The 144,179-nt window shown below is 45.4% G+C and overlaps 1 protein-coding gene across 1 annotated transcript; it reads left to right on the top strand.

The window, feature by feature from the left end:
- The first annotated feature begins 44,604 nt into the window (after positions 1-44,604).
- Positions 44,605-119,830, top strand: KLF7 (KLF transcription factor 7). Its single transcript, XM_006129029.5, has 4 exons — positions 44,605-45,160; positions 89,963-90,581; positions 108,371-108,494; positions 118,516-119,830. The coding sequence occupies exons 1-4, from the start codon at positions 45,059-45,061 to the stop codon at positions 118,565-118,567; spliced, it is 897 nt and encodes a 298-aa protein (XP_006129091.1). The 5' UTR covers positions 44,605-45,058; the 3' UTR covers positions 118,568-119,830.
- The last annotated feature ends 24,349 nt before the right edge of the window (positions 119,831-144,179 follow it).

The raw sequence follows: 144,179 nt of genomic DNA, 5'->3' as shown, positions 1-144,179 counted from the left end.
TAAATTGTTTCTCATACAAGATCTCTTGAGAGCTAGTGTAAGGGGCGTCTTAATTTTTGGGGCAGGATGGCAAATGTGCTATAAGAGGCAATGTATTATTTATCACCTCCCCAATGAATTTGACTGTTTGTCGGCTACAGCTAAGTATTCTGAATCACTCCTCTGTGATATTTCCAAAAGCTGCATTCCCCAAAAATGAAAATCTGAATCAGGTGCCGTTTCTATATATGATCAGTTTCACTCCTTAGGTAGGGTCCTTTCAGATCAGGGCCCAGTACAGAGTTCGTGTCAGGGTTGAGCAGCTTTGCTGTACCCATGCTGTGGATAAATAGGACAGTTTATTTTCTGTGGCTGTCAATCTGGCAAGCTTTTAAAAGCCTGGTATACAGTGATCCTATACATAGTGTCCTTCCCTTCTGTCCTATGTAGTTAAGAAAACATCTTTTTAAAAAAAATGTATGAGTCTCAATAAGCCAAGAATCCTTTACTTACTTAAATAAAAACATGTTTAACTTATGCAGAACATTCTCTTCCATTCAAAAATTATTGTAATGTCACACTGACTTTTCCTTAGTGTATTTACTTAATTATCTGTTGACATCAAACCAGTTCTGCTTTGCACACTGGCAATCTCACACCTTCTATGCAAAATTTACATAGTATCCCCCTATATGCAAAAATCTGAGGGGTTATTTTTAAAGGCCTGCACCTAGATTATCTGTTTGAATCAATACCTTACAGCTGCTAAGAGAAAGACTGTTGCTATGGGTTACTGCAAGGCACATGGCAACAATGACCTGAAACGTCACATCCTCCACCGAGTTAGTGTCTCTCTGGAGAGATGACCTTTCTTTTCCGTTTCGCCCCTGTTTGTGTGTTGGGTATAAAAGAGAATTTATGCTGAGGAGGAAGAGTGAGAGAAAATGCAACACCACACGTAAATGCAGTAGCAGGCTTGCTATGGTGCCCTTGCATCTGTCCTGTCCTGTCCTAGTATTTAGAGCCCTGCAAGGATTCAAAAGCTGTAACCACAGCCGCATCTGTAGATGTAAAACTGAGCCGTGGCTATCCACATTGGCATCTGCAGATGCCGATACCTGTGGATATAAAGTGACTACCACAAATTTGCAGGGTTTTAGATACAAAATTTGTATCTTCATGGGCACCCATATCCATGAAAATGAGCTGTGGCTATCCTCATCCCTGGATGCCTGTGGATATAAAGCAGATAGCCACAGATTTGCAAAGCTCTGCTCGTATGCACCTGAAATGTCACCATCACCTATGGTACCTGCACCTGAATGGAGCACGTACATCAGATGCCCAGAATCTGCTCCACAGCACTGTACTCTGGGCCTGCAAAGAAGGCAGAGCCATGGGAAATGATGAAAGTGATTCTTGTTTTCCTTATTCCATGGGCCTGGGCTATTTATGTGACCATGGCTACTGTCCCCTTTGTCATGATACCAAATGGTACTCACAGAAAAAAATGCAATTAAAAATCCTGGCCAGCAATTGCCATCAAAAGCAATGAAAACCAGAACAACACAGAAGTCCACTTTAGGCCTTTTGTTTTCCTTTTTAAAAATTACGGTAATATCCCATTGCCAGTATGAACACTGGCATAAACCAATATCCCATGGATTTTCTTCTGTCTGCCTCTTTGGCTGTATTTATCAATACATTCAATAATTCAGAGAAATTCTATTTTAAACCCAAAGGACAAAATTTACCCTCAGGTTTAAAAACAAATCCCATCCTATCCGGTAAACTGATGGACAAAGAGATAAAAGCACAGACACACTAAAGATATACAGTTGCATATTAAAATAATCTGTAGACAAATATTCTTTATTATTATTTTTACCTCTGGTAATAAAAGCACATTTGTAATATAGCTGTACTGATCTCATTAGTCCTGAAAATCCTCTCATTGGAGCAATCCTTATTCACACAGTTAAATCTATCGATATCAATGGAACTATCAGCATGAGCAAGGTATACCCATTTGAGAGAGATTTGCAGGGTTGGGCCTTTAAACACTGACATTCTTCCTCTGTCAATTTGGTTTTCATTTAGACCCCACTTCAGGAAAGCACTTGAGCACATGCTTAATTTCAAGCAGGTGCATAAGTCTCATCATGCTTGGATGCTTCCTGAATTGTAATCTTAAAGGGACTGTAAAAGAAAAACATAGAGCCAAAGTCAATAGAATTACATCCGAGGATTAATTTGGCCAATGGTTTCTATTGATTGAATACAGAAAATATATTATGTTTCAATGAGATGAGTCAGCTATATCGATATATTTTTAAAGGAACTTTGTACAGCCCCGTCCATGTATATTTATTTTTCTTTTCTTCTGTCTCCATTCACATTATACAATCTCACACTTGACCAATTCTCACTAGCCATCACCTGCCATGTAATTGTTATGTTTATAGAGAATTGAGAAATACATGTAAACTTGCTGAGATGATTAAGATATACACAGCTGGTGTCAACAGAAACTGAACAAAATGGAAGAGTGTTGAGTATGTATGAAAAAAGAGCCTTGTGCTGGTTCATAATGACTCATCTATGACCCTTATCCTCCAAATTATGCCAAAGGCAAGTGAGCTGCATTTCAAATCCATGGGTCTATGCCTTGTGGGATTTTTCATACATTATCATTTTCCTCTCATTGCTGTCAGTGCTAAAATAAATGTGTATATCAATACAGTAAGTAGAAAGAAGAGTCTGTTTTGAAAAGATGTGGCACTGCCTTGTAAATGTCACCAGCAGAGCAGCAGAGTGCTAAGTCATATGTTATTGCTTCTATTATTTACCTTTTATTAAAAATACAGCTCCCAAATAAATACTGCAACTTGAAAAAACCTACCATCCTGTATTCCTGGAAAATCTTTAAAGCTCCATCTAGAGAATTGAAGTTATATGTATTTTTACATCATGCAAATGTCATTCACATTTTCTTTTTAAGTGAGAGAGTAAAAATGAGGCTCTTTGTAAATATTTAATATCGGCATTCATTAAATCCCCTGCATGATGTACAGTTTTAGCTTTCTGAGGTACTTTATTACAGAAAAACACCAAGTCTATTGGGCGGGGGGAGGGGAAATCTTTCCATTGACATCAATAATTTGGATCAGGCCATGTATTTTGTTTGTGTAGTATACAGAAAACACCTGCAAATAAAAGTGATTGGTTGTGCCCTTCAGGGTCATACTACAACAGGCATGAGACTGGGCTGAGTACAGAGACATAAATAAATGAAAAGTCCTGGCCTGACGTGGATCAACCATTGCTCCCAATGGCACATATGGGAGTGGAAGGCCAGGTGCTCAGTTACTCTTGGGTTCTAGAAACAGTTTTTTCATACGTAGTTTAGGAGGCTAATCTTGGCAAGATCCCCATTAGCTTCTTTGGAAGCATTAGGTTGAATAAGTGTTTGGGCTCAAATTCCAGGCCTGTACTCAGGAATTTCTGGGATGCGTGTGCTTTTTGTGTGAATGTGGACCACAAGGTTGAGAGCACACACCCCCTCCATGATCCCCCAAGTAAGCATGCCCTACCCGAGGGGAATCAGCCCCAGCCTTCCCCTGGTCAGCTGGAGCACGGGAGAGGAAGGGTTAGGCAGCGCGCCTCTCCTGCCTTTCCCCGGCCGGCCGGAGAACTCTTACTTGGGGAACTATACGGGGCGGAGGGGGGAGGGGAGCGAGTGTGCTTGCACCCTCTGCATCCCCCTGACTACGGGCCTGAATTCCATGTATGTTTTAAGTGACACTTGTCATTAGATACCAGACTAGACTGACAAAGGCCTAGTCCTGAACATGAAGTTAGTGGCACTTTTTACACATATGGGAGCAGGATCAGACCATAGGCAGGGTTAAATACAAGGCCCAGGAGTAATTTGAAGAATAAATCTCAGTCCCTTTGGCAGAGGTCACCAGCCAGTAGATCGGGATCTACCAGTAGATCCTGGCTAGGGTTGCCAGGTGTCCGGTTTTGAACCGGACAGTCCAGTATTTGAGCCTTCTGTTCGGGAAACAAACTGAGAAAATAGAAATGTCTGGAATTTTCTAAATAAGATGTCATGTAGATTGTGATGTATCGTCAAGTGTGTCCGGTATTTTTGTTGACACCATCTGGCAACCCCTAATCTTGGAGCCTCTGACAGCTGATCCTGACTGGTTTGGCCGGGACGCTGTCAAGTGCTGGCACTTCAGTTGCCCCCTCCCCCCGCCACTGTCTGTTGCTCCTGCCCTCTGCCTTGGAGCTGCCCCCCAGGAGTCTCCTGCTTGCTGCGCAGGTTTTGGGAGGGAGAAGAGGGTGGGGTGCTGATGTCAGGGTGTCCTCCATCCCCCCACTCCTGCACCCTATCTCCACACAGAGAGAAGGGGATGGAGGGAGCTTGGCAGTGCAAATCTCTGTCACTCTCACACACTGTGTGTGTCTCTGTCATTCTCACACACACACACTGTCCTTCCCTCTCCTCTCCCAGCCCAGCACATACACGGGGGCTGTTACCACTTTTACTGCTCCCAAAGTGGGTTCTTTTTAGTGTTTGACCAGTCTGTGCATTTCATAACCTTCATTTATTACTATTCTATATGCAAGGCACTACATTTAGCCGTTTGGAATGGAAATCCATCAACCATACGAAGAAACTTGCGCAGATAAATTGTACCCTTTGGTATATATGGCTGTGACTATTTTCTTCCACTATTTGATCTGAGGAAGTGGGTCTGGCCACGAAAGCTCATCACCTAATAAACCGTCTTGTTAGTCTTTAAAGTGCTGCATTGTCCTGTATTTTGCTTCAGCTACACCAGACTAAGGGTACGTCTAGACTACATGCCTCTGTCACCAGAGGCATGTAGATTAGGCTACCAGACATAGGAAAATGAAGGGGCGATTTAAATAATCGCCGCTTCATTTAAATTTACATGGCTGCCGCGCTGAGCCGACAAACAGCTGATCAGCTGTTTGTTGGCTCAGCGCGATGGTCTGGACGCGCGGGTGGCGACATCAAAGGTATTTGTCGACCAACCAGGTAAACCTCATCCCAGGAGGCATACCTGGGTGGTCGACAAGTATCTTTGATGTCGACACCCGCGCGTCCAGACTATCGTGCTGAGCCGACAAACAGCTGATCAGCTGTTTGTCGGCTCAGCGCGGCAGCCATGTAAATTTAAATGAAGCGGGGATTATTTAAATCGCCCCTTCATTTTCCTATGTCTGGTAGACTAATCTACATGCCTCTGGCGACAGAGGCATGTAGTCTAGACGTACCCTAACACGGCTACATTTCTATTACATTTCTCTCTTATGCTTCAAATTAATTCTTTGAGTAGTGAGTTCTAAAATGCCTAACCTGTCATAATTATTCCTGTGGCAATTGTGCAGCTGAGAGTGGCTGGCATGTCCCTGCAGCCCCTGAGATGGTCAGAGCAGAGGGGGGTGGGTCTCCACATGCTGTCCTTGCCTGCAGACATTGCTCCTGCAGCTCCCACTGATCAATAACAGAGAATTGTGGCCAGTAGAAGCCGTGAGGTCAGGGCCAGTAGATGAGGGGAAGCACATGGAGCCACTGCTGTACATGCCAGCTGCTTTCAGGAGAATTGCAGGGCCAGTGCAGGAGTAAGCCCGCCTTAACTCCACTGCTCCATCTCTGGGGCAGCTGTCCAGCCACTTCCAGGGTGTGTGGGACTTAAGCTCACCACCCTGTGCCCTAGGCACATGCCGTAGCACCTAGGTCACTCTCCAGAGCCCACCCCCACCAGATCCCTTATTCAGCCTTTCTAACACAGAGCTAGCTCCAGCCCTGGGCAGCCTATGTTGGCTGTCAGGTTGTTCCCCTGTGGGTGGGACTTGAACCCAGCACCCCAAAAGCACAGGCCATATCCCCTAGGCCACTCCAGATCCCACCCCAGCTCCCTACCTTCAGTGGGTCCCTTATCCTGACCTCCTAAGACAGGAGCCAGCCCCATCCCTGGGCAGCCCATGTTGGCTGTCTGGCCGCTCTCAGGGTGGGGAGGGACTCAAGCCCCCAACCCTGCACTCCCCAGGAAAATGCCCTGTCCCCTAGGCCACTCTAGAACCCACCACACCTCTCTATCTTCAGGGCGTCCCCTCCCACACTCGGAACCCTTGGCCCAAGACCAGAGCCTGCACCCCAACCTGGTGAAAGGGAATGAGGTTCGGGGAGAAATGAGGATGGGGTGGAGCAGGGTGAGCCCTCAGAGAAGTGGGGGGAGGAAGCTGGGTGAGGGTATTTGGGTTTGAGGTAGATCTTACATTGCACTTACATTGAAAAAGTGATCCTGTGGTTAAAAAGGTTGGAGACCCCTGCCCTATGGGCTCAATCCTGCAAGGTGTTTAGCACTTGTTATCCAGTGCTGAGCTCACTCAGCTACTATTGCAACCAAAGGCAGGTGACAGTGAACAGCAACAGCGAACAGAGCAAAAAAAGGACTTTGTTAGAACTGTTCACAACTGGAACCCAACGGTGTGCATTGATTCCGAACCCATCATGCATGCTACATTGCTAACTTCAATGGGAATTTTCCTGGAGTCAGGACAGCCCTATAAGCTAGCTAAAGATCAAAACCTTATTTTTCCCCATCTGAACACGGCTTAGCAACCAACATTTGTTTGTTGCCCACAATTTTCTTGTTTTTGATGAAAAATAGAAAAAAAATCCAGGTTCAGTTCAAAATTTCAGTTCAAATTTTAAATTAAAAAATTTAAAAGTTTTAATTTTTCAGGTTTGTTGGTGTTTGTTGTTTATTTCACAGAGGACAGTTTTCAAAAAATGGTAAAATGCTCGTTGGTTTTTCATTTTTTTTTTTGCAGGAAATGTAGGAAAAAATGTTAAAAAAATTTCTTGCAAAAACTACCTGCTGTTTTCAAGCAGATCTGTATATGACCTCCCAAATTGAGTATTTCTTTTCCCTTTTGCTTATCTTTTCTACTGATGCTTTATTACTCCAATCCTTTACAATGAGTCTTGGGAATAAAATACTTGTAATGTTTTAGGAGGTAAGTGTACCAGTTTATTGTACTATTTAGAATTTTCGCCAAGATGCTCTTAAACAGCAAATTCCCATGCTTTCAGCTTTACAGTTACATGTATACACCAATAAAACATTTACTATCACATCTTTTATAGAAATTCAAAAGGAAATTTTCACCCATACACACAGGTGCATCTAGACTGCAGGATTTTTTCGGAAAAATGGCCGTTTTTCCAAAAAAAACCTTCACTTATGTCCACACTGCTATTGTGTTCTTTCGAAAGAAAATCAAAAGAACACTGGGGTTTTTCTGACATTGGTAAACCTCATTCTCTGAGGAAAAATGCCTTTTCCGAAAAAGCTCTTTCAGAAAAAGGCGTGTGTGGACGCGGACGAGAGAGTTTTTTCGAAAGAAGGGGAAAGAGGAAAAAGCACAGTTGTTCTGGTGGCCACTCCGTCCATAGTAATCACAGCTTACATGTGAGAGAGCATCATTCAGTGTGGACGCTATCTTTCAAAAAAGCAGATCGCTTTTTCGATGTGCTTTGGCAGCGTGGACGCTCTCTTTCGGAAGATCTCTTCCAGAAAAGCTTCTTCTGAAAAAAAGCCTGCAGTCTAGATGACAAACAACAAACACTACAATACAACTTCCAGTCCCATTAAATGCTAAACACCAGCCATTTTAAAGATATCCTGTTGCAAACCAAATAGTCTTATAGTTAGAAGATCATTTAATACATGATGAACAGTTTAAAGTTAACATTTTGCAGTCACAGTGATTAATGGCACCATATTGTATTTCAATTACTACAAGATACTTCTCAGTAATAAACGATGGCAATAATATTCACATTAAGTCAATAAAAAGCATCTTTAAAGTGTGATGTATAAGAGCTATTAACATGGCATAATTTGATGGCATCATCCAATGAATTATCAACATTGTTACAAAAACCGTGGCATTGTTATTTCTGAGCAGTATTTACATGCACAATGTATAGGCTATCCAGGTGATTCCTGTGAGTATCAACAGGTGTCAGACTCTTTCAGTCTCCTCCTGCCCAGAAATTTTTGACTGAAGTTTTATTGGACTCAGAGATGTGGCCTCATTGAAAAGGTAACATTTCTTATCGCTATCTAGTATGTTTCAGCTTAGGCCCAGAATGACCCAGTGGCACAACCAGAATCTAGGAATGAGCTAGACCAGGGCTACTCGACTTTGGAAGCTCTGGGGGCACAATGATACTCATAACACATGCTGAGGACCACAACTTAAGTAATATCTATGCAAATAGCTTCTTTCACACCGATGGGCGTGAATACAAAGATTCAGGCAGGACTATACAACACGCAGGCCCCATTTAAGTCAGTTCTGCTGATATTAATAAAATGCAATATTGACCTGATTTCCACCCATATGACAGCACTGTTAATAAGGAATGACAGTCCAACAGAAGACCATTTTATTGACTACTTTTTTATTTTGGCTCCCACCCGTGGGCCGCGTGTTGAGCCCCAGGTAAACCCAAACTGCACCATGGGCCACAAACAAATGGGCTGCGGGCCACATGTTGAGTAGCTCTGAGCTAAAAGGTCCTTAGTTCTATTGAATAAACAGAGGGTCCCACAGAAGTATTGAGAGTTTCTGTAGCTACCACTCTAAAACCCCAGAGGATTTCATCATAGGAGCAGAAGCTAGGAGAGGGGCAGAAGCATAATGCGGGGTGGAGGGAGGGGAGAAGAGAGGAGAGGAACAAGCTGGAAGCTACATGAGTAGGAGCCAGGAACAACAGGAGCAGGAATGGAGAATATTATTGGTCAGGAGTTAGTGACAGAGAAAGTAGGGGTAGGAGGGAGCAACAATCTTCTGCATGAAGAAATATTTTTCAAATATTTAAGATTTAAAAAAACCTTACAATTTATATTAAAGTTGCCAACTCAAGCACTCAAATAGGAACTGTGTGGAAAAGCAGTATGTGATCATGAGTTAAAGGCAGCTACATTCAGATTGCATAGACACCACCGCGGTGGGAGAACACTACAGCCTGTGTCTTGAAAGTTGAAGAATTTTTTGTGGCTAAAGAAACGGCCACGAGAGGAGCTGGCGAGGATTGTGGATGTTGTGCGTTAACGGCAGACTCAGAAAGGTCGTGCTGCACGAGCAGCACCTGGAGAGAGGAGAGGAGGTGCCCCGCAATGAGCTCGGGGTCCTCCTCCTGCAGAGCCATGAGGGCAGCCAGCAGGAGGTGCAGCATGAGATGTAAGAGCTGTTGACTGTTCAGAGGCAGGTCCAGCTCCCTGGCAGGAGAGCTGAGGTGACCGCAAGGGCAACTAGAGCACTCAGGCTGTGTCTACTCTGCCCCTCTTGTGCAAAAAAATATGCAAATGAGGCAAAGCATGGAATATTACTGCACCTCATTTGAATAATTAATTAGGCTCTGTTTTTGCACAAGAGGCTTTTGCGCAAGGAGCCATCTACATGGCTGAAGTGAAAGAGGAAGAACGGTTCTTGTGCAAGAGGGGGGTTTTGCGCAAAAGCCTCTTGCGCAAAAATGGAGCCTAATTAATTATGCAAATGAGGTGCAGTGATATTCCATGCTTTGCCTCATTTGCATATTTTTTGTGCAAGAGGGGGCAGTGTAGACATACCCATAGTGAAAAGGCTTTGCTGTCCCTCAAGGAAGTAGGCAACGAAGAAGAGCCCGAGACACGACTGTACAGGGGGGTCCCTTTAAGCACGAGCCTCGGATAGCCTCAGGCAACAGCTATGGGGAGTGAGTGCTGTCCTGATGCCCTGCCTGAAGTGCTTCCCGGTGTGTTAAATGTGTCCAATGAGTGAGGATGCGCCTATTATAAAATAGTTCAGTGCTATTTCGATGGGCATCTACTGTGTCGATGCGCTATTTCGAAATAAGCTACACGCTATATAAATAAATATAAATTTCAAAATAGCTTATTTTGGAATAAGCACACACTGTAGACATACCCTAAGGTGCCACTGGACTCCTCATTGTTTTTACAGACTCACCCCGCTACCCCCTGAGACTTTTCTCCTTCCACAGTGGAATTCTTCCTGGTGTCTTTGGGAGATTTGCTGTGAAGATCAAGGGGAAAACATGGCCCTTAGGTAGCAGCTACATCTTTAGGGCCTGTTCCAACTCCCAGTAAAGTCAATGGGGCCTTATGGTGGAGTACGAATGGACCCCTGGTGGATATTAGGCTCTAGTGATGAACAAAAATGTTGGGCCTGCTGTGTCTGTCCTTTGATCCTGCTCACTCCCCACATGTGGGTTTCTAGTCAGTCCCCCTCTTTTTGTACATTTCATCCTTTCTTCTCCACATTTCTCTCTTCTGGGTTTGCTTTCCTCTACTGTGCTTGTCTGTCTATCAGAGCTCACTTCATGTCATTGTGGGGCTTGAACTTTTCCCCAGTTCTGAGCTTCACTCCCACTTTCTCCCGTCCAGTGTTCCCTGTAAACAATGCACATGTGCAGACTCTCAGCAGCAATTCCAATATTGCCCAGCTGATTATCTGAGAGTCCCCAGGCAGGTTTGTGTTTCTCCTGCTGGTGGTGCACATTCACACATGCCTTGGTGCACATAAAAATGTATTCTGCACATGGAAAAAATCCACACACACCTGGAAAAGATTAAAGGGAGCGTTGCCTCCATCTCATTCATCCCTCAGTGCTGCTGCCCAAGCCCAGTTCTTTCTAGAGACATCAGGTGGGAGAGTTTCTTGTCCCACTCTAGCCACTAACGTATACCACTGTCTGTTGGTTCCCCTACCCAGCTTCCTGTGCTGACTAGCTGCACTGATTGGGAGAAGAACAAGAGAGTGAAGGAGGGGAGGCCTCTAGTAGTCCACACACTGCTGCCTCCCACCTCCTGAGATAAACACATTAGCTGGATGTGATCAGCAGCCAGTGCATGCCTATAATGGGGATTTACCTTGATTCCTGACATCTGTAACTGGTGTAGCTGCACCCAGGCAAACCCCTAGGCTACGTCTACACTGGCCCCAAATTCCGGAAAAGGGATGCAAAGCAGGTAAGTCAGCATAGGGAAATCCGCGGGGGATTTAAATATCCCCCGCGGATTTAAATAAACATGGCCGCCGCTTTTTTCTGGCTTGGGGAAAAGCCGGAAAAAAGCGTCTAGACTGGCGCGATCCTCCGGAATAAAGCCCTTTTCCGGAGGATCTCTTATTCCTATACCTATCCTGCTTTGCATCCCTTTTCCGCAATTTGGGGCCAGTGTAGACGTAGCCCTACTGAACAAAGACAGGCAAAGTCTTTTGATAGCAGCCTTTAACTACTTGAAGGGAGGTTCCAAAGAGGATGGAGAGAGGCTGGTCTCAGTGATGACAGATGACAGAATAAGGAGCAATGGGCTCAGGTTACATGGGCTCAGGTTACAATGGGGGAGGTCTAGGTTGGATAGTAGGAAAAACTATTTCACTGGGAGGATGGTGAAGCACTGGAATGGGTTACCTAGGGAGGTGGTGGAATCTCCATCCCTAGAGGTTTATAAGTCCAGCTTGACAAAGCCCTGGCCGGGATGATTTAGTTGGGTTGTTCCTGCTTTGGGCAGGGGGCTGGACTCGACTCCTGAGGTCTCTTCCAACCCTGGGATTCTATGAAAGTCACTCCACCAGTGCACACAAGTTCCTCTAGCCGAGCGCAAAGACAGCCCTGTCTGCCAACACCAGAGCTTTGCACTGGCTTCTGGCTGGCATCTGATCAAATCCCCAGTATAAACCAGCTTTTGGCAGATACCAATATTGCTATTTAGCATCAATATCCCATTGAGATAAGCAGGGCAATTCACATCTCTCAGAGCTGTCTTTCCATTTGGGCTGCCTATGCTAGAAATGCACAGTACCACAGCCAAACGATTTTCTTCCCAATCGTAAGGGCTGTACACATAAATCTGCATACATATATGTTAATATTACATTCCACAAATTCTTCATCTTCCCAGGAGGCCAGAGTAACACAACAAACAGGTCAGATCCTTTGATTCCCATGGTCTAATACATGCGCTAAGGAGCCACTGCAGGGTTGCTCCTTCAAAGTGGCTATGGTCTTACAGCTGAGACAAAGCAGTTTAACATTCCTGAGTTCTGCATTGGCCTACTCTGGGATTATTAAGGATGTTAAAAAGTGGGTTTTTTGGTAAACGTTGGACTACTGAAATTCAGTGGTTATGGCTCCCCACAAAAACCTGCCCCGCTCCCTCCCACCCCAGTGCTGCTGCCTCTGTATCTTTTAAGTTGACTCCCTGCTCCCCCCACCTCCTGCCTGCTCCCCCCACCCTGCTGCCTCAGTCCTGCAAGGGGATGGTGGGCTCTGGCGTGTAACCATTTAAACCAGGGGTGTGGAACCTAAGGTCTTGGCTTGCCTGGATCCAGCCCCTGAGGCTCAGGGCTCCAGCCCCCCCTGCCATCCTTCCACAGGGCTGGAACACACAAAATCTACTAGCCTGGGCTCTCCAAGGCTCTGGTGTGTGAGGAGAATGTGGAGAATGTCTTTCTCCTGCCCAGTCAGAGGCCACCCGACAGTGTGGCTGGGGTTTGTTGCTGTTGTTGGTTTTCTGCTTCTCACTTGTGTGTGGGCCCCAACTGATTTTTCTGTGGGTCAGCAGCCCTCAAGCTCCCCCCCCCCCCCAAGGATCCCCATCCCTGGTTTAAAAAGAATACACTAACACATCTCTAATGACTTTGGGCAAGTCACTTCCCCCTTTCTGCCTCAGTTTCCCCATCTGTAAAACAGAGATAATGATCCTGACCATCATATACTCTTTCAGAGCTATTGATGAAAAATGTTCTGAGAGGCTGGTATAACTATTACATGTAAATAATGTGCTGTCTTTGCTACACACATGTGGTAATCATATGGACTAAAACGCTATATGGAAAGTAGTCTGTGTTTGATAGCAGCCATTTTTAGAAACCTGGACATGACAACCATTCCTTTTTATTAAAACAAATACCCAGAGGAATCAGACTGAGCTAGAAACCTGTACTGCCCCCTGGCAAGTCAAGATAACCCATATTACACCCTGACGGAAAGCACTTTATACTCTAAGACGCAAAGGCAAAGACTTTCTGTACATCTGGGAGTCTTTCCCAATCTACTTTAAGTACCCCTGAACTCAGACACTCCCCAGTGGATGAGTGACTGAGATCTATGTTAATTACGTACAGACAAATGGGGATAAACCAGCACTGATTGAAAATCCTACAGTATAGTTTGTAATTTTCAGGCTTGGGCAAGATGCTGAAAAAAATCTCATATGTTGAAAAGGGCATTTGTACTTTAGTTAGCTTGTTGTACTCAAGTAGAGGCAAAAACATCCAGTAAAACATAATCTATCTCCCTTGTCTTGGGTACTTCTAGGGAATCATTCACTGAGCGCCAATCTACTGGAATAAAGTCAATGTAATTTTATTAGCTGTCTCCTCTGTTCTGAATGCTACATAATGGCTTCTTCAGGAAGGCTGTGTTTTTGCATTTTCTTTTTGTGGGCTGCCTTATTTATTACATTCCTAGAAAATATTCTAGTGAGCTAACAGTGGGGAGGGGAAGAGAAACTGTGGAAATTTTCTTTTCTATGTAATAACTGACAAGTGACAATGGAAATGGGTGAAAAGCATTTTGTTGTTGGCTGTTTCAAAGAGGATGATATTAACATTTGTGTGAATCTATATAACTTAATCAACAGTCTTGAGCCTAAAGAAATAATTCCTTGAATGTTTAGGTGACTATTTGATGCACTGTTGATGAGGATTGTAGCAGGACAATTGCAGCAGGATTACTGGAAATACTGTGTTATATTCATGGATCTTCTTTCGAGACACAGGTACATGTCTTTGACCCACTGTTGATGGATGTGCAGGAGGGGAATCACAGAAGCAAAATCAACGTTACTGGTTCCAACTATGATTGTCATCATTGGTGTGCAACTGGTGAGTTAAAGGAAAATGGCTCCAAGAAGGAGCACCACTCCGTCTCGGCAAGAGTCAAGCCACCACAGCTATGCGAACACCAACTTCCCAAAAAACGTTTCCAAAACAAAAACAAAGAATGCGTGAAACAAAGACAAAACCTCTCTGTCATATATCTTCTTCAGTGCCAATCGCTTGAAAAATACCTGATAGATTATAAAAGCAACCCCTATAGTTAATAATACCTATAATAACCAATATTAAAAACAGTAGTTGATAATTATTCTTAGCACTCTTCAAATGAGGTCAACGTCGTTATCTATAGTTTATAGCCGGGGAAATGGAGGTACAGTGAGGTGACTTGCCAAAGGTCCCCCAGCTTGCCAGTGGAAGAGCTGGGAATAAAAAACATGTCGCCTGAGTCCCAGTTCAGTGTGTTACACACTAGGTAACATTGCCTCTCAATTTTAAAGTGTTATATGATTGATTTTTGGCCACATCATAGAACCATAGAGTTAGAAGGGACTGCAAACATCATCTTGTCTAACCCTATGCCAAGATACAGGGTTTGTTGTGTGTCTAAGCCATCCAAGATAGATGGCTATCCAGCCTTATTTTGAAAACCTCTTGTGAATGAGCTTCCACAACCTTCCTAGGCATCTTTTCCTAGATTTAATCTAAATCTGCTAAGTGTTAGGTTAAACCCATTGCCTCTTTAACTGCCCTCTGCAGCAAAAGAGAACAACTTTTCTCCATCTTTTTAATGGCAGCCTTTCAAATATTTAAAGATTGTTATCAGATCACCCTTGAACACCTTCCTTTCCAAAATGAAACATAACCACTTCCCTCAGCCTTTGTTCATTTAGCTTGCATTCCATCCCTTTGCTCATCTTTGTCAGTTAACTCTGTATCCTTTCTAGTTTCTCTATTTGTGACCAAAGTTATACATAGTATAATTAGCCAGCTGAGGCTTAACCAGCACCAAGTAGAGAGGGACTATCATCTCCTATGATCTGCATGCTCTTTTAATACAAACTAAAACTGCATTTGCTTTTTTACATTGCTGACTTATGCTGAGGTTATGATCAACCACAACTCCCAGATCCTTCTCAGAAGTGCTGTCACCAAACCAGTTTTCCCCCATTTTACATTTGGTTTTTCTTCCTTAAGTGTAGCACTCTACATTGGTCTTCGTTGAATTTCATTTTGTTGTCTAGACATGGGGTTTTCATATTTTGGGTTGTGGCTTGTAAGGGTAAGCTGCTAGCTGGCCACAAGATGCTTTGTTCACCTGAGTGTCCACAGGCATGGCTGCTTGCTGCTCCCAGTGGCCATGGTACACTGTTCCTGGCCAGTGGAAGCTGCAGGAAGTGGAGTAGGCTGGGCCACCACTTCCCGCAACTCTTATTGCCTGGGAATGGTGAACCGCATCCACTGGGAGCTGCATGGAAGCTCAGGTATTCAAAGCATCTTGCAGCCAGCTTGTAGCTTGCCCTTACAAGCTACGATTCAAAATTTGAAACTCTCTGGTTGAGTGTCAAGTTCTCCAATGTACCAAGCTCCCTCTGAATTTTATTTCTCTCTTTTCCAAATTATTGGCAACCACCCGCCCCAGCTTTGTGTCATCTGCAAACTTGTTCCATATGCTCTCTAAACCTACATCCAGGTCATTAATAAAAACGTTGAACAACCTGGCCCAGAGGAGATCCATGTGGAACCTCTCTTGAGATCTCCCTCCAATCCACTTGTCAGTCCATTAAGAGATACTCTTTGGTTGTGTCTGTTTAACCAATACTATATCCACTTAATGGTAATTCTGTCGAGCCTCTGTTTCTCCAGCTTCCTTATTCGAATTTCATGTGGGACACTGATAAAAGCCTTGCTGAAGTCCAGGTATATTATGTCCAATGCATTTCTCCCTATCCACCAAACCAGCTACATGTCAAAGAAGGAAACTTAACCGATTGGCATGATTTGTTCTTGGTAAATCCATGCTGGCTGCTAGCGATTACCCCTTCATCCTCCAGCTATTTGTAAACTGAATTATTTTATTCATTGCTCTAGTCCAACAGGAGCCTTCCCATTGACTTGTATAGGAGTCAGCTCAGACTCTCAATGGTATTGCACTGAGTCAATATATTTCTCCTCCCAGCCAGAGAGATTTGTTTTTACAGGTTGCTTGTATCTCCAGTGCACATGAGTGTGGGATCATGATGTGTTGGCATGGGGAGTAAAGTGATGTCAGAGATAAAAAGTCACTATTTCCGAGAATCTAGGAGCCACAAGGTGACATGCTTCTCTCTAGTCTCTCCTGGATTCTGCCTCATTTAGGTTTCTCTCTGACTTCAAAAATGAATACGAAGCCACTGCCCACACCCAGGTCTCTTTTGTTTGATAGCACTCCAGGGGAAATGGTTAGGCACCCGTCTAGCCTCACCTCTGTAAACTCACTCTCAAGTCAGCGAGGTGCAGAGCAAGATCAGACCTTGGCTACTACATAGCACGTGCATTGCCTTTTGTCTCTTTTCCGCTGGAGAAACAAGCATCAGGCTCAGGTATTTACCTCTTATTATAGAGCAGAGGGAAGCTGGTGACCTTCATTTTATAAAATGATTTCCCTCCCCACCCTTGTAAAATAACCTCATAACATTCCCTGTGGCTTATAATAGTAATAACCAATTGCTACTGGCAGAAAGGGCAGGGATGACAAACTGCAAGCTCCCCTCCTGAGCATGGCCCCGAGGAAATGACAGCCCAGCAGAGTTCCACCAACTGGCAAATTGACATGAGAAGTCGAGAGCCTACCCCATCACAGAGTGAATGGGAGCCCAGGGCTCAAGATGGAGGGGAGAGGCAGCAAAACAGGCACAGCCCAATGGCAGGGCCACTGCTTTGGACTTGATAGCAACTTTGGCTAAAGCTCCATTTCTTCTCCCAGATCTGTCTATGTAGACTGTAACATCCTGATTCTCAAAGGGAGGAAGGCGTTCAACTCTCATTGATTGCCATGGAAGTTAGGGTCCGAAATACTGCTGAGGATTTGGACTTTTGCTCTTTGGGCGTATCTAGACTATGCCGAACAGTCGAAAGAGGATATGCAAATTCCGCGGGAATTTGCATATCTTCTTCCGATCACACTTTTGAAAGCTAGCGCTTTCGAAAGTGAAAGTAATTAAGACGCAGCTTTTTCAGCGAACTCCTCCCTTGTCGAAAAGCCGCATAAACTTCATTTTTTAAGAAAGACAAAGGGGGGGATTCGCTGAAAAAGCCGCATCTTAATTACTTTCACTTTCAAAAGTTCCGCTTTCGAAAGTGTGATCGGAAGAAGATATGCAGATTCCTGCGGAATTTGCATATCCTCTTTCGACCATTTGGCATAGTCTAGATATGCCCTTTGTGGCCAGGCCAGTCTCTTATTCTGTGTTTGTACTGTGCCCTGAACACTGAAGCCCTAATTTTAGCAGAAGCATCTAGATACGACTGTATTTCTTCTAATAATAATGCAGCCATAGGCCTAATCAGCCTTGCCCCCTCCACGTTAAGGTTTAAACGGAGGCTACCCACTCTCCTGAGAGTGGTTTATGCTCGAGGCAGGGTCTGCCTGCAGATGCAGCAGAATATAAAATAAAGCACTGAATTTGTGGGGTCTGGGCAAAATAGGGAGCACAGGCTGGATCTGGCCCAACAAGTGTCTGCATTCTGCCCACAGACGTAGTGGGAAGCCTCAGACAGCCTGCCTGCCCGCCCTGCGGTGACTGTGGGCGGTTTGTGTTTCACAGCTGTGGGAGAGGAGGGGTGAGGCTTCATGCACTGCTCCTTCCCCTAGCACAAGCCCATTGGCCGGTTTCTGTTTAAAGAACAGGCAGCGCATGAAACACCCCTCCCCCTCCAGCTCTTATTCACCCATGCACGTGGCCCCTGCAGCCTGTGTGGGGGCAGGGTGGGCAGGCAGGAGGGTGGGAGGGAGGCTGCCTGCCTGCCTGAGAAACGTGCTGGACTGCTGGCCGGGAGTCACCCAGGTAAGTCTCCCAGCCAGAACCTGCCTCTGGCACCCCACCCCCTCCCTTCACCAACCTACTGCCACCCTACATAACCCAAACCCTCTGCCCTCCTCCTGAACCCCCTGAACCATACCTCCTCCCAGATCCTCCATCCCAATCCTCTCTCCCAGGTCACAATCCAGACTCCTGCATCTTCTCCTGCACCCCTGTCCTGTGCTCCAGGTCATAACTGCCTCCTTTACCCAAACTTCCTTCCAGACCACACATGCCTTCCTGCACCCTTACTCCAAGTTTCCTGCTGCACTCAAAGTCCATGCTGGACCCCGCACCTCCTCCATTAATATCATGGATGAATGCAGCCCTTGACCACATTTTGGAGCGCTCCCCCCCCCCCCCACATCAAAAATTATTGCTCACCTCTGGAATACATGCAGAGGTGGGTGGTAAGGGGTTCCAGGGGGCTACTGGCCATGTGATTTTCCCCCCCCCCCCAGGGAAGGGTCAGGACAATTCCCCTCCACCCCCGGCCTGCTTCTCCCTAACCCTTGCTCTGCCCCTGCCCTGCCTCTTACCTGCCCCTCCCCACCTCTTCCCCCAACCCAGGTGGTCCAGGGGACTAGCAAGTCCAGGAGCCAACACTGGCACCATGCTCTGCCCTCCCTCCCTGCACTTACTGTCAGTGATGGGGTAAGCAGAGCTAGGTGATCCCTGCTACTTTGCTTCCACTGGGGAGCATGGGGCGGTCATACCCTTCTCCCCTCCCTCCAGAGTGGCACAGCCAGGAGTGCAAAGCCACCTTGCTCTGCTTCTCCTGCTGCCGAGGGTGAGTGCATGGGGAGAGGGGCAGACTCCTTTTGATGGGGGCCAGTCCCCCTGCCAGCTGCTGACTGGTCCCAGTTGCTGGATGTTGCACTTGGGGGTGGGGAGGAGCTCTGCTGCTGCTCTGTAGATCCCACTGAAGAACACGGCAGCCATTGGAACTGTGTGCAGAGCTCTATAAGCAGAGGGCAGGTGATAGGTGAGGACAGGCCCATTAATGGCTATTAGCCAAGGCCAGGGGCAGGTAAAATATGGCCCACCAAATATGACCTATCTTGGATCTGGCCCATCGCCCTATGGCCCAGCAGGAGCCTCAAAAGGCTCCCTGCCTGCCACGGCCCCTACACACTAGTCACGAACCCCCTTCTGCTCTAATGCACAACCCAAACCCTCTGCACCTAAAATCTTGCACCCATACTCCCTCCCAGACTAGACACCCCCTCCTCTACTCCAATCCCCTGCCTCTCATCACAACCCCCTCCTCTACTCCAATCCCCTGCCTCGCATCACAACCCCCTCCTCTACTCCAATCCCCTGCCTCGCATCACAACCCCCTCCTCTACTCCAATCCCCTGCCTCTCATCACAACCCCCTCCTCTACTCCAATCCCCTGCCTCGCATCACAACCCCCTCCTCTACTCCAATCCCCTGCCTCGCATCACAACCCCCTCCTCTACTCCAATCCCCTGCCTCGCATCACAACCCCCTCCTCTACTCCAATCCCCTGCCTCTCATCACAACTCCCTCCTTCACTCAAACTTCTTCAGTCCCTACTCCCTCTCCTGCACCCCATTCCTGTTCCCCAAGCTCCCTTCTGCACCCAACCTCCGTCCCAGACCCCACACCCCCTCCATAAAAAAGTGTGGCCCTGGACCACTTCTCAAAATGTTGGTGTGCCCTCCCCATCAAAAATTATTGCCCACCCTTTTCCTACCCCTACTCTCCATCCCAGACCTCACACTTCATTAGTATCAGAAGAGTGCAGCCCCATGACCACTTACTACATTCTTGGAGGGACTCTTCCCCCACAAAATTATTGCCCACTGCTGGCCAGTATGGTCAGGGATGCAACCTAACACTGACTGCCAGAAGCCAGGACTGTATGACGGGATGGATCACTCAATGGCTGCCTGTTCTACTCACTCTTCTGATACTGGTCACGGCCGGAAGACAGGATACTGGGCTAGATGGATCATTGCTCTGACTCCGTATGGCCATTCTGATGTTCTGATTCTACATACAGGACAAAATTGGAGCAAACCATATAAACACATCATGCTCAAAGCAGGCAGACACTGTCACAGACCCACCCACTTTTGGGATGAGCCATCTCAATGCAGCCTGCTAGGTACCAGGGGCAGAAGGCAGCTTGCTTCTCACCCTTGGAATGGCACCTCCGGAATGCTAACATCTCAATGGCAAGCTGGCATTTCGAGTAAGGCCCCCTGGTACCCTGCAACACAGCTTCCAGATCCTCAGCTGACATCAGAGCAGCCAATGGAACTACACTGATTTCCAACAGCTGAGGGTCTGGACTGTGGTGTGACTAGAGGGATGTGGATTACCCTTTTGCACCCATCTCCTGCGTGATACTGAGCCAGGACACCCTTGTGAAGTGTGCATTTTTGGCCAGGTTGGGTATTTTACTCCACACATGTCTCTCTACCAGGAAGTCTGAAGAAAGACTCAACAGGCTAGTGGCATGTCTATTAAATCTGTATGCAACCGGTGTGACTTGCTCTGACAGACAAGCCATGAGCTTCTACCTTCTTTGTCACACACAAAAATCGCCTCATTAATTCACACATCTATGCTACACCATGAGAGCCGGATCTTCAGCAGCTTGTAAGAAGGGACAGCAGAGGAGAGAAAACCCCAGAGGATGTGGAAACAGCTCAGTAATAGATTCTGGCAGCTCACGCCCGGAAGGAAGGTTCTAGTCCAAACACTTTGCATACCCTTCATCCACGAGTTGTTTAGTTATAGAAAAAGAACCGACAACGTTGTTTTAACCTCTGCTTCCTTGAGAATTTGCAGCCTTTTCAGGCAGTGACTGCCACGCTGATGCTGATTGTCTTGCTGTGGTCAGAGCAACACACAGCAAACACTAGTCAGAATCTATTCTATCTATGGAATGATGCCACCACTTTACATAAGAACAGGCTGATGATGAAAATATGTGTGATCCATCAGAGACACTGTCCCATGACGCCATCCACTGATACCTGTCAAAATTCCTTCACTTTACTGCACTATTTCCTACAAATTATCTGTGACTCAACTGGCTTTGAAATCACAGGCACGCACCATGTAAACAATTGCACCTCTCTTCGATAACTACCCTGTAGTCCCACCTGATGTGTTATTTTCCACCACCCATGCAACATGGGACTGAGAGGCAAAGACTGCTGCCAGGAGACCTGATCTGCCTCCCACTGAATTCAACCGTGACCAGAGAGCAAGAGCAGGATCTGCCGGGCACTGAGACAACAACTGTTTATGAACCTATCCCAGCATCGCTGTATCACAGAATCACAGAACTGGAAGGAACCTGGAGTGGTCTAGTCCAGTCCCCTGCATGCATGGGAGGATCACGCACCATTTAGACCATCCCTGACCAGCCGACTCTTAAATATCTCCACAGATGGAAATTCCACAACCTCCCTGGGCAATTTATTCCAGTGTTTAACCCCCTGACAGGTAGGAACTTTTTCCTAATGTCCAACCTAAACCTCCCTTGCTGCAGTTTAAGCCCATTGCTTCTTGTCCTATCAGATGTCAAGAAGAACAATTTTTCTCCCTCCTCCTTGTGACACCCTTTCAGGTACTTGAAAGATGCTATCATGTCCCCCCTCAATCTTCTCTTTTCTAAATTAAACAAACCCAGTTCCTTCAGCCTTCCCTCATAGGTCATGTTCTCTAGACCTTTCATCATTTTTGTTGCTTTTCTCTGGACCTTCCCCAATTTCTCCACATCTTTCTTGAAATGAGGTGCTCAGAACTAGACACGTTACTCCAGTTGAGGCCTAATCAGAGCAGAGCAGAGCGGAAGAATGACTTCTCGTGTCTTGCTTCCAACACTCCTGTTAATGCAGCCCAGAATCATGTTTGCTTTTTTTTGCAAGTGTCAAACTGTTGACTCATTTTTAGCTTGTGATCCTCTATGACCCCCTAGATCCCTTTCTGCCGTACTCTTTCCTAGACAGTCATTTCTCATTTTGTACGTGTGCAATTGATTGTTCCTTCCTAAGTGAAGTACTTTGCATTTGTCCTTGTTGAATTTCATTCTGTTTATTTACGACCATTTCTCCAGTTTTTTTAGATCATTTTGAAATATAATCCTATCCTCCAAAACCCCTTCTAGCTTGGTATAATGTATAAATTTAATAAGCCTACTCTGTAAGCCATTATCTAACTCACGGATGAAAATATTGAACAGAACCAGTCCCAGAACTGCAGAACCTCACTCGTTATGCCCTTCCATATAACTATGAACCACTCTCTGGGACCATACTACTCTACTACTTCTTATCCAACCAGTTATGCGCCCACATTATGGTAATCCCATCGACGTTGCATTAAGGAGATCCTGCAAGACTATAACAAATGCTTTACTAAAATTTAGATATACTACATCTATGGCTTCCCCTTTATTCACAAGGCTTGTTGTCTTATTAAAGAAAGTTATCAGGTTGTTTTGACGTGATTTATTCTTTGCATATCAGGCTGACTATTATTTATCACCTTATTATCTTCTAGATTTTTGCAAATTGATTCCTTAATTATTTCTTTGTTGGTACAAAAGCTGATTGGTCTAATTCCCTGGGTTGTCTTTATTTCCCTTTTTATAAATGGCTATTATATTTGCCCTTTTCCAGTCTCCAGAACCTCTCCCATCTTCCATAACTTTTCAAAGATGATGGCTAATGGCTCAGATATCTCCTCAATCAACTCCTTGAGTATTTTAGGATGCATTTCATCAGTCCCTGGTGATTTGAAGACATCTAACTTGTCTAAGTAATTTTTAACTTGTTCTTTTCTCTTTTTAACTTCTGAACCTACCTCATTTTCACTGGCATTCGCTATGTTAAGCATCCAAGCACCCCAACCTTCTTGAAGAAAAACCACAGCTAAGTGGTCATTAAGCACCTCTCATTTCCATATTTTCTATTATAGTTTTTCCCTATTCATTAAGTAATGGGTGTATCCTGCCATTGGTCTTTCTATTGCTTCTAATATATGTGTAGAATGCTTTCTTGTTACCTTTTATGTCTCTAGCTAGTTTGAGCTTGTTTTGTGCCTTGGCCTAATTTTGCCATATACTTATGTTGTTTGTATTCATCCTTTTTCATTTGATCTAGTTTCCTCTTTTTGGAGGACTTCTTTTTGATTTTTAGATTGTTCAGGATCTCCTGGTTAAGCCAGGGTGCACACTTGCCATACTTCCTATCTATACTGTGGAATAGTTCGCTCGTGTACACTTAATAACTAACAATCATCTTCAATTGTTTTTCCCCTTAGAGACTTGCTTCCTATGAGACCCAGGGCGCCAATTCAGATTTTGGTGTGTGTGTGTGTGGGGGCGGGGGGGCATCCCATGATGTAAGGGGAGAGAGTGAGAGCATGAGGGGAACAGACTGCGGATAGAGGCTTCAGCAGTGTTACTGAGCATGCTCTGTACAAGCTGAGCACCAAATAGGTGAGGGGGGAGGAGGAAACCAACCCCATCCACCCTCCCCCTACACACATCATCTCTATACAGGGGCTACCAAGGCACTCTTTTGGTAGACAACTTAGCAGTTAGCTGACAGGAGCACTGTATCTAATTCTTATACAAAAGAAAGAAAATTAAATAAATATTAGACCCACTGAGCTCTAACATTAGCATATTCTGACATCTTGTGGAAAGTCAGTTGAGACACTGGTTAGCTTTACATTTTTAATGTATATTCTTACTGTGTTACTAAGTCTGTGGAGAGAGACAGACCCCATCAGGACCGCTGGGTTCTCTCTCAGTTCTGGAAGAGGTGTGGGGTCTAGTGGATTGCAGCAAGGGGCAGATACATTTCAGCTCAAAATAAGAACATCAGAATGGCCATAGTGGGTCAGACCAATGATCCTTCTAGTCCTGTATCCCGTCTTCCAACAGTGGCCAATGCCAAGAGCTTCAGAAGGAACAGAAGAGGCAATCCTCATAATCCATCCTCTGTAGCCTATTTTGTTTGTTTTAAAATCTGCTGCCTATACATTTGATTGGGTCAGCTTCTTGTGTTATGTTAGTGAAGGAATGAATAACATTTCCTTATTTGATTTTCCCACACCATTTATGATTTTCTACACCTCTAACATACACCCCACTCGTTAGTCATGTCTTTTCCAAGGTGAAAGTCCTAGTTAATCTCTCCTCATATGGAAGCTGTTCCTTACCCCCTAGTCATTTCTGTTGCCCTTTCTGTACCTTGTCCAAATCTTTATTCAAGATGTGGGCATTCAATGACTTTATATAGAGGCAATGTGGTACTTTGTCTTATTAGAATCATAGAGCTGGAAGAGACCTTAGAAAGCCATCAAGTCCAGCCCCCTGCTCAAGGCAGGACCAATCCCAATTAAATCAACCCGGCCAGGGCTTTGTTAAGCCGAGACTTAAACACCTCCAGGGATGGAGACTCCACTACTTCCCTAGGTAACCCATTCCAGTGCTTCACCACCCTCCTAGTGAAATAGTTTTTCCTAATATTCTTTATTCCTTTCCCAATATTCTGTTAGAATTTTAGTTTTTAGACTGCTACTGCACATTGAACAGATGTTTTCAGGCAACTGTGCACAATTATTCCAAGAGTTCTTTCTTGAGTGGTAACAGCTATTTTAGACCCCATCATTTTTGTCTGTATAGCTGGGATTTTATTTTTCCATGAGCATTACTTTGCATTTATCAACACAATTTCATGTACCCTTGTGTTGCCCAATCACCCAATTTTGTGAGATCCCTTTGTAACTCTTTGCAGTCAGCTTTGGATTAGTCCCTGTTCACCCCTTTTCAAGGACATTTATAAGTTGAACAGCAGTGGTCCAAATGCAGATCCCTGCAGCACAACACACTTTCTTATTCTTTTTTTCTCCTTATTTTTAAGTGGAGTTCTTGGCAATGTTTTCATGATGATCTAATGATCCTGCAATTGCCTGAATGCCCAGCCTTTTGCTGTTCTTAATTACCGGTCTCCCTCTTTTTATAACAAACTCCCTGCCCCCAAACGCAAAGCTGCAAGCAGCTCAAACTCTGTTGCATTTAAGAACTGCCTCTGGAGCCAGGGCATGCAGCTTTAAGCAGACCTCAAGTATGAAATCCAGAGATTCAAACTAGGGAGGAAGGGCTACTACTTCTCTTTATCCCCCCAAAATAACACCCCTGCATGAGACTTTACCTACCAGCTCCCTAAGTTTGCTAAAAACTGCCTTCTTGAAAGCCACTGTATTTATTTTGCTGTCCTCCCTCCTACCATTCCTTAGAATTATGAACTGTAACATTTCATGATCACTTTCACCCAACCTGCCTTCCACTGTCAACTATCAAATTCTCAAGCAGTTCCTATTTGTCAAAATCAGATCTGAAACAGCCTCCCCTCCCCAAGCAGTTTTCTCCACCATCTGAAATAAAAAAAGTCTCCCACAGATCCCAAAAACTTGTTGGATAATCAACAAGTGTTATTTTCCCAGACATCTGGATAGTTGAAGTCACTCATCACCACCAAGTCCTGTGCTTTGGATGATTATGTTAGTTATTTTTTTAAAAAGTTTTACTAGAATGTGTTATCTAGACTGGAAGCTCTTTTTGGACCAAGACTATCTTTTTATTATGTGCCTAGCACAAGTGGGCCCTAACTGCAGACTGGGGTTTCCAATATAAATTAACAGTGACAAGAGAAGGTCTGTAGCAGGGATGGCTGAACCAGGCAGCTGAAATAAGAGCCAACTGGAACCATCCCCCGCAACTCAAAGAACAGTTTTTGCAAGTTTTTAGTTATTATTCCTTTGGCAGTAGCACCTCCAGGACCTAAGGTAGCACTTGAAGCCTTACTGTGCTTGCCACTGGACACAGGTAGAATATAAAGAGCTGCTGCCTCTGCCAGGGAGAGTCAGAAATGTTCCGATAACTCGAATAAGTGGTAGATCTGACTTTTTTGCTCACCCTTGTGCGGTATGCCTACATTACCCCGCTAGTTCGAACTAGGAGGGTAGTGTAGACATACCCTAGGTGATTACAAAGCAGTATTCAATCTGGCTGGATGGAGGGAGCGGAGTCATTGGTTAGCAGTGGTGGACACCATCACTGCAGCAACTGCTGAATCAGAAGCAAGTTATGGTAAGACGGAACAATGTTGCAGCTCGATAAATGTCTCTTAAGGAGACATTATTCAAAAAGGCTGTGGAAGCAGAATGTGCTCGTGGTGGATGCTGTAGTGGTTTGTTGGCCAAAGTGTGACATCTGACTATAAATGTCGATATCCACTTCTTATAGGAATTTCTTCCTAGGCCAGTCCATGGAAATTGCTGCATCATGCTGATGTCCAGGGTGGCTGCCAGGTGCTCGTCAGTGATCTCATCGGGTGGATCTCCAGTACTTGGTTTTCTCCACTTGACACCTTTTGGTTGCACTGGCACCTGACGCCTTCTTCAGCCCTTTGTTGCTGCATTCTCAGGCTGGCACCTCTCAGAACCATTCATTCATCATCCAAGCACTCTCTCTCTCACATACATTCCCTAATTAATGTTTCCCATACAATATTTTTGTATAATAATAACTTTACATATATCAGAGTTGTAGTTACAAAAAGTTTCTGGGTGGTATTGCTTAAAACATTCTCTGAGTGCTGAATAAAGTTACAATGTTTTAAAGAGAACAGGCGTCAATTAAGTAACAATGCCCTTAGTCAATTACAGGGCTTGGCTCCCATAGCAGAGTTAGTGGCTTGACAATGCATTGTTACAATGTATCTCTGCAATGTCAATTTCAAGCAGCCACTTGCACAAGCTTGAGCATGCCCTGGGGCACAGAGGGGGGGACTGTTTCTGGCTACATAGGATTATATTCTTAACAGTTCTAAGTTACATGACCTAATACATTATATTCTAAAGGGGCAATAAGAATAATAAATCTAAACATTTAACAATCTTAACAAATAATAATAATAAGAAGAATTAATAATCAATCTAAACACTTTAAGTTGTGGGGAACAAATTATGGGGAGTCACTTCCATTAGGGGGAATCACATTTTTAATACATTGATATGTTATCCCTACAATTGGACATGTAATGAAGACTACTGACTCCAACTGAAGTGTAAAGCAGGAATCTTAGGATGTAGGAATACCATTAGCAGAGCTGGAATTTGGCTAAGACACTGGAGAAAGCAGTTCTCCAAAGGTGGCTCTAATTCAGATACTGCCTAGATTAAAGAATTAGAATCCATCATTCTCCAGAAGTGCAACTCCATCAGTAGCCAGTGTGAAGGCTAGAACCTAATCAGGGCTCAGTTTATTGTTACCAGTATGTCATCTACCACAGAGCACCTATATCACATTTACTTTACAGCATTTTCTGATGGTGCTGATACAAATGCAGGCACAGAGATGCAGTCTGGTTTTAATATGAATAATGAGAACAGCTTCAATTAGATGAACTAACAAGCAATTGTAAGGCATTCATGCTTTAGGGCATATAAATAATCCAGCCATTAATTGATAGCAAAATTATTCTGTAAGAACTGAATTCTCAGAGGAGCTGAGCACCCTTCACTCCCATTGAAGACAGTGGGAATAAAAGAAACTCAGCATCTTCCAGGACCAAGCGATACAGTATTGTTGTTTTTAACTTAACCCTGAACCATCTGAGCTAGCTGGACCCTGCTCTGGGCTGCACCACCTGTGGGCACACTCAATTATTTGTAAAAACGTAAAAAACAACAAATAGTCTAGTAGCTCTTTAAAGACTAACAAAACAAGTAGCTGGTATCATGAGCTTTCATGGGTAAAGCCCACTTCTCCAGATGATTGGAGTATAAAGTGCTACTAGACTATTTATTATTTTTTAAGTTTTTCCTGTTACAGACTAACTCGGCTCCCCCTCTGGATCAATTATTTGTGATTAGTTTGGAAGGTCTGTTGAGCAATTTGGATGAATTGAGTTAAAATTAGAGTTCAGAGTGAAGGCTGAACACACTTGAGTGCTCCTTTGCTGTATAGCAATTAGAGCCTTAATGTTATTTTGCCATTTCATTTTCCATGGTTCAATTATTTGAAAAGTACCGAAAACCACTGATGCCCATTGTAGGTATTAGGGAAAACATGGGAACCTCAGTATGCCACAGAACAGAAGTTACCTGCAGTGGCAGCATGTAGGGCCTCAGACAGGTCACGAGGCTGGAAAGCAAAGCCTAGCTCAGAGGAAATACTGCAGGGGGAGCTGGGGAGAAGAGTGTGAATCTGGGCACGAGTGGGAGCAGCTCCTGATGGCTCCAATTTATACTGAAGGTCACACCAAGTGCTAGAATAGCAAAGCCATCCCCAGGCACAAAGGTGACTTCAAGTCACCTTCCTTCCCTTGAGCTATGCCTTCTGGGCAGCATCTGCTGAAGGGGGAGGACAGCATCTCAGCCTCGGGTTTTTTAACAAGCCTCCAGTTGGGACCTGATCTCTCAGCCGAGTGGAACAGAGGGTCGACACATTAAGATTTCAGCCTCGCAGGCAGTCTCCCTTTCCCGTCACCACCTTTGTTCAGAGCAGCTGAGCAGGCTCTTTTCACCCTGGGAGAGCAAAGGCAAAACAGCTGCGTATGCGCTGGGTCGGAACATGTACATTCAGTTAGGGAAATCGGGGACTGGCGAAGATGAGCTTATGCAAAGTGGAGAGTGTTCCTTCGAGAGGGTGCGCGCCAGGGTGCAGACTAATCCTCTTAAAGGGGTATGGCTCAGACAATTTGGCAAAGACTAAAGCAAGGGTCCAAAACATACCCTTCAGAAAAGAGCCCCAGAGAATGAGAGGAGATGAAAACGCACAGAACAATTCCATATTTGAAAACAAGGGGGGCAACAAAAGGTACATGGAGGACACGTGCACACACAAATACATGCAAAGCAGCTAAACTCCTAGAACTGAAGCACCCTCTTTCTAGCAAAAAGCTACACAAAGAGAAATGCTACTTTCAAAGAGGAAAGAAGAAACTGCAGTCTCATCCCATCAGATCCATTCCCATTTGCATGGTGAAATACTGAATGCACCATCCAAAGAAAACAACATTTACCTTGATGCTTCAAAAACACCTTCACTTATGGCTCTGAGGGACCTGGAAGGGAGAAGACTGCCAGTAGCCATAGCAACCAGCTCAGACATGAAAGGGAATACTAATGCAAAAGCCCAATGGCAGTGGATGGCAGAGGTGAAGTTGGTAGAGAGGTAGTGCAAATGAGAAAAATAAATGGCCAATGGAAATGCAGTCCCTAATCTCGTGGGAGATAAAGATAACTCATTTTCAAAGTATCTTTCCCTTAGTTAAAATAGTCTTTTCCCATTAAAGCAAGCAAAGTCCCATGTCCCCCCCTTCCTGGCACATGCCCTGGATAACAAAAGGATATATAGTCAAAAGCCTGATTAAACCAAACTGCCTGGGGCTCTGCCAAGGGATGGGAGCACCAAAGGTGGGACCTTTCAGCTGAAAATATCCTGCTTCTGCCTGTCAAAAGATTCTAGTCACTGCTAGCACATAGATCCATAAAGATTAGGGTTGGAAGGGAATGCAGAAGATCATCTAGTAAAGTCCAACCCCTTGCTCAAAGCAGGACCAACCTCAACAAAATCATCCCAGCCAGTGCTATGTCAAAGTCTGATTTTAAAAATATCTAAGGATAGATATTGCACCACATCCCTAAGTAACTCATTCCAGTGCTTCATCACCCTCCTAGTGAAATCGTTCTTCCTAATATTCAACCTAAACCTCCCCCACTGCAATTTCTTATTCTGTCGTCTGTTATCACTCCATCCTGGCTCCGTCCTCTTTGGAACCTCTCTCGGGAAGCTGAAGGCTGCTATGAACCCCCACCCCATTCTTCTCTTCTGCAGACTACGTAAGCCCAATTCCCTCAGCTTCTCCTCATAAGTCATGTGCCCCACTCAGGCCCCCTAACCATTATTGTTACCCTCTGCTTAACTCTCTCCAATTTGTCCACATCCTTTCGATAGTGGGGGACCCAAAGCTGGATGCAGTACTCCAGATGTGGCCTCCCTGGTGCCAAACAGAGGGGAATAATCACTTCCCTCTATCTGCTAGCAATGCTTCTCCTAATGTAGCCCAATATGCCATTAGCCTTCTAAGAAGGGCACACTGACTCCTGGTCAGAGTCTCATCCACTGTAATCCCCAGGTTCTTTTCTGTGGAACTGTCACTTCCCAGCCTATAGCAGTGCATGGGATTCCTCCACCCTAAGTGCAGTTATTTCATCATAGAAGGCAGTTAGGTTGGCCAGGCATGACTTGCCCGTGGTGAATCCATGCTGACTGTTCTTGATTACCTTCCTCTCCTCCACATGTTTCAAACTGGACTGAGGATGTGCTCCGTGACTTTTCCAAGGACTGAGGTGAGGCTGTCCAAGCTATAGTTCCCCAGATACTTCTTCCCTTTTTAAAGATGGGCCCTGCATTTCTTTTTCCAATCGTCCAAGACCTCCCGATTGCCAAGAGTTTTCAAAGAGCCAATGGCTCTGCAATCACATTAGCCAGCTCCCTCAGCACCTCTGGTGCATTAGATACGGCCCTATGAGCTTGTGCATGTCCAGCTTTTCTAAACAGCCCGTAACCTTTTCTATCACTACTGAGGACTGCTGACCTCCTCCTTAAACTGTGCTGCCTACTGCAGCATTCTGGGAGCTGACACTGTCTGTTAAGTGCAAGGCAAACAAAAAAAAATCAGAGTACTTCTGCTTTCTCTCCCATTGCCTTCCCCATTCAGTGAGAGTCCCACTCTTTCTCTCTTAGCACCTTCCTGTTGCTAACAGACCTTAGAAACCTGCGTCTAGACTGGCATGATTTTACAGAAATACTTTTAACGGAAAAGTTTTTCCGTTAAAAGTATTTCCGCAAAAGAGTGTCTAGATTGGCACAGATGCTTTTGCACAAAAGCATCCGTGCCCAACCTAGACGCGCTTTTGTGCAAGAAAGCTCCGACGCCCATTTTAGCCATCGGGCTTTCTTGCACAAAAAATTAAGGTGCCTGTCTACACTGGCCCTCTTGCACAAGTATTCTTGCACAAGTGGGCTTATCCCTGAGCGGTAGTGTCAATGGATTCTTACATTAGAACGCCAGTGCTCTTGCGCAAATTCAAGTGGCCAGTGTAGACAGCTGGCATGTTTTTACGCAAAAGCAGCCACTTTTGCACAAAATCTTGCCAGTCTAGACTCACCCTTCTTATTTTTCTTCACATCCCTTGCTAGCTGCAACTCCAATTGCACACTGGCCTTTCTGATTACACCCCTGCTTGAGCAATATTGTTATACTCGTCCCTAGTCATCCATCCATTTCTTGTAAGCTTCCTTTCTGTGTTAAAGCTCACCAGAGATTTCTCTGCCATTTCATACTGGCTAGTCTTTCTATACATTGGGATGGCTTGTTCTAGTACCCTCAATAAGGCTTCTTTAAAACGCAGCCAGCTCTCTTGGACTCCTTCCCCCCTCATAATAACTCACAGGGAATCCTGCCCATCAGTTCCCTCACACAGTAACAGTCTGTTTGTCTGAAGTCCAGGGTCTGCATTGTGCTACTCTTTCTTCCTTTTGTCAAGCATCTCATGGTCACTGCTACTTCTACCAATTTTTCCCTCTTTGTGAGCAGCAGGTCAAGAGGAGCATGACCGCTAGTTGGTTCCTCCAGGTCTTGCACCAGGAAGTTGTCCTCAACAGTCCTTAAATATTTCCTAGATCAGACCTGGGCAAAATATGACCTGTGGGCCGAATCCATCCACAGAGGCATTGGGAAGCCCCAGACAGGCTGCCCAGCTTGCCCCGCAGTCCTGTGCGCTATGCAGAAACACAGCCACAGGGCTCCATTTCTGTTTTAAAACTGGAGGGGGAGTTTTACAAGCCACCCCACCTCCTGCACATTCCCATTGGCTGGTTTCTAGCAGAAACCAGCCAATGGGAGCTGCTTCTTAGAATAACAGTCAGCTAAGAAGAATCACGCCCCTTCTCCTGGGCTCAGTTATTCATGAAGCACATGGCCAGACAGGCAGGCAGGTTGGCTGGGAAACATTTTAAGTCTGCAGGCAGGAAGGCTCGTTTGGCAGCTTGCAAGTAAGTCTCTTGGCCACAGTCTTTTTCTGGCACCCCAGCCCTTTCCTGCTCCAATTCTCTGCCCCCTATAACACTCAAACCCTCTGTCCCTCTTTTACTCCTATTCCCCCTCCCCGATCTGGCACTCCAATCTCCTACCCCAGGTCACATCCCAAACCCCTGCACTCCAGTCCCCTGCCCTAGATCAGTGTTTGTTTCTCAACCTTTTTTTATAAAGTACTTTTAAAAAAAAAAATAACAACAATACCTACAGTTTTCAGACACACCAAATTTTTTTCTACCCTTGCAACACATTTATTTAAACAACTTAATTGTAGCCGGGCGGGTGATTATTATTTTTGTACTTTTTACTCCAAAAAATTTCAAGTGCCGTAAAACTTAAAACAAAAGTTCAGTTTTCTGCAAATTTCAGTTGTTGATGTACCCCCCCCCCAGACTTCTCTTAAATACCCCTGAGGGTACTTGTACCACTGGTTGAGAAACACTGTCCTATAGATCACAACCACCTGCTTCATCCCAACTCCCGCCCAGACTCTAATCTCCGTCCTGTATCCTAGTCCCTTACTCCAAGCTCCCTTCTGCACCCAACCTCCATTCCAGATCCCACATCTCCTCCATTAATATCATGGAAGAGTGCAGCCCTCGACCACTTTCCAAAATCTGGGAGTGGCCCCCCATCAAAAATTATTGCCCACCCCGTCCTAGATTGTCTGTGCACTGCTCTATTGCTCTCTGAGTAGATGTCAGGATCCCCCATGAAAACCAGGGCTTGTGATCTGAAAACTTCAGTTAGTTTTCTAAACAAGGTCACATTCATCTCTCTGGACTTCCACTGTCACAGCAGATCATCAGATCCTAGACTAGAGGGTTTTAAGGACCGTCACCTTTAATTGCATCAGACACAGAACTAGTAGCCAGTGAAGAACAAAGGCTACAGGTGGGGTGTGTGCTCACAGCAACCCAACCCACTGCATTCAGCTGTTAGTGCTTCCACAAGTGCCACCTCCAAGGAAAGCACATTCCAGTTATCCAATCGAAAAGTCATGCTACAAAAGGTCTCAGCTCACTGGCAAGCTGAACGTGAGCTGACGACACTACCGGCCTACACTGCTTCCCACCTGTGAAGCCGCAGTGAGGGGCCCTCAAGAATCACCAGCCTGAGGGCAATCCTACAAAAGGCAGCAGTTCTACAGTGCATGCCACGCTGTGCCCGGCGAATAATGCTAACTGCACCCCTTGGAATCTGCCAGATAGGAAGTCATGCATATGTATTGGATGACCCTACAATCTATACTATTATTATTAATAAACTAGCAGACTTACCTGGCATTGCTTGGGTCCTTAACTCAATTAAGATGTTTTAAAATAAAAGGAAAACGTACTTGCTTTATTTGAAATATTGTACTTTTCAAAACTAGTGTTATTTTTATTAAGTTAATTTGGATTTTGGATTTCTTCAAAAGGGATTGTTAACATTTTTCCATTTAATATTTTTAGTAAAATTTGTAAGTGTATTTTTTCCCTTCATCTCTATAAACTGGTGGTGAGCAATATGCAGCCAAAGAGCAGCTTGCAGCCTATTATAGTTCTGGGTGCATGCTCACGATTCTGCTGGCTTCCGTCCGCATTGTTTTTTCTTACTAGTATTACTATAGTGACACACACTTGAAGCAAGGGCATTTGAAGTGAGGTGCCTGCTGATTCTCAGTCAGTATTGTGTGCAGCCGTATGCTCCCTTTGCATTCAGAGTGCTGCTCTGATTCAGTTGGCACATCCTGAAAATTCTAGATACACAAGCGCAGTTAGCAAAACTACCCTAGCATAGGAGACCATCTGGGTTATGTAACCCTGCTGCCAGGACCAGGTTCAATATCTAGGGGTTCCTCCATCCATCCAATACAGAACTGGCTGCAGCCCTCACTCCGTAACCTGAGAAATTCACACCACAGCCCTGGGCGCCTCTGAGAGGCAATGCTATCTCGCTCACAAGCACGGAGTCTGAGTGCAGAAAATAAACTTTTAATAAAAGGGGAGGGAAGTAACGTAGCATTAATTCGGGAAAACACCACAAGCAGAGTTCATAACCAAAACCACAAGTAAACATCCTAGCTCTAGTAGGTTGGGCATCGTCCTTTTCCTCTCAGGCTCTCAAGTCCACCAATGGAAACGTCCCCTTCGCATGCCCAACACTTGCTGCACCTCACTCACAGTCACTGCCCTAGGTCAGGGCAGACCAGAGTTCTGAAGTGCATCCACAGAGTTCATCTCCCATCTTGAGTTGAGGGAGAGACGGTAGATGGCATCTCGCCCACTCTGCTAGTCACTCGCCATGCACCTGCTTGCTGCTCTCTAGCACCGCTCTGCTGCTCATTCGGCGCCCCTCGCTGCCACCGCTATGTTGGCTGCTCCTCACGCCTCTCCATCACCCCCCCCTTACTACCACTGCTTTGCAGGGCGCTCCTCATGCCTCCCCATCACCCCCCCCCTTACTACCACTGCTTTGCAGGGCGCTCCTCACGCCTCTCCATCACCCCCCCCCCCCGCTGCCACTGCTCTGTCGGGTGCTCCTCACACCTCTCCATCCCCCCACCCCCCTTGCTGCCACTGCTCATCACTTCTTCCACTGGCTTGTGGTGGATTTTGCTCCGGGCCAAGCCTAGTGATTTCAGCTCTTAGCCCAAAGCACAGTCCAGCCACAAGAGATTCCAGCATCCATGAGAGTAAATTTACATACAAAAGAGACTCCTTCTGGAACCTTTCCTTAACTCTGTCATTAAAACAGTGGGGAGAAATAGATTGAACCAGTCTTACAGCTCACACCAGGAGGGCATGCAGCCTGTTGACTCAGAGTCTTCCCTTCCCCACAGCATAATCTACAAGGCTCTGGAAGATGTGCCTTTGTCCATCCAAAGGCTGGATTTACACTGACAGGGTCTCTCATTTTAACTGAGTTAAACACAGTTTGACTCTTCTGCATTCCCATAATAACTGCAAGCACTAGTGATCATATCTCACAAGTCCTGCATTTAGTGTTAACACAATTTATGACTCTACAGCTGCCCAATTAGTTACAAGGAGCAAAACACCATTGTAACAGTTAAATATCCAGCAGGCCTAAGCATTCCATGAGGTGTAAGAGTTAACTCAAACTAAGGACTTAGTTCGAGTTAACGTTTGACTGCCACGTGTAGCCGTGGGCAGTTAGTTCGGACTAGGGGGATTTAAAAATGGCGCCCAGATGGGAAGATGCAAATAAAGCCCGGGATATTTAAATGTAGGCAACTTCAAATGCCTACATTAGCCACCCTAGTTCGACCTAGGGGGCTAGTGTAGATATATCCTAACACATCTAAGTGAAGCAGGGGCAAACTGTATTTACATAAACACACCCGTGATTTCTTTCCCATTCCAGTTGGCTGTAAGGGAAGCATTGATTATAACCCTGCTTACAATTATAACAATCTTGCAGCCCCATGAGATGAAGAAGGACCACACATGCAGCCCACTCACTGTAATAGATTGCCCATCACTAAACTCCTATCATTTACTATGTTTTAATAAAAAAGGCTATAGTCAATGTGCTTTCTAACAACATTTTCTTCTAGTTTTAAAACATTTATTATTGATTTATCTGTGCCAAAACAGAGCACTACTTCAGATTTCTCCATTTTCTCTCTTTTCTGTAAGGTTTAGTGAAAGCAATCCTATTCTAGGTTCATCCTGGTTCAATCTCTTTCAACATTTGCCCAGTTATGTCAATTGTGAGGATTGTTCTTGATTATCTCTTTTCTGTTTGGTTTTATGAGAAGCAATCCCATTCCAGGCACATCCTGTTTTCCTGGCACAAGCAAACCCTTATGTTGCTTTAGTAATAAGAAGATGCAGCCTACCAAATTTGGTGGTCCTAACGCTTATCGTTTTGGCAGGATTTATTGATCAAACAGACAAAATCTCTAAATTATATATTATATAATAATAGTAATACCCCCCAAAGGTGCCTTGTCAAGCTCAGGACCTCCTGGTCCTCCTTTGGGCAGGGGGTTGGACTCGATGACCTCCTGAGATCTCTTCCAACCCTAGGATTCTATAGTACAATATATAGTAAGAGACAGTCTCTGCTCCAAACAGACAATCAATCAACATAGACAAGACAAAGGGCAGGAGGGAAAACAGGGACTTCCCCAAATCACACAGCAGATCAGAGGTAGGAATAGAATGCAGATCGCTCTATTCCCATTCCATCACCCCACTTTTTCCTATTTTTCCTTTGATTAGGCAAAAATCCCGCTGATGTTCATGTGAGAAACTTGCCACTCAGGACTACAAGATCAGCCCTCCTTGGTTACATACAAGTGAGAGAACAAATGCACATAAAGACATAAATCCAGCCTGCACGCTTTGTTTTTCAGAGAAGCTGTCCGAATAAGAAATACCTTTGATTAAAAAGCAGGAGATTAAAAATTATGGGCCAACCAAGATTTCTCTGCCTTAGAAAACCAGATTTCTCGTTGTGCCCACTTGGCTTCCACCCTACTATCTGCCCCAAAGACTAGGTGCAGAAGAGAGGATCGTGGATTCTAGCCCAGAACTCAACATTGCTAATTCTCTCTTGTTCTGGTCTAGCTTGGCCGTGCAGTCATTCAAATCTGCACACATGTTAAGAGACTGTGTTAGGAAACCTGACATTCTGAACTATCCTCTTGTTCACTGAAATGCTAAGGTACCAGGGTGGGGGTGAGGACTATAAAGTCCATCAATGAAGTCCTTCTACAAAGGAGGGGAGAGACTGAAGGGGGAAGCCATCAAAACAGAGGAAATTAGGGACTTCAAAGGCCCGAAGAGAAATGCTTGGTTCTGGGAAAGGAAATTGTCTCTTTACTGTTTATTAAAAAGATTTTGGTAAAAACTGCAGCTGTTCAGATCAGATTTAGAGATGTGGAACACGCTCTCTGGAATCAGATAGCGCTTAATCAAAACAGCAATGCCTTACCAGGGTCTGATTCCTCCCGCTCCTCCTCACTGCACCTTGGGCAATCACTTATACCTGTGCAAAAAGGCTGTAAACAGCTGCCAGATCAAAATGCTCCACTTACACTGACTAATAACAGCACTTTACACCTGCTTTGCACAATAGGAAATGACTGCACCAGTAGAGAATCAAGCTCACAGTGTGTCCAGAATGCTTTTTATATTAATGGACCCCCAATTCTGGGAAAGGACCCACAACTGCAGGCCTGTGCGAAGATTCACTGATTCCAGGGAACAAGTGCTTGTTGTTTCTTTTGCAGTGTCAGAGCCTGTATATACACTGAATCACAGCTATTTTTGGGACGGAGGGGGCCAATGAGGCAGACTAAAAATGCAGATAGAAGCCTGCTGATGTGGTGAAAGAGGAAATGTTGGGCAAGACACCTGGGCAAACTCTTACATGAGTGGGAAGTGCCATCTGATCATTTCTGACCACATGGAGCAGCTGAGATCTCAGCTGTAAAACCTGATATTTAAAACTCAGTGTAAATGCACAGAATTAACTTTATTTCCTAAGAATGATACACAGCTAAGTGACAGTGGCCAGGATTCAAAAGTGCTTACCATCTCTTAAGAAACCCTGAACTGAATTCTGACTGATAACAAAACCAATATACCCATCTAGGAGTTCATACGGCACTCCTCAACATAACCTCCAGGGCTGTGTCTAGACTGGCAAGTTTTTCCGCAAAATCAGATGATTTTGTGGAAAAACTTGCCAGCTGTCTACACTGGCTGCTTGAATTTCCGGGAAAGCACTGATGATCTCATGTAAGATCGTCAGTGCTTTTCTGGAAATACTATGCTGCTCCTGTTTGGGCAAAAGTCTTTTTCCGAAAGACTTTTGCGCAAAAGGGCCAGTGTAGACAGCACAGTAGTGTTTTCCGCGAAAATGGCGATCGGGGCTCTTTTGCGGAAAACTGCGTCTAGATTGGCCACCGATGCTTTTCCGCAAAAAGTGCTTTTGCGGAAAAGCATCCTGCCAATCTAGACGTGCTTTTCGGAAAATGCTTTTAACAGAAAACTTTTCCGTTAAAAGCATTTTCGGAAAATCATGCCAGTGTAGACGCAGCCCAGGTGTTTTATCCTCACAACCCAAACCACACTGAGCTCTTGCTACCACTTTGCACAAATTGGAATTCTATAGCATCCTACAGGAACATACGCCATCGCTGCTCCAGGGCCCAAGAGGCCTTATGCCCAATGTCAGGCCTTAATGTGCACCAAAGACCATTCGAAACAAAACACCAGGGACCTGAACAAAGCTGCAGAAATTAATTATTAGTAGTTATTATGATCAGAAGCTTCAGGGGATAGCCGAGTTATTATGGTGTTTCAGTACCATGTCAGAGCCCAGCCAAGCTCCAGGCACTGTTAACCCAGTCAGACCCAGTTCCTCACAAGTATTTAGGAACCCACTCCCACTGAAATCAATGGGAGTAAGATGCCTAAAAACCTTTGAGGGTGAATGAATAGGGCACTAGGGAGGGACTCAGAGGAGCTGGATTCAATGTCCAACTTTACCACTGGTTTCCAGGATAATCTTCAGCCACCAAAAACTATTAACCTCTGTCCTTACTCAAAAAAGGAGCAGCACCAAGGAGAAACATCTCTTCCACCCTAGGACTAATGCTCTTGCGTGCCAAAAATGCAAAATCTTGGCTTTTGCATGGCCAGCTCTCCCTAAGTTCTGTTTGCCCCCTGATTTCAGCACCACAGTTTTCACCGGAGTAGTCTATGGCGGTGTTTCTCAACCAGTGGTACAAGTACCCTTGGGGTACTCAAGAGATGTGTGGGGGGGTACATCCACACAACTGAAATTTGGAGAAAACTGAACTTTTGTTTTAAGTTTTACAGCGCTTTATTATTTTTGTACTTTTTACACCCAAAAACTTCATCACCCTCCTGCCTACAATTAGGTTGTTTAAACAAATGTGTTGCAATGGTAGAAAAAAAAATGTGTGTCTGAAAACTGTAGGCACGGGGGTACTTTTTTAAAGGGTTACTTTATAAAAAAGGTTTGAGAAACACTGGTCTATGAGATACTGAAAATGTAGGATCAGGGTAAACCCCAATGACTTCCCCTTCAAAACTGGCAGCACAAACCTCTCCCATTGGCAAAGTGCTCATCGGATTCACTGAGGACCAGGTTGTAACATACATAACCTATGCAACTGGACAGGGACACAAGGGGTCACTGCTAGTTTTGAGCAGTCTCCCTGGGCCTTGGGTCTTCATAAGGATATGGAGGCACTGTGGTCCAGATGTCCAAATGTATTTAGGTGCCTTAGTCTCTAAATACCTTGGAGAATCTAGGCCATACAGCTCCCAAGGGAGTTAGGCACCTAAATACTTTTGGGGTTCTGGGCCAGCAAGGCCACAAATTCCACCGCCACAAACAAGGCTTTGGGGAGGCAGTGATGGCTCCTTAGTTGAGCGGTTTGCGATCTACTGATGAAAACTAGTCTGTAAGAGGTAGGTGTCACTCAGTGTGATTGACAGTGTGGCTGGGTCATGGCAGGAGGAGTTGCACTGTGGTAATAGTAGTGTCCAGTAGCAGATTACCACTCCTGGAGCTAGGATGGAGCATGAAAGGAATTATGGCTCTCTGATGACTGACTCGGTCTTTCACTGCTCCTGAGTCAGCACAGTAGCATGGCGCATTTTACATGGGAGAGATTGTGCAGTCTAAATGAAATAGCATTAGTTCTTAAATCAAGAGCTTTCCAACACTGTCAAAAGATCATTCCTGCCAGATTTAAGAGAAAGGCAGAGCCTGCTTTCTGAACCATCATCTAGGCAGAATACCCACAATGCTGCAGACAATAAAAATTAAACACCTTCCTGGAAACCTTCAAGTGATGCTCTTTGAATCATATCTAGGCGGGTGGCCAGAATCTTACTACAAATCTTCACTTCAAGGCTTATGGCCAAATTCACCTTCACATATAAGCAGGCACTCCTTCTGAAACTAAGTGAGCTGCACACCTGTACCTGCTGGCAAAGTCTGACCTTTAGCAACCATACAGCCTGACAAAAGACTGGAGTTAGATACTTAGCTGCTGTCCTTATTTGAGGACAGCCTTTTCCAGAAGGATGGAGACACAATCATTTTTCCATATGCTGCGTTAGCCAGAGAAGCTTGAAAGAAATAAAACCAAAACAAATAATGATGGTCCAAAGCAAACATTTCTGATGACAGGTAGGGCAAGAAAGTGAAATTGATCATTAGTGTGTAAGAGGACACTCCTATTAGATTGTTCACAGAGACAGAAAAACTGTAATTTAAAGCAATCGATCTCTAATTCGCAAAGGCCAAATTCTGCTCTCACTTAGGCTGCTCTCACTGGCATGATTTTGTGCAAATACTTTTAACGGAAAAGTTTTTCTGTTACAAGTATTTGCGCAAGAGAGCGTCTATACTGGCATGTGTCTTTGCGCAAAAGATTTGCTTTTGTGCAAAAGCATCCGTGCCAGTGTAGACGCTCTCTTGCGCAAGAAAGCTCCAATGGCCATCGGGCTTTCTTGCACAAGATATTAACTTGGCTGTTTACACTGGCCCTATCGCGCAAGAGGGCTTATCCCCTGAGCGAGAGCGTCAGAGTATTTGCGCAAGAACCACTGATTTTGTACAGTACAAAGTCAGTGTTCTTGCACAAATACTCATGGCCAGTGTAGACAGGTGGCAAAATTTTGCGCAAGAGCAAGTGCTTTTGCACAAAATCTTGCCAGTCTAGACGCACCCTTACACTTGTTCAAAACTGGAGTAACTCTATTAGGTATGTCTACACTGCCACCCTAGTTCGAACTAGGGTGGCTAATGTAGGCATTCGAAGTTGCAAATGAAGCCCGGGATTTAAATATTCCAGGCTTCATTTGCATCTTGCCGGGTGCCGCCATTTTTAAATCCTCCTTAGTGCGGACTCCGTGCCCACGGCTACACGTGGCACTGAGTACGTAGTTCGAATTAGGCTCTCTAATTTGAACTACCGGTACACCTCATTCCACGAGGAGCAACGGTAGTTCGAATTACACAGCCTAATTTGAACTACCGAGTCTGCACTAACAGGGATTTAAAAATGGCGGCGCCTGGCAAGATGCAAATGAAGCCCGGGATATTTAAATCCCGGGCTTCATTTGCAACTTCGAATGCCTGCATTAGCCACCCTAGTTCGAACTAGGGTGGCAGTGTAGACATACCCTTACAGATTTGTACTGGGGTAAGAAAGACTAGGTACCGTCCTTTTCAGAAATCAGTGGTATTACTCCAGATGGGCACAGGTATATGTGAAAGCTGAAAAGGGTTACATGGAGATCTAAAATACAGAAAAGATTCTTTATTTCTTTTAGAAATAGGAAGTACTGAAACATACCCAAGTCATTGCGAAAGAGGAAGCCTAACTCCTGAGTTCCTTGCTTGTTATTAAAATTGTAGATGCGCATCATTATTAAAAGGCCACCCCAATTCTTCAAGGCTAGAGGCACAGTGCTCTTTCAGACACAAACTCAAATCAACGGAGATGGAGACTTGAATAGTCCAAAAAATTGAGCAAATTGGGCTGTCTTTGTCATCCCTACATGCAAAAAACAGGCCAAGTACAGCTTCCTTTCAAGGTCTTTACTCTGAAATTGTTTTCCAAAGATGATCTGTGAAGGAGAACTGCTCACTGAAAGCTTTTCCTAAAACAATTTTTCTTGGCACAGTAGCTAACAATTGCACCATCTCAATTCCTATCATATTTGACCCTCTTGGTTCTTGATTTTTTTGGGGGGAAAGGGGGATTTTTCATTAGGATCTTCACCTGACTTGTCATTCCATCTAGTCAGAAAAAATGTCACTACTCTGGGAGCCCGAGAAACCTCAGAAAATGATGACTCCTATCCTCAGAATATCTCCATCATAGATGCAGCCTATGCAAAGCTTTTCTTCTCTGCCTGCCAATGTTCTTCATCTTCCTTCTGGAGGGGCAGGTTATATATATTAGAAAGTATGCGCGCACACATACACGTGTAAGTAATTTGTGTACTACGTGGCTGTGTCTAGACTGCACCCCTTTTGCGGAAAAGGGATGCAGATTAGACACATCGCAATTGCAAATGAAGCGGGGATTTAAATCTTCCCCGCTTCATTTGCACGAACATGGCTGCCGTTTTTTCCGGCTCGGGGCTTTGCCGGCAAAAAGCGCCAGTCTAGACGGGGATCTTTTGGAAAATAAAGCCTTTTCCGAAAGATCCCTTATTCCTGATTTTAAGAGAAATAAGGGATCTTTCGGAAAAGGCTTTATTTTCCGAAAGATCCCCGTCTAGACTGGCGCTTTTTGCCGGCAAAGCCCCGAGCCGGAAAAAACGGCAGCCATGTTCGTGCAAATGAAGCGGGGAAGATTTAAATCCCCGCTTCATTTGCAATTGCGATGTGTCTAATCTGCATCCCTCTTCCGCAAAAGGGGTGCAATCTAGACACAGCCCGTGTGTATGAGAGTTACTTAGTCTTCATAACCATTCTATCAGCCTTCTGACTAATCCTACCATTAAAAGGTGCCAAACGTACTGGTTCTTTTAGAATGGGCCCCTCTTGGCCAGTGAATGGAGAAACAAAAGGTATGTCTACACTGCATTCCTCTTTTGAAAGAGGAATGCAAATGCAGCTGAGTGAAATTGCAAATGAAGCACGGATTTGAATTTCCCACACTTCATTTGCATAATCGCATCCAGGCGCTATTTTGAAATACCCTATTTCGAAAAAAGAAAATGCATCCAAGATTCCATACTGTCAGACTTCCATATTGCTTACATTATATCTGAACATTACTGAGAGTTAGACCTAAGGGCCATATCATCAGGTGGCTACATCAGCTCAGCTCCACTATAGTCAGCACAGAGCTATTCCGATTAACATCAGCTGACAATCTGACCCAGGAGTGATGTTGGGCTACAGAAGTAGATGATGGCTAAACCTGTTCCTCTTATTCATGGAGGAGTAAGAACAGTGGTGGCACAACTGCTGCAAAGCCAGATGGCCTGACAATGTATTTGTGGCAAAATATGTTTGTTTATAACCATTTATAACCCTCTCACCATCAAGGGTTTCTAGCAAAATTTCCCTGGAGGGAACTCTGTGCACCCAGTGCTGGCAGGATACGGCCCTGACTGCAACTCATGGACCTTAGAATTTGAGAGACAAACATATTTCTTCTATTATTGGAGAAAAAACATCCTCTTTAAATTAGCACAGTCACACTTCTGCAATCATTCCAAAAGCAGAAATGCAACTCTGCCCAGCTCCAAGAGCAAATTGGGGAAGCTGCCATCACGCTAACCATTTAAGGTCAAACAGCTCATTAGCTCACCCAAACTAGATGCACGAGGAGGATCAGCTAACAGCTAAGCCTGGCTAACCGCTTTGATGAATGTCTATTGACTTAAGAAATACATGTACATTTACGGAGGTCTCCAGCATTACTATCCAGCGCTTGTTTGCTTTTCCGAAGGCTGGATTCCCCCTGGCCGGGCTAGATTCAGAAGGACACAGCCGCTGGGCACGTTTCTAAAACTCACTCCAAGTCTTTCATAGGCACCAGGTTTCACACACCGGTGCAAACTCCGGGGCGCTGCCTCTCCCACTTTACACAGCGGGTCGCTGCGCCCCCTCTCAATCAGCAGTTGCCTGGGCATCAGGGTTACTCGACAGCTCCTCCCTGCCCCCGTCGGCGGCCGAGCTGGGAAGAAGCGGGGGAGCACCCGCGGCGCGGAGCGCGGAGCTGAGTCCACGAGCCCTGCAGCGCAGAGCGCTGGGAGCAGCTCGCAAACAGGGTGACCCAGGGCGCCTCGCTTCCGTCGGCTCCCGGCCGGGTCCCCCCGGCGCCTGCCCGGGGCTCCGGGGGAGGAAGGGCAGATGCAGGAGAGCGGAGCCCAGCGCGCGCTGCCCCCCGCAGCCTGCTTACAAGCGTCCCCGGGCGCGCGTGTGGGCTGCGCACTGCACTGCCCCGGGCGGGGAGCGGGCGGCTCCGTGCGGCCGGCAGGCTCGGAGCCGCTCCCGCAGCGCTGTGCAAAGCGCCCGGCCCCTGCTCGCGCACAGCCCGGGCCGCATCCCTCCGCCACCCCCGCTCCCTTCCCCAGGCCGCCGCGCGCCGCCGGCCGCCCCTTATATAGCCCTCTAAAAATAGCTCGCCTTACACTGCCTTGTAGGGCAGCGGGGCGACCAGCCCCCATCCAATCCGCATGGCCCTTCCGTGCCAGGCGCCGCCTCCTGCCCCTTCTCTCCGCCCCTCATTGGTGGCCAGTGACTTCATGGGCTCCCCCCACCGCCTCCTCTTTGCCTTACATGGTCACGCGTTGTCTTAATGGACAGCTTCCTTCCCGAGCTGACGGCTGCGCGGAGAAAGGATGGGATGGGAGGGGAGGGGGACGAAGAGAAGGGGGGCCCCGAGCTCACAGGACTGAAGGGGGGATTGGTTTTGAAAGGGGGGGGGACAATGGGGAGTGAGAAAAAAAGCGATCGCGAGAAAAAATGCAAGCTCCCAAAAATAAAGAGCAAAGATTGCATTGAGCAGCGAGCAGCAATGCAGAAATAGATGGCAGTTTCGTGTCAGTGAGTTTGCATTCCCCCTTCCTGGTCCAAGAAGTGGAGTGATTAGAGCTCTGGAAGGGAATTGCATTTACTACAAGTGAAGGAGTCCCCCCTCTTTTGCTGGCTGCTGTTTGCACTGTGCATATTGGGTGCATCTAGCCATTCTCACTGGGTTTTTTTTTCTTCCCCTCTCTTTCCTGCATCGATTTTTTTTACAGTGTGACAGAAAGAACACAAAACAAAAAAGAGACATTGGATCTTTTGTTTTTATGATCAAAAACAAAACCCCACCACAAGCAAACAAACACAAAACAAAACAAAAGGGTTTTGCTCAGCAGCAGCATGGATGTGTTGGCTAGTTATAGTATATTCCAGGAACTACAGCTTGTCCACGACACCGGCTACTTCTCAGCTTTGCCATCCTTGGAGGAAAACTGGCAGCAGGTGAACCATTTAAATTACCTTTTAAGTGCAGACAGTCGGTGCATTGAGGCTGCATTTCTGATTTGATTTGATTTTTCTTTAATACTTAATTTAGAGGTATTTTGTGTGTGGGCTAACACTTGAATAGTTTTTGCAATAGAAACAGTAGTCCATTCAAAGCTGTCTGCATTCAATCCTACAAACACACAAAATGACATCTGAGATCCGGTGAAATTCTTTGGGTTTTGTTTTTATTATTATTTGTAAAGCCTGGTAGCTTAGTGGGTTTTTTGCTTTGTGTTGTGCGGGGGTTGATTCTTTGTAACAAGGCTGATCACTTGTGTTGACAACTGACAGCTGGTGGAAATGGAATAGATCTTTTTTTCCTCTCTCAGGTAATTAGCATGTGTCAATAAAAATCCTAGTTTAATTTAGAGATTTTATGGGGTTAGGAATGGTATCAGTAGCAAAAGAAAGCTTGTGAAATCTGGAATAAGATTGATGCCTTATTTTCAATTGTTCTGCGCAAATGAAACTTCTTTTTGTGTTTTAAACTGGCTTAAGACAATAACACTTCAGGCTGGTTTCAGCCATCAAGGTGGATTGAGACATCTATCATTTTGAATGTAACGATAAAACCAGATTTCCACCTTTAGAAGTACTCCAGTTCCTTGTGTACAAGAAACTAGAGTACTTCTAAAGGTGGAAATCTGGTCTTATAGTTACATTCAAAATGATGGGTGACAAGACTAAATATCAAGTGGAAGAGCAGTTTATAGAGAAATGGGTGAGGTGTAAAAGTCACTACCAACACAAACACACACGAACCATAAATAACTATCAGTTGGAATACTGGAGAAAAAACAGGGGCTGGATTTAATTTTGCAGTGATCCAGTGCAAAATTTGCTAACACAAAACTAGTGTGTGCTAGTTGTCTAGTAAGTGGGCAGTCGGATGTTTTGTTTTTGTTTCCTAGGTGGATGATAGGTCTCCAGGACAATCCTCTTACTAGTACCTAGTTGGACTGTGGTAAGATACTTGGAGACTTACCTAGTAAAATTATTTTGGCTTTGACTTCCTTGGAGGAAAAGCTTACTGGCACAGAACAAACATTTTCACTTGCAACTGGACAACCCAACTTTGCTAAATTCTCTTAAGGGAGTAACACTTTTTGTTAATATTCAGTCTGCACCTCAGTGATGGTCACATCTGGTTTCCTTTATACTTTTAACATACTAAATTAAACTGAAGTGGTTAATATGATTTCATTTTAGAAACCCCATTTAATTCTGCATTGTTTTTGCTTTTGAATCAGTTGCATATTAATAACAGTCTAGACAGTTCAATGTGAGATAATCTGTTGACATAGCCAGCATGCCTAAGGCAGATACTGTATATGATACTTTGTCTCCTGCTTACTGTCTTCACACAAGGAAGGGAAAGCTGTTCACTTTATGCAGCAGTATATCAAAGCAATCCCATTGTAATATCTACATTTTAAAGGAACATTATCCATCTAGCCAATTTTTAGAAAAGGAGCTAAAACCAGTTTCACATGGTACCTCTGCCCTTCAGTCCCCTGGCCAATTCCTGTTGTTTTATGGTACATCCTATTTTTATAATGTTTTTCCTCCCCTGTTGCTGCTTTCACACAAGCAACTGGGGAAAAGCTGTCTGACAAAGGGAACAGTGAAGCTGAGTTTTACATAAAGCTCTGCTGTCAAATGTACTGTACAAAAGTAAATTAATAGAAAGAGAGAAGTGTCCTTCTACCTAATCCCTTTCATTTGTCATAATTTTAGGTTAGAAAGGTTTGGGGGTTATATGTGCATTTTCCATTTGTTTCCCTTTAAAAGTGGTAGTACAGAGACCATGCTTTGGAAGACAGCTAACTAGTAAAGTCTGCCTTTTCCTGTCCTCTTCCCAGGCCATAATCAATCCCATGAAGCCCCCAAGAATGTAAAGTAATAGCCTTAATTTTAAGTGAAAGTACTTGATCTGATCATTCCAACATCTCTTCAAATGAAAACACAATGCAATACAAACACTACAGTAATGATCCCGAATGTGACCTCTTCTATCATTCTACATTTTGGAAGTTAGTAGGGCAACAGTATGATTGTGAGGGTGAAGAGCAAACTTCTTTCTCACGCTGTCAGTAGAAGTTGTTTCTTGTTTAATGGAGCTAGTGGTAGAGGTGCTAGTGTGAGCCCATTTAAAAACTCCTGTGAATGGTATCTCCTTTCATACCACAAAGAAACAAACATCTGTGCTGTTGAAAGTTTTACCCTAAAGCTAGGTGAAATTGTTGACACAACCTTCTTCCTTTTGTCCTTAGTTTGGCCTACATATTCTGTGGCTGCTTGGTGAATTGCGTAGTAGGGACAGTTGCAAGAATCTGCTAATGTTTCTGATTGTGAAATGTGCATTGCTAATTGCAGTGACAGCTCGGGCTGGTTGCTAAACACTTGCATGCACTCCACTGCTGTTCCCCCCACCCCCGCAACAGAAGTGAGGGGAAGTTTCAGGTCTCTGCTTCTTTTTATTAGTGTTGGATGTTCAAATAGAACAATCATAAGACAGCCCAGTCTGTAAGTGCAAAGTGAACAGGTTTTTGGTAGGAGGGGATTAAAAATGTGTCTACTTGTGTGGATTTCACAGTGAGGGGAAGAACACAGCTTAAATTGTAAACATGGGAAAGCTTGTGTGTTTGAAATTTAAGATGGAAGCTGAAGCTATTGTGTGTTCAGATTATTTTATTATACATTTTTATGTGGAGTGTAAATTTTAGTTAACAAGAATTAGGTATCAGTATTGCAGCTTCTAGCGGCTTGATTTTTGTCAGACAAAACTACCCTGAGAGTAATGGAAATGTTGCCTGAGTGAGGAATGCAGGAACTGGACCGCAATTTGCCATGGTATTGCCATTTCTTCACCAATATTGGCCTGATTCTCCCCCACTCCCCTTCCCCCTCCAAGTGTTGCTCAACCAAAACACCAATGAAAATCAATAGATGTGGTAGATGCTCCAAATGCTTTGAAAATCAGGCCTGAGGTATATTTTAACTGCCTGGTATCTCCAACAGATTGTGTAAATGGCCTTCCAGTGTGTCGCTGTGACCTCTGAAGCAGCTTCACTGCTATCCCTTCCCATGAACTGACTACACATTAGGAGCCTGTTTAGAGGGGGAAATCCACACTGGCATAAATCCTCCCTGTCCTATACTGTAAAGAACACTGGGTTCACGTGCACAATGATGTGGTGCTCTCAGAATAATGAGCAAGATCTTTAGAAGATGTGAAAAGCAGGTTTCAAACAACAACAGGCCAGGAGGTGCCTTTGATCCACAGCATGCTCCTTCCCCCACGTTCCTTCTTCCCCTGGCAGGGAAGGGGTTTGGAGGGATCTGTCTGATCCTGTAAAAACACAGGACTGGGCGAGCGGTGTGCAGAAGGGATCGTCAACTTGCAGATATGCACCTCTTTAAGGGGGAAACATCTGCTGTCCCATGACGACCATCTCTCCCTTGGTCCTTACCGATGAGTTCCGAGGGCGGAGGATCCACCAGGGCGGAGGGGGTCGGGGAACTGCCCACGGTTGAATTCCTTTTTCTATAAGGTGTCTCATCCCCTTAAAAGAGGGCCTTAAGGTATAGCCTCTCCCATGGAAGATTTTGGTAGTATGACTGCTTCTGTCAGAGCAGAGTAGCTGGAGGATGGGCCAACACACAGGGTCTCCATGCTTATGGTCTTGTGCTTTCACAGGAACTCTGAAATTAGCAGAGTTTGGATGCTGAACACTTCCTGTTCTCCAGGTTTTGTCAAGGGAGGACTGGAAACAGGATCTTTTTGTTGAATACAAAGAAATGTGATTCCAAACGTAGGCGCTTATGCTCTGATCTGATCTGAATTCCTTCTTTCTGGGATGATTCATTAGTTCCTAGATAAACTACACTTTGGTTCCTCTTACACTGACACAGGAAGAAAGATGTTCCATGAGTTAAGACTGGGAATTGAAAGATCTGGGTTTTTTTTGGCTCTGCTGTAGATACGCTTTCTCTGTCCCCCTTCTCCCTCCTGTGTCCTTGGGCAAATTTTTGTGCCTGTTTTCATCTCCATTACGTGAGTGATAATATTTAATAATTACTGGTGGTCTGTGAGTCTAAATAATGTAATGCCAGGGTAGTGCTTTGAGATCCTTGTGCTGTGTAAGTGCAGCTTATCATTTTGATGTGACTAATCTAGCAGAACTCTGTTAATTCTGATTTATATTTGGCACCTAGGATCAGTTTCAGGAAAGATTTCCATGGCTACTTGAAAGGAATAATTTGTACTGTAGAAGGTTCCTACCTCCCCGCTGTTTGCACTGTTCTAGTTTAATGGCATATTTGGTCACTCCATAAACAAAACCAGCTCTTCTAATATTGCTATTTCATCTTGGTTCCAGTCACAGTGAAACAAACATTTATAAGTGCTTAGAGCACAAGCAGATTTCCTGAGGATAACTTGCAGAAATGGTGGATTTCCAAGAACAGCCACATCTGTGATGCAATGTATTTGGACTGTGAGCCATGTGCAAGGCCCATATTCAGGCTTGCTGCTTGAGAAATGAACAGAAAGCAGGTTCCTGTCACCGCCCTTCCCCCAAATCAAATCCTCTACTGAAGCCACTGTTCATATCATGGTGGGGACACAGTTACAGAAAACCTTGTTTTATGCTATTCCTTCTTGGCATTTAGTATTGCTGGCATAAATGCGTAGGCACAAAGGAGACCTGCAAAGTCCATTACAAGTATAAGATGGCTGATTTAGTGTTGGAGTTGTTTGTCATCTTCAGATTGGGTAAACATTTCTTTTACTAATGTCGGGACTAAATTAGAAAATATTCTGTATTATTTAGTGTCGTTAAAAAGATAGTTACCAAATGAATATTTTTTTACAATGGATGTTCATGGTCATGAAATCAAATGAGTATTTGTGCTTTTAAAAATTATGTAGTCTATATATATAGTAACTATATTAACGAGGTGAGATTGTATGGACACGCGCCCCATACTCATATTCCTGTCTTTTTCTCACACTCTTGATACACACGCAATCTAGATAGACTGTACAAAGCTACTATCATTTTGAAATGGCAGAAGATTTTATGTTCCATGCAGTTATAGGTTCACATGTTAGCTTTTCATGATGGAGGTGAATGGTCTTTAGTATTTCTGTATATTATGGAACCATTTAGGCCTTATTACATGGTTCTCAGCTAAGGGGAACCTTACTCTCTATTAGCAGGTTTTCATATGGGCACGGGCAGGAAGCAGCTGTCGTTTAAATCTGTAACTATAGAAAGGTATTTTAAATTCGTTGTTATAGAGAAGAAGGCAGCTTGTCCCATAGAGTATGGGCATTGGGGTTCAGTAAATTAAGTGACGGAGCAGAAGACATAGATATTATTCCAGGTCAAGTCTAAAGCATTTGGACAGTTGACCGTCACCCACACAGAATGTAATTCAAAGCCCACGGAGCCAGTGAGAGATTTTTTTCCCATTGACTGCAATGGAGACTGGATCAGGACCATAAAGCCAACCCAAGCAGGTGATAAGAGAGCTCTGTAATAATGGTGCTGTCCTCTCTTTCTCCAGAAAGTGTCCCATTTCCGTAGATTTTGACTTGGAGAATGTATGGGTTTAACCCAAATGATTTGTAAAGGTGCACTATGACTGGGACCCTACAGTGTTGAAGTTAACTGTACTTTTTTCATGGGCTTAATTTTCTTATGTATTATTTGCAATCTGAGTCTCTCAGATAATTACATGATTCCACAAGCTGGAGCTTTAAGAAAAACACCTCCAGTTCTGAGACACAGTGGAGTCACCAGAACTGGCAATACTGCTTGGCATACACAGGGTAAAAAGACAGGTTGTAAGCCCTTTGGCAGTGCCTGCTTCCTACAGAAGAGAAGCGGTAGCAGATCAGTCCCTAGTCAACTGTCACCCATTATATGCCCTACATGAGTTTGTAAGGAAGGATGGTGCCGTGATGAGAAAGAGAGAACCTGGATGGAGTGAGACCTCTGTTCAATTCCTGCTCCACCACAGGCTGTGTGCGCGATCTTGGCCAAGTCACTTAATTTCTCTGTGCATCAGTTAGCATACGTGTACAATGGCGATAACAGCATTGCCCTACCTCCCATGCGTGTTGTGAGGATAAAACTGGGAGGTGCTTGGACACCAGTGATGCAGACCTAAGTCTCCTTCTGAGACTTACTACGCTATATTCCTGGTGTTTAATTTCACACATTTGTTGGACTGATGTTTGCTGAAACTGTGGGACAGCTCCCCCGTCTCTAATAGCTCTCAGCAGTGCTCACAATCCTGCCTTTGGTTAAAAACCTGTTCTTACACGTAAGATTCATGCTCCACCTCCACTTCCCAGAATCTGTGTAATTAGTTTACGACATCATTGAGCAAACAGCAGGTAGAACTAATGTGACTTGACCTTAATTTGGCAGAGAGGTAGATGCATAAAAGGTTGTGGTGAGTCGGAAACTTATGTCAGACCCAGGAAGAAAACAGTCTATTGATCTTTCAGCATGCTGTGGCATGTAAGGTTTTTTATGGGGATGGGTGCTTACGTCTCCCCTTTTCTGTAAATCTAAGGTACCCCCAACAACCCAGAACAGTTCCATACCTCAACACTCTTGTATGCAAATGTCTATAAAACAGGCAAAAAGATAAAAGATAAAAGCGCTTTTGAAAGCGCTTAAGTCACTGAGGCTCCTAAGAGTCATTGAAAGTCAGTGGTAATTAAGCATCTACATGCCAAAGTCACTTTAAAAAAAAGAGAGAGAATTAGGTGATTTTTTTAAAAAGTATTTTCCCAGAATCATAGATTCCAAGGCCCCAGAATCATAGATTCCAAAGCCAGAAGGCCCACTGTGATCATCTGCCCTGCCCTCCAGCATAACACAGGCCATAGAAATTCCCTGAAATAATTCCTCTTTGAAGTACAGTGTCTCTCTCTGTCTCTCTCTCTCAAAAAAAAAAAAATCCAGTCTTGGTTTTAGACATTCTGGACCTTGAAGAGTTTAAAGCTCAGATTCTGTAGCTCAATCATCAAGGCTCTGGCCAAGTGTGGATCCAATTGCAGAACTCCAATCTTAAAAAATTGTATAAATTGAACACAAAAAAGAACATGGCTGAGCATAGGCTGGCATTGTGGACAAATGGATTTTCAGGAGGGATGTGAACGAAAAGGACATTGGCACACAGAAGATTGTTTCAAGATGTTCCAATAACAATCCTGATTTATAAATGCTTTTACATACAGGTATCTCAAGGTCTGCCTCAAAGGTGCAGTGCCATCAAGTCTGTTTGGCCATGGGTAGACTTGCAAAGTCTACTATCAAGAGACACATTTTCATGGAAAGCCGCCTTTAAAATAAAACAAGGAACCCAGCTCAGATGCTGTTTTCCCAAGTCAGTGCTTCAGTATTCCAACCATGTTAACTGAAAGTGAAAGTGCCTAGGAATGAAAGTGAAAGTGCCTTTGTTGGTTTTGATTGCCTTGCAGGGAGAAGTGCACCCAAAATGACAAGTAAATTAGATTTCAAAAGGCCTTTTGCTTCTAATAAGCTAATGAGCTGTTAGTCGTTGAGTTTCAATAATGTGACATTTAAATGGACAGGATCCCTTTCCAAGTGCAAGCAGCCACTTGAAGCCCTGCCCTTTTGGGCTCCCAGTCCCTTCCAGGTTCAACAGTTTGCTGAGCGGTCCTCATTCTTTGGCAGATTCTCTTCTGAGGCTGGGAATGGAGAGGAGGCTGCTGGCCAAGGGCATTATTTCAGGTATGTAGAGGGGGTAGCAGCCAGAGCTCCCTTCTGCTGCCAGGTGTGAGCGCCAGGCACAGAGCACAAGCACTTTCCCCTCACTCCGTTAGTGCCTGGGGAATGGGATGAAAAGCAAACCATGTCTGGGAGCGCATGGCTGCTCCCCCCCCCCCCCCCACACCTCCGGAATGGCGTCCTGGCTGCTGGCTGTCTCACTTGACGCCCCACTCCTTTCCCTGGGAGTGTGGGCCCAGCTGTTGTCTATTGCCCTGTGAAGTGTAAGGCTTGGCTCTGCACAAGGCTTCCACTCTGGTGCCAGTTCCTTCTGGGCCCTAACGTAGGATCCTGCTGTTCCTGAATGGTTTGAGGTTACTTAGGTCTCCTTCATGCAGGTTCTCTTCCAACTGTATAAGGGGGGAGATGGAAAAGCTCCCTGTTCTCGTTCTCCTGCAATTGCACAGTGGCTTTACCAATGCATTGGCCAAAGCCTAATTGTCTCTACGAAGGATAATTCAACCAATGAATGACTTGAAACTTTTTCTCAATGAGTATTTTTGTCTTCCATGTTGGGCTGGAAAAAACATTCCCCTCAGCTGCACTCCTAAGAGCTGCCATGAAGGAAAAGTGGGGGTGGGAGATTGGGGGGAAAAGATTGAGTTGGATGCTTTCTATGGAAATCATCAAACCATAAACTGCTTTGTCTCTGACTTGTTGCCAGTGAAGAGGCTGTATTAACTACCTAATGGAATTCCTACCTAGGGCCTGTTAAGGAGAAACCTTTTGCATTGCTGATTCTCTTTGCATTTGCATTGGCTGGGTAGAAAGCTCTGGTGTTATTCAATAATGGCTTTTATTTGCTTTTTGTGCATTCAAAAACAGGTAATTGGGGAAGCAAAGTGCAGTGGTCTGAGTGAGTAAGGTTGCTATAAAAACTGAGCATTATTGGTTACATCACTTTCCCTGCCTACGGTCTAGAAGAGATTAATACCTCTGTAGATAACTCTTTAGATAATCTTATACTTCTGGACCTCTGCAAGAAACTTACCTCCCACTCCAGTAGTGTATTAAATATGGGAGGTTCTTCTGGTTTCCACGCCTTGTGTGTGTAATTAAGTCATGTCTGCAGCCTTTTCTGCACAGCCACGAAAGCTAGAACTGAATGAATTTTTTTAGAAACATGAAAGTGGAGATTCTCACATAACCACATACCTCTAGGAGCCGGCACTTTAAGGGGAATATCAAATAGTGTGAGATTAGCAGTGACTTGCCAGAGCTGGCAACACTGAATGTCTGATCAGTATTAGAACATTGAGGGAGCGACACAACTTAGAGGTTGCCTTTGTCTCCGGGAAAAGGTGGATGGGCAGGGGCTTAGTGTGACAATGATGTATGTGCTGACTAAAATAGCTTATAAAAGCCCTTTTAACAGCTTCTGTGGCTGGGAACTTTGGGATAAGCGGATGTTACATAGTACTGTACAAACTCTGTCTAAAGAAGAATCTATCTATTTTTCTATGAAAACTAGTGCCTGTGGGAAAGTTCTGTAGCCTAGAAGGTGATAGGCTTTTTACGGGTTCTCTTTACACTACACTGTCAAATATCATATTTCTTTTCTAGAAGTGTTTTTTAAAGGTGATCATTCTGTAGGCCTGTAGAGTAATATTTATAGACCCCCTACAACAGGGGTTCCCAAACTTTTTGACACGGGGACCAGTAAATCAATTCACGAACTTTTGGAGGACCAGTAACATTCATTTGCATATTTGCATATTCATTAAGCAAATGATGAATATTGAAATAAGTTGTTTCTGGTCCTCCCAAAGCCCCCAGTGCCAGCGTTAGCAAAGCTTTTGATATGGTCACCCACAATATTCTTGCCAGCAAGTTAAGAGAATATGGATTGAATAAATGGACTGTAAGACAGACAGAAAGCTGGCTAGATCAGGGTTTCCCAAACTTTTTATTTTAGTTGGAACCCAGTTTTTTTAGTACTATTTTTTGCAGCCCAAAAATATAAACACATATGAAAAAAAGAATGAAAAATGAATAAATTTTCAGTTTTCACCTGGCTGTATCCTCCACCCAGCCTGGGCCAGGATTTGGGGTCCCGGCGCTGCATGGGCACTCCAGGAGGCGGGAGCAGGAGCAGACTGGGGGTAGGGTAGCTGTCTAGGAGGGAGGGTGCAAGGAAGGGCAGGGTTGCCAGGTGTCCAGTTTTGTACCGGACAATTTGATATTTGAGGGTTTTGTCCGAGAAACAAATTGAGAAGTTACCAGACACATAAAATGCCTGGTATTTTCTAATTAGGTAAGTTTTATTATAATTAGGACTATCCGTCCTTAGCTGCGAACTGCCTGGCTGGTAGATGTGCTCACGCTGCCTGAGTGTGTCTGCCTGCCAGGCAGTTCGCAACTACTCGAGGGAGGGTATGTGTGTGTGTGTGTGGGGGGGGGGGGGGTGAAATGGAATCCCCAGGCAGACTCACTCCTCTACCGGGGTCTGTAGGGTCTGCATGTGCCCAGGTCAGTCCTGCTCCACCCCCTTCTCCTCCCGATCTCCCAGTCAAGCCCCGCGGCCCCCATCCAGCCCTGGTTCTGCCACCTGCCCTCTCTGATTTCTGCTGGACAGCCCCACTGCCTCCAACCCTGCTTCCGCCACCTGCCTGCCTGCTCCCCCCCATCTCCGCGGGACAGCCCCGCTACCCCCAACCTTGCTTCCGCCCCCTACCAGCCCCTCCCATCTCCGCGGGACAGCCCCGCTACCCCCAACCTTGCTTCCGCCCCCTACCAGCCCCTCCCATCTCCGCAGGACAGCCCCGCTACCCCCAACCTTGCTTCCGCCCCCCACCAGCCCCTCCCATCTCCGCAGGACAGCCCCGCTACCCCCAACCTTGCTTCCGCCCCCTACCAGCCCCTCCCATCTCCGCGGGACAGCCCCGCTACCCCTCCCATCTCCGCAGGACAGCCCCGCTACCCCCAACCTTGCTTCCGCCCCCCACCAGCCCCTCCCATCTCCGCAGGACAGCCCCGCTACCCCCAACCTTGCTTCCGCCCCCCACCAGCCCCTCCCATCTCCGCGGGACAGCCCCGCTACCCCCAACCTTGCTTCCGCCCCCCACCAGCCCCTCCCATCTCCGCGGGACAGCCCCGCTACCCCCAACCTTGCTTCCGCCCCCTACCAGCCCCTCCCATCTCCGCAGGACAGTCCCACTGCCCCCAACCTTGCTTCCGCCCCCCACCAGCCCCTCCCATCTCCGCAGGACAGCCCCGCTACCCCCAACCTTGCTTCCGCCCCCCACCAGCCCCTCCCATCTCCGCAGGACAGCCCCGCTACCCCCAACCTTGCTTCCGCCCCCTACCAGCCCCTCCCATCTCCGCAGGACAGCCCTGCTACCCCCAACCTTGCTTCCGCCCCCCACCAGCCCCTCCCATCTCCGCGGGACAGCCCCGCTACCCCCAACCTTGCTTCCGCCCCCCACCAGCCCCTCCCATCTCCGCAGGACAGCCCCGCTACCCCCAACCTTGCTTCCGCCCCCCACCAGCCCCTCCCATCTCCGCGGGACAGCCCCGCTACCCCCAACCTTGCTTCCGCCCCCCACCAGCCCCTCCCATCTCCGCAGGACAGCCCCGCTACCCCCAACCTTGCTTCCGCCCCCCACCAGCCCCTCCCATCTCCGCAGGACAGCCCCACTGCCTCCAACCCTGCTTCCGCCACCTGCCTGCCCCTCCCATCTCCGCAGGACAGCCCCGCTACCCCCAACCTTGCTTCCGCCCCCCACCAACCCCTCCCATCTCCGCAGGACAGTCCCACTGCCCCCAACCTTGCTTCCGCCCCCCACCAGCCCCTCCCATCTCCGCAGGACAGCCCCGCTACCCCCAACCTTGCTTCCGCCCCCCACCAACCCCTCCCATCTCCGCAGGACAGCCCCGCTACCCCCAACCTTGCTTCCGCCCCCCACCAGCCCCTCCCATCTCCGCAGGACAGCCCCGCTACCCCCAACCTTGCTTCCGCCCCCCACCAGCCCCTCCCATCTCCGCAGGACAGCCCCGCTACCCCCAACCTTGCTTCCGCCCCCCACCAACCCCTCCCATCTCCGCAGGACAGTCCCGCTACCCCCAACCTTGCTTCCGCCCCCCACCAACCCCTCCCATCTCCGCAGGACAGCCCCGCTACCCCCAACCTTGCTTCCGCCCCCCACCAGCCCCTCCCATCTCCGCAGGACAGCCCCGCTACCCCCAACCTTGCTTCCGCCCCCTACCAGCCCCTCCCATCTCCGCGGGACAGCCCCGCTACCCCCAACCTTGCTTCCGCCCCCCACCAGCCCCTCCCATCTCCGCGGGACAGCCCCGCTGCCCCCAACCTTGCTTCCGCCCCCCACCAACTCCTCCCATCTCCGCAGGACAGTCCCACTGCCCCCAACCTTGCTTCCGCCCCCCACCAGCCCCTCCCATCTCCGCAGGACAGTCCCACTGCCCCCAACCCTGCTTCCGCCCCCCACCAGCCCCTCCCATCTCCGCGGGACAGCCCCGCTACCCCCAACCTTGCTTCCGCCCCCCACCAGCCCCTCCCATCTCCGCAGGACAGCCCCGCTGCCCCCAACCTTGCTTCCGCCCCCCACCAGCCCCTCCCATCTCCGCAGGACAGCCCCGCTACCCCCAACCTTGCTTCCGCCCCCCACCAGCCCCTCCCATCTCCGCAGGACAGCCCCGCTGCCCCCAACCTTGCTTCCGCCCCCCACCAGCCCCTCCCATCTCCGCAGGACAGTCCCGCTACCCCCAACCCTGCTTCCGCCCCCCACCAGCCCCTCCCATCTCCGCAGGACAGTCCCACTGCCCCCAACCCTGCTTCCGCCCCCCACCAGCCCCTCCCATCTCCGCAGGACAGCCCCGCTACCCCCAACCTTGCTTCCGCCCCCCACCAGCCCCTCCCATCTCCGCAGGACAGTCCCACTGCCCCCAACCTTGCTTCCGCCCCCCACCAGCCCCTCCCATCTCCGCAGGACAGCCCCGCTACCCCCAACCTTGCTTCCGCCCCCCACCAGCCCCTCCCATCTCCGCAGGATAGCCCCGCTACCCCCAACCTTGCTTCCGCCCCCCACCAGCCCCTCCCATCTCCGCAGGACAGTCCCACTGCCCCCAACCCTGCTTCCACCGGCCGTCCACCCGCCTGCTCTGATCTTCGTGGGACAGTCCCGCTGCCCCCAACCTTCTTCCCAGTGGCCGGTTCTGTCTCCCCCCCGCCGCCACCTCCTCCCAGCCCGCCCTGCTCTGCTCCCCTACCGGCAGCCACGCTGAGGCCTGGTATTTTTTTCCCGTGGCCCGGTACCGGGCTGCAGCCCATAGTTTAGAAAACGCTGCCCTACAGGTTTCACCTGTGTGTGGGTCTATGGGCTCGTTCAGACAGAGTTACTCTTGGGTGCTGATCCTGCACAATTAAAGTTAGTGGGAGTGTTGCCATTGACATTAGTGAACAGAGGATCAGATACTTACGTGTTTTTCTGAACTGGGACCTAAGTCTTCACTTAACTTCAGCAGGCGTTAAGCATGTGCTTAAGTGCATTCCTGAGTAGAGACATTTCCTTGAATTGGAGCCCTAGAAAGGATGGTACTTCCCAGTTAAAAGAGTTCTGTCAGCAGAGCAGAGCTTCCTTACTCGGCATGTTAAAATACGTGTATTTGTGTAAACGTGTAACCATGGATCCTTTTAGTGGTTACACATTTACATGCGGGGTGGGCTGGAGGAAGGCAGGTGAGAGCCAGTGCTCGAGGGAGACGGCTAATCCTCTGTGCTGCTGCCTCTGAGGGTACGTCTACACTACATGGCACCGTCGACGGAGGCATGTAGATTTGTGTATTCGAAAAAGGGAAATGAAGCGGTGATTTAAATAATCGCGGCTTCATTTAAATTTACATGGCTGCCGTGCTGAGCCGACAAACAGCTGATCAGCTGTTTGTCCGCTCAGCGCGCTAGTCTGGACGCTCCCCTGCCGACATCAAAGCCCTTTGTCGGCAGCCCCAGTAAACCTCATCCCACGAGGAATAACGGGGCTGCTGACGAAGGGCTTTGATGTCAGCAGGGGAGTGTCCAGACTAGCGTGCTGAGTGGACAAACAGCTGATCAGCTGTTTGTCGGCTCAGCGCGGCAGCCATGTAAATGTAAATGAAACCGCGATCATTTAAATCACCGCTTCATTTCCCTTTGCCTATAACCCTAATCTACATGGCTCCGTCGATGGAGCCATGTATCTAGACACAGCCTGATAGAAAAGCAACAATGCTGGGGTTAGGAGTAGGGTTGCAGTTGGTGTGTGGGGAGCCAGCAGCGGGGGGAGGTAGAAAGGGCAATTGGCTCTGTGTGAGCCGCTACTCCTGGGGAGCCAACTTAAAAGGCAGGATTGGCAGGACAGTAGGTGAGTCAGGCCACTTGGAGGCTCCTCTGCACGGTGAGAGTGGTGTGAGGGGTCTTCAGGATTTGAATTGGAGACTGTGTGCAGGTGGCTTGGGTGTGCACGCGTATGTCCACATGCAAAGTTTCATGTATAAAATCAGTGTGGAGAGTACAGCGTGCAAAGCATCCGAAGCTGATCTCACCTGAGCTCAGTGGGCTTTGGTTCATTCCCCTGAGGGCCTGATCTGCCAACAGAAAAAACCAACAAATGGTCTGGCAGCACTTTATAGACTAACGAAACATGGAGATGGAATCATGAGCTTTTGTGGGCACCGCCCACTTCTTCAGATGACCCGAGTTACGGTCTATAAAGTCTATAAAGTGCACCAGACCATTTGTTGTTTTTTTCTGTAACAAACTAACTTGGCTACCCCCTGAAGCTCCTGATCTGCCTTCTGTTAGAGTTTGGCCCAGAAGGTTGATAGGAACCTGTAAAAAGTGAGGGTTCAGCCTAGGAATCTGACTGGCTGATTCAGGATGCCAATAAGCAGGGAGCACACAATCTGAGGCCCATATTGTCCACTATGTTCAAACAAGAATAATAACCAATATACTCAACCATGTGCATCAGGGCTGCAGTATTGGCCCATTAAATAATAGTTCACATGTTTACTTTTTCTGTTCAGATCATAGAAATTGAAATGTAAAAATCCTCCTGCAATTGTGCCATTCCTTACTGTACATCGACAATACTTCATCAAGTCTAACAGACCTAACTATTACAGGCTGAATGTCAGACAAGACTTAATTGAATCAAATTTCCTTTTATTTCTCTAAATAATTCCACGCTCCTTGGAGTTCACATCATTTAGATCTTTATAAGCTTAGTTTCCAACCTGCTCCTATATGTTAATTGGCTTTCTCAGAAACCATCTTCTTGTTAAATGTGTGTGCAGTTCTTAGCACAGTTGGGTACATGATCCCTGATGGGTGACTTCAGGAGCTATTGCAGTACAAAGAATAAAGTGTTCCCTTCAGCTTCCTAATAACACCTGTTGCACTTCTCTGGGCTTCATGCAATTTGCCTATATACCTGTTTTGTACTGAGGTTCACAGAAGTGAATATAATATTTCCGGGTGGCATTGTACTAGAGATGGATCCTGCCAGACAGCAGGTAGGACAATGCATCCTAAAAATTACACAAGACTTTTTATTGCCATCTCCCATGATTATCTCATGCCTTATCTGGTTTTTGCTTTTTTCAGCATTGCTACTAACCGGCTCTCTCCTTCCTCTTACGTACACCTGCCTCAGATTCTCTCCTAGATGTATTAGTCTGCATTTTTCATAATTTGATCTCACCTACTTATTTTCTGCTCGTGTCTCTGCTCACTCTACGGGCCCCTTTATATAATCCCTTCACTGACTGTTTAAAGACAATACTTCCTTTTAAGCCTTTTCTCTGATTCCTTTGTCAGAGAGCTTTGTATTAGCTTCCTTGGTTTTTAAACGTGTATTGAGCATTAGACTCGCGAGTGTTCTCTGTTTGTTGTTTAAGTTCAGTGATGTGGACAGCTAAAGTAACTGATTTTTAAAATTATGTCAATTGCTTTCTTTCCCCTTCAAGACAGAAAAGATCCTAAGAAGGACAAAGTCAAACCTATTACAGACATCACTTGTAATGTCCTTGCATGTAGCCAGTTCCAAACGCTTACTACACAGATGATGGAAAATCTCAGGGCCTAAGAATGTGACTTGTCTGGCTGACACAGTCATGTAGTGAACAGAGAAGCAGGCTTGCTGGCACTAGGGATGTAAGCGACTACTCGAGTAGTCGACTACCATAGTCAAGACACTACTCTACTACTTGCTCCCCCACCCTAGCTGTCTCTGCACCAGGGGGGAAGCAGGAGCCAGTGCTGGGGAGAGCCAGCTTAAAAACTGGTTCCCCCCAGAACCGTCTCTGTGGTGCCGGGGGAGAAGCCAGGGGAGGCAGAGCTGCAGTGGACCTAGGGCTGCTTAGTCCTGGCTTGTGCCGCCCCCAGGAGCTAACCCCACTGCAGCTCTGCAGTTTAAATGTAGCAAGAACTGGGCTGCCTGAGCACCCGTCTCCTACTACATTGAAACTGCAGAGCCGCAGCAGGGGTAGTGAGCACCTCCCCCACCCCCACTGACTAATGGAGTAGTGGACAGACATTCCATCGACTCCTCGTTAGCTAGTTAACTAATACTTCACATCCCTACCTGGTGCTAGAATTTTGTCCCTCCCATGCCCACTTTACCATGTGGACTTTGGACCTACACCACTGCTCTGCATGTTTCTGCCTGGCTTTTTGACAGGTGTAATGTAGCTATAACAATAAACTAGACAATTGAGTAGGATACCGGAATCTGTTCCGGGAGTGAGTGGATTTGCCTTTTTATTTTATGAGGGTGAATGCAGGGTGCAGTGTTTGACTGTGCTGCTGTGCTTTCCTGTCTGACCAGAGGGCAGGAGAGAGATGCCAGTAAAATGGGGACATTTGATAGCGGGGATTGCCAAACAATCCAGCCCTACACATTGCGAATGTTGTACAGCCTTTGCATGAATTTCAACCCTCCAGAGTCCTAGACAAGACCAGCCCTGAGGAAGCACCGGGCAACTATTGTTTCTGAGAGTATGTCTACACTACCCCGCTAGTTCGAACTAGGAGGGTAGTGTAGACATACCCTGAGAGTGCTGCTCCTGAATGGATTCCTAAAGGCTCCAACCATGGCCTAAAATACTGTAAATTGCAAATAGAATACTATTGAAACTGCTTGAAGCTAGTGCTTTGGACTGCACTAGGGTGCCTGCTGCACTGGGCTTTGGATCAGACCTGACCGATGGAACTAACCCTGACCCAGCAGCCCTATGGAAACATCTGAGTCTGTTGACAGGACGAAGAGGCAGATGTTTTGAGTTTGAGCCATTTTTCACTGAATATGACACAGGCCGTAGAATCTGACACTCGCTTTCTCTTGAGGAAGTTGGGTTGGTTCCTGTGGAGGCTTACAAAAGATGCTGCCTGTTTTTAGGAAGAGGTGCAGCATCGTTATGTCTTGTGTGAGGGGCAACCAGATAACGAAGGGTTGGGCACCTTATGTTTGTAGCAAAGCAGCAAGGCCTCACTGAATAATTAGTGCACACCTTTGGCTAGATCAGTGGAGTTATGCTGATTTATACCACCAAAGGACTGTGTCCAGTTCTGGGCCCCCATTACAGGAAGGATGTGGACGCATTGAGAGGGTCCAGCGGAGGGTGACCAAAATGATTAGGGGGCTGGAGCACGTGACCTATGAGGAGAGGCTGAGGGATTTGGGCTTATTTAGTCTGCAGAAGAGAAGAGTGAGGGGGGATTTGATAGCAGCCTTCAGCTACCTGAAGGGGGGTTCCAGAGAGGATGGAGAGAGGCTGTTCTCAGTAGTGACGGGTGGCAGAACAAGGAGCAATGGTCTCAAGTTGCAGAGGGGGAGGTCCAGGTTGGATAATAGGAAAGACTATTTCCCTAGGAGGGTGGTGAAGCACTGGAATGGGTTACCTAGGGAGATGGTGGAATCTCCATCCCCAGAGGTTTTTAAGCCCTGGCTTGACAAAGCCCCGGCTGGGATGATTTAGTAGGGATTGGTCCTGCTTTTAGCAAGGGGTTGCACTCGATGACCTCCTGAGGTCTCTTCCAGCCCCAGAGCCAGGTGTACACTAGACCTGGAAGGCTGGCTTAGGCAAGGGTCAGCAACCTTTCAGAAGTGGCATGCCAAGATGTAACTTATTCACTTCTATTTACAGTCTGCGTGCCATTGGTACTTATAAAAGTGCATAATAGTCCTACTTGCATTTTAGCAGCATCATTAATTTCTCTCATTAGCCTCAAGCATGTTCTGCATCCTCCTTCACTGCTCCTGCCCCCACATCTCTGTGCCTACAGCGCACACACCAGCAGGGTAACAGCCCCCGGAAGCAGCACTGGGGTGAGGAGGCTGGGAGGGAGAGGGCCGAGCCTGGCTGTGCGTGGCTTTGGCCCAGCCCAACCCCTTGGCAGCTGGCGGGGAGGGCTGGGCTTAGCTGCGCACAACTTTGGTGCAGCCCAGCACCCTGGAAGCCAGCGGGAGAGGGCCAGGCCTGGCTGTGTGCAGCGTCTGGAGCAGGAGGTGGCCATGTGTCATTCAAAATTATCTTGTGTGCTATTTATGGCACGTATGTTGCCACCCCCAGCTTAAGATATGCAATTCCAGCTGCACAGAATATGTAGCCGGAGTTGGCTAACTTTAAGCTGAGCTTGGCGACGTTCCTACTGTAGGATGCCGACAGGAGGAAACACTCCCATTGGCTTCCCTTACTCCTCGTAATTGCAAGGAGTACAGATGCCGGCTGAAGCTGCTCTCAGCGTTCAATTTATACTAGACTCACTAAATTGAATGCCAGAATCTCCGGTGGCAAGTGAAGATGTGCCCTATGATTCTGTGATCTGGCCCAGTATAGTTTGGACAGAAAAACCATGGTATCTCCTCAGTAAAGCTTTGAAAAGATTCCTGTTCTATACATTGGGAAGTATTAAAGGTTGGACCTTGAGACCTGAGCAGTCTTGAACCAGGAAGTTTGTCGGACCAGGGGAGGTCAGTGCTCCACTGTTAGCTGCCAACCCCGCTGCTGCTGTGGCCCGGGGCTCCTGACCTCCAGAGCTCTTCGGCCCTGCCACATCCGTGGTCTGGCAGGACCATGGATGTGGTCAGACCAGAGAGTCCTGGATTTGAGAGGTTCCACTTGTATCAGAATCAGAGCTGAAGTACAATTGGCAAAGGAGGATGATCCTTGTGGAAGGATACAGGAAGCAAAGGAATATCCCAGCCCCTTTGTCGTTATTTTTATTCAAGTTAGTCTGAAGCAAAAAGGGCTGGTGCAGAGCCAAAGATTTCTGACTTGTGGTGTGATGCCTCCATGGGCGATGGGGGAACCTAGGGCTGGGAGAGGCAAGCCCCCATCCCCACCCATTCCACCCAAGGCTTTGTCCCTGCCTCTGAGGCCCCATGAGCGTCAAGCCTGCCCTACTGTAGGGGCAGGCAACCTCCCCCCCAGGTGGCACCTGGTCCCAGCCTGCTTTGGACCCAGGAAGGGCGAACGGCCTCTCAGTCCTGGAGGGCATGTGGTGGTTGGGCCTCCTGATCCTGGAGCATGGGTGGCACTTGGCCCCAGCCTCCCTGGCCTCAGGAGGGCTGGTATTATGGGCAGGACTGAAGCCCAGGAAGCCCCGGGAGACTAGGGGAGCTGCACTGAATGGTGGGGGCTGGGAGTGCAGTGTGGGTGGGCAGTTTGGGAAATCATTGCCTGCCCCTGCCTCAGACCCATTGCCCATGGATGCCTCCTTCCCACAGCATACGAAATACCTTTCTGATCATTTACCCTGAGCCCAGCCCCTATCTTCACTCCACTTGGGATGCCACTACTCACCATCTATCAGTCAACTTCTCCGTTAAACACATCGGTGCTTCCTCTTACATGGAGCCTTGTGCTTTTGGGGAAAGGCAAGATAAGGATGGTACCCGGGTATAATCCAGAAAGCTGTGACCGGATCCTCCTTCACATTTCTCCTTGAGAGACTTGCAGGGCCCTGATGCCTACGTAACCATTTTGCCTGCTGCTGATTATGGCAAGAGTGTCCCTCTTCCCTTGCCATACTAGCTCCTGCATTTTGCTCCCTACCTCTTGCTTCTGCAATGAAGTGAAAAAACAGGAAAACATGTAACTTACAAAGCTGTGCTATTTTTCACCACATTCATTTGCTTGTGTGATGTCCCCATTTGCTTGTGTTGTTTAGGCTGCAAGCTCTCTTGGAGAGGGCCAGGTTCTTATTTTTATTTGCATAGTGCCCATCACAATCCAGATTGGCTATATTTGAGCACCACCATAATCATAATTCCTGCTAATATTAATCCTCGTTTCATTTAAGACCAGCCCTCCAGCATAATCAAAGCTGTTGCCAACTGTCATGATCTTATTGTGAGTCTGGTGATATTTGGTATTTTGTAAATCCCCTGCTCCTGGAATCCTGTGATTCCTCAGGACTCTCAGCTTTCACGTTTCCTCCACACCTACAGAGAGTAAGTTCTTGGCTTTCATGGTTGTAGAAAAAAAGCTTAAAAGCCATGGTCTCCCAGGCCTCAGAAGGCAAATTAAAAATCCCACAACATTATTATTTGCATTGCTGTGATAGCCATGTTGGTCCTCACCTAACTTAGAGAACCCACTTTAATACAGAAAAAACCCTCAGACTGCACACTCTCATTTGCCACCTACTACCCTACATTGGAACTTATGTGGGGTATCATCAAACAGTTACAACCCACAATCAATGGGGCCACATCCTGAAAGAAATCTTTTCTCTCTGGCCTTCAAACAACCCTCCCACCATTGTCAGATGCACTCATCAAGACACGCCAAATCAAAGCAGCACGGGCCCCTACCAAAACACGCAAAGCCTGCAGACATTTCTCCACGGCTACTGTGATCAGTGCCCCTCCCCAAACACACCTTTCACTATACATGGGGTTTGCTCTTGCCTGTCACATGTATACCTCGGCTAATGCGCTAAATGTCCAAACAACTACTGTATGGTGAAACCAGACAATCACTATTCTCTTGAATGAACTCATGTAGGTAAATAAAGAAAAGAACACCATGTCACCCAGGGGTGAACACTTCTCACAAAGCGATCACCTCTATTAGCACTTGTCCACGGAGGAAACCTGCAAAACACCTTCGAGGATGAGCCTGGGTGTTTACATTCATAATTTTGTAGACATTCAAAATCTGAGACTCAGACACTGGATTTATGGCATATTACAACAACCTGCATCCCCCTCTCTGCTCTTTTGTCCTACAACCGTGGAAGTGTTAGCTGCCCACTCTGTCTTGAATGGTCTTTTGCAACATGTGTTAACTCCTTATGCTAAGCAGTCTGTTTCACCTTGGCTATGTCTAGACTGCATCCCTTTTTCGGAAAAGGGACGTAAATTAGACGTATCGCAACTGCTAATGAAATGGGGATTTAAATCTCCCGTGCTTCATTAGCATAAAAATGGCTGCCACATTTTTTCGGCACGGAGCTTTGTCGGAGAAAAGCGCCAGTCTATAGACGCTGATCTTTTGAAAAATAAAGCCTTTTCCGAAAAGGGATGTATTTCAAGATGGATAAGGGATCTTTCGGAAAAGGCTTTATTTTTCAAAAGATCAGCGTCTAGACTGGCGCTTTTCTCCGACAAAGCTCCGTGCCGAAAAAAAGCGGCAGCCATTTTTATGCTAATGACGCGGGGGAGATTTAAATCCCCGCTTCATTAGCAATTGCGATACGTCTAATTTACATCCCTTTTCCGAAAAAGGGATGTAGTCTAGACGTAGCCCTTGTATTTAGCTGTCACACTGAAATCATTAGGACTCAAAGGCTATGTCTACACTGACATTATTCCAAAATAACATAGTCCACGTGTACACACAAGCAGTTATTTTGACATAATGTTGAAATAATATTGAGCTGGAGGACTGCTTACTCTGACTCCTGTAACCCTCATTGTACGAAGAGTAAGGGAAGTCGGGGGAAGAGCGCTCTACCTCGAAATAACTGCTATGTAGACAGCACCAAAAGTTGAAATAAGGTATTGGGACTTAAGCTATGCAATTATTGTAGCTCAAGTTGCATAGCTTATTTTGAGTTTAGCCCTGCTGTGTTGACGTGCCCAAAGGGACCTCAAGTGATCATCTAGTCCAGTCCCCTGCATTCATGGCAGGACTAAGAATGATCTAATCCATCCCTGTCATTAGTGTGTTTCTCAGACCCAAAGACAAGCTCGGTGTGGCTCAAAAGCTTCTCTCTCTCGTCAACAGAAATTGGTCCAAAAATATTTCTTCCCCTGCCCTGTCTTTCTGACAATATAATTTTTAAAGACTTGCTGATTTTTAAGTCAATATTGTGATATTTGGTGGACCTGTCTAGTGTTCCCTGTAAGCTGAGTGCTTGGGTGGCCACCAAGGAGAGATTCAAATGCCACCCAGCTGATTAGCAGAGTGCCTGCGGCCCGCAGCATGAGTTTCTCCTGATGGTGCACATCTGCACATTCTTTAGTGCACATAACAAAATTTATTCAACATGTGGCCAGAAAAAAATTAGAGGAAACATTGGACCTGACTCATGCTTTTGGAACTATTAGGGCTTAGCTGTATTGGCAAAATTGGTCTCTCCCAAAAAGGAACCTGTGTATGGAGGAGGGGAGGAAAATGTTTCATTATGAAAGCCTAACAACATAAAGAGACATTTTCCTTGGAGACTAGCCATAGCAATTTTCTTCCCCTCCTCCCAGGCTCAGCAGAGACCAGCAAGCACTCCCGTCCTCTCTTCCAGTATTGCAGTGTTAATGCTGTTGCTGTATTGATTGAGTCAGGCTCTGCTGCCACTGGGGACAATCGGGGGAGGGGGTTGTTTTTAGTCTTAGCCCCATGCTTCCTTCAATGCAATTTTTAGCCTTTTCCTGGTAAAAGGGCCTTTTGAATGTTTTTTAATGGGGGGAGGGGTAAGAGGGTTTTGGGGTGCTTCACTGTTCATTGGCCTTCTCATCGACTCTCCGGTAACTCCGGAGGCTGCTCTCACTTCACTTGGCCATGGCTCAATGTGAAGAACGTTTTAAAATCAGCCCTGATTCTGTGCCCTTGAGGAGCTACTCAAGGAGCCTGTTAGCAGAACCGTCAGCTGCTGGAATGTGGATAAACACTGAGTTCCGGGAACAGGAGAGGTTTCCTCTTTGTTGAGAAAGGGAGCAAAACAACCCACAGAAAAGCAGCATGCAAGAAAAACATGCCCTGGGTGGGCTTTTCCCTCCTGTCCCTACCCAGCTATTCATGACCTTGTTGAGCGGCTTGGTCTGCCTCAGGCAGTGTAAGTGGTCATTTTAAGTGTATGGAGAAACCAAATGTGGCTTTTATTTTTCTGTATGACAAATAGGCAAGCGCCGGTTTTACTTACCGTACATTTTGAGTTGCCACTGGAGAACAAAGTCACCTTGAGGGAGAGGTATTTATGAGTCAAAATGACACAAGAATTAAAGTTCTTCACCCTCACATAAAAATAGCTTTAGTGCAGGTCTTCAGCTCCAGCCAAATCTTGCTTCCAGGAATGGCTGGATTTGTTTAAAAAAAGAAAAAAACAGGAAGGGAGGTGGGAGACAGAGCATCATCCCCCCCCCCCCTTTCCCTTCTATTTATTTCGAGTTTTCAAATCCCCTACTCACTCACGGTCATCTGGAGAAGTGGGCGGTGCCCACGAAAGCTCATGATCCCATCTGCATGTTTGTTAGCCTATAAAGTGCTACCAGACCCTTTGGTGTTGGTTTTGGATTTGTAAGGGGTGCTGCTGGTGCTGCTTTGGCAGATGAAGTGAGGGGTGGGGGTGGGCAGCAAGGTATGGCTGAGACATTACAAATGAAGGTGATGCCGATGTGCTCGCCATGCACGTTAGCGGTCCCTTGGCACGTCTCAGACGAGCAGATGTCTGCTCTCATACCCTTTGTCCAAAATCCTCCTCCAGGCTATTGGTTTGCTGCCTGTAAATGGTATGGAACTTCCCAGCAAGGGCCTGTCTTGGGTCCCCAGCTCACGTTCATTATTATATTTTCGGGGGCTGCCTTAAGTAAATACATCATGATGCTGTTTGCCCCTCAGTGCAACTCCAGGGCTTTCTGTGGCTTCCATACCCCCTGCTATACACCACTGGCGTGTGATTCATGGGAAAAGATTATAATAAAATCTGACAATTTGTGTGGTAGTTTCCAGACCAACCACTCCCACTGGGAAAGTCCAGTAAGTACAATAGGGAGTTAGGAGGTGGGAGACCTGGGCTCTGTTCTCTGGTTTGCCTGTTTGTTCTTAGGGAAGTCTCGTAAGCCAACGTCTAAGTCTGGACACCCAGTTTGAGGCACTTTGGCTGTGACTTTCACTGATTGGAAAGTCTAGTTGGAGTCAAGGTGCAGGTGGAAAAAAAAAAGAAGTGAAAAAAATCATGTTCTTGTAGATGCCCCAAACTAGCCACTTAAAACTAGATACTTGCTCTAAATATTCCAGAAATGGTTATTAGCTGTGCCTCAGTTTACCCATCTGTAAAACAGGGATAATAAAAATTGTTCCACCCTGGAAAGTCTTTTGATGTCTGTGGAGAGACAGTGTTGTAAATTATTGTTGCTGCCACTTTTAATGTGCTGCCTCAGGTCTCAGATCTTCATTCTGGGTCCTGTTCTATGAAGTAGGTGAGATTGAGTCTAGTGGCTACTGTGGCATCTCTTACCTTTGAAGATCAGAGATAAATGGAGCAGGGCATGCTAGATGCAATCCAAACTAGGCCTGTGGTCTGGTTTGTGCCTCCTCCCTCAGGTGAACTTTCAGCTGTTCAGTAGCCAGTCTAACAGTCGTCAGAGGCTGCAATCAAGGGTTCCTGTATGAACCATGACACTCTCTGGGTGCAATCCTGGCCCATTGCAGTCACCAGTGAAACTCCCACAGACTCAGTGTGTCCAGGATTTCTCCTTCTGACTCCTACGAGTAGCCTAAGCTACTGGACTCATTACTGTTCCCTGCGTGCGCCTGACTCTTGTGTATGATGTAGGGATGACTACTCAACTATTTGCTCCCCTACCTTGCTCCCTCTGTATCAGAGGCAGCAAGGGGGAAGCAGGAGCTGGTGCTGGAGGGAGCTGGCTTAAAAGCCAGTCCCCCCCCCCCCACCGTCTTCATGGGTGGGGGAGGGGGAGCAGAGAAAACAGAGGTGCAGCGGAGGACATGGTGCAAACCGGGACTGCTTCAGTCTTGGCTCGCACCGGGTTCCCCACCACTATGCCTTTGCTTTCTAAATGTAGTAAGTATGCCTGTGGCTCTGTCTTTTAAATGTGGTAAGAGGCGGCTCTTACTCCATTTAAAAGGCAGAGGCCCAGTGGTCCCGGAGCCGGTGCGAGCCGGGACTGCTGAGTCCTGGCTCGTGCCACCCCTGGGAGCTAACCTTGCTGCAGTTCTGCAGCTTAAATGTAGTAGGAGTTGGGCTGCCTGCACACTGGCTCCTACTACATGTAAACTGCAGAGCTGCAGCAGGGATAGCGAGCCCCCCCTCGTTATCGACTAATTGCGTAGTCCATGGAAATTCCATCCACTACTTGATTAGCTAATTCAGCGCTACTTAACATCCCTAGTATGATGACCTCCATGGCTGGAACTGGGACCTGCAGAGCAGGAAGCATGAGCTGCTACAGCTTATGCTAGAGAGCAGGGGTAGGGAACCTAAGGCCTGGGGACTGGATGTGGCCTGATGTGGTCCCTGGCTTGCCTGGATCCTGCCCCCAAGGTTCAGAGCTCCCCTCCAGTACTGGGGAGCCAGCACTGGTACTCTAGCCTCCCTCTGTGGGGCTGGGCGATACACAATCTACTAGCCTGGGCCCCCCAAGACTCTGGTGTGCAAGGGGAATGCTGGGAACATCTTTCTCCTTTCAGTCAGGGCTGCCTCACTTCGCTCCCCGACTTACTTCCGAAGGAACAGCCCTTGGAAGGTGTCCTAGGTTGGGCACCCAAAGTTACTCATCCCCCTTGAAAACCTTGGCCTGAGCACATAGGGCAAGGATAGCTGGAAAAACAAGGACCCATGAACTCAGATTGTAGCCGGAAATGAAACCAGTAAGAATGTAGATCTATATTTCACTTGTGACAGGTTCAAGCAGGCAAGCAGGAAGTGTAACCCGCCTATTGTTAAGCAAGTGACTAAATGTAACAAACAACAGTGACCGCAGAGTCAGCAGGTTTGCATAGTGCCGCTAACCTTATTTGGAGATAAACCTGACTTCCAAGGATATTAGAAGCAAAATAAGGTAACCTATCGCGCTAGGGCACATAAACCAGGAAGGATGTTAACCCTATAAGACCCCTTGCTTACTCGATGCTGGGGGTTGGCTTTGTTTTGAGCACTGAGCTTCTTAGCCGAACCTTGCAAACAATAAAATTAAGTTGGACCCAGCCTAAAAGTGTGACTCTCTTCTGTGGGCAAATTAGACTAGCCTCCAGGGGACGAATCTTGCAATTTATGCAACAAGATCTTGGTCTTCCATATTAATTTTAAAATGCATTTATTTTATCTGGGGCTTTTTCCAACCTCCTGTGCCTAACTTCGTTACTTCATTCATATCTGGGGAATTGAATATTTAAGCACTTCATTTCTTCCCTAGTGCTCTGATATAGAAATCATGTTTTTGGAAGCAGGGCTCGAGTAATATTAAGGACATCCAGAAACGTTACATGCAAAGGATAGGTGTGTGTCCTGTGGTCTCTGTGCTGTACTTCTGCTAGAGTCAAGGTATGTTTTGTATGTTTATATGCAAAATAAAATTGAAGCTCTTGAAAGTTGCAGTTTGTACTTGGGGAATATAATGTCTGTGTTTTAGTAACTGCAGTGGTTATACAAGAGTGCACTACCAGGGATCTGAAAATGTTTGTGATGGCAACAGAGTCTGTTTTGGGGAGCACTAGACACAGCTTTGAGTGGGAAGTGCTGGTGATCAAGAGTGTCACAGAAACAAAGAAGTGCCTTGACAAAGTGGTATCTCTCCTGAAACAGACTGGAGCTGCTGAGAGAGCGAATGCACTTCTACTCCATTCCTTGATTAAAAACACAAACCAACTATACACACAAGTTGCCAGATACTCTCTCACATATCTACATCAGGGGCTTTAGCACTGTATCTGAAAGGCAAAGAGAGGAGAGGCTGGCAAAACTAAAAGAGGAAAAGCAGGCTTTGTGTAGTAGAGGCTATATAGAAATAAAGGTAAATTGACAAGGAAGGAAAATGCAGACTTTGAATAGGAAGATTAAAACAGTTGGAAAGAGTAGAGCTCTATGGAGTATGATGTACAAGTACCGCTCTCTCCTGCTTTCCCTTGGTCTTAGTAAGAGATGTGGGTTTCATTGGTTTATTTTCTGGGGAGCTGTGAGGGAGCACGTTGGACAGTAGAACAATGCAGCCATCCCCATCTATACAGGGTCATTTAGTGACAATTCTCTTGCACACAAAAATGAATTCAGTACCAGAGGGGCAGATTCAATTTCCTAAGCAGCAAGCTGCAAGATTTGGATTCCCTAGAGCACCATGTTCAAATTCCAGCAGTACCAGTTTGGCTCTTTGTTCCTGAAAGGGTTGTACTGAGTTCCAGGCTGTTTGCTGGGAGCAGGTTTCTTAGGGACCTTAGTAACTGAGAATCTTTGAACGGACACTAAAGATCCTGTTCAAAAGATTCAGAGGGGTAGCCATGTTAATCTGAAACTGAAAAAATGTAAAAAACAACAAATAGTGCTGCAGGACCTTAGAGACTAACAAAAAATGTAGATGGTATTGTAGCAGAAAGTGAAACCAGTCTCCTGTTGAGTAAGAAATGTGAAATATATCTACAACTTTAACTTGTGACAGGCTCAAGCAGGCAAAATCCAGCAACAATGGTAATTGCAGAATTAACAAAAATGCACAGTGCTTAACTTTATTTGGAAGTTAACCTGACCTATAAAAATGCTAAGAGTCGAAATGCAGTAACCTATCGCGCTAGGGCACATAAACCAGGAAGGATGTTAACCCTATAAGACCCCTTATTTACGCAATGCTGGGGGTCGGCTTTGCTTTGAGCACTGAGCTCCTTAGCTGAACTTTGCAAACAATAAAATCGAGTTGGACCCAGCCTGAAAGTGTGACTCTCTTCTGTGGGCAAAGTAGACTAGCCTCCAGGGGACGAACCTTGCAATTTATGCAACAAATTTGGCGACCACAAAGGGACCTCCCTTGGACTACTCCAGAGTTGGACGACAAGACCGTTGTAGGTGACCGTGAAGTGCGCACCGGACTGTTTGAGTCCGTCACGGCACCGAAAGTGTGAGTCGGGAGATCCAGAAAGTTAAAGGAGTCTCTATTGAACGAGTCAACTAGGCTGTGAGGTCCGAAGAGAAGGCACCGGGGTATAGACGGAGTGAGTATACCTATTCCCTGTGTTCTTGCAGTTGTTAGTCCTTAGGGGACTCTTGCATTCAGCACATAGGTCTGAACATTGGAAAGAACACAGTATTGTGGAATCGGGTCACACCCGAATGGTAGAAACCTCTGTAAGCCCCATAGGGAACACCACGAACCCGTGGGCTGTGTGGGGAAATTATGGGGAGTTAGAACAACCCCAGGGATTGCTTTTGTTTTTAGTAGGAGTACTTCTGTTCTTGATATTAATGATTTGTTGGAAACCCAAATTGTGAAACTAAAAGTTTATGTGAAGAATGACTGTTGCTGACCAGGTCTGAGACTTAAGCTGACTCCAGCCGCCCCAAGAATCCTGCAAGGGGATACCCGATGACCAGGATATCTTGATTGCAAGGGGGGGTCAGCCGAACCTCGTGACCCAGCGAGTCTCCAAGCCCCCTGTTTGTCTATATTTATTGCTGTCTAATAGACCTGTCTTAAGTGTCACGGTTCCACAAGGGCACACCGGTGTCTCTAGTGAGGCAGCCAAGCGCTGGACCCTCTCTGAGTTCGGACGCTAAAAGCTGGTGTGGTGTCATTCTATCGACACACGGAGCCGTGGTAAAAGCTTGTTGACTGTGTGTGTGTGTGTGTGTGTGTGTATGTGTGTAATAAATATATAGACATGGGTTCAGGAAGCTCCCGGATAGAAAACTCTGCAACCCCATTGGGATGCATGTTACGGAATTTTAGTAATTTTAAAGGTGACTATGGGGTAAAAATGGCAAAGGATGAGTTAATTAAATTTTGTCAACTTGAATGGCCAACTTTTGGGGTAGGCTGGCCAGACACCGGGTCCTTTGATGTGAATTTAGTATCCCTAACCCATGGAGTTGTAACTCGGGATGGACACTGGGATCAGTTCCCATATATTGATTGTTGGTTATTCCATGCCCAGGATCGACCAAAATGGCTGCTGAAGTGTAGAATGGGAACGTGTAAAGGAATGGCTGCGAAAGCAAGAACGCTGGGAGGCAAAAGTAGCTCGGGCCCCAAAGTTTTAAATGACTCAGGTAGCGAGATCGACCTCACTCAAGGCAGACAGAGGAGAGCCCCAGTAATAGGGCAGCATGAGGGGGGAGGAAATAATAACGACCACTTGTTAGTACTAACTCCACAGTCCTCTCCCGAGCGCTCCCCTCCTCCGTATAATCAGCCAGATGCAGGAAAGAGCCCCACCGCTCCTCCTGAACTCCCCTCACAAGGAGTCCACCCTGAACTCCCCTTCTTCCGAGACCAGGCTCCGACCAGTGAAAGAGAATGCTACATGCTTAGACCTAGAGACAAGGGAGAAGAAGTGATTCAGTGCTGCCCCATGAGGGAAGTAGCTAGAGGAGATGGGGATACGGCTTTTGTTTATGTCCCTTTTAGTACTTCAGACTTGTTCAACTGGAAAAATCAGAACCCTTCTTTTAGAGAAGACCCCCTAAAAATGCAAAGCCTTTTTGTGTCTGTGGGCCAGACCCACTGACCCACATGGGCAGATGTCCAAATGATGTTGCAGACTCTGTTAACCACAGAGGAGCGCCGCTTAGTGCTCGGCACGGCAGATCGCATCGCAGAAGAACGTAGGACCCACGGGGGGGGGGGGGGGGCAGTAAGAGGTCTCAGGGAATTATGCCCGATAGAAGATCCAGGGTGGAATGGCCATGAAGCCGTAGGCCGAGAGCGCAATGCGGAATATCTCAGAATCATAGTACAAGCATTGGGACAGGCAGTACTGAGAGTTACCAATTTGTCTAAGTTATATGATATCCGGCAAGAAAAAACTGAAGACCCCTCCACCTTCCTAGGGGGACTGTTTGAAGCCTTTCGAAGATTTAGTGACCTAGACCCCGAGTCCCCTGAGAATCAGCGGATGGTAAATTTAATGTTTATAGGACAGGCCACCCCTGACATCCATAAGAAGCTACAAAAGACGGAAGGCGGAGCGGGAAAGCCTATATCCGAGCTAGTAGAAATAGCATACAAGGTATACGGGAATAGAGAACAGACAGCAGAAAAGAGAGAGGACAAAAGAGGACAAAAACAAATGGCAATGTTAGCCGTGGCCATCACGGGTAACTTGAACCAGAGACAGAGGAAGAACCCTGAGAAAGGAAAGGGACAGGTAGGAATGGATGAATGTGCATATTGTCGGGAAAAAGGGCATTGGAAGAGAGATTGCCCACAACTGAAGGCAAAGGGGAAGAAAGGACAATTGGAGAACCGCCAGATGCGGGCAGAGTCCTCCGGGGAAGAGTCTAGTTGAAGGGGACCGGGATCTAAGGCCACCACCCTTCGAGCTGAAGCTCAAAAGGATCCCATGGTAAAAATAAGGGTGGGTGGCAGGGATTATGAGGCTCTGGTGGATACTGGAGCCACGTTCTCTATGATTCCCGTAAAACCCCCCTCAGCTAAGGAAAGTGGAAAGCATGTGATAATGGAAGGAATTGAGGGAAGAAGAAGCAGGCTACCCGTATGTAGACCCCTCCTCACGAAGATTGGAAATAATATGCTGGAGCATGCCTTTGTTGTTTCATCTGCATGTCCAGTTGCCTTGCTGGGGCGAGATATGCTAACTAAGCTGCAGGCTGAAATTTACTTCCGTGGTGATCAGATTGTAGTGCAGCTGCCGGTGAAACAGGGCTCAAATTACCAGATGGCCCGGTATCATGAGCTTTCGTGGGCAGAACCCACTTCTTCAGATGAAAGAGCCTGTGTTATTGATCCAAGAATTGAGGTTTGCCTTTGGACAGACCCTCTTCCCCATACTGTTTCCAGAATTCCACTTGTGTTTTCAGAGGGTGTTTTGTTAATTATTCTGGGATCCTTTGGGGTGTGCACGGCTGTGTCATTTTGCAATATATTTTGTGTGGATGTTTTGCAATAAGCATATTGAGCAAAGGTGACAGGATTTAAGAGACACAGAGACCCTCACGATTTCCAGTAGGGCAGCATTTAAGAAATGGACGTTCCTAGAAGTGATGGGAGCCATGAGTGGAAAGTGGGAGGAGGCAATGACAAATAAAATCAGAGGTGGAATACAGCAAGACTTTGGGAGGTCATGAAAACACAGAGAAAAAGCTCATTGACGTGGCTGTGCTCATTAGGAAAGAAAAGTCTCAAAAAATGAGGAGTAACATTAGTTCGGACTAAGGGCTTTAGTCCGAACTAACGCGTCCCGGCGCGCACTTCCTGGTTCGAATCAGCTGTGATTTGAACTAGCGCGCCGGCGAGATCATGTTAATGGAGCGCGGGATATTTAAATCCCCGCTTCATTAACTACTTCGATTGTCTCCATTTGCATCCCTAGTTCGAACTAGGGATGCAGTGTAGACGTACCCTCTTAGAGGCAGGGAAAGTAGGGAACATTTCTGGGGAAGGCACATAATAAAGGATTCATCACATAGTTACATGGCTTAAAACACCAGCACACCAAAACGTCATGATTGGGTATGCAAAATGGTCATGTGAATTGCAGGCTTCTACCTTGCATCCTGGCTAGGTTCTGTTATTGCCAACTGCTATTCACTTCACACTTAAATAGCATTCTGTTATTGGCAGATCTCAAAATGTTTTATAAACATGGGTAAGTCCCCTCACACCCATTTCACCAAGAGCAGTGTAAATGGCATATGGACCTGAACTAATTTACATCAGCTCGTTCTCTGGCCCAGATTGCTGAAAGTGGTTTGTTCAAAGTCACCCAGAAAATGCCTGGCAGAGCTGGCAAATGGAATGTGGATCTCTTGACTCCAAGTCCCATGCTTCAGCCACTGGCTGCAATGCCTGCTAGACAGTATGTTAACAGAATAGTGATGAGGCACAATTGAGAATTAAGCAATCCCTAGTCAGAAGTTTGGCAGGCCAGTCCTGCACTGTGAGTGCATCACTGTCAGGGTTTAATAATTGGGCTGAATTCACTGATGGCTGGAACTCAGGAGCAAATTCTTTATAATGCAGTTTTAAAAGAGAACTATTTGGGAAACAAACCTGTACAGCAACTAGTATCATGTGCCATACAAAGAGAAGGAAGCATCAGTTAGCGGCAATGGACAAGTCATGAAATCCATGACTGGCAAGTCAGCACGTGTGTGTGCGTGTACGTGCACACTCATTTAGATCCATTGCACCACAGTGAATTTACATAGGGTTTTATGGGTCTAATCCAGTGTTTCTCAAAGTGTTCCACAGATGCCGGGCCGCCCCCATTTGTTTACTTACCAGCTCCATAGCCACAGAGCCTCGTGATTCCCATTGGCTGCAGTGTGCCATTTGCAGCCACGGGGAGCCGTGGGAAGCTGTGTGACCTGAGCTGCTGCTTCCCGCAGTTCCTCTTGGCTGCAAATGATGAACCCCAGCCAACGGGAGCTGCAAGGCTCTGTGGCGGCAGAGCGAGTAAATAAACAAACCAAAACGTCCCAGTAGAATGGGCCTGCAGACTACTTTCAGAAACACTGTTTCTGAAGGCAGGAACTGGTTCGTACTGTCTAGAGGCCAAATGCTTAGCTGGTGGAGGTGGGGCAAATGGAGGCAATGGGGTGTGACGAGGTAACACCAGCTAGGGATCTGGCTATATTATATTTTTAAAAAATCTGGGGTTTTTTGCTCAGTGTAAGCAAGTTGGAAGCTTGAAACTGCAACCAGCTTTTTCTTCCCTGAGATTTGTGTTGACCCCCATGGAATGCAGATTGTCTTACATTTGTGAGATAGATAACAGTTTTAAAAATTACCACTGCAACCAGAAGGTTAAAAAAGCAAATAATTAGTTTTTTAAAATTGAGTTTGATCTGAGTTATTGGGCTGTTTTAATCTCAAAGCTGAATTCAGCTCATTGAGCTTAGTGTAACTGGTGTCATAGGGTATGTCTACACTTGCCCCCTAGTTCGGACTAGGGAGGCAAATGAAGCATATTGAAGTTGCTAATGAAGTGCGGGATTTAAATATCCCATGCTTGATTAGCATATTTGCGGCTGGTCGCCATTTTAAAATGCTGGTCGCCTGATTTAACTTCCTGCGTGTAGACGTGGTAGTCCGATCCAAAACCCTTCCCTCGAATTAACTGTTACTCCTCATTGCATTGGAATATTTAAATCCTGCACTTCATTAGCAACTTCAGTATGCTTCATTTGCCTCCCTAGTCTGAACTAGGGGGCAAGTGTAGACATACTCATAGTTTGGTTCCCTTGTATGTGTTATGACTTAAAAATGGTATAAATGCTGATTTTTCTGTCTCTATTCCACAACACATTCCTCTCTTTACCCAGCTTCTGTTTCCCCGGCAGGTCCCCCACCTCTTCTCTCTGCAGCCAACAATAATGTAGAAAGGAACAATTTTTGGAGCCATACAATTTACCAGTGAATAGGCATTGTAGAAGAGAGGACGTTCCTGGTGGCTAAATTGTTGTAGCTGCTTTGTCTCCTCTTGCACCCTCTGCTGACAGCAATGCCATCGTGAAGTATGTTGCCTCATCTTGTGACTCAGCCCTCCAGCTGCGTCACATGCTAGTGCCACACCCCATTCATGTCCAGACAAACTCCACAAGACCTTGTGTCAGGTCTCTAGCCCCTGCTGCTGGCGTCCTTACACCCCTTTCTCCAGGTTCTGAATTGTCCTTGTCCCTCTTACCTCAGGAGGCTTCATACCATCTTCTCAGTGGCAGGTGAGGGAACCCAGGCCCACCCTATGGGTTGCCGTCCAGGGACTAAAACAAGCAGCCAAGCTCCACACCATCAGACACCTTGGACCTGCTTTCCTGGTCTCCTCCTACCATTCATCTTCCCTAGGCCTTTCTCCACAGTCCCTTCCTGGGCTGGGATGGTAGGTTTGCAGAAATGTTGGTGGAGCCCAGAATGCTCAAGGTCCACACCCCTCCCCCACCTCCATACAGCTCTGAGAGGGAGATTGGGTGGCTCCAACCCAGGATTCACTACTCCTAGCTTCAGACCTCTCTCAGTCTTTCCCCTGGGCCTCTTCTCTTGCTTTCTTGCCACTGTTCCTGTCTTCCTCAAACCTCAGCTGGGTTTGATCACCAGTTGTGCCATGTGGTCTAATTGGGTTCAGGCTCTAGTTAACTCACTGTGAACCCATGTGGGGTGTGTACATCCTATCAAATATCATGCAAAATGGTGGAAATATCAGTCTCTGTAAAAATGCAGCCTGAATGTTGAGAAATGAAACCTTTGGGTTAGGAATTTTAACTTAGACTCACAGAATATTAGAACTTGAAGGGATCTCGAGTGGTCATCATGTCCAGTCCCCTGCCCTCACAGCAGGACCAAGCACCATCTAGACCATCCCTGACAGGCGTCTGTCCAACCTGCTCTTAAATATCTCCAGAGATGGAGATTCCACAACCTCCCTAGGCAACTTATTCCAGTGTTTAACCGCCCTGAGAATTAGGAACTTTTTCCTAATGTCCAACCTAAACCTCCCTTGCTGCAGTTTAAGCCCATTGCTTCTTGACCTTTCATCAGAGGCCAAGGAGAACAATTTTTCCCCCTCTTCCTTGTAACACTCTTTTAGGTAATTGAAAACTGCCCTCATGTCCCTGAAAACTGCTATCATGTTCCCGCTTAATGCTGCTCCTTATTGATACACCTTAAAACTAAAGCAGAGGAAATAATTAATATCAAATAACTTACTCGTTACACCTCATATTCTGTGTTTATTCATCAAACTTCTTGAATTTTTAGTTTATGGCTGGAGTGTGACTATTCACAATTTTGAATACAGAACAGAGTGAGATCTTAATTCGCCTATGTATGTCAGTTGGTGGGGAAAAAATGTAAGCTACTCATGGATTTTAATGAACTAGCTCTAAATAGTGCATTATCCGTCTGTGAGCCAGCATGGATTCTTCCTCCACTGCCATACTCTATGTGGGCAAATCCTGTTACAGGATCAGATCCTGGCATACTGCCCTATTTTCTAAAGTTCTCAGCCATCAGCACCATTTTTATTTATTTGCAATTCCACATCCTGTGTGGCATTTTTACTGTTCCCTTGGAAAGTCTGACAACCTGATCCACTGAGTACCATGGGAGATGGATTGAGAAATTGTTACAAAGTAATTGTCTCTTCTTACTACAAGTTGGACCTCCCTGGTCTGGCCACCCTCAAGTCCTGAAGGAGGGAGTTTCCTAGACTGGGGAGGCTAGCCCCTCTCCCGACAGACTCTGAGCTCTCCCAGGGTCTGTAGGCAGATCGCCACACTCCTCTGCCCCCAGGCCACTGGGCTCCTGGCTCTGTGGCCAGCCCCAGGGTGCTGGGCTCCACTGCTCCCGGGAGCCTGCAGGGCTCCGTTGCCCCAGTACCTTAGGACTTGTCAGCCAGCCCCAGGGCTGATGGGTTCTGCTCCCCCAGGGCCGATGGTGGACTTGCTGGCAGTGGATGTTGCTGGGCCAGAGAGTCCCAGATTTAGGAGATTCAACCTGTATTTACAATTCTAAATGAGAGATGGGTCAACCCGGAACTAACATTGAAATTAAAATTTAACAAATACAGGGGAAAGCTTGCAGATAGGTCCAACTTTGCAACTGAAGTCCATGTCTTCTACTAATTCCAACCCACCTTGGTTGGTTACACAAATAAAAGGACTATTCAGAGATATTCTGAAAAAGTCTAACACTTCATTTCTTATCTCTTAAATTATCCTTATGTGTGATCTGTATTATCCAGTAGTGTTGCTATGTAAGATTTCAAAGAAACTCTGGTTAGATTTTTGTTTTGTTTTGTTGTGTGGCTTATGCGGAAGGATAGAGTTAAGTTTGAGTGTCTGGATGCAAGCTTTTGAGTTTCTTTATTTGTGAATGCTTGCTATGTTAATATTTCTAGTATTTTGTTGTTGTTTTTGCATGGTTGATTTTGTGTGGAATTTTTCTTGGTTTTGTTAAAAAAAATCATGAAAACTATCCTCAGCTCTTCTGTTTAGAGCCTGTCCATTTCTTTAATTCATAGCTGTTTATCTAGATACCTTTGGAATTAAGGAGGTTAAGAAGTGGGTAATTGGCTAATCGTGTAGTCAATAAAATTTGTATCAACTACACGATTAGTCAATAAGGGGAGATGCTCTGTCCATCTCGCAGCAGGTCCAGGAGCTAACACCACTGAGGCAGCTGCAGGCAGCCCGGCTCCTACTACATTTAAACTGCAGAGCCACACTGAGCAGTCCTGGCTTGCACTGGCTCCGGAACCACCACAGCTCTGCCTCTCCTAGGCCCCTTCCCACCCGCACAATGCAGAGACGGTGCTGGGGGGAATCAGCTTTTAAGCCAGCTCCCCCCAGCGCCGGCTCCTGCTCCCCTCTGCCCCGCTGCCTCTGTATCCGAGGCAGAAAGGGGTGAGGGGAAGTGAATAGTCGAGTATTCACTCGACTACCTGATAAGCCTAGACTTATTGGGTAGTTGACTACTTGACTAGTTGCTTACATCCCTATTTGGAATATAGCAATCCTTAACCAAAGCCCCTTTTGGTTTCTCATAACTGGGGCAGTAACATCTTATATGCTTGATCCACACATCCCAAATGTTACATATATTTTAATGAGCAAAACTGGCTTAGCTGTCTGGGACAAGGTTTGTTAGACTGAGTTAACAATGACCATGTTTTGATATGGCTTGGTTTGGAATGGTATGAATTTGGAAGAATTTGGTTGATAGTTTCTAATTGAGACACTTAGGAACTTGCTGAGTTTAGGACTCATTGGGCCAAATTCTCCCCTGATAGAAATCAGTGTCATCTCATTGAAATCAGCAGAACTTTGCCAGTTTATGATGGCAGAAATCTGGTACACTGAGTTAATTAAGATGCTTGGAATCTGGGATATCCTTGGTTACATTCTGAAATTACGTTGCCATCCCCAAAAGACAGAAACATTGTATTATGCAAGTGTACAATAGTGACTCTGTGTATTAATTAAAGCTGCAGAACTGGGTTTTATTAAACTTTAGCTTGACTGCATTAAGTTTCAAGGAGATCTACAAAACAAGCCAAGTTTGAAGTTTCTAGTTTCAGCCTCTTTAATGTTCTCATAGATGCAAAAAATTGTGTTTGGAACACCCGGGGAAAGGATAGCATTGCAATTATGATAGGAACAGACCAGTAAAACATGTGGTTTTGTAACTGAATTACACAGTGGCTGTTTTTGCCAAATACATTTCCTTGAAAGTTTGCTGTTGGGGTGGAGACCACACAGGGAAAATGTTCAGCACAGAAGGAATTTAGTGTGAGCAACATGCCCTGTATCCTGGCCTGTGCGATACATCAGAGCTAACCTATGCAGCAGCGATCACAGATTTATGTAGCACTGCCTCCCCCAGGCCTTTGTTGCCATCTTGCCCAGTCCAATCTAATCAGTGACGTGCCCTCTGGGTAGCTTATTTGGATATTAAACTCAATTTATTTTATGCCCTCTCAAGTTTTAAACTTCAGTGAGCTGCAGATTTTTGCATTGATAATTAACAACTGCACTGTAGGAACTGCCAAGAAGAAAAGCTGGAGGTTTTGACAGCTGGGTGAGGGACAGATGATGGTTTTTAGAACCCAGGAAGTCATGAGAGCTGGTGTTGGAGTATGCTGTTCAGGAGATGGTTAAGCTTTGGTAATAAGGAGGTTATGCATCCTTTTAACTTCCTCTTTTGGACAAAGACAGAGGGCGTGTTGCACTTTGAAAATAAGAGTTTTGGTTGGAATTCCTCATCCGCCTCTCTACCAACTGGCTGCTCCACTGTCCTCCTTTCCAATATCTGTTGTTGGGGCTAAAAATGACAACACTATATTAGTTAGATGCTATTGCCAATCTGATCAGCCGCAAACCAGTGAATGTGGGCTCTTTACACTCTTGTGATCAGACTGCAGGGGAGGTTTACATATCTCTAATAGGGTGGCCAGATGGTTTCAACAAAAATACCGGACACACTTGACATTACATCGCAATCTACATTACATCTTATTTAGAAAATACCGGACATTTATATTTTCTCGTTTCTATTTTCTCAATTTGTTTCCTGAACAGAAAGCTCAAATACTGGACTGTCCAGTTCAAAACCGGACACCTGGCAACCCTAATTTCCGAATTATTGTTTCATGCTGCCTGCATATTCAGGTAGATGTCTCTGTTTTCATGAGCTGAAGGATTTCTTTGCAGTCATGTGACTTGTTTATGTTATTGACAAGGCCTTTTCTATATGCAGCTGGAAAACAGCAATTAGAAGGGGAGTTGGAAGTTGACCTTAACTAGAACAGCTGCTACCTAGACATGTTCTAATCGACTCTCCTACAGGAGGACTCCTTGTAACTAGTGTAAACTGAGTGTGTGGTTCAGACCTGTATATAAAGTGTGTTCAATATTTTCACTTTCTGTCACAGCCTAATCTAAGTACCAAACTTCTTAATTAGGTTTTGGATGAATTCCAGCTTAGTGCTTTATGTGCCATTATATCTTCTGTAAAATGGTGCTTAAAAGTAACTAGCACATTCCAGATGAGAACTGCCTAGAAAAATTCAAAATCAAGATGTAATAATATATCACACTATCAATAAAACAAGAATTAGCTGAACAGTGTGCGTAGGTCCCTTCTTCAGTTTGTCCCATATTTTCCTCATCTCTCATGGCTCCCATTCCCAGACAGCTCAGAAATTTTTAAGTATTGTGAGGATTCCACAGAGAAGCTAGATGATTCTGAACTCAACTTGGTTTTTAGAAAGCTTGCGTGTCTGGGCCAAATTTTAATATGTTACCCCGCTGCAAACGTGGATCAACTCCACTGCCTTCACTGGGGGCTGAGATATACACTGTTGTGATGGAGGACAGGACAGTGAACACAGAATAAGATAATGTGAATTTAAAGTAGACTAACTATTCCTTGGAGGCAGCAAGAGGTGGGGGCAGACAGGTCTGCGGAGATGGCACTCACGGAGCGCTAGTTTAAAAGCCAGCTCCCTATGCATATCAGCTCCTGCCTCCCACAAAGGCAGCGGGGAGTGGGGAGATGGCTCTGTGGGAGCTGATATGCATGGGCAGTTGACTTGAAAACAGACTTCCTGCATGTACCGGCTCCCATCTGCCCCATCTCACCCTCTGCGCTGCTGCCTCTCTATCAGAGGCAGCAATGTGGGGGTGGAGGGAGCAGGCAGCTTCACGGGATCCAGTATTTGTGGGGAGCTGTCTTAAAAGCTGGCTCCTCCTGGGCACCAGCTTCTGCCTCCCCTTGCCCTTGCTGCCTCTGATACAGAGGCAGTAGTGTGGAGTGGGTGGAGGTATGTGTAGTCAGTAGGATTAACCGATAAACCCAGGTTTATCAGTTAATCGTGTAGTCATCTAAACATTGACATTCCTAATTGAGATAAAAGGGTGGGATTTGAAAGTGTAAGTTGATTTTACTCTGCCACTGATGTCAGGGGTAAAACTCCTTTTAACTTCAGCAAGAACAGAGTTAGGACAGCATGGAGCACTCTTGCAAATGGCACCCATAATGTCTCATGTGAGTTCCAACCCAGAGAGACAAGCACCATAGCTTTTCTAGCTTTGTGCTGTACAAAGCAAATTATACTGATGCGTTTCAATAAATGGTAATTGTTCTGTGATGAATGAAACGCAGAGGCAGTGCATATGCTGTCTACTAGTCTATGTTTCTGTATTAATATTGAATCAGTGCTAATACAGCATATTTAGGAAGAATCACAAAACATAGGCCAGATCCTCAGTTGAAGTAAAATGGGATAGTGAAGTAATTGGAGCTGCATTGGTTTACACGCCATAGATGATCTAGCCTTCCATGTTTAAATTGAATACAAAGTATGAGACACCTGCATTCACTGGGGAGCTATATAGGCTGCACAATATTTTAGGATGTGCTGCGATTTAAGAAGACAGTGGGCTTTGGTAGGGCTCTGTGTGGGGGCAAGCAGAGTTCCATCTCCGGGGGGGTTCCTAGCAAGTGATGTTCAGAAAGCACCTCTGTTGCAATTGTATTTCAAAAGAGAAATCAGGCTGAGTGTATTAGGAAATGGCCACATGCAAGATCGCCATCCTGTGATAGCCGGCTCCTTGCATCCTAAGGAGTCACATCCTATTTGTCAGCTGCGAATCATCGGTACTTTGAGCTGGCTGAATCGTCAAGCAATGTGCAAAAAAAACGGCCTTTTGTTTATTGGGGCAGGTGGATTGAAGCTTTAGGTCACTAGCCTGAAAAAATCACTCCGATGGCAACCACTGGTCTCCTGTATGTTTGTATCGCACGCCTGACGGGAGCCATTTTCCTCTTGGAGTGGGAATGCTTGCTCCTGTTGGCTGTTGAGAGCCCGTGAACTTCCTGCATTGCAGAAACCTGAAGTATACTTGACAGATCCCTAAATGAACTTTGATTATGAACTGAGTTGGTCATTCAGGACCTGAATCCCCTCTGTCCCATGAAACCATATTTTTGCCATGCAGAGACAGTTGGGACTGGCCATCAGAGAGAGGACATTTCACCCATATCCTGTCCAACCAAGGTTCAAAATCAGCCTTGTGAATGAAAGCTGCACGCTGGTGGCTCAGTCACTCCAGTCCTCAGTGAGCAGGTCAACCAGCCACCAATGACAGAACTGGGTGCATTTGCTGACAGGGTAACCAGGGGCTCAGAGGGCACAGAGACAAAGGTGCCTTCTTAGCTCAAAAGGCCATCAGTAGGATTGGAGCTGTGCACGTGACGCCCTTCAGCCCTTCTCACAATCCCACTGTGTTTCTCCCAGTCAGGGCTAAAGGCAGAGGCTGGACGTAATGAGCCAAGCAGTTAGGAACAATAACAATGCAAGGAGGGGCGGGGTGAAGAAAAGTGGCTTGTTTAACAGTACAAATGAGCCCAGCACCCAGAGGCCTGCCTCCCCCAGTGACTTGGGGTGTAGAGGTAAGGTGTTCAGCAAGCACACAAAAGGGCAGGCAACGGGAGGAGAGAAGAAATGTTGTTCCTGCAGCAAAAATGCCAGCTCTTAGCAAAGGCCACCGCGGGTGGACTGTGGTTGTGGGTAAGGGAAGGAGGGTGCTGAAGTTAACAAAAAGGAAGGGGTCTGACCAGTTAGTGGCTTTGTCTCTAATGCTGATTAGATTCACTCAATGTTTTTTCCCTATTGCCTTGGTAGAGGGATGTGGGTTGAGGTTGGGCTCCCTCATTTCCCCCTGTTATATTGTTTCTTTTTCTTTGGTTATTTTTCCCCCCTGTGTGGGGACATTGGCTCCATCGGTTGGTTTTGGATTTCAGAGGCAGAAGGCAAGACATGACCAGCTGGTGTCTTGAACTGACACAGGTGCAAAGACAGCGGGGAGTGGAGAGCCAAGAATAATTACAGGTTTCTGAAGCATCAGGCCTTGCCTGAAAAGGGCTTGCTGAAAAACTGCTCTTTATGGAAAATTAATGGTGATGCTGAAAACCTGTCAGAACTACTATTGTTGTCATGGGGGTAGTTCTGTCTTAAAGGGACAGTGTCTCCCTGTTCCCTCTGCACAATGAGAGAGGACACAGCCTTTCCAATGTTAGCACAATTGAAATTTCATGTGACTGTCATTTGATTTAATGGCCTTGTGTCTCAGTCAGTGTCTCTTGGCTGGAACCTAAGATTATGCTATCCAGCTCTCTTTCTCTGGAGCTTTTTATTTATTAACCCCGAATCTCTGTTTCTCTCCCAAGGGACAGTGGGTAGCTGGCAGAGAAAGAGAAAATGAAACTAGCAGCAGCAGAACTGACAAACTTGTTTCTTTTGTTCTAAGGGGGGAGATTTGCAAAGGAGCCCACTTCATTCAAGGTCACTGGAGCTGGGTTTCCTGTGTGTGCCTTTTGAAAATCTACCCCAGCTACCTGTCATGATACATCTAGAGAGATGTGGGATGCCAAGTTGGATCCACTACTTGCAATTCCAGATTCTAGCTTAAATAGAAAACAATCCTCCCCTTTTCTGAAGGGTGCTCTGCCTTCTTATTATCTAGCAACTGCGCCAATAGCCCAGAGACCGTGGTGTTTGTGGTCCAGTGCTGCAGATTCTACGTGTGATTCTGGTACCTCTGATTTCCCTGCTGAGAGAAGTGCAGAGCAGGACTGTGAATGACAGGCTTATACAGTTGTGACTGGTGTCCATGGGATCTGTAACTCCTTCAGGAAACAGTTGTTCATCATGTAGCTGATGAGCACAATGCTCTTTCATTAACAGTGTGCATTTCTGCTGCTGCTTGTCTGGTTTGTCAGTTAGGGTGAGTGAGTGAATGTTGACAGCTTGGGACTTTTCCTCAAAAGAAACCCTCTGCATTCATTTAAAGGGGGGCGGCCGCAGCAAAAAGCTTCTCTAACAATTACATGTTGCCAGAGAAGTGAGGCAACAGCAACATGTGATGCAGTTACAACTTGACCAAGTGTTTAATGCTGACTCCAGGAGGTTCGAGCCTTCTCTTCTGTGCAGGAAGCTGGGATAGCTCAGAGGATGAGAAGGGCGGATGTTCTGGGGCTGACTTTGCAGTGTGCAGGCAGGAAATGGGGTGCCTTTTAAATAAACTTACTGATGGAGCAGGGAGACAGATAAGCAGTTTCTTTGGACTCTTGAAACAGGACTGTCAGAGATAAAAACACATTAGACAGATCCTGGTCGTTTCACGTTCTTAGCATCTGTCTTGCACCACTTTTGTTTTCACAACATTATTCTTCAATTTTGAAAATTAGCAAGCTGGGGAGGAAACCTGAGAACCTGGTTTCAGCTCTTCCTGGCCTCTGAACTTGAAATACTAACTGAAACACGAAGGGATCATCTGCAGTCCCTTCAGTTCCTCGTACCACATAGCACCTCCAATGGCAATAGAAATCCCCTCTCCCCCAGTGTATGCCAGGAGCTACTGTTTCACTCTCTACAGAGACAGGCGCCCTGAGGTCAGGGCAGTACCTGTCGCTTGAGAAATTTGGGTTCAGTCTCCTGTTGCACCATGAACCCCCATGTGTGGCACTGGGCAAGACATTTGGGGACTCTGTGCCTCAGTTGTGTATGTAATAAATAGGGATAACAGTACTTCCTTAACAAAGAGGGTAGTTGTAAGGAGAAATACATTAAAGATTGTGAGGTGCTCCTATACTAGTGTAATGCTGGCCTGGGAGCAGATAAATAGACCTGTAGAAATCACTGGTATCCACACAAGAAATTAGCCTCAGTTTCAACATCTAAGGTAGACGTACCAGTGTAGACAAAGAAAGCCTTTGTAGGGTTATTGTGATTCCTACGGGCACATGAAATGATTTATATGGGTGCAACTCCACTAGTGGTTCAGAGTGATGTTAATTCTTATAGACAAGACCTGAGAGAACTTTATGAATAACTGTGCTTTATTCTCTTCTGTTGACTTGTGCTCCTTGCCATCATACCTGATAGCAACCAAGATCAAAAGAAGTTTAGTTATTTCTGTGAAAACAGTGTATGCTCTTTTCAGAGCATCTTATGAGAACAGATGTTTTCTCAGGGTGCAGGATTTAACCTGAGGACATGATGTGCACTATCAAGCCTCACATACGATTAGCCAAGCCTATCTGCAATCAGTAATGAAAAAATGTGCAGTATTGCTATTTGAACAGTCACTAGAGTTAACGTCCAGTGAGAGGCCGGCACTGGGGCCAGGTTCTTGGCTCATGTAGATCAGTATCATCCATTGACTGCAGCAGAATTACATTGATTGGGGTCAGCTGAGCCTCTGGCTCAGCATTTCTGTCTACAGGCAGTCCCCGAGTTACTCGGATCCGACTTATGTCGGATCCGCAATTACGAACGGGGCTTTTCTCGCCCAGGAGGACAGGAGCAGCGGGACGCCCAGATGCGCCGCGGTCCCGCCGCCCGTGTCCTCTGGGGCGAGAAAAGCTGCTCTGCATCTCCCTGGTCTGCTGGGGGGTCCCCCTAGCAGACCAGGGAGACGGGGAGCAAAGCCACCGAGGACACTGGCAGTGGGACAGCCGCAGCGCATCTGGGCTGTCCCGCTGCCCACGTGCTCTGCAGCTTTGCTCCGCGGCTTTGCTCCCCGTCTCCCTGGTCTGCTGGGGGGGGGCTCCCCCCAGCAGACCAGGGAGACGGGGAGCAAAGCCGCGGAGGACTCAGGTGGCTGGATCAGCTGATCGTCGGCACAGCACGGCGGCCATTTTTATTTTAATGAAGCGGGGATTATTTAAATCCCCGCTTCTTTGACTATGCCGAGTAAACTATTTTACATGGCTCCATCGACGGAGCCATGTAGTCTAGACGTACCCAAAGCTATTCCAAGGTTTGGCTTGGTAGAATAATTCCATGGGGAGGCAGATTAGTGGGCAAAGTGCAGTAAGGCAGTCAAAAAGTGCACGGGACATTTTTCCTATGGCTCTGCAATTTATCACAATGTGGATTGCATCACAATGTAGTTGCAAAGCTTTGGTGTGCATAAATACTCTCTCTGAACTGTTCTGAACTCAGAAGTTACCATGCCTGGCCTCCTGCCCCAGCTGGGGGTTAATGCTGAGATGGATTTCTAATAATGGTTTCTTTCCCTCCCTTCCCATCCCCCCTGCAGACATGCCTTGAGTTGGAACGTTATCTTCAGACAGAACCAAGGAAGATCTCAGAGAACTTTGGTGAGGACTGGGACTGTTTTCTTCACACCTCTTCACCCCCAGTCTCAGAGGACAGTATCCGACGGCTGGACCCTATCCTGTTGCCAGTGGAGACAAGTACATGTGACAAAAGCACCAACATAGACCTTATCCTCTCACGGGACAAGCTGCTGTCTGAGACGTGCCTCAGTTTGCAGCCCACCAGCTCTTCCATAGAAGGTTACACCACTGTCAACCAGGCCCAACTCAATGCAGTGACCTCATTAACGCCTCCTTCCTCTCCTGAACTCAGCCGCCATCTGGTAAAAACCCCACAAACTCTCTCAGCCATGGATGGCACGGTAACATTGAAACTGGTGGCTAAGAAGGCGTCGTTCAGTTCAGTTAAGGTGGGAGTGGCGGCGGTGGCGGCAACAGGAGGCATGATAAAGAGTGGGCAAAATGACAGTGAGCAAGGTGGATCCGGGGCTGAGGCATCCCCAGAAAACAAGAAAAGGGTTCATCGCTGTCATTTTAATGGGTGCCGGAAGGTTTATACAAAGAGCTCCCACTTAAAGGCTCATCAGAGGACTCACACAGGTACTGGTGTAAGATGCCTCTCTCTCTCCTTGTTCTCCTGCCACCTAACCACTGTGGTCTCCTTTTGTTTCTCTTTTTAAAAAGGCTTCCTCTCTTCCCAAAAGAGAAAGCCTTCATCTATGAAATAGGAGCCTAGGTGGGAAAATGTTGTGGGCCTGCATCTATTTCTGAAGAGAAGGGGGCATTCATGGTCTACTTGTCTTACGTGTTGCAGGGATCTGCTTACCAGCTTTTGGTGCAGAATCAATGCAAGTTGCTTAAGGGAATAGGACATCCAATTTCCATTCAGATGGTTATTACTGAAATAAGAGATTTCTGTTCTCACAGGTGCCTTTTAAAATTTTAATTTTGGTCAGATCTTATTTGGTTTAAATGGAAAATATTGTAGGTGACTTCATTAAAAAAATCAAAGGATTGTATTCTAAATCTGAAGCATATGAGGGTGGATGAGTATTTGTGTTAAAAAGAAAACTGTCTAGATACACTCATAAACTACTGGCTCCATTTGGCTACTCCAGTGATGAATCTATCTTAGCTGTGTGTGTAGGTATGGAGATTAGGGGAAAGGAAATTAGGCTGTGTGGAGGGAGATTAGGTTGTCGTGTTGGGTAATATTTAATACCATTGTATGTAAGTTTGACTCTTTAAGATACTTGCAGCTACTCCACTCCAGATCTGGCAATTCAGAGCCCCCAATCCTTTGTCATTTTTTAATAATCCCCAGTAGTTTTTGGTTGGAGTGCTGACAATAAGAACTGTGAAACTGACTAGTGGCGCTTCTTTGTTCTAAGCATCACATGTGATAGGAGATGATAAATTCCCATTAGCACTATCTTATCATGTGATTATTCTTGTTTCCATGGGGATTGCTATAATCATTTTCTTCCATTTTACGTTAAAATGTGTGGTCTGTTACTCTAACTGCACATTTAATTCATGACTTTATCATACAAGCGGATTCTTAGATGCTAGGTTGACCCTGCAAGGTGAAAACAGCATGTCAGACCAGTGCAGTAAATCAAACAAATCTGTGGGGTGTTACGAGAGCTGCATCCATCTTACGCCCAGCAGCATTTAAGAAGTTACATGGCATAAAACACAAAGTATAATTTTAAAATGGAATTGGCTTTTATTATTTACATGGATATTCTAAATACTCCCAGTTGTGGGAGGCCTCTTGTCAAAAGTGACCTTGCTTGTGACCCGGCCAATGAGGGAGTAAGAGAAATGTTTTACTGTCTCTGGCCTTAGGCTCCATTTTGAAGACTGTCTTTGCAGTAAGACAGATACCGTCACTGCTATCAAATTATGAATTAAATGCCTTAAATGGAGAGAGTGCCCTTTGTGGTTCAGACAGGGGCCACGCTCTCCAATATCAAATTTGTTTCAAATTTGAAACCCTGATATCTATGGAACTGAAGCCGTTGTTGCTTCTGCTCTAAAACCAGAAGTGACATTTTCTGGATCCGCTTCAGATGTCTCACAAATTGGAAGAGAATGATACATTTCACAAGAAAGGCTGACCTCATGAAATTTTCATTATCAAGGCTTCAGGTGAGGTGGGCAGTGGGCGCAAATCTACTGATTTTGTGAAATTGTTGCTGTTTGGTGTCAAAATCTTGCAAGAACGACCTACCACATTTTTAAATGTCAAGTCCTCAACCTGGACTCCAAGATCTTAATATCATTGCCTTAGTCCATTTTTATTTCAAATGTTCTATAGTTTATAGGTGGCAAGAAGTGTTTCTCACTATGGCCCTCAATCTGAAAAGCCTTATTCTGAGACCTTTGCCTGTTCTGAGTAAAGGTCGTAGGCCAGAAATAGTCCTGTGGGCTTCAATAGTTGATATCCTGGATTGAAATGCCAGTCAGAGAACATACAGATACCAGAATAAGAGCACAGATTATTTCTTGGCTTTTGGAAGAGCTTTGATGTGGCTTCCCTGAGAGAAGCCAATGACAGAGATAGTTCAGAAAGCATGAAGAAGTCCCAGCTGTGGAACTTTCTCCACCATGATCTTGCTTCCGTTACAGCCCTAGTGGTGGGCCCAGCTACATCACTGCTGTCCCTTGGAGCAGTTTTAGAACACAGTTCTGTTGTGCCATCGAGACAGGACACCTCATTTTAAGAGCTATGTGAAAGCTCGGGCATGGTTTGAACCTTTGGTGCATTGTAACAGGATCTCTTGTTACCACTGCATGTGTAGGATGAGCAGGAGCTTAAAACTGATCACTCTGGCCAGCAAAGCTAGTGGTTCTAACCCCAGGAGAGAGTCAAAATGCTCCCCCAACACAGACAGTAAATGGTAGAGGGAGTGGCCTGAGAAATTCTGGAATATTGTGAATGGCTCAAGCTGCGACCTCTCAGGCCCCAGACCCAAGATGATAGAAAAGGAGCACTCATCTTGCTTGGGCCTTTGTTGTCGCACAGAGCCTTCTTGGCACTGCCCTTGGTATAATCTTGTTGTCAGTTGTGAATGCAGCTGAGTGTGCCAATGGCCAGTAGCCACTTGGCTCAGTCAGTAGCTGAACTAGACGGTCTGTCTGAAATGATTGCAAGATATGTTACTGTGGCTGGTATTGCTCGTGAGTGAGCTACAAGAGCCATTTGTCACTGTTCTGTGCAGAAAGGGCAGGGTGGGGCTCACAAAGAGCTTTCTGTATGGGGCTCAGACTAGGGATGTGAATGGTTAACCCTGTCATTGTGGGGAAGGCTTGCATTCCTTTTTGCTCATATGTAATGCTGACTGGACACTTGTTTGGCTTCTTTAATATGTGACAATCCAAACTGAGCTAAACACACTACAAAATGATATACAGTGTGTTTATATAAAATAGTAACACTTAAAGATTTCTGGTTAGAATTAGGATTGCAACATGCAAAGAGCTGTACAGACTCCTATTATTCTGCTGCACCATGTGCAAGAGATTCAGGAGATTATTCTATGGTATACTTCATGCAACTTTTTTCCTATGAAACCATCAGGTTTTGGAAAGGGATGAACAAGTATCTGTATGGGAGTGAATTGAATTTGGAATTGAGAGAATAAGCTGAGCAAACCTGAAGGGAATGGGGAATATGGAGAAATAGGGAAATTAAAATGGAGGTTGACTGAAAGGGAGGAGGTAAGCCAAGCCATGGATAGGAAAAACCCAAGTAACAGAGAACTTTAAATGGCAGGAAAAGGTGAGCTGTGCATTGCGGAAAGATGTGCAGCTAATGCAGGAGTCAGGTGTGGAATCTAAATGGACTAAATGGAGTCGGGCTGGCTGCAGATACAATCCATCCTTAACAAATTCACTCACACTTAATCGCCTAGCAGACATTGGCACAAGAAACGACAGTTTGTCGCTGAGACACAGAGATTTTAGCTCAGCCTTAAGAAATGCATGGAGCCAATAGAGCCAATATAGCAGGTAGCAGAGAGGGAGGTAATTGGAATGCTCCAAAAAAGTCCAGTCAGCATCTGCATACTGAATTAGAAGGCAGGCTGTTGCTGGCAAGGGTCTGGATGGTAAGACATCTAGCAGTGAGCTGGCACATGACCTAAAGAAGGGTTAGTCACCTCAATACATTTTGTCCCCAAGCACAAAGGCCAGTGGAACACATTTCTGTCTTCTGATGGGGCTGGTCATATTAGACTTCTTTGTACTAATGTTGGGTGAAATGGGGAATATAATGGGCTGGAGACTTTCTGGCCAAAAATAAACTCCAAAGACAGACTTGAAAGGAAGGTCCTTAAGCAGGGGTTATATTCAAGATGACCTCTGATATGTCCTTCTTGGGAGATCATTTGTGCATCTTTTGGGATGATTTGGAGAAGTTGGGATTTTTTCCTCCCATTTAAAATTAGGCTCTGGTAAGATCTAACTTCCTGGTGCTTTCATTTCCTCAGGTATGTTAAGGGTTTTAAGCAGTGGCCTGTCGCACACTGTCATCCCATTTTACATTTCACTATATAGTGTCTTTTGTCCAAAGTCTTTTGGGTAAGAGTAACAAACCCAAACAAATCAACCATTGGGAGTCCCACATGAGAACAAATTATTAGAGTTACAAGAAGAAAAGAGAGACTTCGTAGCATTAGAAGCAGCATTAAACAATGGGAGGGAGAAAGGTTTTGAGATGGGATTTAAGAAAACAGTGGAGACGAGATTTCCAAAGAGTAGGGGTTAGAAAAGGAAAAAGTGTTTAGAAATGGCAAGACAAGAAGGAATAGCAGTAAGAAGAGTGGGAGATCACGGGAAGGAGTAGGAAGTCAAGGAATAACTGGGAAAATAAGAATTGATAGTATTAGACAGCTAGGTCAGTGATAGTATTAGTGTGTGACATTAAATCTACATTGTATTAATATGATCGTGCAAGTAGATAGGGAACCAGCCAAGTGAAGAAGAGAAAGAGAAAGATACGATTAACCCAGCAAAGCAAGTTGGGGAAAGGAATTTGGAAGAGCTGCATAGGCAGCCTGGAAGAAACCAAGATGCAGGATTACTGCTGTGCCAAAAGAAAGGTTCACAGCTTTGTGATGTTTGAAGATAATCAGCAGGAGTAGCAACATGAGAAGAGGGAGGGATGAAAGGAGTCCTTGGTCACAGATAATTCCAAGATTCTGAATCTGACATCAGAAATAGTGGAGGGAATTCATTCTTTCATGCTTGCTGTCATGGGGTGCAGGGCTGGCCTTACCATGAGGTGAGCTGAGGCGCCTGCCTCAGGTGTCAGATGTGTGTGTGGGAGTGGGAGGCACTAGGATCCAGATAATTGAGACCTTTCAAAGTTTTGGCCCAAGCAAAGGGACATGGGGGCATCATTTGAGCTCCCCACCTCAGGTGCCAAAATGTGGGCCAGCCCTGATGGGGTGGCTACTTCCAGTCCTCACTGAGGCAGGGCTTTGGGCCTTTCAGCATGCTCCACCCAGTGAATTCTCAGTCTCTAGGGCCCAGATCCTCTCACTAACTCCCTTCTCCAATACAACAGTCCAGTGTGGCGGCCACCGTTAGTAAAACACCCCCTTCTAAAAGGGGAGTGGGGCCCAGCAGACAGAGTCAGTAATTGCCCCCTTCCCTCTGGGTGGCAAGGCCTAGCAGCCTGTGGCAGTCCCCACCCGCTTCCCTCAGGGCAGTGATGCCTAACAGCCAGAGTCAGTTCTCAAAAATACTGAACACCCCCCTCCCCCCCACTGCCAAAAAAAACCACTGTTGAGAAAAAAAAAGGGGGGGGAGACCAAAGTTGTTGAGCAAAAAAAATAAAAGGACCCCGACAGTTATTAAGCAAAAAACAACCAAAAAAAAACCCCAGCATGGCCTCTTTAAGGCCTTTGGGGTGTTTTTTTTTTTGCCAGCAACCATCTTGTTTTCTTACTCTGTGCAGGAAGAGAGCTCCCCTGTGGAACCAGGTAAGTGGGGAGGAGGGAGGATTTGGGGGAGGTCTGGGAGGAGCCCGGGGGCTGAGAGAGGGGTCCAAGAGGGGCCCCGGGGCTGGGTCAGGGGCATCCAGGGGCTGGGCCCAGTTTCTGAGTGTGGTAGGGGTTGCCAGGTGTTTGGTATTTTCGCCTCCTGGCAGGGAAAAAAAATCAGAAAATACCGGACATTTTAGGTGTCTGGTATTTTCTGTTTTTTTTTTTTTACCGGACAGAAGGTGAAAATATGGGTCAATACTGGACACCTGGAAACCCTCCTCAGCCTGGACTGAGCTGCTCTACTGGCATTTATACTGGTCCTCCAGCTGGGCATGCCCATCAGGGCTGTGGGGGTGGGGTCTCTCAGCCAGGAAGCCATGGTTAACTCTTTTAGGCCCAGCGTGACTGGTACATCCCGTGTCAGTTGCATTGGCTTTGAGGTGGTTGGCTGTACTATCACATTGCCAAACTTGAAGGGGGGGAGGGGGATTTTTGGTTTCTGTTTTAAAACTAGAATTAATCTGAACCAGCGGTTCCCAGCCTTTTCCAGGTGGGGATCCATTTTGACAATTCAGGAAGACTTGGTCACCCAAGGGAATTCAAAAACGGGGGGAGGAGGGAGGGCAGAGCCACTTAGGGAGACACTTGGCGACCATTTTGAAATGTAATGGTGACCCATATTTGGGTCCCGACCCATAGGTTGGGAAACCCTGATCTAACCTGATTAAAATGAGCCTCGTCTGGATTTCCCTCCTTGAATCTGTTTAGTGTTTGCCTAGTTTTGGAATAGTTGTGTCGTTTTACTTGTGAAAGTGCCAAAACCGTATTCCTTATGCCATTGAGAGCGGTGACTGGGAATGGGCCCTGGACAGGTACTCGATCATAGGAGAATGTGTACCAGGCACACCACTGGGAAGTGGGAATGGCAATGGGTCTGGGGCCCAGAAATTCAAAGAGGTCGGGGCTATTGCCACTGCTCCTGTGTCAGTGGTGGCAGCCGGAGCCCCAGGCCCTGTAAATTACCACCAGAGCAGCGTGTAGTACTCCCCGGAGCCCTAGGTGGCATGCTCCGGATGGTGCTGAGGGCTAGGCAGAGTCTGGGGGCATGGATGACTGGCTGCCCTAGCTCCACCCTCTTTAGCCAAGACCCCACCCTTCAGGTAGTGCAGGACCACCTCCATCACCTTGCCCAGGGGCCTCGTGCGTCTGTTGGCTCCCCTGATTTCTACATAGACCTAAATTCCCAATAAATCGTATATACATTTTAACCCTGTATCCACCAACCAGTGGCAGCACTATGCAAGGTCTCCTGTGTGCCACACCGGTCTGCCTCAGGATACAGAGGTGAAAGACTCCATAGCATTCCCCTCGGTCCCACCAGGGACTTCTCTGAAACACGTCATTCTGATAGGACCAAAACCTGACATCCTATGGATGTAGGGTGACCGATTCTGGACCAGAACACGCGGTCAGAAAGGAATCTTGGACACTCCTATCAGCACTGCTGACTGGCCATTGACTGTCCAGTTCACAGCCATAGCGGAGCTGGCCGGCTCCCTGCTAGTCTCTGCACAGCCTGTGGGGAAGCAACTGAGCTGGCATATGTGGTTCCAGCCTCAGAGACTGTCCCGTCCCACACCTGCAGGCACAGCTCCCATTGGCTGGGTCAGGGCAGGAGAGGAGCATGCCTCTCCCACTGCTGCCCAGCTGTCCCACCCCTTCCTGCACTTCTTGTGGGGTGAGGATCAAAGTGTGCCATGCACAGTCTGCCACCCCATTGCCAGTACTCAGGGGTTTAGGTCTGTGCATGTCCATCTGCGAGTGCTGGAAATGGGGCTGCACTTCCAACCCTGTCACTGCATCCCTCCCCATCCCAACACCCATCCCTCCATCTTCATATCTCTCCCCCAACAGCCGTCCTCCTCACTGCATCCCTCCCCATCCCAACACCCATCCCTCCATCTTCATATCTCTCCCCCAACAGCCGTCCTCCTCACTGCATCCCTCCCCATCCCAACACCCCATCCCTCCATCTTCATATCTCTCCCCCAACAGCCGTCCTCCTCACTGCATCCCTCCCCATCCCAACACCCCATCCCTCCATCTTCATATCTCTCCCCCAACAGCCGTCCTCCTCACTGCATCCCTCCCCATCCCAACACCCCATCCCTCCATCTTCATATCTCTCCCCCAACAGCCGTCCTCCTCACTGCATCCCTCCCCATCCCAACACCCCATCCCTCCATCTTCATATCTCTCCCCCAACAGCCGTCCTCCTCACTGCATCCCTCCCCATCCCAACACCCCATCCCTCCATCTTCATATCTCTCCCCCAACAGCCGTCCTCCTCACTGCATCCCTCCCCATCCCAACACCCATCCCTCCATCTTCATATCTCTCCCCCAACAGCCGTCCTCCTCACTGCATCCCTCCCCAATCCCAACACCCCATCCCTCCATCTTCATATCTCTCCCCCAACAGCCGTCCTCCTCACTGCATCCCTCCCCAATCCCAACACCCCATCCCTCCATCTTCATATCTCTCCCCCAACAGCCGTCCTCCTCACTGCATCCCTCCCCATCCCAACACCCCATCCCTCCATCTTCATATCTCTCCCCCAACAGCCGTCCTCCTCACTGCATCCCTCCCCAATCCCATGCTGTCCAGCTATCCACACTTACCCATCCCACCCCTGTACCTGTTTCAGCTCTCTCCCACCCATCCTCTCCACCTGACAGAGCTTGCACCCCATGTTCCACCGCTTCACCCTTATCCACAAGACTGGTTATCCTACCAAAGAAAGCTATCAGATTGGTTTGACACGATTTTTTCTTTACAAATCCATGCTGGCTGTTGCCTATCACCTTGCCACTTTCCAAGTGTTTACAGATGTTTCCTTAATTACTTGCCCCATTATCTTCCCTGGCACAGAAGTTAAACTAACTGGTCTGTAGTTTCCTGGGTTGTTCTTATTTCCCTTTTTATAGATGGGCACAATATTTGCCCTTTTCCAGTCCTCTGGAATCTCTCCTGTCTCCCATGATTTTCCAAAGATGATAGCTAGAGGCTCAGATACCTCCTCTATCAGATCCTTGAGTATTCTAGGATGGATTTCATCAGGCCCTGGTTACTTGCAGGCATCTAAGTTTTCTAGGTGATTTTTAACTTGTTCTTTTTTATTTTACCTTCTAAAACTACCCCCTTCCCACTAGCATTCACTATGTTAGGCATTCCTTCAGACTTCTCGGTGAAGACCGAAACAAAGAAGTCATTGAGCATCTCATCCATTTCCAAGTTTCCTGTTACTGTTTCTCCTTCCTCACTGACCAGTGGGCCTACCCTCTTCTTGGTCTTCCTCTTGCTTCTAATGTATTTATAAAAAGTCTTCTTGTTTCCCTTTATTCTGGTTGCTAGTTTGAGCTCATTCTGTGCCTTTGCCTTTCTAATCTTGTCCCTGCGTTCCTGTGCTGTTTGCCTATATTCATCCTTTGTAATTTGTCCTACTTTCCATTTTTTATAGTACTCCTTTTTTATTTTTAGATCATGCAAGATCTCGTGGTTAAGCCAAGGCGGTCTTTTGCCATATTTTCTATCTTTCTGACACAGCGGAATTGTTTGCTTTTGGGCCCTTAACAATGTCCCTTTGAAAAACTGCCAACTCTCCTCAGTTGTTTTTCCCCTCAGTCTCAATTCCCATGGGACCTTACCTATCAGCTCTCTGAGCTTACCAAAATCCGCCTTCCTGAAATCCATTGTCTCTATTTTGCTGTTCTCCCTTCTACCCTGCCTTACAATTGTGAACTCTATGATTTCATGATCACTTTCACCCAAGCTGCCTTCCACTTTTAAATTCTCAACTAGTTCCTCCCTATTTGTTAGGATCAAATCTAAAACAGCTTCCCCCCGGTAGCTTTTTCAACCTTCTGAAATAAAAAAGTTGTCTCCAATACTGTCCAAGAACTTATTGGATATTCTGTGCCCCGCAGTGTTATTTTCCCAACATATGTCTGGATAGTTGAAGTCCCCCATCACCACCAAATCTTGGGCTTTGGTGATTTTGTTAGTTGTTTAAAAAAAGCCTCATCCACTTATTTCACCTGGGTAGGTGAAGCATACAGTTATCCAGACTCCTCGGAAGTTATCCAGACTCCTCCCAAGTTATCCAGACTCCTTGGAAGTCATGCAAAAAACTTTTTATGATTGGGCAATCATGTCTAGCAAGCGTAAATCTTCCTCTGCTCACCTCCATCATTACACAAAGAAGCCCAAAAAAGCATAATTGATTTTGCAAATCAATTTTAAAACATCAGAATACTTTTTTTTTTCAACATCTGGTTAATTTGTGCTACAACATCTTGAGGCAAATGGTTAAATATAAATTTTTAAAATTAGATATTTATGGGTTAGATTTTTAAAGTTGGATGCCTAAATCTGTGAGGAGGCATTCAGGTGCTACTTTAGACATCTAAAGTTTAGTTAGGCATCTAACTGTTGAAGTCATATTTGAAGGTTTAGCTCACAATGGAAAACATCTGCAGTTCTACTAATTAAGATAAACTTTATAAGGGCTCAGGTTTCAAGATAAAAGCTGATCACCAGCTGGGCACAGACTGAACAAATAGCTACAGTATAATATTGCACAATTAGAAGTATAACAGGGGATTTTTCACCTTTCTCTGTAGCATCTGTTCTTTATTTCTGACAGAAGCAGGATATATTGGGCTAGCTGGACAACTAAGAAATCTTAGCCAATTCCCATGTCAATACGTGATTATTAATGCAGTAGAGACTTCTAGAACCAAAATGTTATTTAAAGGTGGATGATTTTATATTAATGCTTGAGTATTTAAGAAAAATGTATATTTTTGTTTACTATATTCTATGTTGAACTGCAGTAGACACTATGGCTGTTTGCATTAGCTTTTTGTCTGTTTTCAGTCACATTCTTGTTTGGCAAAACATTCACCTTTTCAGGTGTTTAGTCTTTACCCAGGGAGTGACTGGTTGTTTTGTTTTAAAATTGGAGCAAAAATTGTGTTTTTTTGTTTGTGTGCTTATTTTGTAAAATACGGTGGGAGTATTGGGGAGGGACAGGACAGGAAAACGCTTTCCTATTAGAAAACAGTTTTAAAAAAATATAATAGTGCAAGGCCTGGGGTTGGAAAGTTGGTATTGGTTGTGCAATTAGCTCTTGTGCAGATGACATACTTTTGCGCATACCTGGTGAAAACTGGATTGGATTGCCTCTTCACGCGTGTACAATACAATTAGAACATAATTAGCACTTGCAAGTGTTCGGAGTCCACTGAATGCAGTCTTTTCATTTACTTTATGAGCTTTGGATCAAGCCCAGCAAGTGCGTATTGTCTCTGTAGATGAATCTCTCCCCCACCTCCGTCCATCCTAAGGTCAATAACCTAGTAACATTTCTAAGTCATCAGATGATCCATGTTGTTAGTGTATTTGTGTCTTTATTTATCACAATGTACTTAACTACACTTGATGGAGGTAATTACTCCAGGGCTGTGTCTACACTGGGCCACTTATTCCGGAAAATCAGCCGCTTTTCCGAAATAAGCTGCGAGCTGTCTACACTGGCCCTTGAATTTCCGGAAAAGCAACGATGCTCTACTGTACAAAATCAGCCGCTGTTCCGGAAAAACTATTCTGTTCCCGCTCGGGCATAAGTCCTTATTCTGGAACACTGTTCCGGAAAAGGGCCAGTGTAGACAGCCCAGTAGTCTTTCCCGGAAAAAAAGCCCCGATCGCGAAAATGGCGATCGGGGCTCTTTTCCGGAAAAGCGCGTCTACATTGGCCACAGACGCTTTTCCGGAAAAAGGACTTTTCTGGAAAAGCAGCCTGCCAATGTAGATGCTCCTTTTCCGGAAAAACTGAAAACGGAATAGTATTCTGTTTTAAGCATTTCCGGAAATTCATGCCAGTGTAGACACAGCCCAGATGATTTATGAACTGGTGTTCTCATCTGCCTTTGAACTGAAGAAAGTTAACCATGCCTGTTTCCAAAATCCAGATGAAATAATGCAATTCCTGATTTAAACTTCCCAGCCAGTAGTTCATGCCTGTTGAATTAACCACTCTGAATTGACTTCCATGGTAACCTGTAGTAAAAGACTACAGCAGGGCATCATAATAGAGCTATGAAATGGCCTTTTATTTTTTTAAATTCAGATTATTATTATGATTATTATTTTATTTTTTTACAAAATTGGAAAATGAAAATTTGATGGAAGGTTTCTTTTCCCCTTCTATCTTCTTCCCGCCCCTTCTTCCTTTTTCCTCCCAATTTTTCAGAGACAAAAGGAAAAAAGGGGATTAAAATGAAAACAAAAAACTCTTCACAAAATTATGTTCCTTTTCTAAAACCTGCAGTGCAAAAAAATTAAAATGTCAGAATATTTTTGTGAAAATAATTTAACTATTTTCCCACCAGCAGTAATTATTGAGAAGTATTCCTGTGTTGCCTGAAATTCTCTGAGAATCTAAATGCATAGAATGAAAATCCATAAACAATAGCTCTTTGTGCATTATGGATGTTTATGGTGCACGTTTTAAATAGCACTTTTCATTACTTGCTCTTAGGTGTAATTTGAAAAAAAAAAAAAACCTATTGTGCGGTCCTGGAAAATCTTGAAATTTTTGAGATTTTGGTTCCCTCCTTTTATATGTTTATTTTGCATTGATTGCCTCATCTTGCATCTTGAGCTTTTAGAGCTAAACTGAAGTTGAAACTAAAAGCTCTTATTAGAGGAGATTTTTTTAAAGTTCTTCCAGCCTCTCTGGGGACAAAAATAATGGCAGCTTGAAGCAGCAGAGAATCAGTAATTAGGGCAAACAGTAATGCCTAGCCTGACTGGGGGAAAAACATGAAGAAAGGAGGAGAGTGCAACAGACAGATTTGTACAGCCTGTTACTAGGAAACCACATCAGCATTAAATGCAGTGTGCTAATTGGCTAGCAGTCATTGCCAGGGTACCAATCTGGGCCTGCTACACAGCTGTTTCTGCTCTCCGGTTACTAGGCAACTGCATCCATTCCCCCCCCCCATACTTGTTCTAGAGGCTAATTGGCTACTTTTGCTGCTGGTGTTGCTGCTGGGTACCAGTCTGGGCCTGCTGCTCTGCTGTTCTCTCAAGGGGTCTGAGGTGGGGGAGGATATGTTGGCAATTAATGGAGCATAAGTGCAAATTCTACACAATGTCTGGCACCTGTGTCCCCAGTCCTGCTCTTTAAACTCCATTCTTCTGCTTGAAGCATACATCAGAATCCTGGAGCGTCCTTCTTGGCTATGCGTATTAGACTATATTTAAAAGAAAACCAGAATTTAGGCAGTTTTATTGATGGGAGAATAACCATGATATTCTTCAGGCTGCTGTATGTTCAGCCTTATGTGTTGGTGGAATGGAATGGAATTAAATGCTTCTTTGCAAGCAGGATAGAAAATAGAAAGTTTTCTTTACAAAAAAATTAGTTACATGCTTTGAATCTTGTTGGTTATACAGAGGGCTGCATGCATGTGTGTGTTGATGTGTATGCAGATAGTAAATAAGGTGGAATTAAAATAATTTATTTTCATGTCCTGAATGACTATGTGCAGAAAACTACTGTGGGCTTTGTGTGCGAAACACTCCTATTGGGCTCTTAATTTTTCTTTCCCCACTTCTAAATGGCCATGAATATAGCCATCTTTATGCAGGCACTTTTGAGTATTTTAAATGAAAAGATCTGTATTGTGTACATGCAAATACGTATTTTAAAAACATAATCATCCCTATTGACCTAAAGAGAGTCACAAACTTGTCTCACTGTGCATTTGACTCTCCTCTGCATTCTACCTAATGTCCATTTGCTTTGTACTTTTGAGACAGTAGTTATCTTTCTGGCTGGTGCCAAAACGGTAATGAATAAAACTATTCTTATATAGGCAGAAAAAGAATGATGCAAGAGTTAAATGCTGTCCATTTAAATAAAAAGGCATTTTCCATTTCTTAGTAAAAATCAATTAGAAGCATATTTAGGAATGAAAGGATCTGAAAATAAGATCCACTTATTTTGGCAACCAAACTGTGTGCCATGCAGTAGGGAACTATGTGGACTGGATGACCAGCTGGCCCCGGGCTGTACGCGGAGTTCTGCATTCCTCCTTTGAAATGTACAAGAGTCCCAGTGGGAGCTCTTTTACCTTTCAAAGGAGGAATGCGGACATGCCTGTTGACTAGTCGATGGAAATTCCATCAACTAGTTGGCTAGTCAATTAACCGCATTTTAATATCCTTAGTGTGTAGACCCCAAGGATCTTTTCCATACAGAGTTCACTGCAGCATCAGGTCAAATTAAACATCATGATTGCACAAAACACGTTTCAACTGACATATTTTGACTGCTGCAGTGCTTGTGTGTGTGGGGGGGGGGCATACTCACTCCCGATGTATTAATTTATTTTATTTTATAACATTAAAGGGTGAAAAGTCTGGCCTTATTGGGAGTTTTGCCAGTGACTTCAGTAGAGCCATTATTTCACCAGGCACTTTATTTGCACGTATCCTCTACTAAAACAAAAGAGTGTGTGGTATTCATCCCTCACCATTCTTTTTCCACCATTACCAATAATAAAACACACACCCCTCCTTTTCTGGGACCTGTAGCTAACCAGTAGCCTTCAACGTTATCTACAGTAGGGGAAAGCGAAGCAGCAATGACAAGATATGGTTGTTAGTTCTTCTCCTTTGTGCACAGAGCTGCTTTGGGAAATCTCTCTCCAGCCCCAGCTTCTCATTTTTAAAATGGCTGTCAGGCGTGGGGGAAATCTCTTTCAGGTCTGTGGGTCAAGTTTCTCTCTTTGACATGGCTTAAAGGTCACAGGCTCTCTTGCCTTTCTGTTATGCCATCCGGATGACTGCAAGCGAGCACACTGGCTGGGAGCACAAAGGAGCGCTGTCAGACATTGGCAGAGCATGACATGTTACAGAGGAAGAGAATCTGAAAACAAAACTAGACCCTATGTTTTGTGAAGCCAAATGAGAGACATGTGAGTGAGCGCACCCCTGGAGCATAAACAACAGAGATATGTAGTATGCCACCCATTCATGTATTGTAGACGGGCCTACCAGAATGAATGCTGGGCTATACTGGTCTAAATCTATCACTCTGCTTTCTGAAAGCCCTTGACAAATGTTAATTAGACAAATCTTTGTGTGTCTGTAGGAGATTGCGTGCTAGGCAGGCTGTACCTGCCAGTTTTGAACTAAGCGTCAGTGTCTCTCACTCTCTCCATAGTGTATGCAGCAAATGCACAGCCACGCAGAAACACATCTGCCTTGCTGTCTCCACTGCGAGTGAGGCATCTTGTCTCTTGCAGCCAAGCTAGCTAAATGATTGTCATCGGGCACATTACCCCCATTGGTCACCATGGCGTTCCGCTTTTAAAAACATGTTCCTCATCCTACGGCAGCCTCAACCGCTGAATGGTCCAGCACCAGGGACGAGCCCAAAATATGAGGAGTCGTTTCTGAGCATCCACTTTCTATGCCAGGGGAGAGTGAGGGCAGCATGCAAATAGTGCCCTTGATCTACTCCACGGGTGTGGACCCTAAGGCCCAGGGGCCGGATGCGGCTCCCTGCTTGCCTGATCCAGCCCCTGAAACTCAGGGCTCCCCCAGGGATGGGTGAGCCCAAGCTGGTGCTCCAGCCACCCGCCATCCCCCCATGGGGCTGGAGCACACAGTTGGCTAGCCTAGGTTCCCCTGGGCTCTGGTGTGCGAGGGCAATGTAGGGAGGGCTATGCCACTGAGGGTTTGTGTGGTTTGGTTTTTGCTTCTCACTTGTATATGCTCCCCAGCTGATTTTTCTGTGAGTCAGCGGCCCTCAACCCAAAAAAGGTTCCCCACTCAGAGCTGCACTGGGGGCAGTGTTGGGGCTGCGGCTGAGCTTGGCACCTTATTTGTGATATGGGGCCCCGTGGAAATAAGAACTTCTAATGCCTTTTTGAGCAGAAAGCTCCTTTCTAACAAATTTCTACCAATGTGTCTAGCTTGTTCCAGTCTGGCCTGTGCTGTGTTTATTCTGTTTTTTCATTGTCGTGAGCCCTTGGTTTCTTTGGGGTTTCTTTTATTTTTAAAGTCTAACCCCAAAATGATCAGCTGGAACACACTGATCAGAAAAGAATTAGGGCGTCCTATGAAATACTGCAGCACATATAAATACAGGCATCGTTCATTGGCCTCTTTTACCTAGGTCCTACAACACACAAGGGACCTGCTGTTCTAGGTCTTTTGGCTTACATCTGTAGAGGAATGTTATCTGTGTAGTGTGGTGAATGTTCATGATTGGCTTAAAATATCTGGGCTCTGTTTTGTACATTTGCATATTGTAGTTGGGGGATGGAAGAGGGGACAACAGCACCTAGATGGAGCTGCGGGGAGAATAGGATCTGAAATGAAAATCCTGCTGCCTCTTTTTTGAACCCTCTATGATCACCCTCCCTTTTATTCTGTAGGACCTGTAGACTGAGATTGCTTGACTGATGGATCGATTTGTGCTTTGGCATTTCTCCACCTGCTGCAGCTTTATGTAGGGTTTCCTCTTCTAATAGGAATGATGCTGCACACATTTTTTATGGATGTTGCTTTTCAAACCTGAGTTGAAGATAAAAGGTTTGAATTGCTGACCTCTGGTAGATATCCCAGCCCACTCTCCTCTCCTCTCCGTGCCAGCTTTCCACTTTATCTTTGGAGCAGCAGAGCCCAGCCTGTAATCAATAGTTTGGTAAATGACTAGTCACAGAGAAGCTTTTCCTAAACATACTGAGGCAAATCAGTTCCTGGAGTAACTGCTGAAGTCAGTCAAGTTACACCAGCAATTAATTTGGTCCTCACATTTTTCTGACTTGTCCTGTTTGCTTATGTTGAAGCATGTGACACTCCCAGCTTCAGACTATGGAGTATTCAGATCTCTCTCAGATACCTTCTGAATATACTCTATGGTAAATACATTACACAGAGAGCCCTGACACACTGTATTTGGTATTTAAATCTGCAGTAACCAAGTGGGAGCGTGAGATAGATTTAAAGAAGCACCTGTCATGGCCCCCCATGCTTGATGAATATGCATAACTCATGCATGCTTTATGCAAAATGTATCTTGTAACATTGATTTGAACATTACAGTCTGCTGAATCTGTATATCATATTTTTGTGCATGTACCATTCTTGCATGTAAAGTTAGAAATATGAATTCTGGATCTGTTTATCATTCTAAAGGTGCTAAATAGGGCCATTACTGATACCCTGGAAACTAAAGTGTTAAAGGCATTGGAGAACCACACTTGATTGAGGTCATGGGAGCTGCATTTGGCCCCCAGAACCAGGTGTCTTATCAAATGTAGGAAATTAACACTGCGGAGCAGGTTCTACACTGACTTCTAACTCCTGCAGCCTCACTGTCTTCAAGGGGGGTGGGGGGGTGGGTGTGTGTGTGTGTGTGTGTGTGTGTCAGTGAGAAAGCCCTGAAGATAACAGCTGGCTAATCAGTCACAGTAGCCTGTCGGATTAACTGATTTAAAGAGAACACTTCTCCTCTTGCTCTTGCAGCATGGAAACAGCATTTTTACTTTCTAATCAACTACGCAGGTGCATCTAAGGGGGGATAAAAGATATGGGGTGGGAGCAGATGAGAGTGCTGGTATGGGGAAGGGGAGAGAAAAGGCAATTTCTGAAAGATAGACCTAGAGCATTACTTGCACTTACATGGCATTTTAAGCACCATGGGTTTCATTACACACGTAGTTGTGCTCCATTCTCATGATTGCCCAGGCATGCAGCCAGTTGGTGTACAACAATAGCCACTTGCATGGGCAATAACCAAATTTGTGCAATGCCAGCTCAAGGAATTGAGAACGAGATCTTGCCGACACAGGTGTGGGGTGTTTGGGTGGGGGGTTTGCCATTTTGTTTTTAATAAACAGTATTTTTTCCAGCAAGGTAGTGTCACAGTCGACGATGTAATGACGTTGGGGACTGTCTGTCCAAGTCACTGGGAAATCAGCCTATGGAAGAGGTTCAGAATGGGCAGTTCCTTTTGGGAGTCTGCCATAGATTTGAAGAGTTGGAGTAAATATCAGTGATTGGTGCTTGCATGACATGCAGCCAGGCGTGGGGCAAAAGGATACATGTAGGGCAACACCAATGGTGCTCATGCACTATGTGGTTAGCTGGGAAGCAAAGGCCTGTCTGGCGGGGGCAAAGACATGGCTTCTGGTGGGCGCTGCAGCTTCATATGTGGAATAGAGTTGGCTGCCAGGTGTGGGGCAAAGGGCTGGAAGGACCAGGCAGTAGTAATTTCATTGCCATGCTGACTGATCTCTCATCCCCCTGCAGGTGAGAAGCCTTACAAGTGCTCATGGGAAGGGTGCGAGTGGCGTTTTGCACGTAGCGACGAACTCACGAGGCACTACAGGAAACACACAGGCGCAAAACCCTTTAAATGCAACCATTGTGACAGGTAATACAATCTTCTAAATGTAGTGTTCAAGAAAGCGTACTGATAGTGTGAGCGCACTGCCAGCCCCCGGGAACCCAAGCCTCTGGCTTCCACACAGCACGCGCAGCAACAGCGCATGTTTCCTTACAGCGCATCCACAGTGTGGTCTTGCCCTTTCGAAGCTCTCTTCTTTACTGCTCAGCAGGATGGCCAGGCATGGTAGGTGGGGGTGGGAAGGAACAGGATGTTTGTCCACTGTCCTTTAGGCTGAGACCAGCAACTCATTTTTTCAGTTCTTTTATTATGGATACCTAAAGCAGCAGCACAGACTCCAGGTCAGATTGAGGTTCCAGAAACCTCACTGGGAGTTTTTTCCATTGACTCTGAGGCTATGTCTACACTACAGAGTTTTTGCGGAAAAATGGCCATTTTTCTGCAAAACTCGCAGAGCATTTTTGTGCCAGTAAATTGAAAGATCAGAGGGGTTTTTGTGCAATTGGTAATCCTCGTTCTATGAGGAAGAACGCCTTTTTGTGCAAGAGCTCTTGCACAAAAAGGCATGTGTGGACGGGGAAGCGGGTTTTTTGCACAAAAAGAGGGAAGAGGAAAAAGCACAGGTGCTCCAGTAGCCATTCTGTCCATGGCAGTCACTGCTTGCTTATGAGAGAGCATCCAGGCAGTCTGGACACTCTCTTTCGCAAAAGCACATCACTTTTCCTATGCGCTTTTGCAGTGTGGACGTGCTCGTGTGCAAGAAGTTTTTGCAGAAGATCTCTTCCAGCAAAAGCTTCTTGCGCAAAAAGCCTGCAGTCTAGACGTAGCCTGGCTGGAGGACGATTTTGCCCTGCTATGCACAACTTTGTTGTTTAGCAAAATCTTGCTTTAATATGCATAAACTCTGCCCAGCCTGCTAGCTGCAACAACATTCGGCTTTCCCACTCAGATCCCATGTGACTGGGGCAGCAGCAAAAGACAGAATTCCCAGTTGCCCTTCCTCACTTACAAAACTGGCTCTTGGATTCCTGGACCCTGTAAAACATGGGTGAGCAAGAGGCGGCTAGTGGGCCGATCCAGCTCACCAAGCTGCTGGATCTGGCCCACAGTCCACCTCTCCAGCACCCTCACCCAGCTGCAGCCACTTTAAACAGCAGGCTGCTAATTGCTATGCAGTCTTGTCAGGGAGGAGAAAGCTTTGTACACTGTCCCCACCCCCTAGCAAAATCTCTAATCTCCCATTGGTCAGTTTATGGCTAATAGGAGCTTAGAAATTTTGCTGAAGGCAGGGGCAGCGAATGAACACAAGAAAGGCCATACTGAGTCAGACCAAAGGTCCATCTAGCCCACTATCCTGTCTGCCGACAGTGGCCAATACCAGATGCCCCAGAGGGAGGGATCACAACACGTAATCCTCACGTGATCGTTCCCCTGTCACCCACCTCCAGAGAAACAGAGACTAGGGACACCATTCCTACTCCATCCTGGCTAATAGCCTTTGATGGACCTAACTTCCATGAATCCATCTAGCTCTTTTTTTAACCCTGTTAAAGTTCTAGCCTTCACCGCATCCTTTGGCAAGGAGTTCCACAGGTTGACTGTGCGCTGAGTGAAGAAAAACTTCCTTTTGTTTGTTTTAAACCTGCTGTCTATTAATTTCTTTTGGTGACCCCTAATGAAGCTTCCTCACTCTGTCCTTGCTCGCTCCCTCCCTCCCTCCCTGTGCTGGAGCAGAGCCATGTGGAACAGTCTGCCCAGCACACAGGCAGAATTCCTGCAGAGATGCTGGCTGGGAGCTGCCTAGGTAAGCACCTCCCAGCCAGAGCCTGCCTCTGGCACCCTACCCCCTTTCTCTCCAACCACCTGCACCTCCTCCACAGAAGTGTGGCCTTTGACCACTTACCAAAATCTTGGAGTGCCCCCCCACTAACAATTATTCCCACCCACACCCCTCTTTAAAGGCAGTCGCCGGAGGACTGTCAAATCTCTCAAACCAGGGTGGAAGGAAGTCAACACAGCCTAAGATGAGAGTGCAGGGCACTCACAGGTGCTCAGGTGACTAGAGAGGATACCCAAGACCTAGAAGTAACTTGAGGGGGCTGATAGCATTTTCCCATTTCTATCATTGATCCATTGTTTTAGTTAACTGAGTACGTGACTCTGTTTGCCCCTCTTCCTACTCACAGGTGGAAGGACAGTTCCTGGGAAACAAAGGGCAATGTTTTCAAAAGTGCCTGAGTGATTTAGGCCCTTCTGAAAATTTTACCGTAAGGTGTTGAGTTAAACAAAAGAGCCACGACTATTCACACTGACTGGGAATCGAAGCCTGTCACCTTTAAATCACACACTTGATGACTTCCATTTCCTGTGGTGCTATAGATTTAATATTATTCATCTGTCGTTGTAAGTACCTAGATGCAGGGATAGGTGCCCAAAGGCAGATTTTCCAAAGGACCCCTGGTCCAGCAACTCTCATTTGGGCACCTACACATGAGGTGGCTGGATTTGCCTAGAGAGCTGTCTGCTCAGCAGCTGTCACCCAGAACAATGGGAGCTGCTAGCTGCTGATTCCTCTTGAATGTCTGGCCTCTTCATTTGAGTGCCTGAATGGAAGCAGAGCTCTTCTGAGAATTTGGTCCCAATTGCGGCTGCTGAGCATTTTGGAAAAAAAAAATCTGGCTCTTTATAGCTATATATAATTGGGGTGGAGCAAGAGAGAAACTACCCAAGTAATCATATTTGACAGCACTGACATTATCAGACAATAACCCCCTCCCTTCCCCCCAAAAAACCCTGAAAGTTGACAATGCCCCTGGTGAAAGCTGGATCCAGAATAGACTTAATCAAATAATGTGCTTGCATCGGAACATGTTATCCAGCTAATCCTATTTATATATATTTTAAAGAGGCTTAAGAAAATTACCCATCTTTTAATGCAGCACTAAGGTTCTCCGTTATGATAAGAAAATGGTTTATAATACAATCTAGAGTTTATAAAGCCTCTGGACACACCAGACGGGCCAAGAACATGCATAGAAAAAGATACACAGAGCATAAACAGAACACATCCTTTGAAGGGGAGGAAATTTGAACATTTGCACATCCTGTCTTTCCAAGATCCTCATCCTCCTCTCTCCCTCCCCATTCTCTACCAAGAGCTTTCTCTGTCTTTTATCCCTGGATTATCTTTTGTTTGCTCAGAATGATAAAGGATAAACCAAGAACAGCCCCCTCTGGAGTCTTGCCTTTTATATCCCTGTGAAGTAAAAGGACATTGGTGTTTTTAATTTTTATTCTAAGAGGCTGCTTTCTGGAGTTAAAGGTACCAATAGTGAGAATCCAATTTCCCCAACTCTAAAATTCTGACCTTTCTTTTTAACCTCTTCCTTTTTACCCTCGACTAATGACAGAAGGTCCTTGCCTGTAGTAAACTTCCTTTTTCTGAGCTTTAAGTAGCCTTTAGCTATGGCTTTCAGCAGCGCTGATGTAGTCAAGACCAACTGCACACAACTCTGCAGAGGTGAAGGCGAGTACATTGGTGAAAGCATGAACAAGGCGATTGAATGAGCAGTGGAGAAAGTGTTTATGTGTGTGAGCCAAAGCCATTAAAAAACCCGGTTTCGGGGATGCAGGTTTCCACAGCTAAGATGAATACTAGATTGCAATCCAAAACACTTTCAGCCAAGAAGATAATTTTAAAGAGAACACATATCGGAAGTGAGGGGGAACAGGAAGTTAGAAGTCTGTCACTTTGTTTTCTCCCCCCCCCCCCCCCGAAGAGCATGCATGCACACATACACGCACACTCTTTTTTTCAAACAATGTTGGTGGCTTCTTGCTGATGCACTGAAATTTCAGGTGCACTGAGTCTTTAGCGTAAATGGGCTCAGGGCAGGTTCCAGGACCAATTGCTTCAGTTGGTTTTGTATCAGAGCTTTGGCCTTGGGTGCAAAAACAACTCTCTTTGTTGTGAAAGAGGATTAACAGCTGAAGTTCCTTCTGGAAAAATAAGATAATTTAGAATGAATTGTTTAATTTTGCCCCCACCTCTGGCAGGACACAGATTGTATTGTTAGTTTTAGTTGGCAAACTACCACTGTCTTGAGGAGTGACATATATAGTGTGTGTGTGTGTGTGTGTGTGTGTGTGTGTGTGTGTGTGTGTGTGTGTGTGTGTGTGTGTGTGTGTGTGTGTGTAGGGCGGATGTTCTAGAGGCAGAAGACGAGAAAGTCTTCTAGAGGGAACTGTAGTGTCACACAAGAAGATAAGACTGCCCAGTGTGCCTGAGGCACCACAGCCATGTTGGTTATAACTTATTAGTGTTACTGAAGAATTTGTCGAGAAGCTTTTCAGATACCCTGTGTCAGAACACCCAGGTAAGCAGTGGTCACAACTGTCAAGTATGTTCAGCTCAGGGAAACATGGAGTAAAACTCTCCAGCTGTATCACAGAATCATAGAAGATTAAGGGTGGAACAGACCCCAGGAGGTCATCCTGTCCAGCCTCCTGCTTAATGTAGGACCCAACTAAATCATCCCAGCCAGGGCTTTGAAAAGCTGCGCCTGAAAAATCTCAGAATGGAGATTCCACCACCTCTGTAGGCAATCCATTCCAGTGCTGCACCTCCCTCCTAGGGAAATAGTTTTTCTTATTATGCAACCTAGACCTCCCCCACTGTAACTTGAGACCATTGCTCCTTGTTTTGCCATCTGCCACCACTGGGAACAGCCTCTCTCCATCCTCTTTGGAACCTCCCTTCAGGAAGCTGAAGGCTGCTCTCAAATCCCCCCTCACTCTTCACTTCTGCAGACTAAATAAGCCCAGTTGTCTCAGCCTCTCTTCATAGGTCATGTGCCCCAGCCCTTAATAATTTGTGTTGCCCTCTGCTGCACTCTTTCCAATTTGTCCTCATCCTTTCTGGAGGCAATAACCCAGATGTGCCCCACCAGTGTGCCCTCGGCCTGCCAGCAATGCTCCTACTAATGCAGCCAATATGCTGTTAACCTTCTTGCTACAAGGGCTCACTGTTGATTCATATTTGGCTTCTTGTCTGCTGTGATCCCCAGGTTTTCTTCAGAGCTGCTACTTAGCCAGTCAGTCCCCAGCCTGTACCAATGCTTGGGATTCTACAGTGCAGGACTCTGCACTTGTCCTTGTTGAACCTCATCAGATTTCTTTTGGCCCAATCAACCAATTTGTCCAGGCCACTCTGCACCCTATCCCTGACCTCCAGTGTATCTACTTCTCCCCCAGCTTAGTGTCATCCACGAGCCATTGATGTTAATATAGCCTCCTTGACTGCAGCCTAAGAGCCATGTGCTTCCCTCCACACAGCTGGAGGGGTAAGTGGTTTACCAAACTGACCATATCCCACTTTAGAGGATCTGGTCAGAGGAAAAAGGTGACTGAAATGATGTTTTCATCTCATCCCATCTGCATCTTGTTCCTCTGAGACGAAACCCAGTGCCATGTTTGAGAGCAGGCAATATGGGGAGTATTTGGGAGCAGGCAGTTTGTGTCCCGTGCAAACGCATCAGGAATGATGATACGTTAAAATTGCAAGCTGGCCCTGCTAGGAACAATAAACAGACACAGGCAGCCTTTCTGCATCCTGGAAGTAGCACGTGCTGGGCCCAGGTACAACATACAGTAATGCTGTAGAGCTGGAAAAGTTGTGGAGACAAGGACCTATCCAGCAGAAGATCATGGATCCACAGGGTTTTCCCTCATGGAACCCTCTCTGAACCTAATGAAGACAGCTCTCCCAGTTCTAAGAAAGAAAAATGTGGCTGGACCTCAGCAGTTTAATAGCTGCAGATCTGGCTTGCATATTTTGATGGTAGGATTTCGCTATAAAGTTTTGCAGGTACTTCCCCTCCCCCACCTTGAAACTATGTCTCCACCTCAAGGAGCCTCCCCAATAGATGAAGCGACGTGAATTATGAGGTGGGCTATAGTCTGCGGGATGAGTATCATTATTTTAGGTGTTAAAATATATTGGGACAGAACATGAAGTTATTGATACGAATCAAAGTATTTAACAAATAGGGAGGAACTGGTTGAGAATTTGAAAGAGGAGGGCAGCTTGGGTGAAAGTGATCATGAAATCATAGAGTTCATGATTCTAAGAAATGGTAGAAGGGAGCAAATTAGAGACAATGGATTTCAGGAAGTCAGATTTTGGTAAACTCAGAGAGGTGGTAGGTATGGTCCCATAGGAAGCAAGACAAAGGGGGAAAAACAACTGAAGCGAGTTGGCAGTTTTTCAAAGGGTCATTATTAAGGGCCCAAAAGCAAGCTATTCCACTGCGTAGGAAAGATAGAAAGTCTGGCAAAAGACCAGCTTGGCTTAACCAGGAGATCTTGCACGATCTAAAAATGAAAAAGGAGTCATATAAAAAGTGCAATCTAGGACAAATTACAAAGGATGAATATAAGCAAACAATACAGGTATGCAGGGGCAAGATTAGAAACACAAAGGCAGAAAACAAGTTCAAACTAGATACAGACATAAGAGGAAACAAGAAGCCATTCTATAAATATATTAGGAACAAGAGGAAGACCAAGGGCAGGTTAGGCCCACTGCTCATTGAGTAGGGAGAAACAGTAACAGGAAACTCGGAAATGGCAGAGACGCTTAATGACTTCTTTGTTTCGGTCTTTACCAGGAAGTCTGATGAAGTTATGCCTAAAATAGTGAATGCTACTGGGAAGGGCGTAGGTTTAGAAGATAAAATTAAAAAAGAACAAGTTAAAAATCACTTAGAAAAGTTAGATGTCTGCAAGTCACCAGGGGCTGATGAAACGCATCCTAGAATACTCAAGGAGCTGATAGGGGAGGTATCTGAGCCTCTAGCTATCATCTTTCAAAAATCATGGAAAATGGGAGAGATTTCAGAAGACTGGAAAAGAGCAAATATAGTGCTCATCTATAAAAAGAGAAATAACAACAACCCAGGAAACTACCGACCAGTCAGTTTAACTTCTGTGCCAGGAAAGATAATGGAGCAAGTAATTAAGAAATTCATCTGCAAACACCAGGAAGATAATAAGGTGATAGGGAGCAGCCAGCATGGATTTGTAAAGAACAAATCATGTCAAACCAATCTGATAGCTTTATTGGATAGGATAACGAGTCTTGTGGATAAGGGAGAAGCAGTAGATATATCTAGACGTTAGTAAGGTATTTGATATGGTCTCGCATAATATTCTTATCAATAAATTAGGCAAATACAACTTAGATGGGGCTACTATAAGGTGGGTGCATAACTGGCTGGATAACCGTACTCAGAGAGTAGTTATTAACAGTTCATAATCCTGCTGGAAAGGCAAAACAAGTGAGGTTCCACAGGGGTGTGTTTTGGGACCAGTTCCGTTCAATATCTTCATCAACGTTTTAGATATTGGCATAGAGAGTACGCTTAACAAGTTTGCAGATGATACAACGCTAGGAGGGGTTGCAACTGCTTTGCAGGATAGGGTTATAATTCAAAATGATCTAGACAAACTTGAGACATGGTCTGAGGCAAATAGGATGAAGTTTAATCGGGACAAATGCAAAGTGCTCCACTTAGGAAGGAACAATCAGTCTTACACATACAGAATGGGAAGTGAGTGTCTAGAAAGGAGTACTGCAGAAAGGGATCTAGGGCTCATAGCGGACCACGAGCTAAATGAGTCAACAGTGTGACACTGTTGCAAAAAAAGCAAACATGATTCCGGTGTGTACCATCTAGACAATGGTGTGTACTAGACTCGTAGACCTCTGGTGTTCTATGATTCTGTTGGCTCTGTTATTAATATCAGCACAGCTTGCATGTCAGGTGCTCAGCAGACTTTTGATCAGCATTGCCTCTGGTTATTAGCAGGCCCCAACAGGAGCAGCAGTGGACAGAGAGTTGTCTTGTGGCTGGTCATTAGTATAAAATGCCAGCCAATGCCTGCTCCAGGCACCCACTTCTGCTTTGGCAGCCACAGTAGCATGCTGCTTTCTCTGTTATCCAGATGAGAGGGATAGCTGTTCAAAGACACATTGCTACCCTGCAGCTGGGCAGTACTAGCTCTGGTGAGTTTTCTGTACTAGAAGCCCATGCTCCATTGTAAAGCTTTCCTCTCTGTTTCTCTCTGCAGGTTTAACACACTCATACTTCACCTTGGAACATAAAGGAATGCAGTATTCCAGCTCCATAACATTCTAAATTTTGTTTTAAATTTTTCCTACTATGCTTTATAAAGAAGTATGGACAAGGTCTTCAGCTGGTGTGAATCAACTTAGCATCACTCGTTACACTGGCGCTATGTTGATTTACACCTATTGAAGATCTGGTCACATATGTGAAGGGTGTCTTCTTGCAGATTTTCTGCTCTTACAAATATTTATATTTTCTCACCCCTAGATACAAGTAGTAATAGGCATACAAAGAATTAGAGGATAATGGCAAAAGGACCAGACTAAGTGTACTATCAGGTCTTTGCCCTCTGGTTTTTCTGATTCTTTCTTTGTGTCAGGCTCACAGCATAGATGGGACCCATTCATCTGGATGTTTTTCTTTAATAGTTTTTTAAAACAATGACTGACTTAATTTTCTTCCCTGCTTCTCTGCTTATTACCGAGAAATGCAAACAATTCAACTATTGCTTTTATTGTAATTTATTCAGCACAAATCCGTGCACAGTACATGTTCTACCAACAAGCTTTTTTAATAAAAAGTGTCTGTCATTGTTTATTTTGTAATGTGGCTTTGTGTGGCAGGCAATGAATTTTCAAAGCATCAGAGACCTGTTAATTCTGGATGTGGCCTGCCACAATGTACATGGGGTTGAGATGACAAAGAACTAGGAGTTTTGGTGGATTCTTGTGACTCTAGCCTGTAACCCAGTGTGTTACAGCTTAGAGTGACAAGAGTGAAGACTAAGATTTTCAAAAGTTCCAAGCAGTTTTGGGCACCTCAGATTTTGAGTGCCCCATCTGAACCATCTTAATGAGTCCATATTTTTCAGAAAATTCCCAGTACCTGCCTTTTGGAAACAGACCTCATGAAGCACCTCTGAAAATCTTGGCCTACAGCTGCTTAGTGCCATTTGGGTGGCCAATGTGCAATGAATTGTGGGTTCATGTCACATTTGGCCCTAATGGTCCCTCTTCTTTGCTGGAAATGTTAGCAGAACAGTCAAGGATCAAGTGGGCATTAAGAAGGAGCTACCCATTTTTCTCTGAAGTTCAGTCACAGTAAATACAGTTTGGTGGAGCAAAGCATTGTGTTAATGTTGTGACTAGAGAGAGGTTTTCATTCACTAGGGCTTCAATTCTGAGAAACTCTCATCAGCACTGTCATGCATCTGTGGTCCTACAAGTGCCAACCTGATTTGCATCTGACCCAAGGCGAAATAAAGATAAAATGGCCCTGGTGATGAAACCCAGAACTGGAAACCCAAAGACCTGAAATGTGTTGCTGGGTTTGCTCGACTTCTTCAATTCTGTATCTCACTGTGCCTCTGCATCCTCATCTGTAAAATGGGGATGATCACCCCTCAGTGATGTTGTGAGACTAAACTTTATCAGTATCTGTGTAGCACTCATTCTAGATAGAAGGGTTTATGAACCAGATTTCCAACAGAGCTCATTCAGCCCTCAGATCTGACCTCTTATTTTGATCTCTAAGTGGGTGCTAAGATCTTTTGAAGATATGGCCACACCCTAACAGTGCTGAACACTTGAAAAATCTGACCCAACCTACATAATAAGCAAACTTATTTAATTTTATTACTACAGCTACTTGGTTAATGAGTTTGCTTGCCCACTCACCAATTTCCGATTGTATAAATCTGGTTTGGTTGGGGCAAGGGAGAACAGTCTAGTAATGGAAGAGCCAGCATAGCTATTTATCCTGAACAGTGGAGGAAAAATTGGCTTGGCTTTGTGACAACACATGGCACGTTCCAGGGAACTGCTGTAAATCTGGGTGAGCATTGTTCTTCTATAGGATGGTGGAGGAGCAGAAAGGACTGTTTTGTAAAATCCTTAATTATTTCTGTCTTTGTTTTACAGGTGTTTTTCCAGGTCTGACCATCTTGCCCTCCACATGAAGAGACACATCTAAGTACCTAAAATCCGTCAGTATGGCCTAGATGGCCACTGAGCTAAAAGACATAGCATGAAGGGTGGAACTCAGTTATAAGCTGCTGCCTTGCAGAAGAAGAGAACCCAATCACATGTAAACCTCTGTACACAGACCCACACTCACACTGTCGTGCACCCAACTATACTTAAATACTTACATCTGTTCTTTCTGCCTTGCCCCAGCTGGATGGAAGAAGATGCAGGAAAGAAAATAGGGTAGGGATGAAGTCAGTAAGATAGAACAGTTGCTTACAGTACTTCATCACTCTTGGATTTATTTCCTGCTATTGCCAATGGAAATCAAAGTAAATGGAAGAAGCTTCTCTGCAGGTGGACAGCAAGTAGGAGGGGCTTATTTAACTTGCTTCTCAATGCAACTCCATAGGAGAATATGTCATCTTGAAGTTGCATATTTGTAGCACTAACTTTTCTTTTTTAAATAGATGGGGGTGATGAGGGGAGGAGGGGAATAATGACCTAGAAAACCAAATCCCAGTTTGGTAGCCAAAATTAACCTCTTGGTTCTTTTGTTCTTTTTCTGCGAATTCCTAATGTTCAACATGTCAAACTTTTCAGACACTGATCTGTCTTGGTTTTGGTTCTTCCTAGAACTGAGCAATTAAGATCCTTTTAAGTCAATACCAATGGCCTTAATGGCAGTTGACTGTGGAGTGACACCTGTGACACATACATCATCTGTTTGGCCTGAGTTTATGTAGACTTCATGGAGGACAATATTTTTGTTTTTTGGTGGGCTGTGGTTTTTTGGGTTTTTTTGGCTATTGCACGCTGTATGCGCTGGTAGGGACTATAGAAGTGGCTGGCATGACTGGAAAGCAGCCAAAGGAAGAGTCCCTGAGAAAACATCATGTTATATCTCCATAGGCATCACCTTATTGCTATAGGTGGGACTTCTTGTTTGTCTGATGAAAACTTGAAAAGCTCATGTGATAGCTTAGACATTTTATCTTTTCTCCATGAACAAGTGATCTTCAGAACTCGTTTTTTTCACCTGCTTATCTGTCTTGGACTGGCCAATCAGCCATGACTACAGCTTTCCTTCAGAACCACGTGAGCATGTTGGCTACAGTTCACAGTGATTGACAAATTGTGTTGTGTGATCTTGTTGTTCAAATGACCAATTTAAAACATTGAATTTTATTTGTTAAAAGAACACCTGCAAACATTCAAGTTTCTAACCTAACTTTTGGGTAAGCATCTTAAAAAAAAAAAAAGCCAAAAATACTACTCCAGTACCACCATGGGAAAGTGTGAACCTCTTCCAGATAAAGTGGCTTTATTCAGCATTAATCTTTGAAAGGAAAGATTGACATCCTCCTTTCCCTTTCCCATTCCCATTCAAGGTGATGGTATTGCCCACTCCTATAAAAAATTATAAGACTATTTAAAGGGTGAATGAAGGGTTGGATTTTGTGCACAGCACTGAAGATTTTTCAAGTGTTTGGTCTAAAGTATTGGTAGCATGGGTCTAGTTTGGCCTTCTGTCTGTACCAGCAAGGATCAGTGGACGCCTTCCACTCACCCTTGAATCCTGTAGATAATTTGATCATCTTGGCTCATAGTGGACTAAATTTCTTGTTTAAAAAAACAAAATTAAAAGTAACATAGATATATAAACACAACTTGCATTTATAGCAAGTTGGTACTGGCCCTAACTCCAAAGACTGCCTCTAGGACCATATAAAATGGCCTGTGCAAGCAGGTGGGGTAGTCATAAGGACAGATTGTATATTTTGTATATTCTGGAACCCTCCCTACAAGACCTGTCTAGAAAGGACACAAAATGGCATGTGGTTCACAAATGGTTGCTGCTCATTTATGCTGTATTAGCCAACTGCCATCTTTTGACTGTTTTGACTCATTGACTGTTAAATATTTCCCTTTTGGGATGAACTCTTAAAAATCCATAGCTGTAAAATGTAAGAACCACCACTGGAATCATTGGTACTTACGTTCTCAGCTTTTGTGCAGCCTTTGTTCCAGTCAGAGATTGAATCTACCTGAAAGATGTTTATTTTGCTCATAGTTTGTTATAAACACTGACTGTCAGTTGAACACTTTGGGGGGGAGGAGTATGATCTCTGGCCCATATGGCATGAGACATGGACCAAAATCTAACCATCTTTTGGGAGGCAATGATGTAACAATGAAGAAAAAAAAAGAGAGAAAATTGAGTTTTAGTCCAAAGATTTAAAACTAACTATACTATTAAAAATAATCAATGGAGCACTCACTGCTTGCTGACAATCTCATAGTTCTCTGCTTCTGTATTGAATACTCTTCATGGCCATTCCATCCAGGGGCTCAATTGGATTCTGAGGGCCCTACAGCCCAACTTGTGTTTGAACGTGTGAAGCATCTTACCAGGAGATTTCATGGGTGCTTAAGGATATTTGAACCTCAGCTATGTGAAACTATAGAACATCCATTTAGTGCATTAGATAAAAATATAGAAAACCATAACAGTTCTTTCCCATATCATCCTACAGTACGTGCGCACATGCCTGCCACTACATTAGTCATTGGTATTGAACCTGCATAAATGTTCTCATCAGAACTCTAGGTACTCCTCTACAATGCTACTAACAGTCCAGAAGACTTTAATATTAAGGCACTTTAAGTACAAGGCTGTACTTAAAAAGGAAAAAAATTGAAAAGAGAAAATATGTGCTTCCTCTTGTCACTTGAGGTCTTGTTGACCTCTCGTTTAATATAGAGCAAACAAGGGCCCTTTTAATTTCTATCACACATTTCTGCAATATTTGGAAACTTTTTTCTACTGATAGGTGTGAATCAAAATTCTGGATTAAAACACCCCAGAACCACAAGAAACCAAAACCAGGATTTCTCAGTTAGGGGCTGTTTGTAATGGGCCTCCAACTTTGAAAGAGAAATTTTGGGTTTCAGGTACATCACTGATGTTTTCCCTAGACATTTGTAACCGGCATATATTGTGTCCCAGAACAGTGCATTTAATGGTAGAAAGTACTTGCTCTAGTATCATAGAGGACAATTGGTAAAGTGAACTGTTTGGTCATGGTTAAGATTTTTCAAATAGCAGGTAGGGATTCGGTGTGCCCAACTTGAGACAACTTCAGTGGGTCTGATTCCCATGCGTTGGTGCTCAGCACTCTGTAGAGAAGCCAGTCCTCCTTTTCAGTGCTGAAGACCTGAGGCAACCAAATTCATTAACCACTTTTAAAGGTCTTAGCCTATGTTTTTTCTGCTACATCTGCATTCACTTCTTCTACCTTGTAAACAATCTACCTAAGGCCACTGAAAAATGGGAAAGAGCTAATTCTTTCCAAAAGGCTGCTTTGGGATTCCCACAATCAACGTGCTGAAAATGGGAACCAAGATAATTGCTTTACAAAAGAGCCTTAAAGGGAAGGCTTTACCCTGTTTCCCATCAAGATGAATTCATGCCCATTTGCAGACCAGAAGCCATATATAATGACCAAGATCACCGGGAAACTATGGTGTGACACAGGTCCCACAAAAACTTGTTACTAGTGAAAAGAGCACAGAGAAGGCAGACCTGAGTTGTTCTGAAGTGTGATGTAGCATTAGTCTGGTGAAAAGCATGCATGTTAGGATACTGTTGTCACTGAATTATTCTGGACTTACATTGTTGTAACAGCAGAAGCTACACTTTAATAAGATTCTCCTTCAAAAAGTGAGTTAAAGTTTCATTATGAGGCTCTCGGGCTGTTTCGTCTTGCAGTGATTCCATAGAAATTGTCTCAGTTGTACATGTAAAAACCTTTCATAACTCAGCTTGGGATCTGACATGCAGGTTGGATTTCCTCCTTTCTTTTGGTGTCACGTTTTTGATTTGCATTCTTAGCACCCTTGTTGCATATCACTGTTCCCATATCAAACATGGAAGTCCACAATGCCATGGTTTTAGCCACTCTTCAGGGAAGGCCCTTTCTTCCTTTGCAATAAAAACAATTCCCAAAAGTGTACATGCAAAATACAAAATGCCAAGAAAATTCCAGCAATTCAAGTGAGAGCATAGCAAATGCTCCATTTCATCTCCCCCAGAGTAGCTTCATTCCAGTGACCCGCATTCTATCTGCTGAACCAGAGAATTACATCCCCAGCTACAGCATAGTTAGAAAACAAAAGTGTGTGTAAGGGGGAGGGAAGGAGGGAGATGTGATCTGCTCTTACAGCCCATGAATGAAATCCTAGCCCAGTGTCAAGATTCCCATTGACTTCACTGGTGTGCAGAGTTTCACATTGTAGGGTTGATTCTTCGCTATTAAATTGACATAACAGAACCTAGAATCAGTCTGGCAGGTGTTCTATGGGACTTTTCTATTAGGAGAGAAATCTTAGAAAAGAAAAAAGTATGACTGTCACCAGCGCCAGATTGACTCTCCTGTGGGCCTGGACTATTAGATATTGTGGGGTCCCTGAGTCTTTGTTCCTAATTTAAAACAGAATGATCACAATTATGGGATAGAGACTATTAACACTACACTAAATTTGCCTTTTAATTAGCATAAAACCAGACTGTGGATACATTTCAGTCTTAAAACATGTCGAATATAGTTAATTCAAAATAGCCTGCTTCTTACTGCAGAACAGCTCTTGTATTAGTTTCTCTGTGAGAGGGAGTTTGGTGCACAAGGGCTCTGACCTGCTGTGGGGGGTTGGAGCGTGAGATGTAGGCTCCAGCCTGAAGGTGCTTTCCACAGGTAGCTCACCGCCAGCAGAGCTCAGGCAGGCTACCTGCGTGCCAAGGCCCCATGCTGCTCCTGGAAGTGACTGGCTGCTGGCACTTATCCGCACACCCCTGGGGAGAGGAGGCCAGTGTTTCTCCCTACTCACAGTTCATGGAGCCATGGCCCCACCCCAGCAGGACTCGCAAAGACATGCCAGCAGTTGGCCTCTTCCAGGAGCAGCGTGGGGCTATGGCAGGCAGGCAGTCCACCTGAGCCCTACTGTGCCTCTGGACTTTTAGTGGACCGGAGATTGTGATCAATTGGCAAAGGCTCCTGGATTGGCCAGTTGATCACAAATCAATTGGTGACGACTGAACATGTAATTATGGATTTACTTTTGTGGGACCCCCTTCGCCCAAGTCCCTGGGCTGCAGTCCCTAAACCTCTTGATTAATCCAGCCCTGTGTGTCAGCAGGCTGTATCATGCAGCCTATCCTTATGTCTTGGTACCTTGCCTGACTCACTGGAATTAAATTACTGTAGATCTAATGTAATGTACATCACTATGCATATGCACACCGGAAAACTATTTTTCTTCTCATTGGCAGCAGGCTTCACTGCAATCTGTGGTTTTTGTTGGTTTTTTAAAAGACAAAGCAACATTTTATTTGAAATAACTGGCCAAATATGGGAGAAGAGGGTGAATTGGAATGTAAAAGTGGAATCCAGTTCACTGCTTTCAGGACTCTATGTTTAATTTAAGCTAAAGCAGCAACTAACTTTTGATGTCTGCCTAAAATTGAGACAATGGATACATCTGGTGGCTAGAGTGCATCTTCCTTGTTACTTGGATGCATCTTCTCTGTGTCTTGATCACTATTTGCAAACTCGGAGGTGCTCTCTCTCATTGCTCCCCAGTTTTGGGCATTTTCGTTTCTTAGCAGTTTTCAGTACAAAGGTTGCCCCCATATTTAAATTGTTGGGATCTTTGCTTCTCCATGTATCGAAGAGATCAAAACTATGCTTGCAATCTAATCAGGCTTGTTTAATTACTTCCTTTCCCTCTCTCCCTTCCCACCCCCCCCCCCCCCCCCCACACACACATCTTACATGTAAGAAAAACTTAAAAACGTATGAGAAGAAGTGTGTAAATAATTTCACTTTCACAAGGCCAACCACCCGTAGCTCCAGGGCTGATTTTATTCATGCCACAACATGTTTTGGCATCCCCATGCAGTGTGATTTTGTATTTTCAGCTTTCGTGTTTGTGGTCAAAACCTCTAACCTCACATGCCCATAACATACATTTTGTTGGTTCCTGCCAGATTATATATTTTTTTAAAATGTGAAAATGACTCTATTCAGTATTGGCTTGAAACAAAACAAAAACATTAAAATCCTCTTCATAAGATTTTATACCCATTGATCAAAGAGTCTCTCCTTCTCTTCCTAGCATTATTTCTAGTGTCTCAGAAGGATGATCTCACACTCAAACTAATGTGGTTAATCTTCCTACCACATTAACAATAACAGGGATAATTCTGCAATCTTACTCAGTCACCTCTCAATGGCATCACTGGCAAGTTTTGCCCAAATAAGAACTGCAGGAGCTGGCCCACACACACTAAGGTTTCTTTTCTGTAGTGAAACTTTTCTCCGTTCTTTGAAAAAGAGGTCGGGGGCGACCAGCTGCCTTCTGTACCACATCAGAAGTGGACTTACCTAACCGAAACATTCAGAAGCAAGTTTTTTTAAACGGGACTTTTTTTTCTATTTTCCTTAAAGCTTATTAATAGTATTTTTATGTAAAATTAATGTTGGACTGTTCATAATTTTCCAAATGAAAGCTTTCAAGTGTTTTGATCCCAACTTCTGTATACTGCCAGAAAACAGGTTCTAGCCCCCCTTTCTGGGTATGTATGTGCAGTACAGACCTATGTGGAAGGAGAAATTGAGCTAGTGACTTTTTCAGTGTGGTAGCCAACTGTGCCTATTGCCTTTGCTTTGGGGAGGGTGCTTACTGTTTGTTGCCACTGCATTTTAGAAAGAGTGTGGGCTTAAATAGGAAATCCTCAACTGTATTTGTTGCTTTGTATTGTGATCTAATAGGCTGCAAACTAGGGGTCGGGGGAAATGAGGGCTCAAATTATATCTAGAGAGTGAAACAGAATGGAGAGAGATGACATTTTTAGCCTTTATCTTTGGACTGTAGAGAAAAAATTAAAAAACAATATGGAGTCCCAGAAAGGGACTCCCAACAGGCTAGGGACAAGGAGTGGGTGGGGTGAGGGTGAGGATCCTTGGTTATATTTTAACCCATCTTTCTTGTAGTTTGAAACACCAGCCCTATAGGCCCAGAGAGTAGCTTGAAACACTGGTTTAAACACTATTTTGTTACTGGGGCCTTGTTTCTACCAGAGAAGTTGCATCGGTTTTATTAAATCAAGCTAGTTAAACTATTGAAAAAACTGCTACGTGGGTGCACTTATCCTTTGCTTAAATCTGTCTAGTTTGCATTGATAACTCCTAACTAATTAATCTTAACTGATGTAAGAAATAGCTAAGCTATTTTAGGTGCATTTATATTGGAGGCTGCTTCCAGTTTAACTAGATTGATTTTTAAAATCAATCCACATGAACCACTGTAACTTTTCTCTCATAAAACAAGGTCTGATTTCTGCTGATTCACAGGGGGAAAAAAATGAGGCCAAGATGTTTTTCTCTGATAGCAAAATTTATTTTCTTCCCCCCTTTGTAGAAGTTCTTGCTTGCTCACAGCTAGATCAGTCTTTCTTTAAACAAACAAAAAACAAACAAAAAACAAAAGTCTGAGTACTCCCATTTGAAACAAAAACTAACAAAAACCCCACAAACAACATAGCTTGAAGGACATTCATTTTGCACTATTATTTTTCTTTTAGCCAGATGTGTCTAACAAGTGTGTTTGGAGATGCCCTCAGTCACATTCTCTCAGGCCTACTCTGGTATTTCTAATATATCACAGAAGTACCCAATCTTGTAGCCCTCAGTTCTGCCTTTTTTTGACATTTTATTTTTTTTAAGCTTTTTATAAATATATATATAAATATATAAATATATTACTTTGTCAGTTTTTTTGCTGTACAAAAAGTCTTTAAGATTTAAAAAAATATTATTTGTATTATATGATGGTGGTATGTTAATGTTACAAAATTATTAATGAAGAAAAATTTATTTTTGTTACTGGTCTGTTTCATAATTCTTTTTTAAATTGGTATATTGTAAGATATCTATGCAAAAATGTTATGTGATGCATTTTTATTTAAGAATGTATTATGTGTAATAAATAGTAGAATGTGTTTGGCCTGAAAATGATCAGCATGTCCTGAATGTTTTTTCTTTACTGTAACAACTTCTGTGAATGAAACCTCTTCAAATACTAAGACTGCAAACATGTACATAGACTCATAGACCCACAGGGTTAGAAAGAACTGCAAGAATCACCTAGTCTGACTCCCTGCTTAGGTGCAGGTTTTGTTGTGTCTACATTACCCAAGCCAGATAGATGGCTGTTGTCCAACTTCTCACTGAAAATCTGCACTGATGGAGACTCCAGAGCGTCCCTAGGAATCTGTTCCATTGTCCTGCTGTTCTCATAGTTAGGAAGTTTTCCTTAGATTTAATCTACATCTGCTATGCCATAGTTTTAACCCATTGCCTCTTGTCTTGCCTTCTGTGGCAAGAAAGAACAAACCATTTTTCTCCACCTTCTTAATAGCAGCATATATGAGTAGCAGTATGTATGAGCAGCATATATGGTTCAATTGAAATCAGGAACTAAATTATCTACTTTAGCTCAGCTGAGTGTCATTTACATGCCTGTTTTGGGAGGCTCACACTAAAGATATTCCCTGGTAGAAATCAGCATCACTCTGCTGGCGCTATGCCAAGTGATGCCAGCTGTGACCCACAGTATTTTTATGAAAAATGTATAGTGCACACACAGCCCTTTACATCTATAGCAGTCAATACACTTCATAACAGTGAGTAAATATTATGATCCCCTTTTACAAAGGGGGTCAGAGTCACAGTGACTTGTTAGAGGCTGAACAGTTCAGTGGCAGACCTGGGAATAGCATTGAGATCTCCTGACTCCCAGTCCTTTGCTCCTGTCTGTGGAACATACTCCTCTCAAGCAAAATGTACATCTCTGCTCTCACTAGTCTTCTTTTTGTGGCTGCAATTTTGTGCACTAGGATGTCCAAGGCCAACTGTACCAACAAATCAAGTATGTGGATGGCCAACAGTCTGTCTTTAAATGCTTTACATTTATGCTGGTGGAAGTTTATATGCCACCCCACCTGCTTCATTGGGAATTGTATGCACTCATCTGGTGGGGCTCCTATGATGTAATCTGTCTGTTTTTCCTCCCTGGGACAACATAGCTCACCCTTCTCCCCTGGGAATTGCTAAAAACACTATTAGTGTTAGGCAGCAGGGACCTAATCATCCAATCAGCTGCATCTGACCAACTCCCATGAGATCCTAGTTGGGTTTCAGATGGTGGCAATACATTCATGGCTGGGTTTTGATCTCAGTGATATTGATTAAAAACTGATAGAAGCCCATTACAGTGATATCTGGGGGAAGACTGAAGAGAGTAAGTACCATGTTTCCAGTACCCATGGGTGGTAACTGTTAAATGAACACTGTATTATACACCTAGGCTATGTCTACACTGGCATGATTTTGCGCAAGAACTCTTTTGCGGAAAAGTTCTTGTGCAAAAACTCGTCCAGAAGAGTTTACACTGGCATGTGCCTTTGCGCAAGAGATGTGCTTTTGTGCAAGAGCATCCATGCCAGTGTAGACGCTCTCTTGTGCAAGAAAGCTCCGATGGCCATTTTAACCATCAGGCTTTCTTGTGCAAGAAATTCATGTTGCCTGTCTACACTGGCCTCTTGCACAAGAACAGTTGCGCAAGAAGGCTTATTCCTGAGCGGGAGCATCATAGTTCTTGCGCAAGAAGCCCTGATTTCATACATTAGAACGTCAGTGTTCTTGCGCAAGAACTCGCGGCCAGTGTAAACAGGCAGCACGTTTTTGCGCAAAAGTGGCGCCAATTTAGAGACATCCCTAGGTTATCCAGAAGGGCTTCTGATGAAACAAAAAAAAAAAGGTGGGTGCTTTGTGTTTTTGGGAAGAGAAAAGCTGTCATTTGAATGTGCCAGAAACTTATGGATCTTGTGAAAAGAGGTATGTGGGTGTGAGAAGATCATAAGCACTCAGCACTGATTTACCTCCTTTTCCCATTGAGGTCAATGTTGAAACTCCCAAGGACTTTCATGGAAGAAGAGCTAAAGCAAAACTGAGCACTTAGAATCATAGAATCCTAGAGCTGGAAGAGACCTCAGAAGGTCATCGAGTCCAGCCCTCTGCCCAAAACAGGACCAATCCCAACTAAATCATCCCAGTCAGGGCTTAGACAAGCTGAGACTTAAAAACCTCTTGGGATGGAGATTCCACCACCTCCCTAGGGAACCCAGCCCAGCGCTTCACCACTCTCCTAGGGAAAGAGTTTTCCCTAATACCCAACCTAGACCTCCCGCACTGTAACTTGAGACCATTGCTCCTTGCTGTGCTACCCCTCACTACTGAGAAAAGCCTCTCTCCATCCTCTTTGGAACCTCCCTTCCAAAAGTTGAAGGCTGCTATCAAACCCTCCTCACTCTTCTCTTCTGCAGACTAAACAAACCCCAAACCCTCATCCTTGGCATAGAGAGTACGATTATTAAGTTTGCAGATGATACGAAGCCGGGAGGGGTTGCTTTGGAGGATAGGGTCATAATTCAAAGTGATCTGGACAAACTGGAGAAATGGTCTGAGGCAGTGGTCCCCAACGCGGTGCCTTAATGACAAGGCTTATATTTGGTGGCACGATTGTCCTATCACCCACCATGGCATAAATCAGGAGTAACCCCTTTAAGTCAGTGGCGTTGCAGTGGTATAAAATCAGTGCAAGCTGGAAAAGAATCAGCTATGGTGATTTTAGCCCAGTGCAGTGTACATTCTCGAAGAGAAGTATGGTCCAGTGGTTAGAGTGGAAGCCTAGGAGTCAGGAGACCAAGGTTGAGTTTCCTGCTCTCACCAGGCCCTCCTCCCCCAGATCCTTCCTCAGAGAACTTAAGAAGTCATTTAAGCCTTTCTGTGCTTCAGTTTCCCTCCAGTAAAATGGGGATAATAGCACTGCCCTTCCTTACAAGGTATTGTAAGGACAAATTCAGTTAAGATGGTTAGGTGCTGAGAAACCTATGATAACAGGGCCACGTAAGTACTGGAGCTGGAGGGTGCTGAACTAAGCACTATTTCAAAGCCAAATGTAAAAGTATTTTTGGATGACCAGGAAGGATTTCTGCAAATAGGCAACTGCCTATTCTCCAAAAACTCCACTTATCTTAGGAAGTAGAAAGCCACAGCAGAGTTTGGAGTAAAAAATCTTTGCTAAAAGGACCTTGAGCAACAAAATCTCTCTGAAAGGCCAAATACAAATTTCTTTCCAATGCTTTCCTCTGACCTGTGATGAGAGGGCTAGTGGAGGGCACAGGAAGAGATCTCCTATAGCTGAACTAATCTGCAAAGGAGAAGATAAAGCAGTCCTAGTAATCAGAAAACAAAGCATAGCTCTGTGGGAAACTGTGCTGATGGATTATAACCCAGACTCATCTCTAAGGATATATCTACACTGCAGCACTATTTCAGGATACTTCTGGTATCCCGAAATACCTATTCCGTTTCTTTAAAAAATGTGACTATTTCAAAATATAACAGGCTCGCTATTCTGAGGTCCCTGTAAACCTCATTCCAGGGGGATTAAGAGATCTTTCAGAATAGCAGTTTATTTAGAAATGTGGTGCTGTGTATTTTGAAATTAACTCAAAATATACAATTCAATTTGCATTGCTCAATTTGTGTAGCTTATTTTGAGGTAAGCGTGCAGTGTAGACGCACCCTATGTGGGCTGTTGGAGACCAGGAAGGTTCCTTTTACTTTTTCATATAAATTCAAGGTGGTAGCTCCCAGACAACTCCATCAAAGCACAAAGTCCAGGTCATCTCAGTCATCCCTGTGCCCTAGGGTGAATAGCTTATAATGGTCTTCTCAGTTTTTATCAGTGTCAGATTTGCTGTGTTGCAGTTGTGTTGGTCTCAGAATATTGAGAGAGAAGGTAGGGGAGGTCAGACCTCTTACTGGAACAACGTCTCTTGGTAAGAGAAACAAGCCCTACCCCTTCTATGCTGCTGCAGCTGCAGTGGTCATGGAGAGGGGCTTCTCACCTGGTCCCAAGCTGCTTGGGTAGTGCTCTCTCCTTGGGGTAGCCTGCACGCTGAACCCCTCATCCCCAGTCCCACCCCAGAACAATGATTTAAATGAAGAAAAACAAAACTTATTTGAGTTAAGGACCCAAGCAACACCAGGTAAATCATCTAGTTAAGCAAATTCCTTTTAGGTATGTCTATCAGGACTCAGCTTCATTATCTATCTATGTATTTGCATGGCCCTCCTCATCACCACAGTATCTGATTACCTTACAGTCATTAATAGATGTCAGCCACCGGCTTCAAGAAAGGAAGTATCCCCCTCCATTCAATGGGAAAAATGGGTAGATTAAAGGAACTGTTCAAGGTCTTACAGGAAACCCAGGGCTGTGCTAGACACTGAACACTGGGATCTGTCCAGTGTTTTATCCATTGGACCAGCATTCTTCTCCTCAACATTTCTTTTCCCCCTCCCTCTGCTAAAACACACACACTGGCCTTCATTCCCACAATAACTAACACTTAGAGAAGTGAGTTAAATTCTTCTGTTGCTCAGAGATCCCTTCTCTGTGAAGATAATTGTTTTCTCAACAAGCCAAAGAGCACTGCCTCTCCAGGGTGGAAATGTTTACTGTTTTCTTTGCTAAGTGCTGAGGTTTTTTTCCATATTTGAAAACTTATTTCCTGTGATTCTTGGAGAGTAGGAGCAGGAAGAGGGGTCAGGAAGCTCAGGACAGAGTGAGGCAGTGATTGAGAGATAGGGCTCATTTGCTTCCTCTTCCTCCACAACAGCTGGAAGGACTTTTGTATGCTCCTGAGTGGATAGCACTTAGAATCTCCCCACCTCTACCTCACATCTCCCCCCTCCCCTCCGTTAAGGGTACCACTTTGTAGTACCCACGTAGCAGAGCCTGTGCGAGGCAGATAAAATACTACACACCCCTCAAAAAAGAAAAGAAAGGAGGTGGACGAGGGGACATATTATCATCCCCTTTCCACAGACAGGGAACTAAGGCAACAAGACCCGTGTCCTGTAACATATGTAGGCACCTAGCCACCATTTAGGCCCCACTGACATTTTCAAAGCCACCCCTCATGCTACTTAACCACGTTAAGGCTTGAAAGTTTCTGCTGGGTAGCATATACCCCAAGGCCATCCCATAGCAAACTGCCAGGTCTAAGCCCCACGCCCGCTGAAGCAGGATTCTCAAAGTAGGCAGGGGAACACCTATCTCAGCAGCAGGGCCCAAGCCTACAGGCACGTCAGACCTGGTAGTAGAAGGGGCAGGATGGGCAGGGAGGAGGAAGCAGCACAGCGTGCACACAAGAGACCGTTGGGAGCACAGGAGAACACACAGAGCGGAGGAGAAAGCTATTGAACATGTACAGGAGACACAGGCTGTTTCAGATGCTAGAATATGGGCTTCCTGAGCAGATGACCTGGCTTAGGTGCCTAACTTCAGGTGAACGTCTGGCCCGTCAGCCACAGCGTTGCCTCTCCCCCCCAGCACACACCTCAGCATTTCACGCCTAGCCGCTTCGAGCACCGCCCACTCAGCTTGCTGGCTTTGGAGGATGCCTTTCTTGGGCACCTTAGTGCAGCCCCCAAGGAGATGACCTAGATTCCTGGGGGTCTGTCTGCTGGCAGCTCAGGGAGCAGCACACTGAGTTTGCCTTGGCTCCCCCTCCCTACCAGGGCCAGAGTCTGCCCCGCAACCCATAGGGAGTGAGATGCCCCTCCCAGGGGGAAGGAGAGACCATTGTTTGAGGAGTGTGGAGGCTGCCAGTGAAAGGGGAGGACTGGCTGTGTGGGAGTCAGTAAGCCCCAGGCCTGCATGCAGATTCCCCCTGAGAACTGGCCTCTAGGGACCTGAAGGCAGGATCCCTCAGCTGAGTTTATGTCTCCACTGTTGATTCCCAGTTTGTAGAGTTTGTGGGGAAACTTTCCCAGCCAGGCTGAGTTGGCTCTCCGGCTCCCTAGGTGAGACCAGTCACCGCGTGGTCAGCTCTGCTCTGTCTGCTAGTTCAGGGCTGCTGCCTGCTGGGTGTGTCTGAATGCTGGGCTAGGAGATTAGAGTTTGTATTTTAGTGCAGTTGTGTAACCTGCACCTTAATCCTTGCACCCCTTTATTGTGAGGGGAAATTCTGGGACCAAAGCAGCCTGATTCCTGCCTGAAGAGGATCCCGGCCAGAAGAGAGCAGCCCTCTGCAGAGACTGAGTCCTCTCTGAACCTGAGGCTCGTTCATGGAGTGTGTGAGTGCACCATCTTTTAGTTAGTCAGCCAGGGAATTTGTCTGGGGATTTTATAACCTGCTGCATCTTAAACCTGTGGAGGGATTTACCAGCTTCTCCCACTTGGGAGTCCTTTGGGCTGTACTGGACTCAGTCAGCCCCACTGCTAAACCACGGCAGAGAAGAATTTTGTGGTCATAAGTCATCAAGGGCCCCAACAAAGTACGTACCAACGGGACACTAATTTTACAGTTTCTGGGCACTGGTGAACCTAAAAATAGTGTTTTACCCTGTTCTGTTATATTTGTCTACTGTTTAAAATATAAGTGTGTTTATTATAGTGTATGTGTTTGTGCTATTGTAGAAGCTATTTTATGTTTAGCTAGAAGCCATCTTGTATATCAGAAACTATTTCAGCTTTTCTCTCAAGCACGTAGACCAGAGTGAACTTTCTGTCACCCCGTGAGAAGAGGCCTACAGGATGTGCTATTGGAATGTGTTAATTGGGCTGGTTGGGACAGGAGATGTACTCCCTCGTACCTGTCCGCCATCTTGTTGATAAGGCTTTGTTTTTCCAAATTTAATTTAGAATTTCTGTAATTGGATGCCCTGACGTCAGACTGTTTGGCTAAGGGTATAAAGATCCTAGGATTGATTGTATTAGCAGCTTTACTGGGCCCGGCTTTGCTGGGACCACGTTTGGCTCACTTTGCTTTACTGATCAATAAAGCAAATCAGTTGTTAGCCGCCTAAACAGAGAGGAGCGTGTTTTTGCTTCGACGGCATTAAAGAAGGTAACCGGGTGGAGAGGGGGCGCTACATTAGTCTCCCCACATTTTCTACAGGAACCTCGCTGAGGGTTCCACTATGGGTTAGGTGTTGAAATGCTGAGCAGAACACACACCCAGTGTGCTTGGGGATCTGGGCCCAACACCACACGGGAAGTTTGTTGCAGAAGCCAGTGTTGATGCCTTAACCAAAGGCCTCTCAGCTGAATGTGAGGGTGGATGGAAAGTTCAGCATGGTACATGGAGTCATGAGGGCTGCTCGTGCATCTCTTGTACCACCACACTGCCGCCACTTCACATGCTGGAGCTCTCACAAGGGAAAACAACTGTTGGCCTTTGAAAGGCGACCACTGAATGTGAGGGAGCACACAAGGGGCGAATGGGAAGCTGAGCCACAGTGAGCAGCTGTTACCGTAAGTACCTGTCCCGCTAGGGTTGAAAGTGACCTTTCAGCGCTCCTGATGCAGCCATGCACAATACTCAGCAATGCTGCTATGGCATCCAGGCAAGGGCCTTCTATAAGACAGCTGTAGCAGCCCACCGCTTCGGGCTCCTCCTTTGTCTTGAGCTTTGAGTTACCAGGCAAAGAGGCGAGAGATGCAGGAGGAAGTGTGGGAAAGAGCAGGGCACTACAATGGTTGGGTGAACAAAACATCCAGAGACAGAGCAATATGTTGTCAAGAGACAGAAGCAGCCCAGGGCACTTGCTGCTCTGTCAGCCTAAAGGGGCTGGGCTCCCTTTGACGCTAGTAGGAATCACACACATACCAAGGGGCAAACATACCCCTATTAATTAATAGTCACTGGCAGCACGTCCATGTATCAAAAGGGATTTCGCCACGCCCCCTGTAAAAGACTTAAAGAAACCAGGAGGAAGCTGGTATGAATAGATTTAAAGAATTCAACAGCTACAAGCACATTGCTTATGTTTGTGTCCAAACAAGTTTTTCCAGCACGCTTTTCAACACTGGGCACTCTTTTCATAGAGAAATAGATGCAGCTCAGTCTATCACGGCATCAGGAATTTTTTTGCAGCTATTTGTCCAAGGAGAGGAACAAAGCAAGAATTAAAGAGACAAGAGCATGCACAGGTTTGAGGACAGTTAGACAGCAGGCTAGGACTTGCCATTATTCTTGACTCCAATTCCTAGCTCTGCCACTGATACCTTGTGTGACTTCTGACAATTTACTTAACGTGTCATTGACTCAACTGCCCATGTCCGTCTTCACTTGGTACACTCAGACTCAGCTAAATGGAATCATTCTCATCACATTCAACATCTGCTTGCCTCTAGTAGTCAGTCACAAGCTAGCAATATTTGCCTGAGACACCTCATCTGCTAGCAGGTATGTGGATTCTGCTGCCTCACTGAAATAAGTTGCTTGTCATCTCATCAGAATATTCTGGTGGAAATGACTCATTAAAACAGGAAGATCTAGGGTGAGGGCTGAGCAGTTGAGAGGGAGGAGCCCTAGGAGCAAACATTCCTGCAAAGAAGTTTTGAACTGTTATTTGCTATAATTTCTGTGTTGACAAATCCAAAATTCCAGGAAGGGGCAAGTTTGATGACTCTGTGGTGTGTGGTTGTATTTGACAGGATGGGAGATGCACTTCTCACTACCAGTCCCATTGGCTGTGTCTAGACTGGCATGATTTTCTGCAAATGCTTTTAATGGAAAAGTTTTTCCGTTAAAAGCATTTGCGGAAAAGAGCGTCTAGATTGGCCCCATAGGGGCTTTTTCACGCAAAACAGTTGTTAGCTGTCTACACTGGCCCTCTTGCACAAATACATTTGCGCAGGAGGGCTTTTTCCCGAACAGGAGCAGCATAATATTTGTGCAAGAACACTGACAATCTTACATTAGATCATCAGTGTTCTTGTGCAAATTCAAGCGGCCAGTGTAGACAGCTGGCAAGTTTTTCCGCAAAAGTGGCTGCTTTTGCGGAAAAACTTGCCAGTCTAGGCGCAGCCATTCAGTGTATTTAATGCCTGTATTACAATGCTGTTCACTGTTTGCCTAGCAGCATTCTTATATTGTTCTGGGGAGAGAGATTTCAGTCATTCCACTATGTTTTTTCTGAAGAGATCTTGTTAATAATCACAGAGAACAAACTGTTCCAATTGAAGGATGTTTTCCTTCGTGCACCTCTGCTATTCTTCTTTCTCTGATTATACTGCCAAGTCTCTTATGATGAAGTGACATTGAAAACAAAAGCTGCCTGAGGCCCACCCACCCCTGTGTGCGTGTATACGCGTGCGCGTGTGCGTGCATATGTGTGTGTGAATTTATTGCTGGTGAAAATGCTAGATTCCCCTTCCAGGAAACACTCTTCCTGATATCTCACCATTGATGTGCATCAACCCGGACCCAGCACGATCGCCTCTAGGATAATTGAATCTCCATTTCTATTCAGGAAATGGCCTTGCTGCTTTGCCTACAACTGTGCCCAGCATTGCCGGTTGTGAACGTACAGACTTGCCCACTAAGGAGAGGCCTACTCTTTCGGCAGCGTGAGGAGACGCTGCACTGGCTAGCTCAGGTATAAACAGTGGTGCGGACAGTGAGGTTCTGCCTACATGAGCAAAATGCTCTGCACGCCTCAGTCCCAGCAGGCCCTGTCCCCTGCATGGCTCCACATTCCCAGGCAGTGCCTCTGATGGCCACACTGGCAGTGTAGTGGTCCAGTGCCAGAACCGCTCCCTGCTGCCTCCTCTGCGGAGCCTTTCCTTGCCAGCAGTGAAAGGCTACTGCAGCAGGAAGGTGCCCTGGCTTTGCTGCCCTGCCTCCCTGAGCCAAAGCCTTTTGTGACCCAGTGAGCATGGACACAGCCTGACTTCAGCCATGGCGTGTAGCTAAATGTGCCCTACACACCGTCACAATTACAGACAGGCATAGACAAGGCCTAAGAAGTGCTCTGGAGTTACCAATCCATTTGATGTGGGGTAGGACACTAGTCAGCTAGCAGAGAGTTTATAGGTGGCCACTACCATCTTAGGCTAGGTTCAGTGTGGTGAAGTGGTTGTGCAAGTCCCTATATTCCTTCCCCTTTTCTCTGAGACTGCTACCTGCCCTCACACGTACAGAGCAGGACAGATAACATCTTATGGCCTCTTGCAGCTCCATGGCCTCATGTGCAATGTTGCAGCGTCAAAATGTCAGCCTGGCAGATATTAAGACAGGTAAGAGGAGAACACCTCTGGCCTTGGATCCTGTCTCATTCTCCCACTCCTACTTACTGTCAGGAGTCCAGGTAGCTTTTATCTTAGTTTAGAATTTCTGAGTTAGATGCAATTTTCTACTATGTTGGAGACTTCCAGTATGACCCTGGGAAAATCAGCTGCCTCAGTTTCCCACCTGGAAAACAGGGATAATACCATTGTCTTATCTCACAGGCTTCATTCATATCCCTCTGAATCACCAACTTCTTTGTTGACTAGAGAAGCAAGTTAATTTACCTTAAAAATAAGATTAACTTTAATGGAAACATCAGGGTATGCAAATACTGTAGCTCAATAACCCGCATCCTTCCCCATTTCATGGTCTCTATTGTTTGTTACCATCGCTGGTTACATCTACCAGCTTTGCTGGATAGGGTGTTCTGTGAAGTGCCTCGCACGCTTTCACAAGCCGTGTAAACAATTCTACCCCTACATGCTCACTAGCCTTTCATGGGAAAGCTCCAAATAGCAGGGAGCAGCAGGCAGATACAGGGGCTGTTGGGTTTCAGTCCCGGCTTGTGGCTACATGGTCGTGGTAGCTATACCATGGGCATAAATTGCTGTTTAACAATTCTGATTGCTGTTCTTCACAATTCTGATTTTAATAAGAACAGCTGGAGATAGAGAGCAATATTTTCTCCAGGGACTGCACCAGGGCTCAGCATTAATAATGTAACAAATTAACATCATCTTCCACATAGTGCTCCTTTGGGTGATGATGACCTAGTGTGCTGAATTTCCTTTAAAATTATGTCTTATGGTTAGGGTTGGTAACATCCATTTTTAAAATAATTTCAATGGATAGCATTGCTGTTCAATTTTAGGCATTTTTTCTATTTTTATTGCTTTACAGTTTCAGTTGCATAATTTGTGTTTTAAGCAATTTTTCCAGCTAAATGTTTTCAATTTATATTTTCATATTTGCCGTAACTCATGAGGGCATCAGACAATTATTTAATAACATCTCTAAGCTCTCAAGCAGCATATTTTACTTTGTCTCTCTGCATATTTTGAGCATCATCACTAGACGTATCTTCTCATCTAGTTGGGTGTGTATAGCGAACTGGATGTTTATTGTTATTGACCTATAAAAATAAAATCCTTCCAAGTTTATTTATAGCAATTGCTCTAAAATGGTGCTGAACACTCTTGCATTCCACAAATTTCCATGTGGCAATAAGGAAGAAGATGTTTTCCCCCAAGTATCACAATGACTGTGGTATATTTTTTAATTCACTCTACTTGAGTGGTTTTTTTCCCCCAGCTTATGGGTCACTAATGCCCCCTGCCAGTGAAGCTGTGTGAAATCTGAAGCCATGTGATATTCTCCTGAAATTCAGGTTTCATGCAGATTCTCAGACTGAGTCTATGTCTACACTGCAGAGTTTTTCCGGGATACCACAGGCATCCCAAAAAAGCTCTGCCGCATGCAAGGAATGCATCCACTTTCCTGAAATAAATGTCACAAAAGCGGATGCATTTTTTCAGCATCCCTGTAAACCTCATTTTACGAGGAACAAGGGGTGTAGACTGGCCAAATTTTGGAAAAGCCTCTTTCAGGAGTAAATCAGAAAAAGATATGCAATATGCATACTGCATATTGTGTTTGTTTTTTCGATGTATCTTTCTAGTGTAGACATAGCCTGAGTGAGGGATTGATATAGTGACCACAAGGGAGTTTGGAGTGTGCAGGCATTCAGAACTGAGGGAATCATGCTGCTCAATTAGTTCTTAATGGAACTAAGGAAACTGCTATTTTTTAAATGCTTTCTCTGAAATGCTTTTAGTTTCACCCTCATGATCAGCTGAGCTATGCCTTAGAAAATGCATGGGTGAGAAGATAATGCAATTCTTTTCAGTGGAAAAAGGACAAGGGGGGGATAAAAAAGAGACCATCCCCCACAGTTTCAAAATTAAATGTTTTGATTGAAAAATATTGAATAAAATGAAACATCCTTTCTTCTTGACACCTGCTGAACAAAAACAATGTCATGGTTTCCAGATTTTTTTCACAAAAACTCCACTACTTTTCAGCTCACTTCACTGAGATGTCAATAATAGCATTAGTCAAACCGTTTCAGATGTGAAACATGTTCAAACAACATTTTAAAAAATTCTATAACAGCTCCACAATATCACTGCTCAAAAACTGTTTCAAAATTCATTGATGGCAAAGGGAATGCATTACTGCGAGTCCACTTTGTGACTTGAGTTAGTAACATAAAGGCCACTGTGTACTCAGAGGAGCAGGAATGGCAGCTGACTTAGAAAAGGGAGAGGTGGTCTGACACCATCTTGTGGAAAAATAAATAGTAATGAGTCAGGCAAGCATAGTTGTTTAAAAATAGAGACATAGTCAAAACCAAATAGTGCACATGCTAAATAAATCAGAAACATAAAATGGCTCCCAGGTTAAGTAGTGCGCCTGGCAATAGAAGAGGAATTTGACAAACCAGGCATTTCTGAAAAATGGTGAAATAACAAAAATCAATAAGCTATTGCAGTACTTTTCCAAACTGGACAGCAAGGATAGCTTAGGTCACAGAGGTGGGGGAATAACAGTAGAAATGAAAGATGCCATATGAGAAAGCATTTCTGCGGGGTAGGACCAGACAGCTGAATGTGTATCAAAATCTCGTTCAATGGAGTCACTAAATACCATCTACATGTTTTATTAGTCTATAAAGTGCTACCAGACCATTTGCTTGCTGGTTTTTTTAGCACTAACTCTGACATCCACTGGAGAAGAGTCAGGCCAAGATCTAGCATGGTGATACTCAACTCTGGTAAAAGGACACTAAAACTATGGATGCTGGTCAGAAGGACCTAGTCTCAAGTTTGGCCATTCACTTCTGTAGGCTCAGCATGGAGGCTATTTCAAGTACCCCCAATAGGAAAAAAAAATCAAGAGTGAGGGGCCTATCTTTTCTGAGCTCTAGATCTATCCCCATTGATTCCTTCTAGACGTGGGGACCCATTACTGCCATCTGCATCAGGAGCTGCACGTAGCCTCTTGTTTCAGCGGGGTAGCTGAGTTAGTCTGTAACAGGAAAAACTTCAACAACAACAAATAATCTGGTAGCACCGTAAAGACTAACAAAACGTAGATGGTATCAGGAGCTTTTGTGGACACAAAAGTGCATGATACCATCTTGTTTTGTTAGCCTTTAAGGTGCTACTAGACTATTTGTTGTTTTTTATAGCCTCTTGTGTGCATCTTCTATTGACTTGGGCTGTAGAGGATTAAAATGAACCAGCATGAGGCTCCCGCCCCAGCGTTACAAATGAGATTTTGTTAGAAGGTATTATTCCTACCCTGCCCATTCTGTCGCCCCTGAACCAGAACGCTGTCATGTTAGTGACAGTCCATCTGTCTCCCAGATGCTGGTAGTGTGCAGTGTGTGTATGTATGGGGGAGGCAGTCCAGCCAGGCTGGAGCAGCCCCCGTCCCTACGCCCATTTAAGTGGTTAACTAGTTAAAAATGACATTTAACCATCAAACTGATTAAATGGAATTTTACATCCCTACTCATAATGAGCCAGATTAAGCCTTTATAGAACCAAGACCTAACAGATCATATCCAGACTGCAACATCACCGCATCTCCAACCCCAGCTGCACAGCATCAAGCCTCAGAGCCTGGATCAGGTGATTTTGGCTCACAGGACTTGGGCTGTGGGGGTGAAAAAAGCAGTGGACACACTCAGGGTAGAGCCCATGCTGTGAGACACTCCTCCCTCCTTGCTTTGAAGGTCTCAGGGCGTAGGGTCCAGCACCAAGCTCAAGTGTGAACATGACCAATTTTATAGCCCCACAACCCCAGGCTGAGCCTGCTGCCCTGGACACTGACACTTGGCACTATAGCACTGTAGACTTAGAGCACATAAAATAATAATCAGTGGGATTAGTCACCCAGGTCAGTGCTTGACAGAAGTGCAATATGGCCCCTTATGTTCAAATTAAATTAAAGGGATGTCAATTAAAATCCTACAACATGAGCAATAAACCCTCCTCTCAGCATAGCCCCTGAGTAAACCAATGCACTAGGCACTCTGCGGCAGGTGGTTAGCAGACTTGGGCTCTAGCAAGTCCCAAAGGGAAGCAAATTCTAGAGTCAAGGTCCTTGTAGCCAGTGGGAGTTTAATGTGAGTAACCAATACAAGTTATAATCCCCACCTGGTGCCAGTGTGTTGCTATCTGTTCCATTCTGCAGAAAAGGACCTGGGGGTTACAGTGGGTGAGAAGATGGATACAAGTCAACAGTGTGCCCTTGTAGCCAAGAAGGCTAATAGTGTATTGGGTTGCATTAGCAAGAACATTGCTAGCAGATCTAAGGAAATGATTATTCCCCTTTATTTGACACTGGTGAGGCCACATCTGGAGTACTGCGTCCACTACTGGGCCTGCTATCACAGAAAGGATGTGGACACATTGGAGAGAGTCCAGTGGAGGGCAACAAAAATGATTAGGGGGCTGGAGCGCATGACCTATGAGGAGAGGCTGAGGGATCTTGGCTTATTTAGTCTGCAGAAGAGTGAGGGGGGATTTGACAGCAGCCTTCAATTACCCGAAGGAGGGTTCCAAAGAGGATGGAGAGCTGGACTGTGTCTAGACTGGCAAGTTTTTCTGGAAAATCAGCCGCTTTTCCGGAAAAACTTGCCAGCTGTCTACACTGGCGCTTGAATTTCCGCAAAAGCACTGACGATCTCATGTAAGATTGTCAGTGTTCTTGCAGAAATATTATGCTGCTCCCGTTCGGGCAAAAGTCCTTTTGCGCAAAACTTTTGCACAAAAGGGCCGGTGTAGACAGCTCAGATTTGTTTTCTGCAAAAAAGCCTTGATGGCGAAAATGGTGATCAGGGCTTTTTTGCGGAAAAGCGCGTCTAGATTGGCATGGACGCTTTTCCACAAAAAGTGCTTTTGCGGAAAAGCGTCCGTGCCAATCTAGAAGCTCTTTTCCGAAAATGCTTTTAACGGAAAACTTTTCCGTTAAAAGCATTTGCGGAAAATCATGCCAGTCTAGACATAGCCCTCCTCTTCTCAGTGGTGATGACAGAATGAGGAGCAGTGGTCTCAGGAAACAGTGGGGGAGGTCTAGGTTGGATATTAGGAAAAACTATTTCACTGGGAGGGTGGTGAAGCATCATCTCCAACTTGAGACACCTTGAAGAGTGACTTTTTACTCAGTTATCAGCACCTGCCCTTTTCTTAGCAATTTCCTTTAAGGTGGCTTGAGTTGGGGCAACCAGAGATAGGAGCTCAAATCTCTAGTTACTTTGGGAACATTGGCCCTAAAAATGTGAATGTAAAATGTCACTGTCAATAGGGGCAGGCTCTTGATGTGCAGCTAAAGAAAAACCTTCCTTGTGTTTTTAAAAGCACAGGAAACATTTCCCATGCATGTAAAATGTCCAGAAAAAATGTCCGGTGGCAAATGTCCAAAGGATGGCCTACACCAGCCTGGCATGATTCAACTTAAAGAACATGCCATGCGAAAACTGCTCCTGGGCAGTCTCCTTGGAGCTAATTTATAGTCGTTTCAAAACATACCAAGCTGGTCTAGTGATTAAAAAAAGCACATCAGCACAAAACTCAGATCCTGGCAGTAAGTATTGTGGCAAGGGCACAGTCCACTATCCTACACAGTCTTGGGCTTGTGGACTAGGCCCCACCTGCCCTTGTGGGGTTGGGCTTCAGTTCTCACACTAAAGGGTGTGGGGCAGATGCCTCTTGGTTAGCCTGGGCTGGGTGACCAGTCTTCCCAGCTATTTGCTGTAGTTTCAGGCTACTGTGGAAAGGGAGTCCAAACACTCCCTGTCAGAGCCCCTCACCTTCTCCTTTGGTCTCTGGCAATGCTGATGTTTACTTTCTCAGCACCTCTGACTCTCCTTCCCAATTACCACATTTGAACTTTCAAAGAAGAGGACACTCTTGAGAGGCAGTGTAAGGGTACGTCTAGACTACCGCGTTTTGTCGACGGAAGTTTTGTCGACAGATACTGTCGACAAAACTTCCGTCGACAAAGAGCGTCCAGACACATTGAGTTCTGTCGACAAAGCAAGCTGCTTTGTCGACAGAACTCCGTAGTCTGGACGCAACGTTACAGGCAATAATACCTTCTGTCGACAGAGTTCTGTCGACAGAAGGTGTTATGCCTCGTAAAATGAGGTTTACCAGCGTCGACAAAACTGCTGAGTTCTGTCGACGTTCTGTCGACAGAACTCAGCAGTAGTGTAGACGCTGGTATAGTTTTGTCGACAAAAGTCCACTTTTGTCGACAAAACTAGGTAGTCTAGACACACCCTAACTGTATCTACCAACTTACGTTGTATTAATATGTTATACTACATTTAACACATGAATACAAGGTGAGTTGGTAGATACTGATAGACACACACTCCCTCTCAGGAGTGTCCTTTTTTTTTTTTTTTTTGAAAGTTCAAATATGGTAACCCTGTGTAACCTCCACTCTCTAAACTCCTTTCTCAACTCTCAGCCTGAAGTCAAATTACCGGGCCCTTAATTGATTTATAGCAGTCCTACCCCAGTTGCTTCCATTCTGCCCTTAATAGCTTTAGGTTAGCTGCTCCTGGCTGCCCTAAAGTAACCCTCTCTCTCATCTAGCCCTCTATGTGTCCTGTCACAGTAGGTGTGCTATTCACTCCCTCTGGGGCATTTGGCATTGGTCATTGTCACAGGACAGGATACTGGACTAGATGGACTTTCGACCCAGTATGGCCGTTCTTATGTTCTTATATTTATTTCTCAAGCTTGCAGTGAACTTGACATGATTCAGAAACACAAATTCCTCTTTAAAATGTTAGGAATCTCCTGTTAGTTTAAAAGCCTTTTCCCTAAGTTACTATATGATTACGTTACCTCCTATGGTCATCCACTACCCACCATATTTAGCAATGTGAAAAGAGAAAATTTTCAGAGATCCATCGTACATAATGTGTGAGGGGGAATTTACAGAGTTGGAGAATGGAAAAAACTCTTCAGGCTCCACTTCAGGAAAGCATTCTTATTCTCAAAGGGCTCTTAGACACGTGCTTAAAATTAAGCCCCTGCTTAAAGGCTTCTCTGAATCAGGGCTTTAAATGGGATCCAAGAGGAAATGGCATCCTTATTAGATAATCCTGTTTCTATTTTCTGACGTTTCTTCTTTTTAAGTTTTTCTTAATTTCCTCCTTTTGTCTTTTCTAGTGGACAACGACATAGCCTTAGGAAAGGACAGATCTAGGCTCTGGTTAACGACTGTTGGTAGCACATCTGACATTTTCCTGCAGCTGGATAGCTTTTGGTGCAATTCCCTTTGATTAGTGAGGAATTCAGCAGGCAGTGTCTTTGTTGCAAAGAGC

The sequence above is a fragment of the Pelodiscus sinensis genome, chromosome 7 (assembly GCF_052426305.1).
Source record: "Pelodiscus sinensis isolate ZL-2025 chromosome 7, ASM5242630v1, whole genome shotgun sequence".
Classification (NCBI taxonomy): Eukaryota; Metazoa; Chordata; order Testudines; family Trionychidae; genus Pelodiscus; species Pelodiscus sinensis.
The sequence above is the reverse complement of the archived record's forward strand: the minus strand, read 5'-3'. Positions and strand labels throughout refer to the sequence as shown.

Bases quoted from the DNA above. Each gene is read 5' to 3' on its own strand.
- KLF7 (XM_006129029.5), top strand. From the start codon at position 45,059: ATGGATGTGTTGGCTAGTTATAGTATATTCCAGGAACTACAGCTTGTC. The intron at 90,582-108,370 runs GTACTGGTGTAA...ATCCCCCTGCAG, and splicing joins TCATCAGAGGACTCACACAG to GTGAGAAGCCTTACAAGTGC. The intron at 108,495-118,515 runs GTAATACAATCT...TTTGTTTTACAG, and splicing joins AAATGCAACCATTGTGACAG to GTGTTTTTCCAGGTCTGACC.